At 43.6% G+C, this 144179-nt stretch overlaps 1 protein-coding gene across 1 annotated transcript; it reads right to left on the reverse strand.

Moving 5' to 3' along the window:
- Positions 1–17206: 17206 nt before the first annotated feature.
- LOC126458141 (snake venom serine protease pallase-like) lies at positions 17207–83041 on the reverse strand. The gene is made up of 5 exons (XM_050095030.1): positions 82956–83041; positions 48487–48688; positions 34768–35063; positions 28502–28694; positions 17207–17344 (listed from the first exon to the last, which is right to left on the reverse strand). The coding sequence occupies exons 1-5, from the start codon at positions 83039–83041 to the stop codon at positions 17207–17209; spliced, it is 915 nt and encodes a 304-aa protein (XP_049950987.1).
- Positions 83042–144179: the final 61138 nt, after the last annotated feature.

Consider the following 144179-nt stretch of genomic DNA (forward strand, 5'->3'; position numbering starts at 1 on the left):
CCTTCCTCCATCCGAGTGATCCTTCTGCCCAAATTCCTACATTTTCCACCTATCAGAACTCGCTTTTTAAATTCATATGCCATTCCAAATTTTATCTCGTAAAACATTATACGCAGTTGTTCCTTGTGGGTGTTGAGTAGATCGCCGTTCCAAGCATCTTGAAGCTTCCGAAAGTTGTCGCAATGAATGACTGATACAAGAAAGGCAATGCAGTACTATTTATGCTTCAGAAATATTTAAGAATGAGTATTTACATCGCAGACACATGATGATGCGTATAATTAACTGTGGCTTGCAAATTAAAATGTAACGTCTCTCTTTAGCCCTGTGAGCATCGAACCTAGCTTAACATTTCTAGACTAGTTGGAGAAATATGGGCCTCCTCCTCAGCTTACATCCCTCCTTCCTCCATCCGAGTGATCCTTCTGCCCAAATTCCTACATTTTTACCTATCAGGACGCGCTTTTTAAATTCATATGCCATTCCAAATTTTATCACGTAAAGCAATATACGCAGTTGTTCCTTGTGGGTGTTGAGTAAATCGTCCGTTCCAAGCATCTTGAAGCTTCCGACAGTTGTCGCAATGAATAAGTGATACAAGAAAGACAGTATAGTACTATTTATGCTTCAGAAATATTTAAGAATGAGTATTTACATCGCAGACACTTGATGATGCGTATAAATAACTGTGGCTTGCAAATTAAAATGGAACATCTCTCTTTAGCCCTGTGAGCATCGAACCTAGCTTAACATTTCTCCACTAGTTGGAGAAATATGGGCCTCCTCCTCCGCTTACAGCCCTCCTTCCTCCATCCGAGTGATCCTTCTGCCCAATTTCCTACATTTTCCACCTATCAGAACTCGCTTTTTAAATTCATATGCCATTCGAAATTTTATCTCGTAAAACATTATACGCAGTTGTTCCTTGTGGGCGTTGAGTAGATCGTCGTTCCAAGCATCTTGAAGCTTCCGAAAGTTGTCGCAATGAATGACTGATACAAGAAAGGCAATGCAGTACTATTTATGCTTCAGAAATATTTAAGAATGAGTATTTACATCGCAGACACATGATGATGCGTATAATTAACTGTGGCTTGCAAATTAAAATGTAACGTCTCTCTTTAGCCCTGTGAGCATCGAACCTAGCTTAACATTTCTAGACTAGTTGGAGAAATATGGGCCTCCTCCTCAGCTTACATCCCTCCTTCCTCCATCCGAGTGATCCTTCTGCCCAAATTCCTACATTTTTACCTATCAGGACGCGCTTTTTAAATTCATATGCCATTCCAAATTTTATCACGTAAAGCAATATACGCAGTTGTTCCTTGTGGGTGTTGAGTAAATCGTCCGTTCCAAGCATCTTGAAGCTTCCGACAGTTGTCGCAATGAATAAGTGATACAAGAAAGACAGTATAGTACTATTTATGCTTCAGAAATATTTAATAATGAGTATTTACATCGCAGACACTTGATGATGCGTATAATTAACTGTGGCTTGCAAATTAAAATAGAACATCTCTCTTTAGCCCTGTGAGCATCGAACCTAGCTTAACATTTCTAGACTAGTTGGTGAAATATGGGCCTCCTCCTCCGCTTACAGCCCTCCTTCCTCCATCCGAGTGATCCTTCTGCCCAAATTCCTACATTTTCCACCTATCAGAACTCGCTTTTTAAATTCATATGCCATTCCAAATTTTATCTCGTAAAACATTATACGTAGTTGTTCGTTGTGGGTGTTGAGTAGATCGTCCGTTCCAAGCATCTTGAAGCTTCCGAAAGTTGTCGCAATGAATGACTGATACAAGAAAGACAATGTAGTACTATTTATGCTTCAGAAATATTTAGGGAATGAGTATTTACATCGCAGACACTTGATGATGCGTATAATTAACTGTGGCTTGCAAATTAAAATAGAACATCTCTCTTTAGCCCTGTGAGCATCGAACCTAGCTTAACATTTCTAGACTAGTTGGTGAAATATGGGCCTCCTCCTCAGCTTACAGCCCTCCTTCCTCCATCCGAGTGATCATTCTGCCCAAATTCCTACATTTTTACCTATCAGAACGCGCTTTTTAAATTCATATGCCATTCCACATTTTATCACGTAAAACAATATACGCAGTTGTTCCTTGTGTGTGTTGAGTAGATCGTCCGTTCCAAGCATCTTGAAGCTTCCGAAAGTTGTCGCAATGAATGACTGATACAAGAAAGACAATGTAGTACTATTTATGCTTCAGAAATATTTAAGAATGAGTATTTTCATCGCAGACACATGATGATGCGTATAATTAACTGTGGCTTGCAAATTAAAATGGAACATCTCTCTTTAGCCCTGTGAGCATCGAACCTAGCTTAACATTTCTCCACTAGTTGGAGAAATATGGGCCTCCTCCTCCGCTTACAGCCCTCCTTCCTCCATCCGAGTGATCCTTCTGCCCAAAATTCCTACATTTTCCACCTATCACAACTCGCTTTTTAAATTCATATGCCATTCCAAATCTTATCTCGTAAAACATTATACGCAGTTGTTCCTTGTGGGCGTTGAGTAGATCGTCGTTCCAAGCATCTTGAAGCTTCCGAGAGTTGTCGCAATGAATGACTGATACAAGAGAGACAATGTAGTACTATTTATGCTTCAGAAATATTTAAGAATGAGTATTTACATCGCAGACACTTGATGATGCGTATAATTAACTGTGGCTTGCAAATTGAAATGGAACATCTCTCTTGAGCCCTGTGAGCATCGAACCTAGCTTAACATTTCTCCACTAGTTGGAGAAATATGGGCCTCCTCCTCCGCTTACAGCCCTCCTTCCTCCATCCGAGTGATCCTTCTGCCCAAATTCCTACATTTTCCACCTATCAGAACTCGCTTTTTAAATTCATATGCCATTCCAAATTTTATCTCGTAAAACATTATACGCAGTTGTTCCTTGTGGGTGTTGAGTAGATCGCCGTTCCAAGCATCTTGAAGCTTCCGAAAGTTGTCGCAATGAATGACTGATACAAGAAAGGCAATGCAGTACTATTTATGCTTCAGAAATATTTAAGAATGAGTATTTACATCGCAGACACATGATGATGCGTATAATTAACTGTGGCTTGCAAATTAAAATGTAACGTCTCTCTTTAGCCCTGTGAGCATCGAACCTAGCTTAACATTTCTAGACTAGTTGGAGAAATATGGGCCTCCTCCTCAGCTTACATCCCTCCTTCCTCCATCCGAGTGATCCTTCTGCCCAAATTCCTACATTTTTACCTATCAGGACGCGCTTTTTAAATTCATATGCCATTCCAAATTTTATCACGTAAAGCAATATACGCAGTTGTTCCTTGTGGGTGTTGAGTAAATCGTCCGTTCCAAGCATCTTGAAGCTTCCGACAGTTGTCGCAATGAATAAGTGATACAAGAAAGACAGTATAGTACTATTTATGCTTCAGAAATATTTAAGAATGAGTATTTACATCGCAGACACTTGATGATGCGTATAAATAACTGTGGCTTGCAAATTAAAATGGAACATCTCTCTTTAGCCCTGTGAGCATCGAACCTAGCTTAACATTTCTCCACTAGTTGGAGAAATATGGGCCTCCTCCTCCGCTTACAGCCCTCCTTCCTCCATCCGAGTGATCCTTCTGCCCAATTTCCTACATTTTCCACCTATCAGAACTCGCTTTTTAAATTCATATGCCATTCGAAATTTTATCTCGTAAAACATTATACGCAGTTGTTCCTTGTGGGTGTTGAGTAGATCGCCGTTCCAAGCATCTTGAAGCTTCCGAAAGTTGTCGCAATGAATGACTGATACAAGAAAGGCAATGCAGTACTATTTATGCTTCAGAAATATTTAAGAATGAGTATTTACATCGCAGACACATGATGATGCGTATAATTAACTGTGGCTTGCAAATTAAAATGTAACGTCTCTCTTTAGCCCTGTGAGCATCGAACCTAGCTTAACATTTCTAGACTAGTTGGAGAAATATGGGCCTCCTCCTCAGCTTACATCCCTCCTTCCTCCATCCGAGTGATCCTTCTGCCCAAATTCCTACATTTTTACCTATCAGGACGCGCTTTTTAAATTCATATGCCATTCCAAATTTTATCACGTAAAGCAATATACGCAGTTGTTCCTTGTGGGTGTTGAGTAAATCGTCCGTTCCAAGCATCTTGAAGCTTCCGACAGTTGTCGCAATGAATAAGTGATACAAGAAAGACAGTATAGTACTATTTATGCTTCAGAAATATTTAATAATGAGTATTTACATCGCAGACACTTGATGATGCGTATAATTAACTGTGGCTTGCAAATTAAAATAGAACATCTCTCTTTAGCCCTGTGAGCATCGAACCTAGCTTAACATTTCTAGACTAGTTGGTGAAATATGGGCCTCCTCCTCCGCTTACAGCCCTCCTTCCTCCATCCGAGTGATCCTTCTGCCCAAATTCCTACATTTTCCACCTATCAGAACTCGCTTTTTAAATTCATATGCCATTCCAAATTTTATCTCGTAAAACATTATACGTAGTTGTTCGTTGTGGGTGTTGAGTAGATCGTCCGTTCCAAGCATCTTGAAGCTTCCGAAAGTTGTCGCAATGAATGACTGATACAAGAAAGACAATGTAGTACTATTTATGCTTCAGAAATATTTAGGGAATGAGTATTTACATCGCAGACACTTGATGATGCGTATAATTAACTGTGGCTTGCAAATTAAAATAGAACATCTCTCTTTAGCCCTGTGAGCATCGAACCTAGCTTAACATTTCTAGACTAGTTGGTGAAATATGGGCCTCCTCCTCAGCTTACAGCCCTCCTTCCTCCATCCGAGTGATCATTCTGCCCAAATTCCTACATTTTTACCTATCAGAACGCGCTTTTTAAATTCATATGCCATTCCACATTTTATCACGTAAAACAATATACGCAGTTGTTCCTTGTGTGTGTTGAGTAGATCGTCCGTTCCAAGCATCTTGAAGCTTCCGAAAGTTGTCGCAATGAATGACTGATACAAGAAAGACAATGTAGTACTATTTATGCTTCAGAAATATTTAAGAATGAGTATTTTCATCGCAGACACATGATGATGCGTATAATTAACTGTGGCTTGCAAATTAAAATGGAACATCTCTCTTTAGCCCTGTGAGCATCGAACCTAGCTTAACATTTCTCCACTAGTTGGAGAAATATGGGCCTCCTCCTCCGCTTACAGCCCTCCTTCCTCCATCCGAGTGATCCTTCTGCCCAAATTCCTACATTTTCCACCTATCAGAACTCGCTTTTTAAATTCATATGCCATTCCAAATTTTATCTCGTAAAACATTATACGCAGTTGTTCCTTGTGGGTGTTGAGTAGATCGCCGTTCCAAGCATCTTGAAGCTTCCGAAAGTTGTCGCAATGAATGACTGATACAAGAAAGACAATGTAGTACTATTTATGCTTCAGAAATATTTAAGAATGAGTATTTTCATCGCAGACACATGATGATGCGTATAATTAACTGAGGCTTGCAAATTAAAATGGAACATCTCTCTTGAGCCCTGTGAGCATCGAACCTAGCTTAACATTTCTCCACTAGTTGGAGAAATATGGGCCTCCTCCTCCGCTTACAGCCCTCCTTCCTCCATCCGAGTGATCCTTCTGCCCAAATTCCTACATTTTCCACCTATCAGAACTCGCTTTTTAAATTCATATGCCATTCCAAATTTTATCTCGTAAAACATTATACGCAGTTGTTCCTTGTGGGTGTTGAGTAGATCGCCGTTCCAAGCATCTTGAAGCTTCCGAAAGTTGTCGCAATGAATGACTGATACAAGAAAGGCAATGCAGTACTATTTATGCTTCAGAAATATTTAAGAATGAGTATTTACATCGCAGACACATGATGATGCGTATAATTAACTGTGGCTTGCAAATTAAAATGTAACGTCTCTTTTTAGCCCTGTGAGCATCGAACCTAGCTTAACATTTCTAGACTAGTTGGAGAAATATGGGCCTCCTCCTCAGCTTACATCCCTCCTTCCTCCATCCGAGTGATCCTTCTGCCCAAATTCCTACATTTTTACCTATCAGGACGCGCTTTTTAAATTCATATGCCATTCCAAATTTTATCACGTAAAGCAATATACGCAGTTGTTCCTTGTGGGTGTTGAGTAAATCGTCCGTTCCAAGCATCTTGAAGCTTCCGACAGTTGTCGCAATGAATAAGTGATACAAGAAAGACAGTATAGTACTATTTATGCTTCAGAAATATTTAAGAATGAGTATTTACATCGCAGACACTTGATGATGCGTATAAATAACTGTGGCTTGCAAATTAAAATGGAACATCTCTCTTTAGCCCTGTGAGCATCGAACCTAGCTTAACATTTCTCCACTAGTTGGAGAAATATGGGCCTCCTCCTCCGCTTACAGCCCTCCTTCCTCCATCCGAGTGATCCTTCTGCCCAATTTCCTACATTTTCCACCTATCAGAACTCGCTTTTTAAATTCATATGCCATTCGAAATTTTATCTCGTAAAACATTATACGCAGTTGTTCCTTGTGGGTGTTGAGTAGATCGTCGGTCCCAAGCATCTTGATGCTTCCGAAATTTTTCGCAGTGAATGACTGATACAAGGAAGACAACGTAGTACTATTTATCCTTCAGAAATATTTAAGAACGTGTATTTACATCGCAGAGACTTGATGATGCGTATAATTAAGTGTCGGCTTTCAAATTAAAATGGAACATCTCTTTTTAGCCTTGTGAGCACAGAACCTAGCTTAACGCTCTCCATTAATTGAAGAAATTGTGGGTTTCCTCGTCCGTTTACAGCCTCCTTTCTCCGTAGAAATAGACCTTAGACGGCAATAGCAGCATTCAAACACTCTGCGCTATTCTGTCATATGATCTGTAAAGTTCAGTTTCCTGTTGAGGAATTTTTTACTTCCAAGTGTAATTAAACTTTGCGTCCGCTGTAGTAATAAAATTGAATATCGTTCCTTAAGCGACTAAGCGTAGAACCTAACTCAACATTTATCCGTCGACGGGAGAACTGTATTTACTCCTGTTCGGCTTGCTGCCGTCCCTCCTCTCACCAGATGTGCCTTTTACGGTAATAGCAATATTTTTTCCGGTCTAAACACGTTGGTTAAACTCCTATGGCATAGGAAGTGAAATCTATTTAAACAACATTTACCATTATCTCAGTTCATTGATTCAACTATCGTTGGATTTTCTTCTGTATTGGAGAAATTCACTATGTTGGATTTGTTTTGATAAGATGGCGCGCCATCTTGAAGAAAATATATTTCGCCTTGGCAATATGCATCCAACAATGAGCAGTAGTAGTAGGAATTGCGCAACCGGTTTCGTATGTTGCGCTGTGCGGGTGAGGGAAGTGGGTGACGCAGCCAGATCAGTCCATGTTTAATTTTACTGAAAACTCACAACAGTGTTGACCATAAAGCTGCGGCCCTTCAGATGTACTCATGGTGCTCATTATACAGCGATAGATCTATCATTGCTTCAGGTAAGTAAAGCCAGCGTTTATCTTTTTTAGAATTAATCTGTGATGCTTGTCATTAATTTTAGTATGCTTATATTTATTTTAAGTTTTCATTTATGCTGAGCTGGTACACCAATCGACATTTGCAATGTGTTCTCCTCAGACCCTTCTTTTCATCTTATTAGTACAAATTAAATAATACTTAATTGTAATAATGTGCTTTTACTGATGACGTTAAGGATTCCGCATTAGAAAGGCAGGAAGGGCATTTCTCGTGAAACTTCAGTCACCTTTCTTTCTCTCTTGTTTACAGCAATTAATGATGTTATCAGCTTGAAATGTATAATAGTTTTAAGAAACAATCATAACGATAGATGTTTACATGGGGGTCGAAATTTTAAAGTAAGGCTGCTAGGTTAAGTGAAGCATATGTAGTTTTTTTATATTTATCATACATTACGTTCTAAACTAAAATATCAGTTTCCTAAAGCGCTTTAATAGTACTCCCAAAAATTCTCGAGTGAACAGAGTATGAAGCTTTCCTAACGCCATAATACTTAAATGAAAGACCGATAACTCGATGGGCAGTTTAGCTCCGCTATGAAGCAGAGTTCTGCTTTGAAACATAGGTGCATAGTTGATACATATTTTTAAACAGAATCCCATGCTCTGCAAGCTTCCGTGAAGCGTGAAATACAAAAACATTGGACAAAATAATCAGCGCCAGATACGTAAGGGCTGGAATGCTGGTTCGAGTCTAGACCCAGTCATTACTTTATCACTTTTTTTTTCGCTCAGTTCTAATACCTACTACATACAAAAATATGCTAATCAGCACAAGTTTAATTTTCATTTTTATGAAAATTGCGCGTCTTCTTAATTCTAATTACTTACCACACACAGAAACCCAGTTTTTATTGCAGATATAAATCACTCATCACAGATCCTTTACATATAAAAGAATCAAAACATTAAAAATTAATTTTTTCCGTTTTCATGTACCCTATACTTCACGGAAATGCCTATGGATCATGAAGGTATGTTTAAAAAATTACTACAGCTGGGAATCGAGGGCCTCCCATGTGGCAGTCGGGATGGTCCATCGATCGTGACCGGGCCAAATATCTCACGAAATAAGCGTCAAACGAAAAAACTACAAAGAACGAAACTTGTCTAGCTTGAAGTGGGAAACCAGATGGCGCTATGGTTGTCTCGATTGATGGCGCTGCCATATGTCAAACGGATATCAACTGCGTTTTTTTATATAGGAACCCCCATTTTTATTTCATATTCGTGTAGTAGGTAAAGAAATATGAATGTTGTAGTTGGACCACTTTTTTCGCTTTGTGATAGATGGTGCTGTAATAGTCACAAACATATGGTTCACAATTTTAGATGAACAGTTGGTAACAGGTACGTTTTTTAAATTAAAATATAGAACGTAGGTACGTTTGAACATTTTATTTCGGTTGGTCCAATTTGATACATGTACCTTTGCGAACTTATCATTTCTGAGAACGCATGCTGTTACAGCGTGATTACCTGTAAATACCACATTAATGCAATAAATGCTCAAAATGATGTCCGTCAACCTCAGTGCATTTGGCAATACGTGTAACGACATTCCTCTCAACAGCGAGTAGTTCGCCTTACGTAATGTTCGCATATGCATTGACAATGCGCTGACGCATATTGTCAGGCGTTGTAGGTGGACCACGATAACAAAGATTCTATAAATTTCCCCACAGAAAGTCATCCGGGGACGTCAGATCCGGTGAACGTGCGGGCCATGGTATGGTGCTTTGACGACTAATCCACCTGTCATGAAATATGCTATTCAATACCGCTTCAACCGCACGCGAGCTATGTTCCGGACATCCATCAAGCTCGAAGTACATCGCCATTCTGTCATGCAGTAAAACATCTTGTAGTAAAATCGGTAGAAGATTACGTAAGAAATCAGCATACATTGTACCATTTAGATTACCATCTATAAAATGGGGGCCAGTTGTCCTTCCTCCCATAATGCCGCACCATGCATTAACCCGCCAAGGTCGCTGATGTTCCACTTGTCGCAGCCATCGTGGATTTTCCGTTGCCCAATAGTGTATATAATGCCGGTTTACGTTACCGCTGTTGGTGAATGACGCTTCGTCGCTAAATAGAACGCGTGCAAAAATCTGTCATCGTCCCGTAATTCCTCTTGTGCCCAGTGGCAGAACTGTACACGACGTTCAGAGTCGTCGCCATGCAGTTCCTGGTGCATAGAAATATGGTACGGGTGCAATCGATGTTGATGTAGCATTCTCAACATCGACCTTGAGATTCCCGATTCTCGCGCAATTTGTCTGCTACTGATGTGCGGATTAGCCGCGACGGCAGCTAAAACACCTACTTGGCCATCATCATTTGTTGCAGGTCGTGGCTGACATTTCACATGTGGCTGAACACTTCCTGTTTCCTTAAATAACGTAACTATTCGGCGAACGGTCCGGACACTGGGATGATGTCCAGGATAGCGAGCAGCATACATAGCACACGCCCATTGGGCATTTTGATCACAATAGCCACGATATTGACCTTTTCCGCAATTGGTAAACGGTCAATTTTAACACGCTTCCAGCAGCTTAGTACACTGCTCTACAGCCTACAGACTTTTATTTTAAAGAACGGAAGAAGAAAAGGAACAAGAAAAACAGGGGATAAAACGGTGACGTCAAGTGTAAAATGGCGGAAAAATGCGGAAAGTTAAAACTGAAAGCAAAAGGGGTTGGCAACGTTAAGAAAAGACACAGGAATCAGACAAGTAACATAGTACACACACAATTAAAAAACACGGCGACAGTCTGGTTTCTGTTCGCGAGAGATAAGAGGCACACCCAGCGACAGTATGATGGCCGTTCACAACACGCGGAATGTTGTGTGATACCACGTACTTATACGTTTGTGACTACACAGCGCCATCTATCACAAAGCGAAAAAAGTGGTCTAACTAAAACATTTATATATCTTTACGTACTCCACGAATATGTAATAAAAAATGGGGGTTCCTATTTTTAAAAAACGCAGTTGATATCCGTTTGACCTGTGGCAGCGCCATCTAGTGGGCCAACGATAGCGCCATCTGGTTTCCCCCTTCAAGGTAGACGAGTTTCGTTCTTTGTAGTTTTTTCGTTTGATACTTATTTCGTGAGATATTTGGCCCGTTCATTATCAATGGACCACCCTTTATATATAAAAATTACCAAACTCCAAATGCCGTGTGGCCTCTTTGCCATTTTTCCGACTTACGGTAAAAAATGTCCGTTTCAGTTCATGGCGTAAACTTGGTATGGCAGCTAGTGAGTATATAGGACCTAAGACGAGGAAAATTACAGCGGAGTTGAGAACTTTCCGCGACAAGTGGACTGTGAGCAATTTTTTTTTTTTCGTGGAACATAAAACAAAACCCAAATGTCTGTTATGCAATTAATCTCTCTCGGTTCCTAACGAATACATCAAACGGCATTACGAGACTACACATGCAGTTATGTTTGATAAGAACAAGAAACAATTTCGACAACGCCAGGCACACGACTTAAAAAGAAGACTTCCTGTTCAACGGCAGATATTTACAAGGACGAATTCAGAGTCAGCATGCTATGTGAAAGCGAGCTATGCAGTAGCTCTGATACTTGCAAAGGAAAGAATCAAAGCCACATTCAGATGACGAAATGGTTAAGGAATGCTAAGAGACTGTCGTAGAAATTGTGTGTCTACATCTATATCTACATCTACCTCTACGTGATTACTCTGCTATTCACAATAAAGTGCCTGGCATAGGGTTCAATGAACCACCTTCAAGCTGCCTCTCTACCGTTCCACTCTCGAACGTCACGCGGGAAAAACGAGCACTTAAATTTTTCTGTGCGAGCCCTGATTTCTGTTATTTTGTCGCGATGATCATTTCTCCCTATGTAGGTGGGTGGCAACAGAATGTTTCCGCAATCGGAGGAGAAAACTGGTGACTGAGATTTCATTATTAGATCCTGTCACAACGAAAAACGCCTTTGTTTTAATGATTGCCTCTCCAATTCACGTATCATGTCTGTGACACTATCTCCCCTATTTCGCGATAATACAAAACGAGCTGCCATTCTTTGTACTTTTTCGATGTCTTCGTCAGTCCCACCTGACGCAGATCCCACACCGCACAGCAATACTCCAGAATAGGGCGGACAAGCGTGGTGCAAGCAGTCTGTTTAGTAGACCTGTTGCACCTTATAAATGTTCTGCCAATGAATCGCAGTCTTTGGTTTGCTCCACCCACAATATTATCTATGTGATCGTTCCAACTTACGTTATTTGTAATTGTAATTCCTACGTATTTAGTAAGATTAGATGGGTAGATCACATAACTAATGGTTCAAATGGCTCTGAGCACTATGGGACTCAACTGCTGAGGTCATTAGTCTCCTAGAACTTAGAACTACTTAAACCTAACTAACCTAAGGACATCACAAACATCCATGCCCGAGGCAGGATTCGAACCTGCGACCGTAGCGGTCTTGCGGTTCCAGACTGCAGCGCCTTTAACCGCACGGCCACTTCGGCCGGCACATAACTAATGAGGAGGTATTGAATAGAAATGGGGAGAAGAGGAGTTTGTGGCACAACTTGACTAGAAGAAGGGATCGGTTGGTAGGACATATTCTGAGGCATCAAGGGATCACCAATTTAGTATTGGAGGACAGCGTGGAGGCTAAAAATCGTAGAGGAGGACCAAGAGATGAATACACTAAGCAGATTCAGAAGGATGTAGGCTGCAGCACGTACTGGGAGATGAAGCAGCTTGCACAGGATAGAGTAGCATGGAGAGCTGCATGAAACCAGTCTCTGGACTGAAGACCACAACAACAACAAGTATTTAGTTGAATTCACAGCCTTCAGATTTGTGTGAGTTATCGCGTAATCGAAATTTAGCTGATTTCTTTTAGTACTCATGTGAATAACTTCATACTTTTTTTTTTCAGGACAAATTGCCACTTTTCACACCATACATATTTCTTATCTAAATCTTTTTGCAAGTCGCTGTGATCATCTGATGTCTTTACAAGACGGTAAATGACAGCATCATCTGCAAACAATCTAAGTCGGCTACTCATATTGTCTCCTATGTCGTTAATATAGATCAGGAACAATAGAGGGCCTGTAACACTTTCTTGGGGAACGCCGGATATTACTTCTGTCTGTCCAGAAAAGAAAAAGGATTTCTCAAGGATCAGCCTGTCTCGTCAAACTATTACTACACGTGTGGACGACATTGGAAGACAAATTGAAGATAATTTAACAAATCGTGCATCTGAGTTTATATTTTATTCTCTAGCTTTGGATTAATGCGCAGATGTCGCGGATAACGCCCACGTGGTGGGAGAGGTGTTGATGGCCATTTTAATAAATCAGAAGAATTAGCGGCATTGTATCCACTTAAGAATACCACGAAGTAACGAGATTTGTTGGAAGCAGTTATTTTGCCATTAAGTCTTTTTTCGTTAAAACTTAACAACCTATCGTGACTAACAACAGATGGAGCTCCAGCAATGGCTGGGAAACACGATGGTTTGGTTCAGTTGATTGAAAATGAGGCTCGCTAAGTTGGCAATTCGTCGATGTTAAACTCTCATTGCATTATCAAGTCGATAGGATTGAATCGCCGTCAGTTCCAAGAATTCCTGAAGTTTTTGGATTCAGAGCATGAGAACATTTCTTATTATACAGAAGTGGGGTTGCTTACCCGAGCGAAAAGTTTGAAAAGAGTGTTTTATTTGGAACAAGAAATACAATCATTTTTTTAAAGTAAAACAAAGAATCTCCCGGAGCTCGAAGATAAAGGGTAGCTTTCCGACTTTGCGTTCTTGGTCGACATAACTGGCCTCCTAAGTTATGTTAATACTCGCCCCCAAGGAAAAGATCGGATGATTAATGTCATGCATGATCTTATTTCCGCATTCCAAATTAAACTTGGGCTTTGGGAACAACAGTTACGAACAAAAGCTCTACACTTTTCCTACACATCAAAGAAATCGGACGTCAGTCAGGCGGCAGTGATTAAAAACGCTTCTTTGATATCTGTCTCGAAATACTAATTGGAAAAACCATTTCAAGATATTAAAAACACATCGTCTGCTTGTTTATGTATTTTCTATGCCATTCTGCGTAGAAATGAGTTTACTACCGTCACATTTGCAAATGGAAGGCTGAGAAAAGCATTGTGATGCACAGATGAAAGAGAAATCTAATCAGGTTGGTTTGGAAGAGTTCTATAAAACATATTTGGACAAGAAGAAATATCCAGCGTTTTACAAATATGCTATAAAAATGATTTTATTAGTTGAAAACATTCACGTGTGTGAAGAGATTTTTAGCTTGATGAGTTACATCAGATCACAAATGAGAACACGAATTACTGATGTTCATCTGGAAAACTGTTTGCATATAGCAACAACTTCAGCTGACATCAACACTGACTCAATTAGATAAGTCACATAAAGCCAAACACCCCACTAATATTATATTTAATTAATTAAATTGTATAATAAATCTTTTTTCATAAGATTTGTTTGAAAAATAGATTTTTTTGCTTGTTTTCGTTCAGAAAACAAAAATTTATAATGCGGCCATCGGAGAAATCTCCTCTCAAAAATTTGGCTCGCCTGCCGAAAAGGTTGGCCACCCCTGCTTTAGAGCGTTGTGACACTCCACTACTGATACAAAGACGTAACATAAGTACTGTTTAAGATTCATAAATATTTTTTCCAAGACGAATATCTATCGCAGTGGACATGGTGACAAATGGAAGTTCGTGTCCACTGTGATATTACCTTTCCTCAGCCAGCTAAGCGTAGAACCCTGCTTAACATTTCTCCATTAATTGGAGAAATGTAGGCATCCTCCTCCCCTTACACTACTACTTCCTCTCACCAAATGTGCTTTTTTCGGCATTAACAATATTGATCCTATCTAAAGTGAAAAGCCTACATGGATGTCTTCTCCTCAACTACTATTCGCTTTTCTATAATGCTGGGTATAATGAGCAATTTTGGGTGAGAGGACGCATGATGGTTTGGAGCAGTGGGATACGTTGCGACTGATAGCTTGACGGAAGAGGAGTTGTGTTTATGGTTCATAAGTATTTTACAACAGGTGTATGAATCGTAGAAGACGTGGTGACAAACGAAATTTCCTGTTCAGTGAGCATCCTACCAATCATCAAATGTTCCTTCGTGGGCCACGACAGTAGCTTTTCCAATGGAAATTTATAGATTAAAGTCAAATGACAATGCGAGTCATACACCTCAATTACCATACGCTTTGGTGTCATGTCCGGTGCAATGAGCAGTTTTCGGTGAGAAGGGGTGTGATGATTTACAGAATTATGACATTCCACGACAGTAAGAAGGAGGCTACAGGAGTCGTGTTTATGATGAATGTAAATGTTTTACAAGATGAATATGTACCATTGTGTGCATGGAGACCAAGAAATATATTTGTATGTATATTACAGCAAATAATAAATTACAATTTCTTTTTTAGCATTGTATGCTTTAAAACTATCTAAACATTTCCTCGTTAAATGCGGAAATATTATCTTCCTCTTCCCTTTACAACCCTTCTTCCTTTCACCCAATGTGCCTTATTAGGGAATAACATTAAATTGTCCGATCTGATCTCATTGGTTCAAGGCTAACGCCAATGTGAGAGACACCTCCTGTAGCACCGTACGCCGTTGTACGGTGGGACGGGCAGTTTGGTGTGTGAAGTGAGGTGATAGTTTTCAGAATTACGGCATTCCTCAAACAGTAATGGGGCGTACCAGGACTCATATTTAGGGATCAGAAGTATTTTACAAGAGGAATCTTAATCGTGAAGCCCACAGCGTGAAATGGAAATTAATGGCATCTGTGATAGTGTAGTGCCTCAAGAATTTCGGTGTAAAATTCTAGAAATACTCGGCCTTCTACCGTCGCGAATACCCGATATTTTAGGTACGAGTGCGGGAGAGTGAGAACGTTTCTACCGATCCACCTGTTTCTACGTACAGGTCGGAAGTTTGTTATTAAAAGGGGCGAGTCACTGACGATGACGAGTTTTTGCCGCCAGCGCCACAGAAGACGTGATGACAACTCAAGGAATAATTATGTAGTATTCTTTGATGTGTTATTTAAAGTGATTATTGTAGAAAAAGAAAAGAAAAAAATTGACTGTATACTTCTAACTTACTTCATGCCTTAGCTCTGCATGAGGCAGGACTCATGTGATGTCCATAATTTAATGGATTATTACAATCTATGATATTGTACTGGTGTTTTATCGAGTCTGACGTTTAAAGACCTCAGTTGGCTTACCAGAGTTTACATACTTATGTGAAAAAGAGTAAATGTTGCTTTGTGATGAGAGTTCAAAATATACCATGAATGAACTGAAAGTGTTCCACGAATACACAAATTATTTCAAGAATAGAGACGTAGCTTAATAAATCCTGTAATCTGCTATAGTCTTCGGAGAAGAAGCTTTTGGGAGACCGATGTAACTGATTACCCAGAGAATAGGATCGGCTGCACACAATACGTAAGACAACTGCGAGAGACGTGCGAGTTTTGCACCCCAGTTGGGTGATATCTACGGCTATTGTTTTGTGAATTATTGCACTCGTGGGCTCATAGTGGAACGTGTTAGGGTTGGCATTGGTGATTCAGATCTATTTTACAAGAGGAGTATCGTCATGGAGCAAGTGGTTACTACTGAAAATTTGTGTCCGCTGTTTTTGTTAAATAGGAATACAGTAAATAACGCCCTCAACGATAACCCAAGCTCGATGTTTCTCCTTTATTGGGGAAATTTCGGCCTCCTCCTCCCGTTGCAGCCCTCCTTCCTCTCAAGAGTGAATATTCATCAGCAATAACAATAGCTTCTCCGATCCCAAATCATTGGTTGAAATGCCAGTGAGAATGACGTCTCCTCTAGTACCATTCGTTTTAGTGTGACGTATGTCGTGATGGGCATTTTGGGAATTCGGATGGGGTGAAAGTTTGCAGAATTGTGAAGTTCCAGGGCTGATAACGGAACGTCTCAAGACACGTGTTTATGTCTCAGAAATAATTTTCAAGTGTAACATGAATTGCGCAGCACATGGTGACAAATGAAAATTCGTATCCACTGTAATGTGAAGCTCTAATACCTTTAGTAACATCATAAACTTTAAACGCAGCTTAAAACAGCTGTATAATAGGTGAAATGTTGGCGTCCTTCTCCCCTTACAGCCCTCCTTCATCTAACCAAATAGATTTCTTCGGCAATAGCAATAGCTTCTTCGAACTGAATTAGGAGGATAAGTCAAATGCGAATGTGTCTTACACCTTCTCAGGTACCTTGCAACGTGTTGTGAATTGCGGTGTGAAGAACGGTTGAGGCTGTCAGGTGGGTTTAAGTTATTGAAAGTTCTGACATTCCTGAGCTGAAAGTGGGACGCCTCAGGATTCCTTTTTATCACTCAGAACTTTTGTACAAGAGGAATATGGATCGTGCAGCACATTGTGACAAACGAAAGTTTATGTCCACTGTGATAATAAATTGGGACAGCTCCACCATCTCTCCTTCGCAGGAAAGAGAAGTGTGCTGGCGCCTTTGGAACGAGCCACCAACAACACAGCTCTGTACCGCAGTTTCCGCCGTCTCTAGGCGCAGTCCGTTAGGCCTGCAGCAGCCTTTGCTGTATCTGGTGGCACCAAATCTGCCAGAAATAATGATGTTATCTCTGGCACTAGCTCGCCACCTCGAGCCTGTTCACACTGGCACGATTTCCGCTCATCTGCCTGTTGGTCGGCCTCACAGGATGCAGTCCAGCCGCTCACCAGTCATTCGATACTGGATGTTCACAGTAATTGTTCTCTGGGCTAAGAGCCGACAGAGTAAGTTGAACCCAAAAACCAATTCGTCGCAGCACGCCCCAAGTTGTCAGACCTTACGTCTACACATACCACATCCAACCCTCCGAGGTGCTTCGTCCATGGAGTATACGGACTCTGACATCCGTCGGTGTTACTCTACTAGGACAGACAGTAACATCTGCTTCGAGATGTAGGAACAGTTATTACGTTTGTGTTATACTCTTATCTTCATGTCAAGACCATCTTTACTTGTATTAATTCAGAAGGTGTCTCAGCAGTATTTGCTTGAGATACTGTGTAATAAGGTTCTACTCTTATTTCGGCTTCCTGGGAACATCTCTTCATTGTAGCGTGCATTACTTTTAACGGGATTTGACAGTATTGAATCCGAGTCCCCGCTTTAACGTTCTCCGCTTCAACTTAGATTAACATTTCTCCTAAACTGGAGAAATAATCGCCTCCTCCTCCTTTTACAGGCTGAATGCCTTCCTCTCACCATTTTCGGCAAAAGCACTACCTTTTTTTTATTTGGACTAATGTCACCGTGAGTGACATATCCTCAAGTATGATTCGGGTTTATATGCTGTGCAGTGTGATGGACAGTGTGGGCGTTTGGTGGAGAGTTAAAGATTCTGGTGGCATATCTGGGCTGATATTGTGTTGTATTAGGTATAACTCACAACCGTTTTACAAGAGGAATATCAGTGGTGAAGGACATAGTGGCACATGAATGTCTGTGTCAAGTGTGATATTGAATTGGAATATCTTTTTAATGTCCTCATCCTCAAACCTCGCTTAACATTTGACCTCAATTGGAGAAATAATGGCCTCCTCCTCCTGTCACGGCCCGCCTGTGTCTTGCCAAACGTATCTTCTTTAGTAAAAGGAACAGCTTTTCCTACGTGGACTCAAGGGGTTGAAGTCAAATGTGAACGTGAGCGTTTTTTCCTCAAGATGCCATACGCAATGTTGAGATGTACAGTTAGATGGGCAGCGTGGATGCGGAGGGAAAGGGGTAAGTGGTGCTACTGCATATATATCGACCATGCATTCGATTTCTGTGTGCTTACGCAATACATCACTGTTAGCAGTATCCACCGGAATATATCTATAAGTAGCAGTTTGAGTCGACCTAAAGGGAGATGACCCTAAAAAACTAATTGTAGGGCAAACTTATGTTAAGCTGATATTCATTGAAAGATCCACACAGGAGTTCAGATTTGTTGACTGCACGTCACTTGTACGCTTCTTCGCCTTTATTCATTAATAGGGGTCACTTAACATGTATGATTAATAAGAGATGGAGTAGATGTAACAAGCAACAGCAGGAAGAGATCGATTTGTAAGTGCACAAAAAATGGCTCTGAGCACTATGGGACTCAACTGCTGAGGTCATTAGTCCCCTAGAACTGAGAACTAGTTGAACCTAACTAACCGAAGAACATCACAAACATCCATGCCCGAGGCAGGATTCGAACCTGCGACCGTAGCGGTCTTGCGGTTCCGGACTGCAGGGCCTTTAACCGCACGGCCACTTCGGCCGGCCAAGTGCACAATAACCAAAATTGCACGCTCTGTGAAGTGGTGGGAAACACATTATTTCCTGCCACATGCTGCTCCACGAGTACAAAACCAGATATATAGCACAGGAAATATAACCAGAAAAAGGTCGCGTTGACCAATAAATATGAACAAGATGGAAATATTTTTAATTTCTGTTAGGCATCCCATATAGGAGTTAAAAGAGTCTGCGACGACTTCTGGGTTGCGCTACACTTTTTAGGCCCGAAAAACCACATTTTTTCAGTTTCTCGCTTACAACTCGAAGCCGATACATCCAAAAAACACTAAATGGAAGAGAATACAATTTAGCCTGTAATGAGCTACTGAAAATCTCAAATCGGTTTATCCTTAGCCATAAGCGATCGTCGTAATTCGGCAATTTTTACCACATTGGTGGAAAAGTGATTTATGCTCATGCCTTGACTCAAGAAACGGCTACATCAAATCAGAAGTTTCATAGGTGAAACTTGTAGAGCATCAAATTCGCCGTAAAAAGGGCTCCTAAATTTTGAAATTCATTCACTCATTTGCAGAGATACGGATAATAACGTGAGAGTGCCGGCCGCGGTGGTCTCGCGGTTCTAGGCGCGCAGTCCGGAACTGTGCTGCTATCATGGTCGCAGGTTCGAATCCTGCCTCGGGCATGGATGTGCGTGATGTCCTTAGGTTAGTTAGGTTTAAGTAGTTCTAAGTTATAGGGGACTGATGACCTCAGAAGTTGAGTCCCATAGTGCTCAGAGCCATTTGAACCATTTGAATAACGTGAGAGTATACCTAGCGCTGGTTCCTCATCATACTTCGTTGTAAAATCGGATTACTTTTGACACCCAAATCACACTCATTCGTCCAAATATTGAAATTTAAGAGCAATTTAGTTAGAGGCATGTCTACCTAGGTAGTTAGCTTATTTACTACTATAATTATTGAAGTATGTAATTTACAGTGTTTTGTGTTCATTGACTGTGTTTATGGTAACCATGCAAGGATTATGCAACAAAAGCGATAAGAAGCATAGAAAATATTCAATAGGAAACCTTTAAGGAAGTCCGAACCGAGTGGTACCCCTACGAAGCGTGAAGTGTACAGTCAAAATAAATGTTGGACTCCTCCCTGTCAGTCCTGGTACATTCCTCCGGTCAGTCCTGTTCCACATGGAGTCACCACAATAGCTCGCGTCATACCTCGTCTCAAAACTAACCCCATCTACATTAACTCTTTTTGATGAGGACGAAATAATGTACAAGAGAATAGGATCTCTCTAAATTGTCCAATCCAGTCAGTGTTAAAATCACGAGCAACACGGACTTCGTCCTTGACGTTGGGTTCGCCTTACACCGACTTGTTTGGAATACTTATGAAGTGTTTTCCTCCATCCTTGAAAAGTACAAATACTACCTCAAAGAACACTTTGGAATCGATTATACTATAGTGTTTGATGGATATGCTGAGCAGAGAGCTGGAGAAAAGGACAAAATCTGTTGAACGTGCCCGAAGAACCCCTGCTATGTCATCCGCTTTTGCTTTATTTCGTGAGAGAATGTCACCAACTATGCCAAAATAATGTTTCTTAATAAACCAATTTAACAATACACGTCTTATCTCGGTGTTGACGGCAAAAGCATGTGGAGAAGAGTCAAACAGCCTAATGAGGACGCAAGCCCCCTGATTGTTGATACAGTCATAGAAAAATCGAGACAGGGAGATAACGTCCATTGCTGTGAAGATATTAATTTGTTGGTGCTGTTAACTGACAACATAGCTAGTAGTAGTCAGCGTAGAGAGCTGGGCACCAATAGCTTCCTTATGAAACCTGGAAAGGGAGTCAAGAAACATTCATGTACACTGGCAACAGTTGTAAGCTTTCTCAAGAAGTCAAAAACATGTGTTATTTCTTTATGTTTTCAGTGGCTGTGACACCACATCTACATTTCCTAGATATAGTAAAATCGAATTTTACGCCACTCCTGATAAGACACGGGTGGCAGCTTACAACATTTCAATGAAATTCGTCTGCTACTGAGCCAGAGAGGTTTGTTGAGATACAATAACTTCAGTTTGGTATGTTTGCCACCGCTCGTCAGAACTCCCTAACGGTCTGCTTACAAATTCAGATCTGGCAGCGCAACCACCCAACCACCCATACCCCACGAAATATCCCACGCGCGCAAGATTTCATGCCCAACAGATAGTTTCTGCAAGAACGCGTCAGTAAAGTGCTCGGCTATATGCAACAACTGCAAGGGGATTTTATATTTTAACTCTCTAAGAGAAGAGGACATCTTCCATGATTCGACGCATATCGACAATGAGACTGACATCGTGGAAGAGGACGTCGAGCTAGATCCCATGCCACAAGAAGACAAAGGACTGGATTTTTCTTCTCCCGGAAGCATCGTCCTAGAAACCCAGAGAAACGTCAAAAAGTGAACTGTACCATGCCGCGCGGGATTAACCGAGCGGTCTTGCGCGCTGTAGTCATGGACTGTGCGGCTTGTCCCGGTGGAGGGTCGAATCCTCCCTCGGGCATGGGTGTGTGTGTGTTTGTCCTTAGGATAATTTAGGTTAAGTAATGTGTAAGCTTAGGGACTGATGATCTTAGAAGTTAAGTCCCATAAGAACATATTTTTTTGAACTGTACCCTAATGTAATCGCCTCAAAAATGTTTGTAAAAATGTGTCGCTCATCAATTTTATATTGTAATTTGAAGTATTTTTCCATTAATAAAACATTTCATATCTTTTGTGTATTTGTAAATTCGCTTATTATCATCTTCGACTGCCGTGACAGTTAATTTTAACACATAGAGCTAACTTCTTACGTACGTAGGTACCTAATCAAATTGCCCTTAAATATAAATACTTGGACGAATGTGGATGAGTTGAGGACAGAATATAATTTCATTTCACAAAAGAGTCTTAGCAGAGATTTAGCACTACGAATACTTCCACGCTTTTATTTGTATCTTTGCAAAGGAGTGAGTGAATTTTACATTTAGGAAGCTCTTTTTGGGCAGAATTTGATGCTCTACAACCTTACTTTACCGCTAAGTTGATAAAAATTGCCGATCTCTGACGATCGATTGTGGCTAACCTGCTGAACCGGTTTTAACATTTACGTAGGTAATTATCAGCGAAATTTTATGTTTTTTTATTTCGTTATTTCAGTAATTCTTGGTAGGCTGTATCGTTTTCGATTTATAAGCGTAGAACTGAAAAAAGTCGAAAAATTTCGTGGTTTTTCGGTCCTTAGAAGCTTATCACAATCCAGACATCGTTGCATATTCATTTAACATTTATCTGCGGTACCTAACGTTAGTTAAAAATGGTTCAAATGGCTCTGAGCACTATGGGACTTAACATCTTAGGTCATCAGTCCCCTAGAACTTAGAACTACTTAAACCTAACTAACTTAAGGACATCACACACATCCATGCCCAAGGCAGGATTTGAACCTGCGACCGTAGCAGTCCCGCGGTTCCGGACTGCAGCGCCTAGAACCGCACGACCACCGCGGCCGGCGCAACGTTAGTTAAAATTGTTTCCAGCTTGTGCATTTTTATTGGCCAGTAAAGGTCTAATTTTCCTACACTGTTAAGAGCTCATACAGATAGTTTCTGACAGTGGTTAGAGCTGCATGGTTACAGCTGCATACCCATCGCAAACGGAACAGGAAAGTGAGTGGAAAATGACGGTGGTACAAAATGTTTCCTCCGCAACACATCGTAGGGGATCGCAGAGTGTAGGTGGTGATGAATAATTTGATAAAGATAAAAATGAACACGAAGATCTACTTCAAAGCAACTACTAAAGCACTGATGCAGATGTAGATGTAAAGGTAGATTAAAGGGTATAGGTGTAGACACAAATGTCCGTGCAGGTACAGGTGTAGTTATAGAGTTGGGTGCAGATGTAGATGCAATGTAAGGCAGCTTGTAGAAGGTAGACACAGACGTAGACGCGAATGTAGATGTAGACATAGACATGTACACTGATCAGTCAGAACGTTGTGACCACCGACCTACTATCGATATAAATCCGTCCAGGCGATGGCAGAGCCACCTGGTGACGCACGACTGCTACTCAGACACACGCACGGTGCATGTACTGCGTTTAGTATCAGAGAGCATGCTGTCCGTGTGTAGAATGAGGAAGACGCGGGATTTACCTGAGTTTGACTGAGGCCAGAATGTGATGACCCGGAAGTTCGGCACAAGCATTTCAGAAACTGCACGACTTGTCGGGTGTTCGAGGGATGTTGTGGCGAGTGTCTTAAACACGTGGCGAAACCAAGGTTTTTAAGGCTAGGCAGAGTACAAATGTTTCTGTGCTCACAATGCACCGAACATTACAAACGACAGGCCTCCAGAGACGACGACCCATGTATGTGCCAAAGATAACACCACGACATCGGCCATTACGATTGAAATGGGCACGTGACCATCGGCACTGGACGTTGGTGCAGTGGCGGAGCGTTGCTTGGTCTGATGAATCACGATACCTTCTTCATCATGCCGAAGTGGGACCACGAACCTGTCGTCTTCCAGGGGACAGCTTATTGACACCTGTACTGCGGGACAGAAACAAGCTGGCAGTGGCTCCATCATGCTCTGGGGAACGTTCAGGTAGGCAGCCATTGGGCCAATGGAGCTCATGCAAGGCAGTATGACGGCCAAAGAGCATCGTACATTGGTTGAAGACCACGTACACCCCTTCATGACGATCAGGTTTCCTGACGCCAGTGGCATTTTTCGCCGAGATAGTGCGCCATGTCACAAGACCAAGAGTGTGATGGAGTGGTTCGAGGAACACAGCGGTGAGTTCCAACTGATGTGCTGGCACCCCAAATTGCCAGATCTGAACCCAATAGAATATATCTGGGATGTGATTCAATGTGGTCTCCCTCCGTAATTTACACAAATTAGGTGATTTGTGTGTGTAGATATGGAGTCAATTTCCATCAGCGACCTACTGAGATGTAGAGGAACTGTAATGTAGCTTGCAGTGGATATATAAAGATGTAGATGTGGACGTAAATGTGAGATGAAGATGTAGATAATATGAATACGAAGATTAAGATGAAGATGTAGATGTAGATGCAATATCAGATAGCGTGAAAAGTATAAATGTACATATAAATGTAGATGTCCAATAATATAAAATAGCTTTCAGTGTACAGGTAAAGATGTAGATGTACATGAGTATACATCTAGGTCTACGTCTACGTGATTACTCTGCTCTTCACAATAAAGTGCCTGGCAGAGGGTTCAATGAACCACCTTAACCACCTTCAAGCTGTCTCTCTACCGTTCCACCCTCGAACGGCACGCGGGAAAAACGAGCACTTAAATTTTTCTCGTGATGATCATTTCTTCCTATGATGGTGGGTGCCAACAGAATATTTTCGCTATCGGAGGAGAAAACTGGTGACTGAAATCTCATGAGAAGATCCCGTCGCAACGAAAAACGCCTTTGTTTTAATGATTGCCACTCCAATTCACGTATCATATCTGTGACACTATCTCACCTATTTCACGATAATACAAAACGAGCTGCCCTTCTTTGTACTTTTTCTACGTCCTCCATCAGTCCCATCTGATGCGGATCCCACACCGCACAGCAATAGTCCAGACAAGCGTGGTGTAAGCGGTCTCTGTAGTACACCTGTTGCACTTTCTAAGTGTTTGCCAATGAATCGCGGTCTTTATTATCTATATCATCGTTCCAATGTAGGTTATTTGTAATTGTAATCCCTAAGTATTTAGTTGAATTTACAGCCTTCAGATTTGTGTGACTTATCGCGTAATCGAAATTTAGCTGATTTCTTTTGGTACTCATGTGAATAACTTCACACTTTTCCTTATTCAGGGTCAATTGCCACTTTTCGCACCATACAGATATCTTATCTAAATCATTTTGCAAGTCGTTTTGATCATCTGATGACTTTACAAGGCGGTAAATGACAGCATCATCTGCTAACAATCTAAGACGGCTACTCAGATTGTCTCCTATGTCGTTAATATAGATCAGGCACAATAGAGGGCCTATAACACTTCCTTGGGGAACGCCGGATGCTACTTCTGTTTTACTCGATGACTTTCCGTCTATTACACGAACTGTGACCTTCCTGACCGGAAATCACGAACCCAGTCACACAACTGAGGCGATACTCCGTAGGCACGCAGATTGGTTAGAAAACGCTCGTGAGGAACGGTGTCGAAAGCCTTCTGGAAATCTAAAAATATGGAATCAATATGACATCCGTGTCGAGAGCACTTATTACGTCATGAGTATAAAGAGCTGGTTGTGTTTCACAAGAACGATATTTCTGAAACCGTGCTGACTATTTGTCAATAAATCGTTTTCTTCGAGGTACTTCAAAATGTTCGAATACAGTATACGTTCCAAAATCCTACTGCAAATCGACGTTAGTGATATAGGTCTGTAATTCAGCGGACTACCTCTATGTCCCCTTTTGGGTATTGGTGTGACTTGAGCAATTGTGCAGTCTTTCTGTGAGCGATTGGTTGTATATAATTGCTAAATATGGAGCTATTTTATCAGCATACTCTGAGAGGAACCTGACTGGTATACAATCTGGACCTGAGGCCTTGCCGTTATTAAGTGATTTAAGCTGCTTCGTTACACCGAGGATCTATGTTTCTCATCTTGGCAGTTGTTCTTGATTGGAATTCAGGAATATTTACTTATCCTTCTTTGGTGAAGGAGTTTCGGAAAATCGTGTTTAATAACTCTGCTTTAGTGGCACTGTCACCTTTGTCATCTCTCAGTGAAGGTATTGATTGCGTCTTGCCACTGGTGTGCTTCATGTATGAACAGAATCTCTTCGGGTTTTCTGCCAGATTTAGAGACAGAATTTCGTTGTGGAAATTATTAAAAGCATCTCGCATGGAAGTACGCACCATATTTCGAACTTCTGTAAAACTTTGCCCATCTTGGGGATTTTGTGTTCTTTTAAATTTGGCATGCTTTTCTCGTTGCTTCTGCAGCAACGATCTATCCCGTTTTGTGTTCCATGAGGGATCAGTAACATCAGTTATTAGTTAAGTCGGATATATATCTCTCAATTGCTATCGATACTATCTCTTTGAAAACATACCACCACTTTTCTACACTTACATGATCAGATCGAAAGGAGTGAAGACTGTCTCCTATAAAGGCGTTAAGAGCATTTTTATCAGCTTTTTTAAACACATATACTTTGCGTTTCTGTTTAATGGTTGTAGGTGTTACGGTATTCAGCCTAGCAGCAACTGCCTTGTGGTCACTAATCCCTGTATTCGTCACAATACTCACTATTTGTCTAGGATTATTTGTTGCTAAAAGGTCAAGTACGGTTTCGCAACCTTTCACGCTTCGAGTCGCCTCGTGAACTAATTATTCAAAATGATTTTCTGAGAAAGCATTCAGTAAAATTTCGGATGACGCTTTATGCCTGCCGACGGCTTGAAACCTATAGTTTTTCGAGAATATATAGGGTAAATTGTAGTCACTATCGACCATAATTGTATGAGCGGGGTACTTATTTGAAATGAGACTCGAGTCTTCTTTGAACTGTTCAGCAACTGTATCTTCTGAGTCGGGAGGGGGGGGGGGGGGGCGGTAAAACGCTCCAGTTAATAGTCAAGTCCGATTGTCAGGTATAACTACTGCCCTTACTATTTAACACCAACTATCTACTCCAATTTTGCTACAAGGTAAGCTATCTCTGACAGCAATAAATATTCCACCACCAACTGAATTTCATTTACCCTTTCTGGACACTGTTAGATCGTTTGTTGAAAAAATTTCGGCTGAACTTATTTCCGTCCGGCTTTAGCCAGCTCTCTATACCTACAACTATTCGAGTTTCAGTGCTTTCTATTAGGTCTAGGAGCTCTGGTTCTATCCCAACACAGCTACGACAATTTACAACTACAATACCAATCGTTTCTACAACTACCTTACTGTGTATTACCTGCCCAGTTTTAGACAGACGTCCCTTCTGTGGTTCCCTGAGACCCTCTAACCTAAAAAACCGCCAAGCCCTTTCCACACAGCCCCCGCTGCCCGTGTAGCCGCCTCCTGTGTGTAGTGGACTCTTGACCTATTAAGCGGAACCCGGAAACCCACCAAACGATGGCGCAAGTCAAGGAATCTGCAGCCTACATAGTCACAGAAGCGCCTGAGCCTCTGATTCACACCCTCCACTCCTCTCAGCATCAAAGGACCACAGTCGGTTCTATCGACGATACTGCAAATGGTGAGCTCCGCCTTAATCTCAGAAGCAATACTGGCAGTCTTTACCATTTCCGCTAACCGCCCGAAACCAGACAGAATCTGCTCTGATCCAAAGCGACACACATCATTGGTACCGACATGAGCCACTACATGCAGTTGGCTGCCCTCTGTACTCTTCATGGCGTCCGGAAGCACCTTTTCCACATCCCAAATGACTGCCCCCGGAATGCACACGGAGTGCACACTGGCTTCCTTCCCCTCCTTGGCAGCCATGTGCATAAGGGGTCCCATTACGAGCCTAGCTTTGGAGCTCCCAACTACCAGCAAATCCACCCTCTGTGAGTGCCCAGACCTTGCATGCCGAAAAGCTTCCTCTGGAACAGTGTTGGACGACTGCATCCGGCTCAGAGGCATCGTCAGCCACAGATAACGCCCGAAATCTGTTCGTCAAACGAACTGGGGAGGCCCTACGATTGGCCCCTTGGAATGTTTTTTCGCTGCCTGCCAGACTTTGGAATGATCTCCCACTCGACCACAGGTGAGGGGTCAACCTCAGTGCAGGCAGTACCCGGTGCGGCCACAGCAGTGGACCGATCGGAGGACACGTTGGACATGCTCGACGTCCCTCGCATCCCTGCGTTCGATCCCTCACAGTGATGCCTCTTGGCAGCAGCCTCAAGCTGTGTTATGGAAGCCAAAGCAGCCTGGAGCTGTGAGCGAAGGGTCGCCAACTCATCTCGCGTCTGTACAATCACAGTTCCTATCCATTACTGCAGTCGCTCCTGTTTGAAGCTTGTAGAAATATGCAACAAACGAACGGTGTACTCGCCTTATTAGCAGCAGGAAATCGCTCTCTCGCTGACGGTCTAACTGACATTGAGCTGTTCTAGCAAAACAAACAATAGCCTGTACGATACGAGGCTCCACAGCAACGACGGCACTGTACACTGCACTGTTATTGAAATAAAAGGTTGTGCCTATGTAACCACGCAAGAATTTACAAAAATAATCTGTGATCTTCCCAGATAACTGAAAAAAGTCGCTCCTGTTTGAAGCTCGTAAAAATGTGTAACAAGCGAACGCTGTACTCTCCTTATTAGTAGCAGGAACTAGCGGTGCGCTCTCGCTGACTGTCTAACTGACACTGATGCAGATTCAGTCAATCATTTACGCTAACTACATTTGACGAAGAAGACTGTGACTGACTAGCATTGGTAGCAAGTGAGCTCTGCCATGTGGTATGCATTAGCTTACAGAGTGAGTGAGACGGGTGGGGACTCACCATGAAGGTGCGGTTTCCGCCGCAGGCGACCTGCTGCAGCTGCTCCGGGCTCTTGAGCAGCTCGTCCCTCGCTGGGTCGGCGTCGACCAGCGCCTTGGAGACGCCGAGCAGCAGACCCCGACACACCAGCGGCGCGCCGCCGTCGCCGAAGCACAGCGACTTGCCCTCCTCTGCCTTGGCGCACAGCATGCCCCTGCAGACACACGGGAGGTGCCAGAAAAGCGTTCGGCACACGCTCTATATCCAGCTTGACACGGCAAGGATGTAGTCGAACGTGTGGATCGAGTACATTGGCCGAGTCGCGCTAGCGCGCTAGACATAGCAGCCCTCCTGTATCACAATATGTGGAAGATATCGCAACGAGGCTTTCAGCAATGATCAAGAACAGAAGGAGCTTGTTCTTCGGACACATATTTGGAATGGACTAGGCGAGGCTGGCACGTTAGACGATACACTCTCATGCATCAAACGACGCATCACGTAAGAATTAATCGAATGGGATGGAATTCAGTAGATGTGTTCTTTATATGAATGGACAAACAAATGATTAAAATTTCAGAAAAACCTGTTGATTTATTCAAGAGAAAGACCTCCACAAACTGAACAATTCAATAACGCACTGGTCCGCTTCTGGCCCTTATGCAGCAGCTATTCAACATAGCTTGATTGATACAGTTGTTGGATGTCTTCCTGAGGGACATCATGCCCAGTTCTGTCCAGCTGGTGCGTTAGGTGGTCAGAACCCCAAGCTCTAAACGTTCCCAATTGGGGAAAGATCCGGCGATCTTGCTGGCCAAGGTAGGGTTTGGCAAGCACGAAGTGAAGCAGTAGCAACTCTCGCCCTGTGTGTACGGGAATTATCTTGCTGAAATGTAAGCCCAGCATGGCTTAACATGAAAGGCAACAAACTGGAACATAGAATATGGTCGACGTACTGCTGTGCTGTAAAGGTTTCGCAAATGAAAACCAAAGGTCTCCTACTGTTATGGCACCCAAGACCATCAGCCCTAGTTGTCAGGCAGAATGGCGGGCGACAGGCAAGTTGGCATCCGACCACTGCCTGGGGCATCTCCAGACAACTCTTCGCTGGTCATCGGAGCTCGTTTCGAAGTGTAACTCATCAATGAAGAAAGTTCTACTCCAGTCAATGAGATTCCAGGCCGAACACGTGTCTGGAGACGCCCCAGAAAGCGGTGGCATTCCAACCTGTTGCCCACTATATAGCCGTAGAACCCGGAGTGATGGTCTAGGGTGCCATTTCTCTTCATAGTAAGACCTCTTTAGATGTCATCTGCGGCACACTTACAGCATATCGCTACATCGATGGTATTCTGCGCCCCCTTTTGGTGCCCTTTATGGCAAGCCATCCAGGGCTTACATTCCAGCAAGATAATACCTGCCCGCACAATGGGAGAGTTTCTACTGCTTGTGTTCAGCTCCGCGTCGCCGGATGTCTCCCAATGGGATATGTTTGGAGCATGGTGGGCACAGCCTCCAACCACATCGGGAATTAACGTCCGTTGGACGTCGAGGAACAAAGTGATCTGGAATAAATGGGAATAAAGGAAACAGAGTTTTGCGACACTTACATTATAATTATCCGGGCTGTCATGCCTTGGTCGGTTGATGAATTCTGTGTCAATTCCCAACGTTTCGTCCCCATCTGCGGAGGACATCTTCAAGGGGGTCTGTAGCTCGATGGAAGGTCCAACACACCCACTGGCTCGCTACTGACAGCCTGCATAATTATAATGGACATGACATTTCCGCCCGTGAAAGTCTATATTTTAGTATTTGCGAAGAAGTAAGAAGTGAATCAAGAAAGACTGTGGAACCTTGAACGGAGCCCTGTTGGTCAATATTTACACCACCGCAGTGAATTCCTGCCGTCTCGTTGCTCAGTTATCGAACACTTTTCTGCTTTTTTTCTGAAATATTTTGATACCAAGAAACGCTGTATCACAGCAGTCTTCTTTCCAATGCTGTTTAAGGGAGTACTGCATGTTTTTTGTTTCAATGTCTTGGTTGATACAAAACTTAACAGCGTTAACTGTACAACGAAATATATTTCTTTCTGCCTAATGCAATTGGCAGAAAGCCTCGTTTTCATATTATGAACCACTCAAGATAGAAAACGTGTGTTAAGTCTTACACATGGAGAAATATATGTTCAAAAGTAGGATATAAGTTTCTGCAGAAAGGAACAGGGCAGATATAACATTTTTATGTAGCTTCAATGTAAACAAGGAAATTAAGCATTGTGTTACAGCTATAGAAAGCCTCCCAGGTAGAGTAGCAAGACTTATTTAAAAATAACCATGGTAGTTGTCGAGAGAAATTTTTTACATTTACTGTCTAAATTAATTTACATGGTAATGGATTCATTACATACATTTATTAGCGATAAGTAATGCATTTGGTTGCGGCTTTTGCAGTTAATATCACAGAAAACGATTAGCTACGCTAGACGCACGAAAGTAGTCAGAGTGCGATAAATTATCTACTTTGAACATGGCTTGCAGTTAATCCTTGCAATGTTTGAATGTTACTCAGTATGTTTCTCTCAAGCCATTCACGTGTTTCCATGACACATACAGATAAAAACAACAATATAGCATTGAGTTATTAATTGTCTGAGGGTGACTTACCTGGCTGTTAGTTATGACTTTCAGACGCACAAAGTACTGGCAGATGGAGTGTTTCAGCAGAGTTTTGGTGCCTGTCATCACCACACGGCGGTCGGTTAGTAGTCATGGGTGGCTGTGGTACCACGTGTCTGCGACTGACGTCAGCAGGCGGCGCGTGCAGGCGGTGGCTGCGGCTGTGCTCAGCTGGGCTACTACTGGCATCTACTGGCAATGACTTTGGCTGTCTCTGCCTAACCTTAGACCAATGTCTTCAGTGAACTACCAACAGACGCTGGTATGCATCACCTAAGGCCTTGAAGGCCTAGTGTCTCACAAAGGAGTATCTGGCCTCAAAGTTTTGCACATGTTTCTGTAAGTGTCTTCGTTTCACCATTATAAATATTTGTTAGTAACTTTCGGTGGTGTTGTGTGACACCCTGTTTACCCAAACCAAACGAATACCCGTTAGCGAAAAATTTTCTTTTCTAGAACATACTTACTTTTTCCAAATGTGTAATCTCCATGTCCTGTTGAGTCATGAATCTAGTCACGCCCCTGTGATAGGTTCCTCTAGGGTACTGCTTGTCACTGATTTTGCAGATCGTGTCGGTGAGTACCGGTCCTTGCTATCTATACTCAGAAACACAGACAATAACGCTTATAGTTGCCTATCTGGTCACTGTCTGCAGAAATGCCTTCTCTCGCTTCCACGTCCTTTGTGCCCCCCTCACACAGGTGTATTACAAAACCCGTGCACAAACATTGTCACATTGTGGTCGAAAGGCTTTACAAAGAGTTCATTTGTTTGTTTGTTTGTTTTGTTTTTTTGTTTTAGGGAGCCAAAACAACTAGGGTCATAACCGCTCACGTCGAAACTGTAGAACACGAAGACAAAGAGGAATTAAAGACGACTACATTTGAGTCCAAATCGACGGAACAGAAGACAGCTAAAAACAGGTCTATAAAATATCCCATACAGAAACCGAGGTCCAGAACTAAAAATTAAATGACTTTCGCCATATTGGTACGACGGATAAAAAGTAAAAATCGGTCTACAGCCACCGCGTCGTTCGCTAAAACGGCTAATAACGCAGACAGCAAACACAAACGAGAAGGTAAGCGATTAAAAAAAGGGAATTCCGTCAGGAAATTGCGGACCGTCAGTAGCCGATCGCAGTGTGCACAAATGGTGATGGCCAAAAAGACAGTGCCCAATACGCAACCTAGTTAAAAAGATCTCTTCGCGACTAGAGAGCCGAGAGGAGGACATGCAAGCCGCTGGGAGAGGCTTAATAACCAGGAGGTTGTTCCCTTGAAGGGAGGAGCAGTGGTGATGCCAAAGTGACACCACCTGCTGACAGACGGCAACGCAGAGATCATCGGAGGGAATGTAAGAACTAGAGGGCTGAGGTACGAGAACTGCAGTCTTGGCGGCAGTGTCAGCTGCTTCGTTTCCTGTCAGACTGACGTGATCAGGGATCGACATAAACACCACAGTGGCTCCATCAAGAGTGACCAAGTGACAGCTTTCCTGGACACGTTGCACCAAGGAATGAGTAGTGTACAGCACACAGAGGCTTTAATTGGTACTGGGAGAATCAGAGCAGATGACCCAATTGAAATGCCTGTGTCACCGGATTTACTGCGTGGTCTGATACAAGGCGAAGGGCTCTGCTGTAAATACTGAGCAGTGTTCCGGAAGCCGATACCGAAAAACATCGGCGCCAGTACGATGAGTTATAGTGACTACCGACTGACAGTAAGTCACGTTGTAAAATAAAGACGATCATTCAGAAGGAAACTTGTGATAAAATACAAAAAATGACAGAGGTCAAGTATTTGTGAAAATTTTCTGAGATCAGCAACGTGTTGTCGTTAATACACTCTGTCAGAAAAACAAACAAAAAATCGTCTTGGCAGTGTCCAAGTTGGATTAAAATTGAAACTGAGTTCATTTTATCGGACTTAATTAACCCTCGAGCAGGCGCGCCACATTTTCATTAGTCGAGGAGGCGCACGGGGCACTTTATACTCCAGTAAATAATTTACATAACACAGTCTCAAACTTTGAGAAAATGATGCTTGTTTTGTGAATACTGTTACTGGGCGTTTTAATTCTTTTTTTTTGTGAACCTGACTGATTATTTGAATTTTTATAGGCTAAAATTTAAACATTTCATGAAAAGTTAATACAAAGTAATTCAAAATTGGCGTTTCCAGGCCATGGTCCCTTACCTCAAATTTACACATTTAGCGTTATACGTCATCCCTGAAAAAGAGACGCACCAACAAGAAATTATACGATTGAAACGGAAATGAGACGTGATGTACATGTCCACACACAGAAATGATTGCAACGTCAGAAAAATTGGATGATTTATTCAAGAGAAATAGCTTCACATATTCAGCAATTCGGCAACCAATTCGTCCAGATGTGGCCCTTATACAGGCAGTTATTCGGCTTGGTATTGATTGACAGAGTTGTTGGATGTCCTCCTGAGGAATATCGCGCCCAATTCTGTCAAACTGGCGCGTCAGATCGTCAGAATCACGAGCTGGTTGGAGGGCTCTGCCCATAATGCTCCAAACATTCTCAACTGGGGAGAGATCAGGCGACCTTGCTGACAAAGGCTGTGTTTGGCAAGCACAAACAGAAGCAGTAGAAACTGGCAGAGTGTGCGGTCGGGCGTTATCTTGCTGAATTGTAAGTCCAGGATGGTTTGCCATGAAGGCCAACAAATCGGAGCGTAGAATACGGTCGACGAACCGCTGTACTGTAAGAGTGACGCAGATGACAACCCAAACGGGTCCTACTGGCCATCGGAGTTCGATTCGAAGCGGGACTCGTCACTGAAGACGATTCTACTCTAGTCAATGAGATTCTAGGCCGAAGACGTGTCTGCAGACGCCCAGGCGGGATACCAACCAGACTGTCGCCTGCCATACCGACCGGTAACGAGGAGTAATGGTGTGGAGTGCCACTTTTTCTCATAGCAGGACCCCTTCTGTTGTCATCCGCAGTACTCACACAGCACGGCGGCACGTCGACGATATTCTACGTCCCGTTCTGCCGCCCTTCATGGCAATCCATCGTGGGCTTACATTTAAGCAAGATAATGCCTGCCCGCATACTACGAGCGTCTTTACTGATTGCCAAACGCTACCTTGGCCACCAACGTCGGTGGATCTCTGCCGAGTTGAGAAAGTTTGGAGCATCATGGGCATGATTCTCCAGCCGTCTTGGGATTTAGACGATCTAACGACCCAATTGGACAGAATTTGACACGTTATCCTTCAGGAGCCATCGAACAACTCTCCCAATAAATGCCAAGCCGAGTAACTACTTGCATAATGGCCAGATGTGGACCAGTGCGTTACTGGCAAATTTTTGAAGCTCTTATCTTGAATAAAACATCCATTTCCAATCATCTGTTTGTCTGTGCGTGTACATCACATCTACCGATTTACGTTCCGTTCAAATAATCCCTTCGTGGTGCGTCTTTTTATTTTATTCATTTATTATTTATTTATTATAGAGTATTTTCACAGAAAAGTTCCTCAGACTAAGACTGAACGCTATACATAAACTACGAGAAACTGATATTTGTGAGTAATCTGAGTGTGACGCTTTGTCAGTACCTGTGGAGACGCACACCGTAGTGGCGCTGGCAGAGGCGGCTGTTGAGGACGTGCACCAGGACGTATCGCAGGAGATAGAGCGTGCTGCCCGCGGTGCCGTTGGCCCGCTGCCAGCCGGCGGCCATGCAGAGTTCCCCCCGGCGCGGGAAGCGCCAGTTTCGGCCCAGCGGCAGAGAATTCACCAGGAGAGACTCGCGGAAAGGGTGGAGCGACCTGACCAGTCCCATGTCGAACAGCAGCCGCGCGTGTGACGGGAAGACCACGAGCTCGCTGCATCCGCGCTCCTGCTCCCACTGCTGGAAGTTGCAAAAGCTCGCGGTCTTGATCTACCTTAACCTTCCAAAACTAAAAATGGGCAGCTCACCTCTTCAAGAACTAATCTGTAAATGATTGTGAGCAAAGTTGAAAGAATAATGCGAAAATTACGGCCATAGGCACAGCTCTTCAAGTGAGGAAACCTCAAAACAAATAGCTCACTCTGACTAACGATATCTAACTGGAGTAACATGTTGGTTAAGATTTTGTTCCGACGACTAATATCTCGCTGGACAGAGACCACGCGCCTACAACTTAAAATAGGTGAAGAGGTCGAAGAGAAACAACAAAAATTGAATAATCCATAACTTATGACAGTCATATCATTCATTTTTGCATTGAGATTAAATGGAAAGCAGTGTCGCTCTCCTGCCAATGAAACTACTTCTTTCCCTCTTAAGAATTTACTCTCTCTCGGTGTTCAAGATAACTGGCAACTATTTAATCTCGTAATTCTCCATCGGAACAATGACTGAAAGTTGGCGACTAAGCCAAGAAACGTTTCAAATGGATCTAATCTCCATGGGACTTAACATCTGAGGTCATCAGTCCCCTATAACTTAGAACTACTTAAACCTAACTAACCTAAGGACATAACACACATCCATGCCCGAGGCAGGATTCGAATCTGCGACTGTAGCGGTCGCGCGGTTCCAGACTGAAGCGCCTAGAACCACTCGGCCACATCGGCCGGCGGTAGATTGACTACCGCGAGTAATGAGTATAGGGGGCAGGGGCACTACAAATGTTATGTGTGGACAGTAAGTTGGAAATGCCGGTCTCACAGGGAGCGTGCACAGATAAGTCCCTGCAGGCACACTATCATCTGTGTCCTCGATGGCTCATTTGGATAGAGCGTCTGCCATTTAAGCAGGAAATCCCGGGTTCGAGTCCCCGTCAGGGCACAATTTTTCAACTGTTCCTGTTGATATTTATCAACGCCTGTAAGCAGCTAAGGCTCTGGATTTCATTGTAATTTCAAAAGCGTCTCCCATCAAGTATGACATTCTGTTGAGAGATTTCGCCTGATGTTATGCAGCCAGCATAACATAACAGTCACGCGTTTCGTTCTTCATGACAATTCTCGGTCGCGCACTGCAGGGGGAATGTAGATGCTCCTATAGCGCTTTCGATGGGAAGTGTTTTATTGCCCACAACACAGACCCTAACTGGCTCCTTCCGAGTTTCATGACCGCTCACATGAACAGCTGGCTATTAAGATAACATTTTGGCATAGACAAAGAGCTGTGCACCAGTGTAGAGAAGTGTCGGAAAGTGCAGGCGGCTGGCCTGTATGACGAGGGTAATGGAGTATGGTTCAACGTTACGACAAATGTCGAAGTCAGAGAGGCGACTATGTAGAGAAGTAGCTGGAAGGTGTAGCTAACTGTTTCAAATAAAATGTTTTTAATTTTCATAGTAGTTTCCATATCGCCATCGATCGGACCTTACTTTCCGAACAGCCCTCGTAGCTATGCGCCTTGCGGCTAGTCGCCGTGTGGCTGTACCTTGCCCCGAACGGAAGTAGAGGAGCCCAGTGTGAACACTGCTGGAAATGGAATCACTCGCACTCTCATTTTGAGGAAGAGGCATGCAATCTACACGCGTGCCTCTACTTGCGTGAGGTGGAAGCACAGTCGCATGGCGACTAGGTGCAAGGCGCACGGGTGTAAACACACCATTGTATGACATAGTAGGAGATGTGTACTGCGGAAGTGCTGCCAGCCTTCGTGAAGATGGAGTTCTCAGCGTCTTCGCAGGACTCCAAGGCGTTTCACTGCTACGCCAAGTCGATCAGGGCACCCTCGCGTCCTACCGGGATGTCGAACCAGTGATCCTCGCGTCCTAAGATCAAGTGTGTGTCTTGCGGTTCTCACTTGCACCATCTGTGATCCTAGTCACCAGAAGGTGCCAGTCGCCTATCGCATAATTAGAAACAACTGCATTCCAATCCCGAAGATCGTCTCTGACAGAGCATTTCGTCAAAAATTGCGCGTCTTTTCCAGCCTCCATTGACAACACTCCTACCACCAAAAAGCATTCATCTCAACGTTGCGATCTTAGTTCACACATCTATACGCCAACCGCACGTTCTACCGCGAATGTTCATAGCCTCGTTATTGGATTCCAGAAATTCATAGAGGCCAGCTACGAGGCCAGAGTGTGTTTCCTGTGGCCTGTGCTTATCACAAGCAAGTTACCATGTTCTGAGGTGAAAGCACGGACATTGCTGTTATGAAACAATAGAAAATCTGAACAAAGCAGCCGTCTATGAAAGAGCAAGGGGACACATGGAATTAACAGCTACAGACATTTTAATCGTTATAAGATTAATAGTGAGAGGGATATGGAACGACAAGAGAGCTCTAAATACAAAGACAAAGGTTGTGTCATTGTGGTTATAGACTCCTGGCACGAGAAACATCCATATCCCAGGAGACTCACGAACATTACATGGCACCTAGCATTCATACATTGCTTCTACACGAAGCATCTACACCGTAATGGTCTGGTCCCATCTCTAATTGTGCGCCTGCAGTGAGAAACAGGATATCAATCACATTTTTTTTTTTTTTTTTTTTTACCGACTGCCCAAGCAAACGCTACATGTTACCTGCTACAGAGTCTGGTAGTCACGGATTGCTGTTGGTCGACATGCGTCACCGTATCGCTTTGCTTGAATGACTTCAGAGTATATCAACTTTTATATGCATTTTTGTTAGAACAACGGGTCCATTTTTAATCTCATTGTACAAAATTTTTACGTTTATGTTAGTGTACAATGTAGAGAGTTTGAGGGAGAGCATAAGGCAACAATTGACAGGAATGGGAGAAAGAAATACAGTAGAAGAAGAATGGGTAGCTCTGAGGGATGAAGTAGTGAAGGCAGCTGACGACCAAGTAGGTAAAAAGACGAAAGCTAATAGAAATCCTTGGGTAACAGAAGAAATATTGAATTTAATTGATGAAAGGAGAAAATATAAAAATGCAGTAAATGAAGCAGACAAAAAGGAATACAAACGTCTCAAAAATGAGATCGACAGGAAGTGCAAAATGGCTAAGCAGAGCTGGCTAGAGGACAAATCTAAGGATGTAGAGGCTTGTCTCACTAGGGGTAAGATAGATACTGCCTACAGGAAAATTAAAGAGACCTTTGGAGAGAAGAGAACCACTTGTACGAATATAGAGATCAGATGGCAACCCAGTTCTAAGCAAAGAAGGGAAGGCAGAAAGGTGGAAGGAGTATATAGAGGGTTTACACAAGGGCGATGTACTTGAGGACAATATTATGGAAATGGAAGAGGATGTAGATGAAGACGAAATGGGAGATAAGATACTGCGTGAAGAGTTTGACAGAGCACTGAAAGACCAGAGTCGAAACAAGGCCCCGGGAGTAGACAACATTCCATTAGAACTACTGATGGCCTTGGGAGAGCCAGTCATGACAAAACTCTACCATCTGGTGAGTAAGATGTATGAGACAGGCGAAATACCCTCAGACTTCAAGAAGAATATAATAATTCCAATCCCAAAGAAAGCAGGTGTAGACAGAAGTGAAAATTACCGAACTATCAGTTTAATAAGTCACAGCTGCAAAATACTAACGCGAATTCTTTACAGACGAATGGAAAAACTGGTAGAAGCGGACCTCGGGGAAGATCAGTTTGGATTCCGTAGAAATGTTGGGACACGTGAGGCAATACTAACCTTACGACTTATCTTAGAAGAAAGATTAAGAAAAGGCAAACCTACGTTTCTGGCATTTGTAGACTTAGAGAAAGCTTTTGACAATGTTGATTGGAATACTCTCTTTCAAATTCTGAAGGTGGCAGGGGTAAAATACAGGGAGCGAAAGGCTATTTACAATTTGTACAGAAACCAGAGGGCATTGTTATTCAATCTGTATATTGAGCAAGCAGTAAAGGAAACAAAAGAAAAATTCGGAGTAGGTATTAAAATTCATGGAGAAGAAGTAAAAACTTTGAGGTTCGCCGATGACATTGTAATTCTGTCAGAGACAGCAAAGGACTTGGAAGAGCAGTTGAACGGAATGAACAGTGTCTTGAAAGGAGGATATAAGATGAACATCAACAAAAGCAAAACAAGGATAATGGAATGTAGTCAAATTAAATCGGGTGATGCTGAGGGAATTAGATTAGGAAATGAGACACTTAAAGTAATAAAGGAGTTTTGCTATATAGGGAGTAAAATAACTGATGATGGTCGAAGTAGAGAGGATATAAATGTAGACTGGCAATGGCAAGGAAATCGTTTCTCAAGAAGAGAAATTTGTTAACATCGAGTATAGATTTAAGTGTCAGGAAGTCGTTTCTGAAAGTATTTGTATGGAGTGTAGCCATGTATGGAAGTGAAACATGGACGATAACTAGTATGGACAAGAAGAGAATAGAAGCTTTCGAAATGTGGTGCTACAGAAGAATGCTGAAGATAAGGTGGGTAGATCACGTAACTAATGAGGAGGTATTGAATAGGATTGGGGAGAAGAGAAGTTTGTGGCACAACTTGACTAGAAGAAGGGATCGGTTGGTAGGACATGTTTTGAGACGTCAAGGGATCACAAATTTAGCATTGGAGGGCAGCGTGGAGGGTAAAAATCGTAGAGGGAGACCAAGAGACGAATACACTAAGCAGATTCAGAAGGATGTAGGTTGCAGTAGGTACTGGGAGATGAAGAAGCTTGCACAGGATAGAGTAGCATGGAGAGCTGCATCAAACCAGTCTCAGGACTGAAGACCACAACAACAACAACAACAATGTATTGAACTAGATGTGTACGTTTCTCCGTATCTACAACTATACTCAACAAACCACTATGAACTGCATGGCAGATGGTATGTCCCATTGTACCAGTTATTCGAGTTTTTCCCTGGTCCATTAACGTTTGGAGCGCAGGAGGAATGGTTGTTTCAGTGCCACTGTGAATGCGGTAATTTTTCTAATCTTGTCCTCATCGCTGCAAGAGCGATATTGTCATCATTTAACGCCGATTCTTGAAACTTTGTAAGCAAGAATTCACGGGACTCTTTACGTCTATCTTCGAGAGCCCGCCAGTTCAGTTTTTTCAGCGTTTCTGTGATACTCTCTCACGGATCAAACAAACCTGCGACCATTCGTGGTGCGCTTTGCTGTGTACGGTCAACATCTCCCTTCAGATTAACTTCGAACGGACCCCACAAACTTGAGCAGTATTCTATGGTGGGTCAAACGAGTGATTTGCAAGCAATCTCCTTTGTAGACTGACTGCATTTCCCCAGTATTCTGCCTATGAACCGAAGTCCAGTAAGCTTTATCCACAACTAAGCCTATGCGCTCATTCTATTTCACATCCCTACAAACTGTTTCACTTACGTATACGCATGAATTAACCGATTGGAACTGTGGCTTACTGATGTTATAGTCATACGATACTACGTTGTTTTTTATGAAGTGCACAATGTTACGTTTCTGAACATTTGAAGCAAGTGCCAATCATTCCACCACTTTGAAATCTTTTCAAGGTCTGACATTATTTTTGCAGCGTCTTTCATCGTAGATAACTGCGTCATCTGCAAAAATCTATTAATATCATCCTCAAGGTAATTAACATAGAACGTGAACAGCAATGGTCCCAACACATTTCCCTGGACCACACGCGAAGTTACATCTATGTATTCGGCTAACAGCTGTCCACCAAACATAACTTGCTGCGTTCTACCTAGCAAAAAATCCGCTATCCAATCACTAATTTCGCTTGATACCACATACGATCGCACTTTTCATAATAAGCGATGAAATGCCACAGAGTTAAACCCTTTTCAGAATTCAAGAAATACTGCATCTAATTGACACCCTTGGCCCAAAGCTTTCGGTATATCATGCGACAAAAGTGTGAGTTGGGTTTGAGACGATCAGCGTTTCCGGAATCCATGATGGTGCGTAAAGGAGGTCATTCTGCTCTAGATACCTAGTTATATCTGAGTTCAGAATATTTTGTAACATTCTGTAACAAATCGAGCCACAGATACTGGACGATAGTTTGATTAACTCGAATCAACCTACTTGTAAAAGATGGGCTTACTCAGCTGCAAATTCAGTACAGAATCTGACAGGTATTTCATCAGGTTCTCGAGTTTTGTTCAATTTTAATGATTTCAGCTGTAGTTGAACACCGCCAACATATTTTTCACTAATCTTTTCAGTGGTACGAGGATTAAAATGGAGCAACACTCCTCGGTTTTCCGTTGTAAAGGAAATTACAGAATAGAGTTAAGTATTTCTGTTTTTTTGTTTTCCGCCCTCACTTTCAGTTTCTGTATCATCCACGAGTGACTAGACCTTATCTTTGATCCAGTTACATCCTTTACATACGATCTGAATTTTTTTTTTGGTTTTGTGAAAGATCATTTGACAAGTAGTCAAGACGGTAGTCGAAGATTTCATCCACAATTTCTCTAAATGCTCCTGTCCTGTTTTAAAAGTTTCAAATTCTTCATTGAGATATGACACTACTGCTTTTTTTTATCTTGGTTGTTGGACGTATATATCTTTCTACTTGTTTTGGGTGTCCTTTATACTTTTGTAGTCATTGTTGCACAGCCACCTCATGGTCGCTGTTACCAGTTTCGATGTGGACATGTTCAAAGAAATCTGCTCTATCCGTTGCTAACAGATGTAATACACTCGTATTTCCGTCGTGAGTGGTGTTGCGAAATATGTGTTCTATGTAGTTTTCAAAGAAGGCATGTAGTAATGTTCCGCAGGATGTCTTGTCACGCCCACCACTACCAAATCTGTTCCCAGTTGATTGTTGGATGATTAAAGTCTCCACTAATGATCACAGCATGTTTTCCCTTAAGTTTTTGGTTACATCTAGAGGTGAGACTGGTGGTCTGTTCATGCCCACAGATGGTACTGTGTTGACAAACAATCTCGCACGCAGCTTCAATCTCTCCCTCGATGGATTAGAGTTTCTTGTTTACTACGACAAAAACGTCGCCTCTATTTCCCATTAGCTTGCCCTTGGCAATATACACACAAAATTTTCCACAAAAATCTCACTGCTGTCTGTTATGTCTTTCTTTACATGCTGTGAGGTTATTTAGTGGATACTTGTGCGAGGAACAGATGCTGATCATGAATAGAGAATCCAAATAGTAATCTATTCTGCATCTAACATCAAACACTAAAAGTAGTACACAACTTCGTTGCTAAAGTTGTAGCGTCAGTTGCTAACACTAGATTTGAACGCAGAAATCTAAACAGATACAAAAGTTTTATAAATCTGTCACTCTTCGCCGGCCGGTGTGGCCGAGCGGTTCTAGGCGCTTCAGTCTGGAACCGCGCGACCGCTACGGTCGCAGGTTCGAATCCTGCCTCGGGCATGGATGTGTGTGATGTCCTTAGGTTAGTTAGGTTCAAGTAGTTCGAAGTTCTAGGGGACTGATGACCACAGCAGTTAAGTCCCATAGTGCTCAGAGCCATTTGAACCTTTTTTTTTTTTTTTTTTGTCGCTCTTCGATATAATTTATATTCAGAAGATGTCGAACCCTGGCCACTATGAAAGTCTGTGAATGTTGCTCGACTGCCAAACACAGAAAATGTGCTCAGTGCATAAATCTTCGAACTTGAGTAATCCGCCGCTGAAGTACGGGAGAGGGGGTGCATGCATTTCTATGGCAGCGGCGTAATCATTCGTAGTAGCGCCCTCGTGTCACGGGTGTCCCAGTGACGGCTGAGGGAGACGCGGTGGCGTAACTGGTGGCGCGCGCATTTGAAAGTGCTGCCGATGCCGCACTACCTAATTCATGTTTCCACCAGTTTTCTGTAGCTAGTATTACGTGATATTCACTGCTCTTAAAGAGCACTTCAATTTAGGGGACTGTTTCGAATGCTTCAGCAGCTAACTACAAGGATTTTAATTCTCTCGCTTCTCTCGCCTGTCGGGGGGGGGGGGGGGGGGGGAGGAGGGAGGTCGTTCCTTTGGATCGTACAGTTATACAATTATCGTTATCTTGACTGGATGGAGACTCGCCTCTCCACACACAGTGCCTCTTGGGTAGCAGCCTCTGATGTGTAGTGCTCACTTGATCTGTGTAGGGGGATCCTACAGTTCTCAAGCTTGTGACAGAGCTTCCGAGGTCTCTTGTTCAATCCTTTTACTCGACTCCGAACCAGGGAGTCGCGATCAGTTCTGGGGAGAGTGCTACAAATTGAGAGCTTAGGTGAAACTCTGTGCTCCAGGCTTGTCTTCTCAACCTCTTCTGCGAGTCGCAGGAACAATCAAAGTATTCCCACGGAGCCCAGACGACCGGTACAGTTTTATCAACGCCCGCCATAATCTGTTGTTGATTGCACCCTGTTCCCCCAATGGCTGTCAGGATAGTCTCTTCAACATGCTCAATGAGGCCCCTGGGCGTACTCACTGGTGCGCCTGGTGCTCCTTCATGTGTCCTGCTGCCATTTCCCTACGGGATACCGTTATTCGTCAGACGTTTGAACTGCCGACGAGTAGACCTCAGTCCTCCGGTGTTTGCCTCCTCTTCACACAGAACAAAGCAGATTTCCCAACATCCAAAGCGAGTTCCGGTGGCTCAGCTTCAGTTTCAGTCGAAGACACCACCTCGAACCAGTTGATTAGGGGGACCCAGAGTCCTCCCTGCTCCCTACCTACCGTGTACAGGACTCGTATACAAATCACTGACAAGCCACTAGCAGTCGGGTGGACGGGTTGTGACACATCCCATGCTTCCTGGGACAGGAATCGCGGGAGAAGATAGAACCTGAAATGTCCAAACGTCCAAAGGAACAGGCACTGCGGCGAGTACAGCCGTTATTAAATACATTAAATGAATTCGCAATTGTGAATGAGGACGACCATCAGCTGTAGAATGGATTGACGACAATCAAAATTTGTGACAGACCGGGACTGGAACCTCGCTATCAATGCACGACACCCGGCCAACCCCAAACCTCCATATGTCGTCAACCATGCGTCTACGACCTGTTCTCGTAGATCCATTATGTGTACTTCCGTACAGGTGAGACGCTGTAATTGAAAGTTGCTTGACCGGATTCGGCAGATCAATAAGATATTACAGTGCCTATCTTATTCTGAATACGAATCAAAGTTCATGCATGCATGACGATTCCGGGCAAGCGACTTTCAGATACAACTGATTTTATTATTAACGCCGATTTCAACATCTGTTCACTTTGAGCACCAGAGATGTCGACGGGATTCTGCATTCGCAAAAGAACGTGATCAACAGTTGCTCGCAGCAAGTCCGGTGGAATCTGAGCAACGAGTTCATTTATATTGGCCTTCAGATCAGGAAGAGACCGAACGTGTCCCTCGTAAATGGGTTGCTTTAGATATCCTCAGAGTCAACAGTCATGCGGATTTAGACCAGGTGATCTTGCAGGGTACCCACCTGGAAAATCTCTGGAGATAACACGGAGATCTTTCACTCGGCGAGCGACATGAGGTATTGTCCAATCGTGCATGAAAACATTGGTCTCCGCACAGCTGCGCTCTTCCAAGGCGGGAATCACATGTTGTACAACAAGGTGCCGATAAACTGCTGACGTCATGGTACACCACACATTCCCTCTGGGTATATTCTCTCCAAAGGAGAAAGGACCGAGAATAAAGGTCCATGTGAATTCACACCACACAGTCACATACGGCGAGTGCAACTGCTCTTCGTGCACAACACGCGGTTTAACAGTACGAAAAAATTCTGCAGTTCTGTGTATTCACTGCAGTCCTAAAATGTGTCTCTCCTCATCATGGAATGATCCCCTGCCACATAAACTTCGATCAGTGTCAGAAAGGAAAGAGCAATTTCAGAACGTTGCTGCGTATCGTGAATTTTCATTGCTGCACTGTCTGGATCTTGTACGGGTGCCAGTGTAAAATAGACCGCTTAACTTTCTATTGGGATGGACAATTGTCGTGACATTGCATGAGCACTAACGCCACCCGAAGTACGTTTGCATGGACAGTTACAGCAACAGCAACCTCGCTGATTACTTCCACTGGGATGGGACGACATCCTCTTTCAGGTGCTGCACCAAGTTCACCTATGTGTTTGAATTTCAGTATCATCTTCTTGAACCCATTTAACGATATCAGGCCTCTCCTCAGACCTTTCAATCAGCGATATTCTCTCAATGCAGCACTGTAACTGCTGATGTTCACATAAGATAGTTTCACTAACAAGACACCATCTCTCTTCTCGATAGCCACACTGATCCCTCACTCTATGAATTGTCAAATGGCAGCGTGGATATCATACCGTCATACAGTGTATAGCACCAGATTCGCACCCGGTGGCCAAAACTGAAACTAATTTTTTTCTAGCATAAATCAGTTCCGCCTTATCGCATCGGCGTATCTACCAAGTTTCGCTGCCATACGATAATTACAGCCCATACTGGACCTGCGTGGGTACCTTCACTTTAATTATAACCTCTCGGTATCTATGGTGAAGTACTCGTTTGTTCCTCGCCATCATCGTTTATAAAGATAAATTCCTTAGCGAAGAAAGTAACTCCTTCCAACTTGGCATCAGAGGACGATTACTGTTACGCAGGCGCTACAAGGTGAAGCGGGAAGAGGGTATGTTCGGGGTGCAGATGCATGATGCGTTACCAACTGCTTTCAGTTTCCACAGTGCATGGAGACTAATAAGTACAAAGTACTCGAAGCGCAGTGCCTCGTCGACAGATTCCTGGACATGATCTGTTGGAAAAATTTCAGGTGTCAGAAATCGTTTTGTAATCATAAACTTCATTCTTTTTACATATCAGTCTTGTTTCCTCCGAAAATGTTCCCTTCATCAATTAAAGACTGACAGAGATGTTGTTTCTAGTCTTCGTAGCAACTCTCGAAGACTTCCAGGGGGATATCTTTCAACTCATAGTTACGGTTTTCTGGGTCTTATCCAAAGTACCGAAGTCACGCACATTCAATCGATTTTTCAACGCGGGTGGATAAAAGGAAGTCACAGGGGGTGAACATAGGGGGGGGGGGGAGGGAAGGAGGGGAAAATTAGTTGACAGAGTGTGCCGAGCAACAGACACTGTTGTAGCAGAGCAGCTACGAAGTGTTGGCAATGGTTGTGGCACACGGATAGCTAGAATTACAGTTTTCCCTGGAGGCATAAATTCTTTATAGACGATCTACCGACTGCCAAGAAAACAAATGACCACAGAAATGATATTGGATTTACTCATGTCTCGGGATGGCACAGTTCGAAGTTTGCACACATGACTTTGGCATTTTGTATCGGCGTCGTATTAAAAAACCCGTTATTCATCACTTGTGGCAACACGGATAACGAATTCTGGTTTCTTCTGCGGGCGCTCCAGAATACGAGGAGGCACATCGTCCCGATTGTACTTCTACTCAGTCGTGAGATGCTTTGAAACCATCTTTAAATACACTTTTCTGATGCCCATATCCTATGTTATAATTGGGTGAGTCTTAAATTCGTTCATTTTTTACCAACTTCTCCTCGTTCTCACAATCAATCGACGATCTGGACCCTCAAGGCACTTCACTTGTTTCTAACTCTTACCACTTGGGGAGACCGAAGACGTGTATCGCGAATGTCTCAACCAGGGCAAAGTCCCATACAACTGGAAAATATCGCAAATGACTCCTGTATATCACAAAGGCAAAAGAACTGACCCGAAAATTTACAGTCGAATATCTGCAGAGTTCTTGAACATATTCTCAGTTCAAGAACAATAAATTTCCTTGAGATGTACAAGCTTCTGTCCATAAATCAAAACGGACTAAAAAATCGTCTCTCATGCGAAACTCAGCTTTACCTTTTCTCGCATGATACACTACCGACCATGGATTACGGAGAACAGGCAGATTCCATATTTCTAGAATTCCGTAAACCGCTTCACGGCCTACCCCACTGCAGACTGTAAACGAAGGTGCGTGCATACAGAATAGGTTCCCAGACATGTGAATGACTCGAAGATTTCCTAAGTAGTAGAACCCAGTACGTTGTCGTCGATGACGAGTGTTCATAAGGAACGAAGGTATCGATGAAAGTTTTCCAGGGAAATACGCCAGGACTCCTCTTATTCTCTATATACATAAATGACCCAACGGGCAGGGTGTGCAGCGATCTACTGTTGTATGTCTGATAGACCGGAAGGTGTCGTCGTGGAGTGACTGAAGGATGATACAAGACGAGCTACGCAAAATTTCTAGTTTTCGTAATGAATGGCAACTTGTGGATCAGTAGGAGAAGCAAACATGTGATGTTCGAATACAGCGTTAGTAGTGGGCTGCTTGAGGCAGTCACGTAAATTAAATGTCTAGGCGTAACGTTGCAAAGTAATATCAAACGGAGCGAGCACGTAAGGACGGTAATAGAGAAGGCGATGCTCGACTTCGGTTTATTGAGAGAATTTTGGGGATGTTTGGTTCATTTGTAAAATAGACCGCATATAGAAATAGTCGGTCTGTTCTTGAGTACTGCTACAATGTTTGGGAACGCTACCAGGTCGGATTAAAGGAAAACGTAGAAACAATTCAGAAGCGCGCTGATAGAATTGCTACCATTAGGTTCGATCAACACACAAGTATTAAGGAAATGCTTCGTAAACTCAAATGGGAATCCCTGGAAGGAAGATGACGTTGTTTTCGAGATACGCTATTGACGTAATTTAGGGAAAGGGCACTTGAAGTTGACTGCAAAACGATTCCGCTGTCGCCAACGTACATTTCGCGCAAGAACCACGAACATAAGATAAAAGAAATTACGGCTGTTAGGGGAGGCATATGGACAGTCGTTTTGGCTTCATTCTATCATTCAGGTAAAGGAAAGATTAGTAGTGGTACAAGGTACCCTTCGCCATGCACCATATGCTAGCTTGCAGAGTATGTATGTGGACGTCTTCAGCAACAAGCTTAGTCTCCTATCTATTCTCGATATGCTAAACAGGAATAGTGCCGCTTGATCACTTCTACCATGGGTAGGTAACGTTCTCCATAAGCCCTGGAACTTCTCATAAGTCACAGTAGTGGTTTCGCCAAGGTCCATCCAAAATCTTAAGGCCTTAGCGTTCTCCGTATTCTCGTCAGCACATGTTCGCAACGTACTTGACAGATCACTTCAAATACCCTGAACACTCGCGAAGCAACTGCAGCAAGCTGTAACTACCACCGAGTCAAGAGCAGGATTCAACGTAACTCTTGCACGGAGAGGAGATTCCACAGCTTCTTTGGTTCGTTCACAGTAAACGCATTATTTTTATGACACACTGCTGTGAACGTGTTCTACCATTACCTGGTAGTACATTTGTCTCGCTGAACTCATGCGTCCCATATTTTGCTGAATATACAAGCAGTAGTACGGTAGCATAGCGACCACGCACCTGTTGTTCGTCGTCCGTGGGCTCGCGGTAACCGGCCTTCAGCTGGATGTCGAAGCGCCGCGAGTGCTCGATGCAGTGTGCCGCCGTGACCACCCACTGCATGGAGACCAGCGAGCCGCTGCAGACGCCGACCCGCCGCACCACCAGCAGCACCATGAAGGGCAGGTTCTCCAGCTGGCCACCCACTAGCCGACTGCCCCCACTGTCGGCACACCAGAACGCCTCAGCACTCACTGCGTCATTCGGTATGGCTTTCACGTCATCAGTTTAGAAACCAGATTCTAGCACACCGTAACATCACTTCCACAGAGAAAGATTCATTCTACGAATTTCATTTGGAATTTTGGGTGAAAGGACGGAGATGGAGGGGCCGAGAGGGGTAGCACTGGGTGGCTGGAGGGGCACTCAGACTATAAACAAATTCGAGGGGATGTTGTTGTGGTCTTCAGTCCAGAGACTGGTTTGATGCAACTCTCCATGCTACTCTATCCTGTGCAAGCTTCTTCATCTCCCAGTACCTACCGCAACCTACATCCTTCCGAATCTGCTTAGTGTATTCATCTCTTGGTCTCCCTCTACGATTTTTACCCTCCACACTGCCCTCCAATACTAAATTGGTGATGCCTTGATGCCTCAACACATGTCCTACCAACCGATCCCTTCTTCTAGTCAAGTTACGCCACAAACTTCTCCCCAATCCTATTCAATACTTCCTCATTAGTTATGTGATCTACCCACCTAATCTTCGTCATTCTTCTGTAGCACCACATTTCGAAAGCTTCTATTCTCTTCTTGTCTAAACTATTTATCGTCGACGTTTCACTTCCATACATGGCTACACTCCATACAAATACACTCCTGGAAATGGAAAAAAGAACACATTGACACCGGTGTGTCAGACCCACCATACTTGCTCCGGACACTGCGAGAGGGCTGTACAAGCAATGATCACACGCACGGCACAGCGGACACACCAGGAACCGCGGTGTTGGCCGTCGAATGGCGCTAGCTGCGCAGCATTTGTGCACCGCCGCCGTCAGTGTCAGCCAGTTTGCCGTGGCATACGGAGCTCCATCGCAGTCTTTAACACTGGTAGCATGCCGCGACAGCGTGGACGTAAACCGTATGTGCAGTTGACGGACTTTGAGCGAGGGCGTATAGTGGGCATGCGGGAGACCGGGTGAACGTACCGCCGAATTGCTCAACACGTGGGGCGTGAGGTCTCCACAGTACATCGATGTTGTCGCCAGTGGTCGGCGGAAGGTGCACGTGCCCGTCGACCTGGGACCGGACCGCAGCGACGCACGGATGCACGCCAAGACCGTAGGATCCTACGCAGTGCCGTAGGGGACCGCACCGCCACTTCCCAGCAAATTAGGGACACTGTTGCTCCTGGGGTATCGGCGAGGACCATTCGCAACCGTCTCCATGAAGCTGGGCTTCGGTCCCGCACACCGTTAGGCCGTCTTCCGCTCACGCCCCAACATCGTGCAGCCCGCCTCCAGTGGTGTCGCGACAGGCGTGAATGGAGGGACTATTGGAGACGTGTCGTCTTCAGCGATGAGAGTCGCTTCTGCCTTGGTGCCAATGATGGTCGTATGCGTGTTTGGCGCCGTGCAGGTGAGCGCCACAATCAGGACTGCATACGACCGAGGCACACAGGGCCAACACCCGGCTTCATGGTGTGGGGAGCGATCTCCTACACTGGCCGTACACCACTGGTGATCGTCGAGGGGACACTGAATAGTGCACGGTACATCCAAACCGTCATCGAACCCATCGTTCTACCATTCCTAGACCGGCAAGGGAACTTGCTGTTCCAACAGGACAATGCACGTCCGCATGTATCCCGTGCCACCCAACGTGCTCTAGAAGGTGTAAGTCAACTACCCAGGCCAGCAAGATCTCCGGATCTGTCCCCCATTGAGCATGTTTGGGACTGGATGAAGCGTCGTCTCACGCGGTCTGCACGTCCAGCACGAACGCTGGTCCTACTGAGGCGCCAGGTGGAAATGGCATGGCAAGCCGTTCCACAGGACTACATCCAGCATCTCTACGATCGTCTCCATGGGAGAATAGCAGCCTGCATTGCTGCGAAAGGTGGATATACACTGTACTAGTGCCGACATTGTGCATGCTCTGTTGCCTGTGTCTATGTGCCTGTGGTTCTGTCAGTGTGATCATGTGATGTATCTGACCCCAGGAATGTGTCAATAAAGTTTCCCCTTCCTGGGACAATGAATTCACGGTGTTCTTATTTCAATTTCCAGGAGTGTACTTTCAGAAACGACTTCCTGACACTTAAATCTATACTCGATGTTAACAAATTTCTCTTCTTCAGAAACGCTATCCTTGCCATTGCCAGCCTACATTTTATATCTTCTCTACTTCGACCATCATCAGTTATTTTGCTCCTCAAATAGCAAAACTCCTTTACTACTTTAAGTGTCTCATTTTCTAATTTAATTCCCCCAGCATCACCCGACTTAATTCGACTACATTCCATTAACCTCGTTTTGCTTTTGTTGATGTTCATCTTATATCCTCCTTTCAAGACACTATCCATTCCGTTCAACAGCTCTTCCAAGTCCTTTGCTGTCTCTGACAGAATTACAATGTCATCGGCGAACCCCAAAAGTTTTTATTTCTTATCCATGAATTTTAATACCTACTCCGAATTTTTCTTTCGTTTTCGGAGGGATACAGAGGAAAAATTACAGAAATACCTCACTGAAGCAGCAGCCTCCAGGCGTTGGGTCATTTCAAGTTTAGGCTCATTGCTACTCTAGCAGAAGAAGTTGCACGTAAAATTGATATACTCGCCAGCTACGACATGTGAATATTCAACTGCTTTTGTGAGGCACAACAGATTGAACATCTGCCTCGTAGTGATCGAGCGAGGTCAACAACCCTAGGTTACGTTCGGCATCTACAAACTAGCTAAAGAAAACGTCACATAATTGCGCACTGCCTTTCTGGAGGCCACTGGGACGTTTATGTTCATCCAGACACCGCATAATTTCTCCACACTATCAGTTCGGGCGCTAGGAGTCAATTACGAACAACAGTGGAACCCTCAGCAGCGTGGCAGTCGAAGAAGGTGACCAAGAGAACACCTGGAATGGAGCTTGACTCAGTAGTGTCGGGTTCTCTTCACAGACTAGGGGAGGTTTTGCCAGGCGTCTGGTGATCGTCGTAGAAAGGGGTGGAGTCGGAGAAGTAGGCTACCAGCGCAAGTATTCAGCCCCACGAATTTCGCAGGCAGCAAGGCCGCTTTTGTTTAGAGTTGCTATCATATGCAGATGGTTCAGCGATCGGGGGTAATTAGCGAGTTTGCAGTATCGAGACAGGAGACTCCTACTATAGTTCAACCTCACAGTCAACATTTCAGCGATACGTCCAACTTTTAAGACGGTATGAGCAAGCGCTCCTTGCCTCTGTATGAACACTTACTCCAAGAAGGCTCATTCAACCGAATAGCATGTTCTGCACTATCAGCTGACAAGAACACCAATAAGCAGTTTAAATTTGCGGTACTTCGTCACAGGGAGCCTCCTTATACCATGGGCCACCAATGAAGAGTGAAACGAGCCAACTTTGAGCAAACACATAGAAAATGTTGTGGGGAAGACTAACCAAAAACTGTGTTTTCTTGGCAGGACACTTAGAAAATGTAACAGATCTACTAAGGAGACTGCCTACACTACGCTTGTCCGTCCTCTTTTAGAAAACTGCTGCGCGGGGTGGGATCCTTACCAGATAGGACTGACGGAGTACATCGAAAAAGTTCAAAGAAGGGTAGTACGTTTTGTATCATTGCGAAATATGGGAGAGAGTGTCACTGAAATGATAAAGGATTTGGGCTGGACATCATTAAAAGAAAGGCGTTTTTAGTTGTGACGGAATCTTCTCACGAAATTCCAATCACCAAATTTCTCCTCCGAATACGAAAATATTTTGTTGACGCCGACCTACATAGGGAGGAACGATCACCACGATAAAATAAGAGAAATGAGAGCTCATACGGATAGATATAGGTGTTCTTTTCTTCCGCGCGCTGTTCGAGAGTGGAATAATAGAGCGTTATTGTAAAGATGAATCGATGAACCCTCTGCCAGGCACTTAAATGTGGTTTGTAGAGTAGCAATATAGATTCAGATGTAGATGTAGAAACTTGTGGACAAGTGACAACGCTCAGGACGGAGCATCACGGTTTGGATTGGTATATTGATATTGTTTTGAGCATCGTTTTGGTTTCATGTCCAAATAATGTTATTTTTTAAATTCCTAATGCCCCTCCTCCACTCGAATCTTTGCCCACGCATCTTTCCAGATGTGCAGGTTGCGCAAAGCAACAGTATGTATATTTCTGGGGGTTATTTCCTCCAGATATAATTATTACCAACCGAAATAGCCTGTCTCTCAGAAGTAGTAGCACAAAATAGCAGTTGTCCAGGTGATTCACTTACCTTACAGGAAAAGCTGCATCCGCTCATCAAAAGTTGCCAATATAATAACATGCCACAAACACGCGCGGTCGTCGGCGTTCCCGCCGAAAACATTCCGAGCAGATAATCAGAGTAACTGCCTTTAACCGTCACTTGCGTAAGCGCTACTTCCAGCTAACCAAAATGAACCAAACTCACCATAGAAGCATAGTCGAGCAAACTTGACTGACGGAGCTGCCACTACATGAGCTTGCTATACAATCGTCCCTTCCCGTCTGTTGCCGGGGAACCGTCTACGACGTGCAACAATAAACGTTTTCCTTCTAACGTCTCTTGTTTTCGAAACGATAGCGAAGGGAAGGGGGAGTAGGTTACTGTTCCACCTCTGGAAATGTATGCTAAGAGACATACGAGTACGGTGGATGCCGCGTCTGGTGAAGCAAACCCTATACTAACAGACTGATACTTTCTAGCTACGTATAACTCTCCCTGTAAGGTCTAAGTTGTGCCATGAGTACATCATAAGCCTCATCAGCCGACGTATTCAGTGTACAATCACATCTCTTAACCAAGGATTTTAATGATTCGTAGGTACGTTGTAGAGAGACTGGTCCTCAATGCCTAGCTAGCGAATTTTCATGCCAGTTCTAGTTTCGACGAAAACCGATGTGGATATTTTATCCGTATCTCCTGTCTCTTAACGTTAGTTTCTTTTCAACCCAGTGATCGCAGCACCACGGTTAAGGTTAACAACCGCCATGCTGTTAGTACGGTTTCAAATTTTTCCCGTATACCTTCTGTTTTTCAGTATCAGCGTACAGGTTATAGTAATTAAATAATATATGTCAAGCAAAAGTTTTCAGCAATAGTAGTTTTTGCCGCAGTAATTCCATTAATAAATCAGCCATTACAGTAGACTGTCTTAAAATGTCTATTCCATTTGTTACAGAATAGATTACAGAATCGACTTATTCGCTATTGCTTGCATCGCTTGCTGTGATAGAACGGATCTTTTGCCGTAGAAGCAACCGAAACGCAAATTAGTAGAGCATGAAAGCTACTGCCTCGCAGGCACACGGATTTTTCAGAACCTACACCGGACAATGCAATTCGTTTGAATTCCGAAAGATAGTTCTCTCTTCGACCAACTTTGATGCGAACCACGCGTATATGGTCATTCCCGTGAATGCAGGTTTACAAAATAGCTGCTGAATTAAAGAATGTACTATTATGGACTCTTCCCTCGAAACGATTTCTCTATGTGTCTTTAGCAAGTAGAAAACCTGTGTTATGAAAATTTTAACCCGCCTGTAAAAATAAACATCAAGAGTTCGTAAAGCGGAGTACATTTGTGTGGGGTGATTTTTTACGGCGTAAGTGCATGCTTCCCTTTCTTCTAAAAAGATGTGATCACAAAACATCTCATCAGTACGCTGTCCCCACGAATCAGTAACGTAAAGAAATTTTCCTTGTCCCACGTACGGAAGAATGAGAGATTTTAAAAACCCTTCGCACAGTACTTCCGTGAATTTTCCTAATTTCATGCAGGTCACAATTACATTTATTAATTTGTGAGACAACTCGTCCACTCCACCCAAAATTTCCGGCTGGTTCTCGCATATTTAAGAAAACATATGGGAATACCTTTCCTGACGCAGTTATAGTGCATTGTTTTGTGAAGGAATGACAAATGTAGGTAAATTCTTTTTTGTGGACATAAACGGGTTTCGCTCCTTGTCCTGCAAAGGATCTATTGTACGTCGATTGGAACTGGAATTGGAATTGTTCGATATTAATTACGTATTGGAGGTTAAAATTAGGGTGAGTACTTTCGTCTCTATGTGGGATCTTTTCACAGCCGCAAATACTTCGTCCATCGTTGTGAATTTCTTGGAGCTATCCAGATACTTAGAATTTTAGTCACGAGGCACAAACGGAATACACATTTGCAGGACGTGTGCTGTAGTGATTGATTAATTAATGTAGGTACGACGGCGAAATGACTGTTTCTGAACAAGTCTTGCTTGGCATATATTATTTAATGATACGCGTACTACTTGAACTCGTACCGCCAACTCGACAGCGGCGAACTTTAGCTGCTGCACTACGCTCGCTTGGTCGAAACATGACTAACGTTACGGGTGCAGGAAGTAGCCACAAAAATTCAACATCGATTATCTCGGGAATGAGGATCGTCACATGAGAAGCCGCTTGCCAAGTACTCAGGGCAGGTTCCTCTACAACATACCGAAGACTCATCAAAATCTGTGATCAACAGCTCTGCTGGTTCCCTTGTCAATGTTGTGCGGTACAACAACCTACTGTGCAGTCGCGTGCGTCCGCCTCTTTGTCGACAGCACCCAGCTGGCAGCACGTAGCGCCCACGAACACATCAGTCGCTAACTAGGTCAGAAGAGTCTTACGAACAGTGTACGAGGATTATAGTGCTTGTATTGCTCTGCCGACCCAGTACCACGCAGTCACGTGACTTGAGCTCCACTGAATGCATTTAAAACACCAACGGGCAAAACGTGGGAACCCAGCTCCATGCAGTCTCCTTGTTCTGCGTAATGAGCGAGTTGGCGCAGTGGTTACCTTTTGGACTCGTATTCTGGAAGACGATGGTTCCAATCCGCCTACGGCTATCTAGATTCAAGTATTCCGCAATTTCTCTAAATCGCAGGGTTGATTCCTTTGAAAGAATGCGGCTGATTTCCTTCCCTATCCCTGAAACATTCCGAGCTTGTGCTCCGTCTCTAATCATTTCGATGTTGACGGGACGTTAAACCCTGAACTCTCTTTTCCTTCTTTGCGTTGCGTTCAGTAGTTGAACGGCGATCTGTCAGGATAGCAAGCCGAACCACTCTGAGCATCTGTTACGTACACATCTGCATTTATATTCCACAAGCCAGCTTATGGTGTATCGTGGAGGTAACTTCTGTACCGCAGACACTTACCACCCCCTTTTGCCGTTGTAATTTCGAATGGCACCTGTGAAGAGCAACTGTTTGCAAATATCTGTATGACCTCCAACTTAGGCTTTTTTACCTTCCTTCATGAAGGCTTTTCCAAAATAGATGGCAGAATTTCAGGTGTTTATTCTCCACATGTAGACAGTAAACACTCATTACAAAATGCGTTCGGAAATGCTTGGTTTCGCAGTTGTGGTCTGAAGTGAGGATAAAGTTCCGGTGAATGTCGCTGTTTTGAAGAACGTAATTTTGAATCAAGGATTTCCGGACGCATGTCCTAATAATGAACAACATTGCTGTCTACATATGGGGAGTACATATCGGTGGTTATAATTAAAGTGCAGCTACCCACAGAGTCCTGTGTGGACTGTTAGCTGTGGTGCGGCAGAAGAACTTGGCAGATATGCTTATGCGTTAATGTGCAACCGATCTGCAACGGAAAAAAATTTAGTTCCAATTCTAGGTACCAGATGCAAATCTTGTGCTGTGAATGAAAGACAGACGTATACAAATGTTCCTATATATCATGGGTTTGAAACGGGACATAGGCAGAAAAGGTCAAAGAAGTGAGAAAGGCATAATGATGATTTTATTATTAACTTCCGGTTACATAATTTGTTCCATAAGAGCACTGAAGACGTCAACGAGATGCAGCTTCAATAAAACGAATTGATCAACAGTTGCTCACAGCAGTTCTGGTGCGGACTGAGCAACGTTTTCCTGTATACTGGCCTTCAGATCAGGAAGAGACCGAACGTGTCCCTGGTAAACACGTCCTTCTTAGATATCGCCAGAGGCGAAAGTTGCTTGGATTCAGCTCAGGTGATGTTGCATGCCATGCATCTAGGAAATGTGTGGAGATAAGACGTTCGTGGAAGGAGGGATTTAGCAGATCTTTCACTGAGCAAGCGACATCAGGTGTTGCCCGTCTTTCATGAAATCGGTGATTCCACACAGTTGCTCTCCTCCAGAGCAGGAATCACATGCTGTACAAGAACTTCTCGATATCACGCAGCCCTCACGGTTGACATGATGTGCCCTCTGCGTGTATTCTCTTGAAATAATAATGGACCGACAATAAAGGTGCTCTGGGATCCACACCGCGCAGTCACATATGGCGAGTGCAGTTGGCTTTTCGTGCACAACAAGCTGCTTAACAGAGCCTCATATTCGGCAGTTCTGTGTATCCCCTGTTCCCTTAATGTAAAATGTCCCTCGTCACTCCATAGAATATTACCCGGCCACTTGTCATCAACTTCGATCCGTGCCAGACACCGAAGAGCAATTACAGAGCGGATCACAACTTTTCTCGATCTTTTACGGGTACCAGTATAAATTAGATCGCTAAACTTTCCATACAGCCGACCATGGGATGGACAATTCTCGTTCACGAACACTAGCATTGTTCTAGACACTTGCTGAATGCTCACGTACAGCAATAGCAATTTCGTCAATTACTTCCACCGGGATGGAATGCCTTCCTCTCCAAAGTGATTAACCAAGCTCAATCGTGGTTTAGAATTTCATTACCTTCTTCTTTAACCATTTAGTGATATCGGACCTTCCTCAGACTTTTCAGTCGGAAATTCTGAATGCAGCACTATAACAGCTGCCGTTCACAGAAACGGTTCACTAACAGCGTGTGGTCTCTCTTCGAGATAGCCACACTGTTCACTCACGTTAAGGGTTGTCAAATGACAGCGTGGATGTAATACCGTCATAGAAATAGTCTACAGCGCCAGATTTGTACCTGGTGGCCAAAACTGGAACTTTTTTCATCGTCAATCGACTTCACATTAACAAATGAGTATGAACACAAAATTTTGCTGCCATACGATAATTACAGCTCATCCTGCACGTCCGTGAGTAGCTGCACTTTAAATGTAACCACTCGGTACTCAAAGTTAAGACCTCTATGTTTTTGAACGGCCGGCCGCTGTGGCCAAGTGGTTCTAGGCGCTTCAGTCTGGAACTGCCCGCCTGTTACGGTCGCCGGTTCGAATCCTGCCTCGGGCACGAATGTATGTGATGTCCTTAGGTTAGTTAGGTTTAAGTAGTTCTAAGTGTAGGCAACTGATGACCTCAGATGTTAAGTCCCATAATGCTTAGAACCATTTTTTTAACGCCTGTAGAGAGGGACAGATACACAGATACATCCAGAACGAGTAAATACACTTCTAGATAAAGTAACTCAGCATATTAATTACTCCCAATCGTGCGCAAAAGGTTTTAAGTGTCATGGCGATAGGTCAGCGCGACTACAGCGCTAAATGGAGCTGCCATCCAGACACGAGGCAGCTGAAAGAACGGAAAAACATACTCTTCGTTAATCAGCAAACAGTTAGAGCGCACTGCGGTGATGATCTTCATCACAGCATGGCCCAGAGGCAACATGTGCACAACTTCGCATGGGGCAGAATTATCGGTAAACTGGAAGAAGGACGAAGTGTGTCGGGTATAGCCTAGGAGTTTGGTACTGCTCGCACCATTGTTCGAAGCGCATCAGGAGAGTTCCGCAGCAGAGGCACTGGTGCCCGATGGAGACGAGCTGATCGACCACGCTCAACTACACCAGCAGATGACTGCTGCGTTGCGCAATAGACTAGGAGGGACTCACGTCAAATTGCAGGAGCAATTGCAGCCACGTTCAACAGGACTGCTACGCAGCATGCACGGCGACTGTATGGTGAAGGTCTCTTTGCCTGACGACCAGTACGTTGCGTTCCGCGTTATCAACCGCTCACCGGCGGCACCGTTTACGAGGTGTCAAAAGCGTAGGGACTGGACCAGTGAAGAGTGAGGTCACCTGCTCTCCTCAGACGTGAGAAGATTCAGTCTCAGTAGAGATTCTGGACGGACCCTCATGTGGTGGGAAGTGGGAATGAGTACTACACCCAGGAAACCTGTCGAAAATGATCGTTTTGGCGGTCCACGTCTTTCTGAGCCTAGACGGCCCAATCTGGTCAACTGTCCACGTGGCTCGACGGACTGATGTGTCACTGTGTGCCACTGGCTTCATCGGATGCGGTACGGAGGTTCATGTAGTCAACTCACCACTCTCCCGATTGTCGTCGGGTTTCTTGATTTTGAAACTGCCACTCATCGGTCGAGTAACTCCTCACTTGGCCTCAGGAGAGTGAGTGCTGCACCCCGTAACAGTCCCCGCACCAAGGCAAAATCCCTAGCAGCACCGGGAATCGAGCTAGGGACCGCGACATGGTAGTTAGTCCCACTGACCATTCACCTATAGAGGCAGCCAGTGTGATGGTGTCGTGAGGCATAATGTTGCATGAACGTACTGACCTTCAGGAACACGGCACACACACCGGTCAACGTTATTATGACACTGTACTTCTTTTCAGGGCTGCTTGAAAATAAATGCATTATTTTCTCCGTTTTGGTTTATCGGCTTGTTTTAAGACCAGCAACATTTTAATTCTGCAAGCCTTGAACTGCAAACGCTTGGGGTACACATTGCTGAGTACGTCCCATTCAGTTCTACGCTGGAAGGAATTGTGGATTTACTGAATCGTCTTACGTTGATCGTATGTATGTTTTCCACGACTTCAGTCTCGATGGATGGATATTCTGTGGTTTTCTTCTTGCACGTGCGTCCTGTCGCCCCGAACTAAAAAAATGGTTCAAATGGCTCTAAGCAAAATGGGACTTAACATCTGAGGTCATCAGTCCCCTAGACTTAGAACTACTTAAACCTAACTAACCTAAGGACATCACACACATCCATGCCCACGGCAGGATTCGAACCTGCGACCGCAGCAGCAGCGAGTTTCCTGACTGAAGCGCCTAGAACGGCTCGGCCACAGCGGCCGGCCGCCTCAAACAGCTTTGCTCATCTAGCAACGTTGAGAGGTTGTGGTGCCACTTCATTAAACTTCGGCCGAAAATGTCTTTGAACAACGATTATTGATGATGTTTTTCTGCATTTTATATGACGCAATACAGCTTTCCGATTGCGGATGCCACTATTCTGAATAGTAACACCACTGACGAAAAACAACGGCGATTTTCCACTGTTTCATTGCTATAAACGTAAACTGTGAGAGGTAAGCTTTCAGTCTACATATTTATTTCTGAAATAAAGACATTGCTGTAATCACAGGAGTACTTTCTTTTGTCCCACTCATTTTTAACCACTCTGTATTAATAATTGGCTCAGTCATTTTGCAGGTCGTACAGTTATCTATAATGAAGAATTTTCTGAAAAAAGGAAAACACACACAAGTATCCGGACAGAACTGTATAAGATTTCAGAGTAAGACGAAGAGCGCCAAATTGCTTAAAACGTCGAGAAACGTAAAACTATACATTTCACGAGTCGCAAAGCATAATATCCTACGGCTACAATATTAACGAGGCACAACTGTAGTCAGTCGACGAGCGAACGTCTGGGTGTAACAATTTTTGGAGATATGAAATGGAATGACCACATATGCTCGCTGCACGTTCATTCATAGACTGCGGTTCATTCGTAGGTGGCTAAGAAAATGCTATCAGCCTAAAAAGATATTGTTTACAAACTATCTGTGTGACCCATCCCGCAACATTGCTCAGTTGTATTCAATCTGAACCAAATAGGACTATCTAAGATTATTAAATGTTTACGAAGAAGTGCATCGCGAATAGCTAAACTTTTGTGTGATTCACGTGAGACGCCTGAGGGTAGACGACGTCCTTTAAGCATAACTCTTCTCACAAGTTTTCAATAACGATCATTAAGTGAAGACCTAGCAACACACTTCAGCCAGTTAAATATCGCTCCTGTGTGGACCGAAAAGACAACATTGAACTAATTACAGAGCGCACAGAGGCAGTTAAGCATTACTCCCACGCTACACACCCGAACAGAAAGGGAACGAACCCTAGGACGCTTTTCTGTGCTACATTGAGAGTACCATCTGTCTTCACTGTGGTTTTCAGGCTACGAAAGTTCGTGTACATGTAGATGTAAGAATAATTCTGAAAATCAGACAGTTCACTAGTTCTGTCTAGATTCTAGGAGTATGTAAAGGAACAGAAAAATATTGAAATTTTTTATTTTGTTCTGGTACTTGCTTATCGTCCCACACATATCCATTAAAGATATTTGGTGCGTTATTGACACCTTAATAAGAGCTAATGGTGAATGACCTGTTATGTTTTTGCATAAGCGTTTCGTGTTCAGTAAACAAGAAAGATGTGTACTGTACAATATCTACAAGAACGAAGAGGAAATATTAAGAGTGGAAGACCAAGAAAAAAGTGCTCAGATGAAAAAGGTTGTAACATAGGGACGTACTCTTTCGTCCCTACGGTGAAATCTAGACACAGAAGACGCACTGTCGGTAGCCAAGGAGTCTAAAAATCGGGATGAAAGCGTATCAATGATAAGAGTTACTTATGACGTTACTCTCCACACTGAAAGTGAAAAAGAATAATACAAGACGTGTTGAATGGAATACACAGTCTAATGAGTACGGAGTACTGCGTAAACTATAGCAAAAGGGGGAGTAATGAGTTGTAGCAGAAACGAAATTAGCCACAAACAGCAAAATTGGGGATCACGAAGTTGACGATTTTAAGGAACTCTGTTACATTGGGAGCAAAATAACACATGATAGATCAATAACAGAGGAATAAAAAGGATATCAGTGCAGCCAAGAAGTGCAATCCTGACCAACTGAAGTCTCTTAGTATAAAAATCGGTCTTAACTTGTGGATTATGCTTTTGGAACACAGCATTCTATGGTAGGTAATCGTGGACTGTGGCGAAATCGTGAGAGAAGAGTGTCAAAGCGTATGATTTGTGGTGTTAAGGAAGAACGTTAAAAATAACGTGGACTGGTAAGGTAAGAAATGAGGAGGTTGTCAGCAGAAACGTCGAGAAATGGAATATATGGAAAACACTGACAGGAGGGGGCAAGGAAGGTAGTTGTTGTGCTAAGACATCAGAGAATAACTTCCACAGTACAAAAGGAAATTGTAGAGGGTAGAAACTGTATAGGAAGACAGATATTGGAAAGTATCCAACAAATAATTGAGGACGTTGGGTGCAAGAGATGAAGAGGTTGGCAGAAGAGAGGAATTCGTGGTGGGCAGCATCGAACCAGTCAGAAGACTAATGACTCTCCGATACGTGAAGTATGACGCTGTATGGGCTCCTCGTGACTACGTTCTGGTTATTCAGTTTTGAGGCTCACTTTGCCACTCAGTTTCCGTGTAGCGCATGATCAGAATTAACACAAATCGCTCGCTTAACTGGCCTCACTCTTAAATGGTTCACGCAACAATCAGCTCTAAGTCACATGCTAAGATGTCTGAGCTGTGTGTGATATATTTTAACTTGCTCTTAATTCTGAGATCAGCAGAGGTGACATGCAGTGAGAGTTGGACAACGACTGGGAGTGGCTATGCCATCCTGTGCAACAGTTGTAACGGCATTCGCATTAAGTGATTTATGGACATCAACGTTAGACAAATTTAGTAACAAAAATTTTTTTGCGCCATTCGAATACGTATCCAGTGTGGCACACAGTAGTTCACCTCGTATAACGTGTATTCTGAGCGCAGGTCGCGACAGACAAGCGGTGCCCTCAATAACACATCTAGGAGCGTATTGTTGGTGCAAACAGCACATGAAACGTTTGATGCCCCTCGCTGAGACAGCCTCTATGTCCATTAGGACCGAGCGTTGCAGAACCAGACTGACGAAAGAGATATCCACCGTCCCAACAGGCCTTGAAGGACCAACAGCACCGACCGTCCGCAACGTCATCCTCAGGCCTCAGGCGTCGTCGGATGCGGACACGGAGGGGCACGTGGTCAGCACACCGCTCTCCGAACGTTATCAGTTTTCGTGACTAGTGCTGCTACTTCTCAGTTAAGTAACTCCTCAGTTGGCCTCACGAGGTCTGAGTTCACCCCACTTGCCAGCAACACTCGATAGACTCGGACGGTGACCCAACCAGGTGCTAGCCAAGCCCGATAGCATTTAACTTCGGTGATCTGACGGGAACCGGTGTTACCACTGCAGTAAGGGCTGCAGTAAGGTCGAAAAACGTCAAGGCGGCAGGGACTGATGGTATTCCAGCAGAACTGTTCAAGCAAGGAGGCAGAGAGCTGGAACAAAGCCTTCTGAAAATGGTCACCAGAATATGGGAAGAGGAGAAAATGCCCCAACAATGGAAAGAGGGTATCATATGTACCATATATAAGAAAGGAGATAAGATGGAGTGTGGTAATTACAGAGGTATCACACTACTTAATTTGGGATATAAAATACTCTCTAATATACTATTCGACAGATTACTCCCGATCATACACAGGGAGACGGGGCCGTACCAATGCGGATTCCTTGCTGGGAAGTCAACTATAGATCAAATATTCACCTTAAGACAAATCCTGGAAAAAACAAACGAATACAGAGTTGGCACGCATCACCCCTTTATAGATTTCAAAGCAGCTTATGATAGCATAAATAGACAGCAGTTATATCAAGCCCTAGATGAACTGGAAATCTTGAGAAAGTTGGTAAGACTGGTGAGAATGACAATGAGCGAAACACAAGGTAGTGTAAGAATAGGAGGAATGATGACCAATACATTGATAGTTAAAAATGGAGTGCGACAAGGGATGCATTGGCATGCCTTCTCTTTAATGCCGCCCTGGAGAAGGTGATGAGAAACGCAAACCTTCTGAATATGGGAACGATCTTCTATAAATCAGTGCAGACCCTGGTCTACGCAGATGACATAGATATAATAACAAGAACCCAAAAAGCAATGGAAGAGACATTTACAGCTCTTGAAAAGGCTAGTAGGAACATGGGGTTAATTATTAATGAACAAAAAACAAAATAAATGGCAGCTGGAAAAGCACATAGAGAAAATATGCCAAACGCAATAACAATGGGCAATTATACATTTGAGTGAGTTGAAGATTTCAAGTACCTGGGATCGACAGTTACACATCTAAATGATACCTCCTATGTAATTAAGCAGAGATTAATACTGGCCAACAGAGCCTATTGTGACCTAACAAGACTTCTACCCTCAAGACTCCTGACCCGTACCAGGAAATTAGCTATGTATAAATCACTTATACGATCAGTGCTTACATATTCCTCTGAAGCCTGGAAATTAATAACTAAAGATATTGAAACACTGGATGCATTTGAAAGAAAGGTACTTAGACGAATTATCGGCCCAATCTGTGAAAGAGGAAGATCGAGGAGGAGGTACAGCCATGAGTTGTATATCATATACAAACACCAACCCATCAGAAGGATAGTGAAATCATCCAGACTGAGGTGGGCGGGACATGTGGCTCGCATGAATGATACAGAAGTACCAAAAAGAGTACTACAAGGAAAGTCAGAAGGGCAGAGAGGACGTGGTCGACTAAGAGCCAGATGGGAAGATGGAGTAATCGAAGATCTTAGGAAGATGGGCTGTATAAACTAGAGAGTATTGGCAAAGGACCCAGAGAAATGAAAGGAAATTGTAGAAGAGGCCAAGGCTCATCATGAGCTGTAGAGCCAAGAAAGAAGAAGAAGAAGAAGGTCTTTGGCTTTTCTTATTACAAAATATATAACTTCAGCAGTGATACAAGTTTCCTGCTATTATACGTTAAGATATCGTTTCCTGTTATACGTTAGCATAGCGAGACTGAATGCCGCTCAGCATGTGATGTGACAAGGAATGCACGTAAGCGGAGCAGAGATAAATGGGGAATCAGTCCGGCGATTACACGTGCGACAAGCAACAAAATACCCTTACGCAAGCGTCATTAACAAAGAGCAGGCTGGTATGACCTACGGCTTGCGAATCAGCGTCTCGGAAACGTCAAGGATGGTCTGCTGTTCGCGGGGTTACATCAGCCGAAAGTGGTTGCAGGACGATGGAACTACGAGTGGCAGACAAGATGTTGGAGGGTCACGCCTCATGACAGAACGTCTATGTCGGAGACTTGCCCACCCTCAACAGCTGCCAACATGAGTAACGTACAGCGGTGAAGCAACTTAAATCACATAATAAAAGCGAGTCTTCCGGCTCAGACTGTATACCAATTATGCTCCCTTCAGAATATGCTGATGCAATAGCCCCATTCCTAACAACCATATACAACCACTCGCTCGACGACGGGTCCATACCCAAAGACTGTAAAGTTGCATAAGTCACGCCAATATTCAAGAATGGCAGTAGGAGTAATCCACCAAAATGCAGATCCATATCATTAACGTCCATATGCAGCAGGAGGCTGGAACATATATTATGGCAGAACGTTATGAATTACCGTGAAAATAACGGTCTATAGACACACAGTCAACACGGATTTAGAAAACATCGTTCTTGTGAAACACCATTAGCTCCTTACACGAAATGTAGAGTGCTACCGACAAGGGATTTCAAATTGATTCCGTATTCGTAGATTTCCAGAGGGCTTTTAACACTGAACCTAACAGTCGGCTTTTAACCAGATTGCGTGCTTACAGAATATCGTCTGAGTTATGTGACTCGATTCGTGATTTCCTTTCAGAGGACACATTCGTAGTAATTGGCGGAAAGTTGTCGAATGAAACAGAAATGATTTTTGGCATTCCCCAAGGTGGTGTTATAGGCCCACTGCTGTACCTTATCTATATAAACGATTTAGGAGACAACCTGAGCAGCTGTCTTAGGCTGTGTGCCGATGATGCTGTCGTCTAGTAAAGTCATCAGAAGATCAAAACAAATGACAATGGTTCGAAAATTGACGATTGACCCCAAATAACGGAAAGTGAGCGGTCATCGACATGGGTGTATAAGCTCCCTTCGTCTTAGGAGATTATATGGGTTAATTAATGATTATAATGCTACAATCCTCTTGTTGTAGTTGACCGTGTATATCGAGACTTGGTTCATTGTTAAATGCAGTAGGTGGAGACGCATTAAGAAGTGGTAAGATTTGATTTATTTCCTTTATCACACTGCACAAACATAAACACACTATTATTCAAACTGTGCGCCACTAATATTAAACATAGAGATAAATCCTTCGCCACGCAACCGCCTTTGGCTCACGCAGCCTACACCTTCCACAGCCTCTCAACAACTGCCTCTGCTTGTAGCTCTCTGCGCCACTGGGCATTGTCGCCCTCCAAAGAACAACCACTTACACATACTACACACCAGTACCCTCACAAGTGCTAAAAGGAATCCGTTAAACTTCGGTTATACGATCAATTAGTCAAAACTAAAGGCCGTAGATTCGACTAAATAGTGGAGAGGGCGAACCAAAGACTGCGTTTTATTGGGAGAACACTTAGAGAATGTAACAGGTCTACTAAAGAAACTACCTACACTACATTTGTCCGTTCTCTTTTGGAGCACTCCTGCGCAGTGTGAGATACTTACTACATAGGAAGAGTAACAGTTTTTGTATTATCGAAAGATAGGGGAGAGAGTGTTACTGACATGATTCAGGATTTGGAGTGAAAATCATTGAAACTAAGGTGTTTTTCGTTGCAGCGGAATCTTCTCACGAAATTTGAATCACCAACTTTCTCCTCCGAATAAAAAATAGTTTGGTGATACTGACCTACAAAGGGAGAAACGGCCATCGTAGTACAATGAGGGAAATGAGACCTCGTACTGAAAGATATAGATGTTCGTTTTTCTCCGCGCGCTGTTCGAGTTTGGAATAATAGATAATTATTGTGAAGGTGGTTCGATGAAACCTCTGGCGGGCACGTAAGTGTGATTCGCAGAGTATCCATGTAGGTGTTGGTGTAGAAGATAGATGGCGATAACGCTGGTGCAGTTTGCAAGTGTTTTGGAGCACGCCGTTCAGAGCACACTGCTGAACATGAGGCTTCTCAGCAAACGACTTCTACGATTTATCATGTTGACTCCGCGACGTCGTTACTTACGACTGCAGAGAGTACCGAATCATCGAGATTGGACACCGGATCGATGGGAACGCATAAACTGGTCGAGTGATTCACGTTTCTTGTTCAACCCCACAGCTGTGTCTGGCGAACGACTACTCGACACATGTACCGCGTCACGGATGCAGGTCGGGGGAGGGATATTTACCCGGATATTTATGTTCAAAAATGTTTAAAATGACTCTAAGCACTATGAGACTTAACATCAGAGGTCATCAGTCCCCTAGACTTACAACTATTTAACCCTAACTAACCTAAGGACATCACACACATCCACGCCCGAGGTAGGATTCGAACCTGTGACTGTAGCAGCAGCGCGGTTCCGGACTGAAGCGCCGAAAACCGCTCTGCCACAGCGGCCGGCCATGGGACATGTGAAAGTAATCTAAGGCACAGTGACAGCTGTGGGCTGTGTCAACCATATTGAGGGTCACCTGTGTCTTTCCGTGTTTGATGTTTTCTCGAACAGTGAACGGCATCTTACAACATATTCCACAGGTCCATAATCGTTCCATAGTATTTTGAGGAGGATAATAATATACTCACGTTCATGTCTTGGCCACCAAATACGCCACTCTGAACCCGATGGAACACCTCTGAAATTCTATCGACCGGCAGCCTACAAATAAGCGGCTCATAATTCAAGGGAATTACGTGACCTGTACACAAATAAAGATCTGATGCCACGTACCTTCAGAAATCTACCAAGGAGTTTTCATATCTATACCACGCATAATAGCAGATCGTTGCGTTTCAAAGGTGAACCAACATGCTATTAAAGAAGCGGTCGTAATTTTGTTGCTCACCAGGGTACGGTGGATACTGCGGAATTGTAACACAGTCTTTCTCTGATACAGGATCTTTTAAATTTGCACAGCGGAATTCCCTCATGAACAATATCGCCTATTTCTGTCAAGGATTCGATTTAAGTTCCCTGATCCTCTGTGTTACTCTTTCGTATGGGCAATACCGACATGTAATGATCCTTACACCTGTGGTAACAGTAAATCACATATATAAGGGTAGGTCATCAAGTAAGCATTTATTTTTTTACATGATCTTATTTGCAATAAATTTTTGTAGTTTATTACAACAGTACAGAATTTTTATTAAATTTTCATTGAAATAATTTTTCAACGGAGCCAAAATGATTTCCAATGCACTTGGCTCACCGCTGCACAAGTTTTCCAGATATCTCTGAAGAAAAAGTCTTTTGCTTGTGCAGCAAGCTACGTAAGCACCACTTCCTTCACATATTGATCGGAGCTCAATCGACGGCCTCTTAAATCATCTCCACAGTGGGCCATCTCCACTGATGATTCGTTTCGGAACAGATTCACCTTCGTCAGCATGACGGTCCGGTAGGTGCTGACAGATTTTCACACGGTGCTCATCCTCGAATTATTTTGGGACCCATCTTGCGCAGACTTTGTGAGAGTTGACTCTGATTCGCACGATTTCACATGCTGAACCGTGACAAATCTGCACATGGTTTGACACAACATCAACAGACACTCGTCTGTTATTCAGAATCAAGGCACAGACTTGTTCAGTATTGAAATCAGTTGTCGCTATAATTGTACGTCCTGCTCTGTCGTCATCCATCGCGTGCGTTCGACCACTTTGGAACTATTCAATTGACGATAAAAACTTAGCTGTGACAAAACACTGTCCCCATACTGCGCTCAAACTCTTACGTCAATTGCTGCTCCCAGTACAGTTTCAGATCGCAGAAAACGGATTACGGAACATTGTTTCCCTATGGCGCAAACGGCGAGTTGCGCAGTCTTCACGCCGCAACAGGGCAAAGCAGGCTCATTTGATAAAGCTGCAACCTGCTGCAGGCTAAGATAATGGTGCCATCTAGCGGACGGTCAGTACACAAAGCCGCAGTTACTCTTAGGTGCAGATACTTATTGGCTTATCGGTTTGGGAGATATGGTGACCTGCTATGATCTCGCTAGTAGACTCCTACGACATTTCCTGTATCACAAGGGGGAAAAAACACCCTTCTACTACCGGAAAATCTGGACAAACTCTAACAGAACAAGAATGAAACCACCGTAGATGCGCAGATTTGCTACACTGATCGGGAAACGCAGTTTCCGTTGAATGTCACTGTAGTGTCAACTCACAAGCATCTACCATACTACAGCAGAAGGGTCGTTATGGGGTTACTCTCATCACCGACCTTACTTCCACACTGTGACCCAAGGGACAATGAAATATGTAAAAGCCTGACGGTCACTTTGTGACCCCGATGCATTTATTTCCTACGTGATCTCTCACGCCTGTATTATTTTGAAGCTATTATTGGTATGTGTAGATGTCAACGATCATATGCGATTATCTGTGCCACATGCTAAACAAGTAGAGTCATCTGTTAAACCCGCTTTATTGCAAAGTGAACACAAGCGTTTGCACTAGAGGAAACTGAAGAGAATACGATGAGGTAACAAGAGCAGCCTATGAACACTGTTTTTTTTAATTTTGTTTTCTTTTTGTAATTTTTGGCGCTGACAATTGGCCCACAGAAAGATATACACTTACAGTCACGATGCTAATCTTTGATATTCATAAATAAGTATTATGCATGACGAGCGCACTGTTTATGACGGAGTAAGCAAAATGCCATAGGAAAAGAAGAACTTACGTGTCTGAATTTATACGCATACGTGAAATGCGTTGAAGTCGTGCACTAAATCCAGCATCGATTTCTCTTAACGTGATTCCGAAACTTTACACATATGGCGGTTGAGCCGGCTGGTGTGGCCGAGCGGTTGTAGGCGCTTCAGTCTGAAACCGCGCGACCGCTACGATCGCAGGTTCGAATCTAGCCTCGGGTATGGATGTGTGTGATGTCCTTAGGCTATTTCTAGGGGACTGATGACCTCAAATGTTAAGTCCCATTGTGCTCAGAGCCATTTGAACCATTCGGCGGTTGATGCTATGCGCTAGCTTTTCACTGCAACTGAGGAGAAAATTTAAAAGCGGAACATTGATTAAGAGACAACCTACAAAACCTAAAGGAGGAATGCCATTTACACTCCGGTTATGACGAACTAGAGACATTTGCGTTAGTGGCTGTTTTGCATTTTCAGTAGCTGCTATATCGCCGATAGTTTCTGACATCTGCAGTAATATAGGGCAAGCACTTCAAGAATTTTATTGAAATACGTATAAGGAATAAATACCAATAAAATATGATTTATTAAGTGTGAAATATCCATCTGGCCTGTTATATAGGATACTTAACAAAATCCGCTACATACTTTGTTAGAGGGCCGATAGTGTAATCTTGGGCAAACTATTTTTTACTAACGAAAACTACTAAAATAACAGTGAAAAATCAGCCTTGTAATTACTGCTACCATAAAAGTAAGCAACGGGGACCACCAGGTCTTTCGCGTAATGCTAGCTTTTATCAGCCTAATAGATATATATTCGCACCTGTTATCTTTCAGAGTTACTTACTGCGTTTCCCTTTTTTAATGAAAGGAAATGCAAATCTTGGGCCTATTCACATCGTTCCTGCCTGGTGCAAGCATCTAATGAATTTGTCGCCTCTCTTGCGACCTCATTTTGGCCTTAGCGTGTTTCGGCAATCTGCTCCCGATCATACTTCTCTTCATAACCCTTCCATAGCTTGGGGCTACAGTCATAAAACACTGTTTACATCTAAGTTGCGCGATTTGCCCGTATAGATCGTTTATTCTATTTTACAATCAAGATTGTGGCCTTTGGTCATTTTCAAGTCCCAAAATATTAAGCACAATCTATATGACTTTAGATAATGGTGCCTGCACATGTAATGATTCTTTTTGATGACAATTTTACGGTACAGTTACTAAATTTGTGTGAGACATGTTAATTCTGTTTCTCACAGACACTTTGTGAATATATTCTCATTTATGAACTGTGTCACCTACATTATATAGCGTGGTCCATTGATCGTCACCGGGCCAAATATCTCATGAAATAAGCGTCAAACGAAAAAACTACAAAGAATCAAACTTGTGTAGCTTGAAGGGGAAAACCAGATAGCGCTATGGTTCGCCTGCTAGATCGTGCTGCCATAGGTCAAACGGATATCAACTGCGTTTTTTAAAATAGGAACCACCGTTTTATATTATATATTCGTCTAGTACGTAAAGAAATATGAATGTTTTAGTTGGACCACTTTTTTCGCTTTGTGATTGATGGCGCTGTAATAGTCACGAACATATGGCTCACAATTTTAGACGAACAGTTGGGAACACGTACGTTTTTTAAATTAAAATACAGAACGTAGATACGTTTGAATATTTTATTTCGGTTGTTCCAATGCGATACATCCGGGGACGTCATATCCGGTGAAAGTGCGGGCCATGATGTGGTGCTCGACGACCAATCCACCGCTTCAACCACTCGCGAGCTGTGTGCCGGACATCCATCATGTTGGAAGTACATCTCCATTCTGTCATGCAGTGAAACATCTTGTAGTAACATCGGTAGAACATTACGTAGGAAATCAGCATACATTGCACCATTTAGACTGCCATTGATAAAATGGGGTCCAATTATGCTTCCTCTCATAATGCCGCACCATACATTAACCCGCCATGGTCGCTGATGTTCCACTTGTCGCAGCCATCGTGGATTTTCCGTTGCCCAATAGTGCATATTATACCGGTTTACGTTACCGCTGTTGGTGAATGACGCTTCGTCGCTAAACAGAAAGCGTGCAAAAAATCTGTCATCGTCCCGTAATTTCTCTTGTGCCCAGTGGCAGAACTGTACACGACGTCCAAAGTCGTCGCCATGCAATTCCTGGTGCACAGAAATATGGTACGGGTGCAATCGATGTTGATGTAGCATTCTCAACACCGATGTTCTTGAGATTGCCGATTCTCGCGCAATTTCTCTGCTACTGATGTGCTGATTAGCCGCGACAGCAGCTAAAACACCTACTTGGGTATCATGATTTGTTGCAGGTAGTGGTTGTCGTTTCACATGTGGCCGAACACTTCCTGTTTCCTTAAATAACGTAACTATCCGACGAACGGTCCGGACACTTGGATGATGTCGTCCAGGATACCGAGCAGCATACATAGCACACGCCCGTTGGGCATTTTGATCACAATAGCCATACATCAACACGATATCGACCTTTTCCGCAATTGGTAAACGGTCCATTTCAACACGGGTAATGTATCACGAAGCAAACACCGTCCGCACTGGCGGAATGTTGCGTGATACCACGTACTTATACGTTTGTGACTATACAGCGCCTTCTATCACAAAGCGAGAAATGTGGTCCAACTAAAACATTCATATTTCTTTACGTACTACACGAATATTTAATAAAAATGGGGGTTCCTATTTTTAAAAAAAAGCTGTCGATATCCGTTTGACATATGGCAGCGCCATCCAGCGAGCCAACCATAGTGCCATCTGGTTTCCCCCTTCAAGCTAGACGAGTTTCGTTCTTTGTAGTTTTTTCGTTTGATGCTTATTTCGTGAGATATTTGGCCCGGTCACTGTCAATGGACCACGCTGTATAACAAAGCTTAATGTATTTCGACGAGGACTTGGTTTACAGACTCCTGCTCGTGCTCCAAATTGTAGTACAGAATAATGGCCAGAGGTCGAAATCATGAGTGTACAGTAAAATTAAGAATCTGGACGCTCAAGTGAAGGAACTTTGATTCAAAAATATTTCTTTACTTTCAGCATTTGTGCTATGGATCTTTTGGCTCTCAGAAGCACTTATCATATCCATGTTATTCCATCCATTAGAAACCTTACATTCCCTTCTTACCACTCCATCGCTCACGCAACTGATGGCAAGAACAACATAAGTAGACACCGAATCAGACAAAAACTTTTTGTTCTGCTAGCGCCACTAATGCGAACCGAATACGATCTACTGCAGTTCGCTCACCCACCGTTTACACCAAGGAGAATTGCTCGCTCGCTGATGTTCGTTCGCTTGTTAAATCAGGATGTACAATTTTGCTGGCGTGAAAGGTTTTTTGTAGTCCAATATTAAGCCCACTGACCGAGAAGTATGTTGTGTCATTGGCTCGTTCTTTCATATCTTATGATTGATAAAGGAAACCCATGTTCAGTGATAACGAATCTAACAAACGGCCCACTGGATATAATGGGAGATGGTGTGCCGAGACTGAAACTACGGTACGAACGAATGGCGTAGCCTCGACGCGATATGAGCACTGTTTCGAAGGACATGGAAGCCGAAGACGTGAAAACACAAAAAGCAGAGAAAAACTAGGCACTCCGCGGGCCTCGCCTGTTTGGTAGTGGATGCGGAGGTAGGTCCATGTGGACGGTTGGGCACGTTTACTGCTGGGAGCCAGACAGTGACGTCATCAGCAATCGCTCTCAAGACAGCTACAATTGATACAATTAAAAGGTTGTCACATATATAAAGAATGTGTGTGTGTGTGGGGGGGGGGGGTAGTGAGTTACGGGCGATCAATTACGAATTTATCAGGGCCGTTACTAAAATTAGTAGAAACAAATGCGTTTCAAACGTCTAAAGCATTATAATGGAAATAAAAGTCATATAGAACTGCACCAATCTGTCCCATCTTACTCATGTTCACACGCACACGATCACAGTGTTTCATACACTTTAAGACATCGTACATTTAGTCAAACATTCTAAAACTCTAAATTAAAGCACGAGTAGGGGAGAACCGGGAAAAGTATCCATGGCGTGAAAAGTGGCAGTTGGGATCCCGGGATCTGAGAGATTCCGGCGTCGCTCAGGAAATGCCTCAACATGTTCTCCCTGGAGGGCTCAGCCACCCCATGAAGCCTAACCTGCCTCCTGCGTCGCACCTCAGGGTTATAATAATTTTTGTGGATTTTAGCTGTCCTCGTGTAACATACGTGGCCACTTTGTCTGATTACTACTGTGACAAAATGTAACTTCAGTCTTGTTAATGAAAGTCAAAAGTTTCATACCTTGACTCCATAATCTTGATTTAGTTATTGAAAGGTCGGTCATGCTATTAGAGCGTACAGCGTTTAAGTAATGATGTCAAAGCGAGCAAGGTGCCCACCTCGGTGCTGGCTCTGGCCATTTTGTGCGGAGGAAAACGTAACAGCAGCGACCGGAAGAAGGGCTCCGAGGGGATAATTACAGCAAGTCATAATAACAGTGACCTAGAAACGGTTAATAAGGAAGGAAACGAAAAAGAAAGCAAAAAGAAAGAAAAACGGGGAACATGGGAAGAGAATAAAGGTAGTAAAAAGAAAATTGCGAAAAGCAGAGAACGAAACCCTAGAAGAACCCTTTCTGACGCCAACGATGAAGATACAGAGCGCATGTACTGCGAAGCAAAACGTTCAGATTGAAGCCCAGAAGATCTGTATATTAACTAACAGTTCTGCTGCCAAAGAAATCTGTATATGAGCTGAGGAATACAGTTCGACGTCTGTTTGTGAAAAGCGTAATTCGAATCATGTTTCACAATAAAATATACCTAGTTCTTTTCAAAAAAGTTTATATCCCTTATTTTTTAATCTAAAGGTAAGTGGCCACTTTGCCCGATCCTGTCGGCCAGAATGGCAAAACTGTGGTGCCTGATTTACACCGTTTTGCAACTTTGTGAAAATTGAATTCCCTGCAGTACTTAGTTTGATTCAAAGGTGATTCATCTATTCCGTATTATACGTCAATAGCTGTAAACTGTATACACATATCTATACATTGCCGTCTATTGCTACTCTGCTTCAAAATTAGGAATACCTTAGCATTGCCACTTTGTCAGGCACATCACTAACACAAGAAGAAAGCTAAAAAGTTGTATATTGTTGGCAGGACACTAAAAAAATCATGGATGTGCCAGCCACCCTAATAACACATTAAAAACTACTCCCAACAATTCTATGCAACAACTCAAACTTTTCACAGAATCTTAAAAGACGTAGCACATCGTTCTCACTGTGTTAAAATAGATGGGAAACCTATACGTAAATTAGCTGTTAACCTCTTGTCTGAATATAAAGCACAATCAACTAAAATTTTGCGCACTGTTATCTCTACAGCACCAGCATCCCGCATTGTACGCTCCTCCAGCTGGTACAAGAAGCCATGCACAATAGGGCCATGTCGCAAGCGAAATGAGTGAGAAGGACTCCATCTCGCATGTGCGGCAGGAAGCCGGTACGCCATGGCCGGACTGGTGACTTTAGTAGGGGCAGTTTAATGTCCGTCACTTCCATCCGCTCTTTTTCCCACCTACTCATGACTCTGTATCTGAACAGCGAGATAATAGCATATTAGGGGAAGGCACACACTAACCTCGGCTACTGCAACTGCTTATCCGTTTCCCTGAATAACCATTCTTCCTGGTGTCCAGCAGAATCACACTTCCTTTTGAGGCCTCTGTAGCCAAAGAAGGGACTACTGTACCTGCTGGGTACGAGTTGCACAGTATGAAGTACACTCAAGGAGTAAGAACAGGTAAGGAATTTAGCAGCCGCAAGGCATCTCATCGCAACATCGGCACAGAAGTCTGCCTCGAACTCAATGAATTCTGTAGGCAACCAGGTGGCGTCACAACTGCACGGCCAGGAAAAACGACCGAGCAGCAGGGGGTGTCCCCCTGTTTAGACCCATGTGTGAAGAGAGCTATAAAGGCTGTACCATAATTAGTGGCGTGAACGCATACACATGAAAGTACACGACACTAGAAGCAAAAAGGTCTCGGCAAACTAGGGCTCTAAAAGGCATACCTTAAGACCTACGACCACCTATTCATCTTCTATACTATGAAACAAATCTCTTTTACTGAATACGTCTTCATAGCTCTCAAGGTATGCACTTTGGAGCCTCGTTACTGGACACCTCTCAAAATATGAAAAGCAGTGAGCTTGCAGTAGAAGAGATTTGTTTCACGGTATCGAAGATAAAGAAGTGGCCATAGATAATGCCTTTTTACAGCTCATGTTTATTGAACCTTTTTGGTTCCACTGTCGTGTACTTTCAACTGTACACATTTACCCTTTTTGTTATGGGACATCCTTTATACCTGTGCTCCTCATTTAAAATGTAGAAAAAAATATTGACCTGATAAAATATGTTAGGATGTAAATACGGCTAACTGTTCGTGCAGCTACTAGAATGAACCGGCCACTATGAAATAAATTAAAACTCTCCGTCCAATGAATTTGGAGAGAAGCTTTGACAGCGCTCAAAATTTCAAAAGTTTTCTAACTGTCGTCTCTTCATCGCCAAACCCCGAAGGCATCGCTCTTCAGCGTATGAAACACAAGGCGTTACAACACGATCCATTACGACTGTTACTCGACAACCACTGCATTGCGTTGGGTCTTAACGTCAATGTTGGGCGCGACGGGCACGTAATGCGCTGAATAGAACTACGCAAGAAGACGAATACTAGTTCCTCAACAGTGAGAAAGCACTTCGCGATCCATGATTCTGCTATCTTCAATGATACCAGCAGAATCGAACATAATACTCTAACTTGCAAACAGTTTAGTATTTCGCAGAGAAAGGATTGATAACTAAGTCTGATAATTACCGCCGAAACACAAAAATCAAGTACTTTTTCCGATACACAGCACAGATTAAATAGTAATTTGTTTCGAAATCTGCGAAAATATTGACAAAAATGACGCACAACAGAAGCACAGTTAGAAATACCCAGCAAGAAATTACCTCACAACAGCCATTACCATTGCGTCAGGGGTCAAGTCGACGGGTAGTATAGCAAATTTCTCTTGATGCCGAAAATCTATCTTCATGTCGTAAGTGTCGAAGAAAAAAACCGAAAAAATATCTCACGACGTTCCGAATCGTGAACTTCGAATGTCTGACGTAACAACATGTGAAAGGTGTGAAATTTATGTAAGTCCAATACAAGATGACTAAAATTTTACTAGCGGTACAGCGCGAGCCACCGTTAGAAGCGATGAGGGCGGTTTCTTCGTGCACTCTGTCAGTCGCAGTCTTCTTCTCAGGCCTGGAGGACCATTTTAACCATTCACTGGTAAGAGCGTGGCACGTCGGACATGGGAGCACGGAATACATCACTCATATCGTTGATACGTTTTTCTAAAATTCGCCCATAAAAGAAGCATATCTAACATATCCTCTCTAGTACACATGTCTGCGCCGGCCGGGGTGGCAGAGCGGTTCTAGGCGCTCAAGTCTAACACCGCGCGACCGCTACGGTCGCAGGTTCGAATCTTGCCTCGGGCATGAATGTGTGTGATGTCCTTAGGTTCGTTAGGTTTAAGTAGTTCTAAGTTCTAGGGGACTGATGACCTTAGAAGTTAAGTCCCATAGTGCTCAGAGCCATTTGAACCAACACATGTCTGCGGACAAGAAACATGCAGAAGTGAGTTTTCACATGACAGAAGTCAAACTACGCACAACACATTTCCTGTTAGACGGCAATGTATACAAGTAAACAGCCGAAAGGTTTGAAATGCCATGATAACCCCGCTACTGCTGATTCCTGTCAATTTCAGCACAATTGTAGGATTATTTTTCGAACAGTAATGTTCTGAAATCCATTGGTCAACGTGATCATGTAGATGATGTATGTCATACTATGTGAGTGCACTTATATAACTGATTCGCTTCGATGGGCCATGAATCTACGACCTCCAGTGTGGAAGCATAATATCGTCCGATGCCCGGCGGGAATCTAAAATTAGCGATCATGGACGACATGAATGGATACTGCGGACAGGTGGCACTGGATGGTAATGTGAGTTGACGGGGGAGTCTGCCGAAATGGTCCGTGCAAGTGCGAAATCCCGGTTTCGAGTCCCGGCGCAGCACACATTTTCACTCGTTACCGTCGATTTCGTATAAAGTCCCGATGCAGCTGATATCTTCAGTTCCTTCCCTTCACCTTCCCTTCTCACTCCTCCACTTTCAGTTTACATAGTATATATGCCTTGACTCTCGAAAGCATTTGACTAAGTATCACATTAACGCTTATTCAGGAAACTGTGACCGTACTGGATATCAAACGAAATTCTAACTGGTCTGAAGACGTAGCGTTTTATCTTGGAGTGAAAGACGTCCACAGATGTAGGAGCAGCGTACCACAGGGAAGTGCATTTGGGCCCTCACTGTTTGTATTTTATATTAATAACCTACTGGAGAATATTTATAGTAACATCAGACTTTTTGTAGATGATGCAGTTATCCAAGATTAAATACCATATCAAAATTGGCAGAAATATCCAGTCGGGTGTTGGTAGTAAGTTCTTCTAAAAGTTCAGAAATGTAACACTGTATCTTGCACAAAACGTATAAAATTAATTTCCTATGACTACAATTGGAATCAGTCAACTCATACACACACCTGAATGTAACAGTTGTGTGGGTATTGTGTGCAATGATTATACAGGGTGTTTCAAAAATGACCGGTTTATTTGAAACGGCAATAAAAACTAAACGAGCAGCGATAGAAATACACCGTTTGTTGCAATATGCTTGCGACAACAGTACATTTTCAGGCGGACAAACTTTCGAAATTACAGTAGTCACAATTTTCAACAACAGATGGCGCTGCAAGTGATGTGAAAGATATAGAAGACAACGCAGTCTGTGGGTGCGCCATTCTGTACGTCGTCTTTCTGCTGTAAGCGTGTGCTGTTCACAACGTGCAAGTGTGCTGTAGACAACATGGTTTATTCCTTAGAACAGAGGATTTTTCTGGTGTTGGAATTCCACCGCCTAGAACACAGTGTTGTTGCAACAAGACGAAGTTTTCAACGGAGGTTTAATGTAACCAAAGGACCGAAAAGCGATACAATAAAGGATCTGTTTGAAAAATTTCAACGGACTGGGAACGTGATGGATGAACGTGCTCGAAAGGTAGGGCGACCGCGTACGGCAACCACAGAGGGCAACGCGCAGCTAGTGCAGCAGGTGATCCAACAGCGGCCTCGGGTTTCCGTTCGCCGTGTTGCAGCTGCGGTCCAAATGACGCCAACGTCCACGTATCGTCTCATGCGCCAGAGTTTACACCTCTATCCATACAAAATTCAAACGCGGCAACCCGTCAGCGCCGCTACCATTGCTGCACGAGAGACATTCGCTACCGATATAATGCACAGGATTGATGACGGCGATATGCATGTGGGCAGCATCTAGTTTACTGACGAAGCTTATTTTTACCTGGACGGCTTCGTCAATAAACAGATCTGGCGCATATGGGGAACCGAAAAGCCCCATGTTGCAGTTCCATCGTCCCTGCATCCTCAAAAAGTACTGGTATGGGCCGCCATTTCTTCCAAAGGAATCATTGGCCCATTTTTCAGATCCAAAACGATTACTGCATCACGCTATCTGGACATTCTTCGTGAATTTGTGGCGGTACAAACTGCCTTAGACGACACTGCGAACACCTCGTGGTTTATGCAAGATGGTGCCCGGCCACATCGCACGGCCGACGTCTTTAATTTCCTGAATGAATATTTCGATGATCGTGTGATTGCTTTGGGCTATCCGAAACATACAGGAGGCGGCGTGGATTGGCCTCCCTATTCGCCAGACATGAACCCCTGTGACTTCTTTCTGTGGGGACACTTGAAAGACCAGGTGTACCGCCAGAATCCAGAAACAATTGAACAGCTGAAGCAGTACATCTCATCTGCATGTGAAGCCATTCCGACAGACACGTTGTCAAAGGTTTCGGGTAATTTCATTCAGAGACTACGCCATGTTATTGCTACGCACGGTGGATATGTGGAAAATATCGTACTATAGAGTATCCCAGACCGCAGCGCCATCTGTTGTTGACAGTTGTAACTACTGTAATTTCGAAAGTTTGTCTGCCTGAAAATGTACTGTTGTCCCAAGCCGATTGCAACAAACGGTGTATTTCTATCGCTGCTCGTTTAGTTTGTATTGCCGTTTCAAATATACCGATCATTTTTGAAACACCCTGTACAAGACTATTCGTTGGTAAAGTTGGTGGCAGACTTAGGTTCCTGGTACAGTATTGGGGAAATGCATTCAGTCTCGAATGGAGATTGCTTAAAAAAGACCCATACGATCTATCTTGGACGAAGTGGAGGCCACGACATTGGGATCATTAAGGCGTATCAAGCGACGGTTTGACTCCCGGCGAAACGTAGCACTTTTTTTTCATCACTGGTCGTATTATTTGAATTATATGACATTTGAAAGGTAATATAATGAAAAAAGGACCATGTGCATTTGCGTGAAGTTTCAATTTATGTCCCCGTGTCTGTGTGACAAATACCATCCTTCAACGTTTCATGTCGAGAACACATTCAACGAGTAACTATCTCCCTTGTGGTCTGACACTTTGTGACTTACTATATTACTTATTGTGAATAACGTCGTTCGCGTTATTATTTATCGATGTTTGACTTGGGCTTTCCAAGCCTGTCCCTAGTCCTTGAAAATTTAATTACAAATAGTAAAGAGTCATATAAAACTTCATGGAAATGCACATGGTTTTTTTCCATTATATTGCCCCCTCAGATGACATATAAATTAAATAATATGACCACTGATGAAAAAAGTATAGATTGAAAAATAAGCATTGGAGGAATGCGAACCATCGCCTCGTCCACGACCTTCTAGCAAAACGTTAACCGTAGCCGCTTGACCACAATGGCTTCTTACGGCAAGCCTCTACGCACAGATATATCAGTAACATAACAGACACGTAAAACTTCTCTTTCGATTTTCTCGGAATTGCCAGATAGTGCAGCTTACTACTTGCACGTTAAGTTGTTTTAATGGCCTACTAAAGGTGTACGAAGGTTGATGCAAATCTGTGATCCCAACGTCGTGGCCTCCCCTTGTTATAATATTGCAGAAGTGTGAGTGACCAATATCAGATACCACTAACAGGATATACTGAACTTAGACAGCGGGGAGCAGCACGAATGGTCACAGGTTTAATACTCCCTAGAGATTGTCTCCGATATGCTGTAAAACCAGAACTGGCAGAATGGCTTGAAGGGATATCCCACGAAAGCCGGCACTTATCGAGTTTAGGGTGACACCCATGAAATATTTGATTTTTTACCGTTTATCGTCAATTTGACTATGCTGATCACGAATATGACATATTTTTCATCAGTTTTGAAACACTAAAACAATATATTGTCATTTAATCAAAATGTAACAATACAACAACATAACAACCTGATTGAAACAATAAAACAACATATTCTCATGTAATCGAAGTATAAGAATGAGTAAAGATCATTCAAGTTAAATTGCAGCAAGCTAAATCGCAGCATTCGGATAAACGCGCCTGATGTGATCAATCAAATTGTGAAATGGGCTTGATCCAAAGCGTTGCCGCCATAGAAACTCGGCCAAATAGTTGGACAGCATATTGCGATGAATACCAAACATGCGCTTGTTTTTCTGTTTTGTTTTCTGCCATACGCTTTCAACATGATTAGTAGTTGCGTGAGTAACTGGATCAACGAAATACATGGAATGATTAACAGTCAAATGCTGATAACCTAGATTCTGGACTGTGTTATGCGCTCCCCACAAATCGGAAACATTAGTGGTCCCAGGCCGCACATATTGTTGTAGAATGGGCAGCAAAGTTGCAGCATCTCTTCGAACTACAGGAACGAGGAAGCTTTCTCTGGTCTTAGTGTCGTATCCGCCTAATACCCACTGTTCCTTAACCTTGTGACCTCGATTGTATTTTCGACGGACAAAACAGCTTTCGTCAATCTCAACTGTACGCCCCTGACCGCCTAAAACAATCAGCTCTTGCACGAAATACTCGTGGCAAATGTCTCTGCAGAACTGTTTCCAATTCACAGCCGTATTAGCCGAGATTTTAAGTTCACGCATCAAAAATTCCTGTTCATCGAGTTCGAAGCTCCAGAAGTAAGCCATTTTGATAATGCATTCGATAAGACAGATGACTACCCGTAAAAAAAGCATCTCTGCGAATGGAAATCTTCTTCCTGCAAATGCGTCTTACAGAGCAGCCCCAAATACGACCGTCGGCAGATTGCTTGCGCTCTAAGAACATTTTATTCGCACCGCCAAGGCACTGTTCATCTTCATAGAATCTCTCACGTTTCAGCAAACCATGACCGAAAGCCCATTCAATAGTTGAATCACTATCACGGCAAACGTCGAACAAATTTACTATACGAAATTCGGTCAAATTAGGGAAAATTCTAGTCATTATTAGTTAGTAGAACAAACGCACAGAACAAACACCGAACTAACACTTAACTACACTGTTATTTGACTTTAGTGTAAACTGAATGAGGCGGTTTTATCCGAGCGCTTTGATGTGCTACGATTCAGCTTTAATCATGTTTGCAAATAACATATTCGTGGTCCGGTCAAAAAATGAGAAAAACACTTTTACATTTAAAAAAATTTTCTCTCGATATATTAAAGTTTTTATCGGGGATGGAAATAAATAACATCTTCGAGATCATCACAGTCTAACTGATCAAATAGTGAGAAAAAATATTTTCGAAAATTTTGTCCCCCTAAACTCGATAAGTGCCCGAAAGCCTACGTACTAAGCTCGAAAACCAGTATGAAGTGAAAATCCCCGAATGTACTGCCGTCTCCAAAGTATCGGAACCGTAGGAACCGAGTAGACAAGACGGACTAATTACAGCGGCCACAGAAGCATTTAAGTAATCTTTCTTCCCGAGATCCATAAGTGAATGGAGCTGCATGGAACTCTGTTGTACTTTTGAATTGGCTGTACTCTCTGCCATGCGCTTCACAGTAATTTGCAAAGTAGGGGTTTAAATATAGAACACTGTTTTTGAATTACTAGACGCGTCACTTAATAAAATTTAAAATAACGTTAAAAAACGTATACAACCCCATTAAAAATGCTTGCTGGTCTGTTCATACAACAGGTGATATTATTAATTATGTAGCAAAATTACGTGACCGTTAGCGCACTATTATTAGCAAGAAACTGTCTTTCGATATCTTTAAATTGGGGATATGTTTGAATTATTCGCTGCTTTGACACTTAGACACTATACGTACATACAGACACGTGTGTTATGTCAGCGCCGTGAAATCAGTAAACAGAGAATCGTCATTTATCTCTGGAGCTGACCAGAGGAAGCACTTACCTTATAGCATAAGGTGGCTCCAAGCCGTACACATTCAGTCTCTCCGTGAAAGCCATCAAGATAAGCAGCACACACAACGACGACATCTCGCCTTCGCAGCAGCTGCGAAATGAATTCCGAACAGATAATCAGCATCCTTCCTTTTAAGTGTGACTTTCCATTTCAGCAGAAGAGATGAACTCACCGTAATATAAAACTCAAGCAGACAGATTGGAGAGGCGAGTACGTCAGGAAGCTACGGCTGCATTTGTTTCTTCCCCTCGGTTACCACGGAAACAGCCACGACTTATATAAACAAACTGCTTCTCTCGAACTTCGTTTGTTTCCCAAAGGCCCGTAATTTCTTTCGAGTATACAGCCTTATTTACATTCATTTTTAGTTGAAGTACGGATCATCTTTCAATGCAAAACACTTGAATTTTACTTTTTAAGTTGACGTTTACAAATATATGTGTATGTGTGTGTGTGTGTGTGTGTGTGTGTGTGTGTGTGTGTGTTTGTGTGTGTGTGTGCATGCATGCATCCGCGCGTGCGTGTACGTGTGTGTGTATATGTGAATGTGCCCGCAAGCGTGCATGTATGAAAGAAGTAACACAAGTGGGTTTACAGCCCTACATTTAAATCAGAATATCCACCGGTATTCTGAAAACCACTGTAATGTGCATGGCAGAGAATACTTACTAATATTGTCTACATTTTAGCGTAGCTGCGTTCGATAAATTTTATTGTCCGATTACACTTGAAGCTGACAGGTGAATACGACACCAGCGTTCCTGCTCATTCCGTTCAAGTATTGCAGTCAGTCAGAGAAAAGTAATTGCTTAAATGCCTTTTGTGAGTGGTTGATTAGTCTCTGTGTGGTAACCGTGGGAGTCATTCGTTCGGGGCTGTAGTACATTACTACACACTGAGGTAACAACGCTCATGGGATAGCGATATGCGCGTATACACATGGCGTAGTATCGCGTACGTAAGGTACAAAGAGGCAGTGCATTGGCGGAGCTGTCATTTGTACTCATGTGATTCATGTGAAAAGCTTTCCACATTATTATGGTCGCACGACGGAAATTAACATACTTTGAACGCGGACTACTAGATGAATTAGACACATCGGACATTCAGTTACGGATATCGTTAGGGAATCGAGTATCCCGAGAACCACGGTATCAAGAGTGTCCGAATAATACCAAATTTCAGGCATTATTTCTCACTACGAACAACGCAGTGGCCGATGGCTTAGACTTAACGATCGAGATCGGCGGCGTTTGCGTATAATTGTCAGTGCTAACAGACAAGCAACACAGCGTGAAATAACCGCAAAAATAAATTTCGGTCGTACGACGAAAGTATCCGTTAGAACAGTGCTGAGGAGTTTACCGTTAACGGGGGTATGGCAGCAGACGACCGAAGCTAGTGCCCTTGCTAACAGCACATCGCCTCTCCTGGGCTCGTAACCACATCGGTTGGACCCTACACGACCGGAAAATCGTGGTCTACTCAGATGAGTCCTTTTTCAGTTTGTAAGACCTGATGATAGGATTCGAGTGTCGCGCAGACCCCCTAAGCCATGGACCCAAGTTACCAACAAGACACTGTGCAAGCTGGTGACGGCTACGTAACGTTGTGGGCTGTGTTTACGTGGAAACGACTGAGTCCTCTGGTCCAACTTAACCGATAATTTACTGGAAAAGCTTACGTTCGGCATCTTGGAGACCATTTGTAGCCATTCATGGAGCACATGTTGCAAGACAACGATGTAATTTTTATGGATGGCAATGCCCCATATCAGAACGTCCTGGACAATTCTACCCTAATGATTTGGACAGTCACATCGCCCGACACGAATCCCATCGAATATTTATGAGACATAATGGAGAGGTCAGTCCGCACACTGGATCGTACACCGGCAACACTTTCGTTAATTATGTACGGCTGTAGAGCCAGCGTGTTTCAATATAACTGCAGGGGACTTCCATCGACTTGTTGCACTTTGCCGAGCCAAAGGAGGTCTGACACGGTATAAGGAGGTATGCCATGACTTTTCTCACCTCGTTGTATTCCTATTTAGTACTGGTTCTCGAAATTTTGAAGTAAACTTTCGATAGGTTATTGAAATCTGTCTTCGAACGGCTGCCATTTCACGTATTTCAGCACATTCGCCATGCCCTCCAGTGATGTAAACAAACCTGTGACTATTCGTGCCATCATTCTTTGTATTTGTCTAATATTCCCTGTTATTCGTATTTCGTATGGATTCCAATATTCTGGAATGCATAGCACGAGTATTCCGTAAGTACCTCAGTTTGCTAACAGATTGCGTCTTCCCAGTATGCTACCAATGAACCGAAGTCTACCACCTGCTTTATCAATGACTAAGTCTGTGTGATCTTTCCGTTACGTATTCCCACAAACTGATACACTCAGATATTTGCATGATTTAAATGATCCAAAATGTGATCCACTGGTATTTGCGGCGTACCTGTATTTCCGACACTTAAGTTCAATGGCTCTGAGCACTATGGGACTTAACTTCTGAGGTCATCAGTCCCCTGGAACTTAGAACTACTTAAACCTAACTAACCTAAGGACATCACACACATCCATGCCCGAGGCAGGATTCGAACCTGCGAGTCTGGAACCGAGCGACCGCTACGGTCGCAGGTTCGAATCCTGCCTCGGGTATGGATGAGTGTGATGTCCTTAGGTTAGTTAGGTTTAAGTAGTTCTAAGTTCCAGGGGACTGATGACCTCAGAAGTTAAGTCCCATAGTGCTCAGAGCCATTTTTTTTTCGAATCTGTGACCGTAGCAGCAGCCCGCTTCAGGACTGAAGCGCCTAGAACCCCTCGGCGACAACGGCCGGCAGTCGAATTATGGAAATGAATATATTGAGACACGCGAATTCACGACATGATTCCCTTACTCCATCTAGTATATGTCCTAAACATGTAACCGAAATAAATTTAAGTTGACTCTTGTACACCATCCAATGCTCACGAAAATGTTAAACTTCTAGTCAGCCCTCAGAGACTAACTTCTACATGACATCGATGTTTTTATTAAGTACAAACAGATGTTAAAAGTATTCGTGGAGATGCTGCCTGCCCAAAAGCCAACATTTTACCGCACTATCAGGTCCACTATGCGTTACCGGAGGAGTGCTCTGCATCGAGCATGACTGCCGAACCCTTTACCGACACGACACAAAGTGTCTTCAAACTCAACTTCACCCTGAATTCCTTCTTGTTCCCAAGAGCCAAGAGCCACTCTGCGACCCACAATGCAAGAACATCTCACCCCCTTGCGCCAACCAGAACTAACGTTCCCCCACCAAAAACAAGCACAATTTACTTAAATGTAAAAAATGGACCACCATTTCAATAATAACAAAGAAACTGATCAGACATATAACAGATCATTTTCTTCCAGTTCTGTAGAGGCCAAACACAATATTCTACCAGCGAAAAATTGCTCCTGTCTGAGCACAAAAAAGGCGAATACGTTCCTCTTTAAAAAACTCTGACATTCCATCTTCCTCATAAAGGATTTTTGAATACGAACATATTCCCGCTCCCTTAAAAAAGAACATTGTAAACCCTTTTACCCAGTCTCTCTTCGTCCGCAGCTGGTGGTCGTGCGGTAGCGTTCTCGCTTCCCGCGCCCGGGTTCCCGGGTTCGATTCCCGGCGGGGTCAGGGATTTTCTCTGCCTCGTGATGACTGGGTGTTGTGTGCTGTCCTTAGGTTAGTTAGGTTTAAGTAGTTCCAAGTTCTAGGGGACTGATGACCATAGCTGTTAAGTCCCATAGTGCTCAGAGCCATTTGAACCATTTTGAACCAGTCTCTCTTCGTAGTTAACCCTTCATACTCAGTATCTCCCTCTCATTGCCACTGTCGATACAGGGTGTTTCCATAGGAGCGTGCAAAAATTTAACAGGGCACAGATGGTGCTCCACTAAACAATTTGAGATAAGGAACCAGGGATCGGATAAGTCAGCTTGAGGAGATGATAGGAATAAATTCACATACATTTATTTACGTTAGTTACAGTTAATTGAAAATACCCTCACTGTCAAAATGAACGCACCATTTGTACTGTATCTCACAAAATGTGCTGCAGCTGACGACAGTCGGCCTCAATGCAAAGCATGACATCAGCGAACAAGATTCTGACCAGCATGACAAATATCTCTGGCGTGTCTCGAATCACATCACAAACAGTTACAATTCTGACAACTAATTCCATCTCCGTATCTACTGGGGTCTCATACACATGTGATTTTAGATATCCCCATAGGAAATAATCAAGGGGATTCAGGTCAGATGACCACGCAAACCATGGAATAGGACCCAGGAAATACTGTACCGGCGCTGCTCCATCGTATTGTATACAGGGTGATTATAATTTAACTATCAAAACGCTGTAGAAATAACACCACTGGTCCGACTTACGTCAAATTGCATCGGAACATTATCGGAGAAGGGGGAAAACGTATGGCAGAAAAATATAGTGTGAAAATTGCTCAATAGATGGCGCTGTATGTGTCAGAATACGTAAACGAAAACACGTGTCATGCGCACGGCCCACTGAAGATGGTATAAACACGCCGGGTACACGGCTTTTCCTCCCTTCACGTCTGCGACGTTCACCATGACTATCTCAATGCAGGATCTAGCTCAGCTTATAATGCAGTAACACAAGAGTGATGACTGTGCACATGTCGCTCTACAGAAGTTCCGGACACTGAGGGGTTTGAAAAAGAGCGTTGGTCCGATGACTGCCGTAGGTCTGGAGAAAATAATTCGGAAATTTGAAAAGACGGGTTCTTTTGGTGTGTAACCAGGTAGAGGGAGGAAACGAATTGATTCGACATCGGTGGAAGCAGTGACCATAGCAGTGCAGGAGGAGACGAGTGGTGGTGTGCAAACGTGTAGTGGTCTCTTTGTTGCAGGATCTTTTTACGACCGTAGCGATGAAGAAGTTTTGATATTCATGGTACACTCGTGAAATGGTCGTACGGGAAAATCCCCAATTCATCGCTAACTCGGAGTTTCTGTGTCGCATCTCTCGTGCTCCAACTATAACATCAAACTCATTTATATCTTGATAATCTCCCATTGTAACAGCAGTAACTGATTGAACAACTGCGCCAGACAGTTGTTTTATACAGGTGTTACCGACCTTAGCGCCGTATTCTGCCTGTCTATATATCTCTGTATTTAAATACGCATGCCTATACCAGTTTCTTTGGCGGTTTGGAGTGAAATAAGATGTCTTTCCATGTAAGAGAAAGTAAGCAAAATTGAAGATGTGCAAAGAAGTGCTAGTGAACCAAAAGTGAGCATCGCAAAGCATCTCAAAACCCCATATTTTGCCTTAACTAACGCAATGGCCAATGAAACGCAGATCTAGAGCTTCGAAAGCTTGGCCAAGCGATGAGAACTGCAAGCGTATCCATGGTGGAAATTTTTCAAACGAGGAAAAATGTCTCCAGGCATGTTTTCAGCAACAGCGTGCAGCTAATGTAACTATTTCAGACTCAATACTGAAAGAAATGCTTTAGAATTCGCAAAAAATTAAATATTGCAAACTTTTCAAGATTGTTCTGGTTGGTTACGCCGCTTCAAAGTAAGATGTGGCATTACTGGCTGCAGAGTTTGTGACAAGGCTAACAGTGTGGATAATGTCACCGTTGAATGCTGGAAAGAGTGTGATCTCCCATGTATAATTGCAAAATACAGTCTCATAGATATTTACAGCACAAACGAAACAGGACCCTTTTTTAACTTGGTGCCGGGCAAAACACTGTCATTTAATGGCGATCCCTGCTTTGAGGGAAAGAGATGCAAACAAAGAGTGACAGTACTCCCCGCTGTAAACGCTGATGGCTCTGACAAACTCCGCCCACTAACGATTGGGAAGTCAGCGAAGCCTATGTTTCAAGGGCTTCAATTTGTATCCCACCAAGCATGAGTCAAAGAAGAAGGCATAGATGAAAAAGCAAAGTACAGGAAAATGCTGGTTGATATCGACAGTGGGAGGGAAGATCCTAAGCTGGACGTGTTGCAGGTAAACCAGAGAATTGCATTGTAGGTTAGGACACTCTTTACACATACTACTACGTATTTATAGCATTCCGTGTCAGTTGCCTCTGAACTTCACTAAAGTTTTTGGATTAAATCTATAAATTAAATTAAATTCAGCAAAGATAGCTTTTTCATTTATTTTTCTTACCTAGGCAATGCAGTACATAATGAATTTTTGGCATCAATTGAAGCAATCACAATACGCAAGTGTTTTCGAAAAGCTGGCATCACAAAAAATGAAACTCAAGCTGATCCGGAAAATGTTGAACATTTCGATGACGATTTCGATGTACCAGAAGACAATGACTGGGCTTGTATTTCAAATGGAATTGATTTTTATGATTTTGCTGATTGTGATGCTGATACTGCCGTGTGTTATGTACGAAATGACGAAGAAATAATTAAAGAAATTGTGCCAGTATCAGATGAAATAAATAGTTCTGAGGAATCTGAAGAATCAAATTGTGAATCTGTGGATCCTCCCAGTCTGCAAGTAACTCGACGTTACAGAGGATCAGGAAACATTAGTGATGACAAGATGTGCACAGTGATTGCATATGGAAACTTGATTTATGAATGCAATATTGCTTCCAAACAGACCTAAATAATTTTAATTCTCCTTAACTTAGGCATAAGCCTATTTGAACTACTGTACAATATGTGTAACTTCCGTTTGCGCGAACTTGAGTTTAATAGAAACATATTAAAAAATGCCATTTTAACTTTGGTCTCACTTGTAGATTTAGTTTATTAACCCCATTTAAAAACGTAGAAACGAGGTTGTTAGTACATCATTGAATGGCATACACTTTAAGGAATATAAAGTCATAAGCATTGAGATGCACGAAAAATTGCCAGATTATGCATGTAGTTTTAAAACATTTATTCTTTACTGCTAAGAAACTAGTACTGTCGAGTCGAATTAAGGAAACCCCTGACAGTGGCAGCGATTCTGGCAGTTTTCAACTGCGAAGCGCAAACAGCTATAGGCGTAAAGAGTAGCCGCCTCTAGATGTATGAAGAGGCGTTGTCATAGAAACGTTAACAAAATCGCGTTGTAGACACGCGAAGTAACTGCTCCCATACTACAGAAACTGTCCAGAAGCATGTTTCTTAATTTGGATACTATACACTATGCATATTTCTTTGCACGACTGTTTCATAATAGAGATTGTGTTTTTACGAATACATGGAAATGAAATCGATACCTCACTACAAACAGAGTCCATTTTTTGTTTCCGTTCAAATGGGAAACCGACAAAATGTTTACCTGGACAATGCTCGGTTTGTAAGCTAGATATGAGATACGAGAACTGCCATACTGCGTTCATTTGCTGAGTAACTATGGAAATATGATGGTATGACATGTTTTCGTAATAAAAATATATAAAAAACCTAATAACTCGATAAATAAGACATGATAGCTAAAGCCCTAAGTTATCATTTAATATCCTGTTTATTAAGGTCAAACGAAGTGTTCAGCAGTTATTAATTTTCAACGATCATTGTAAGAATATTTATTTACAGTGAAAACCTGACTTTTATATTTTTTGGTATTTATAGTAGCATATCAGAGGCGTGCTAGGGTAGTCCGTGTGGTTTGTGGTGACTATCGTGTCCGAATGGCGTAGTGGTCAGAGCATCTGTGTACCAAACGGGACACCAGGGTTCGAATACTGGTCCGGCACAAATTGTCAGTTTGCTCCATTGGTATAAATCAATGACCACTGGCGGGTAATATCTTAAATTCCTTTGTAGCTTCATTCATAGTGGCTACAGGAGCAAAACAGTGTCTGTCCGAAAGAACAGACAACACATATAATGTTTCAATACACGCATCTCAGTGGCGTGATACTCCGATATGATAGATCGAATTATTACAGAATTAAGAAATATTTCAATACCGTCATCTTCCAACAGGTACCAAACGCCGCCACTGCACACGCCTCTTGAATCAGGCCATACCTGCGGCCGGCCGGAAGCTCACCCTGGCCGTAACTTCCTTGGGAGAAACTGTCGTTTAGTTGCCTCTGATGACCCCTTTGTCGACAAAAGCTTGGATTGCTCTGAAAGTCCCTTCTGTCACCTCCCACATCGATATGCCTCCGCCAGGCCAACTCTTACATCCCACATCCCAAAATTTTACCAGGCCAGCATATGGGTCATCTTAAATATTGTTATCAAGGGACGTTATGTTTTTTGGAGTGGAAAACTTTGTATTTTTGAACGTTTAAGACAAATTTCTGATATCTGTAGCACTTTGAAATATTATCAACATATGATGGGATATTTACGAAAAATTTTCTGGTTGTTTGCTTGCATAACCATCCTCATCAGCAGGTTTTGTAATGCATTTTGTTGATGCTTTTAACTTAAGCTTAATTGCCATTAAATAGTATTTTTCACCAGACGAGTTTTGCTCAAAATGTTCAAACGTGTGTGAGGGAGGACTCGAACCTCCGGCGGGAGGGGCCGCGCAGTGAGTGACGGGACGCCCCAAACCGCGTTTTTTTTTTTTTTCCTTCCCCAAGTCGCGACTTCTTATCTAGGGCGAGCGACGCTCACAATTTATTTTTTGCTCTACCAACTTTTTTTTTCTATTTTTTTTCCTTAGACCTCTTCCACTTTAGGCGTTGGCACCTATCATCCATATCCCCCCAAAATCCTATCTAACCTAAAAAAAAAAAATAGTGCCACGCCACTCTCACCCTTACCTACCTTTTTTTTAATAATATATGAAGAAACTGAATAAATCTTTCCGTGGCAAACTGTCCGATACCCATAAAACAGAAGAACACGAAATCAATCAAGCACCTCTGATTTGTTTTAAGTTACGGCTTCTAGCAAAATTAGTTTTCCTGAGGCACTTTGACTTGCCGTACTATAAAAATAAATAAATAAATGCCAACTTAATTGTAATGAAGCAAAATTAGTATCGACTCGCTGTAGTGTTGTGCACCAACCAAAAATTACCCCTTCATTATGGCAAAGTGTGAAGCAAGAAATTTTGAAACAAAGCTTTGTATTTCCGACTCGTTTTAAGATTCAAAAAAATGGTTCAAATGGCTCGGAGCATTATGGGACTTAACTTCTGAGGTCATCTGTTCCATAGAACTTAGAACTACTTAAACCTAACTAACCTAAGGACATCACACATATCCATTCCCGAGGCAGGATTCGAACCTGCGACCGTAGCGGTCGCACGTTTCCAGACTGTAGTACCTAGAACCGCTCGGCCACTCCGGCCGGCCGTTTTAAGGTTGTGGTGGTCTTCCATTATATACTGTATGTACTCGTCTATACTCGCATGTGTATTCGTAACTGCAAAATATGCAAACTGGCCATAATCTAAGTGTAGCTATTGTGCTTTGTTGCAGGAAAGAGATGCCAGTCTGGTTGAAGTACCTCTTTAAGTGTTATAGCAGAGTCTGTAGTTCTAGTAATTAGTGCGAGTTTTGTTCTAGTCCAGTTCCATATGTGGTATTGGTCTCGGCAGATGAGAATGTGTGCCAAGGTATGATCGCAGGTGGAATGATCGCAGGTGGAATGATCGCAGTACGGACTCTGCTTCATTTTGATATTGTGCAGCTTTTCACCTGTGGGTACCTTCTCGTTTACAATGTCATACCATGTGGACACTACTTTGGAGTGGAGAATGGTATTGTTAATGTTTTTTCAGACGTTACCCCAGTTGACCACTGGATATTTCGCGTCCATTGGGTTTTGCCTATGGTGTCTCTTGAGGTGGTAATAGGTCCTTCAGGTATTAAGCAGCTGTGAAGTATCTTGAATATAGCTCATTTCCAGGTGGTAAGTCCGGACGTGATCGAGTTGAGCGCTGATGGGACCAACATCGACTGGGGCCTTTTTGCTCGTTGTGCTAACCTGTTGAATAACGTTTTCGTAATTATCAGATGGGGTGTCTACATTATTTTGCGGATTCGATCCATACATATGGCAGTGCATTGGTTATTGACGTCTTTGACGCCCAAACCACCAGCGGCGCGGGTTAACACTATGGTTGGCAAGGTGACTTTAAAGATGTTTCCGCTCCAGGTGAACCAATACGCTGCAGCTAAAAGCTTTTGCGCTGTATCCTTGGGTACTGGTGACACTGCTGCGATGTTTATATATTTTGCTTAGCACATATCTGTTAATCAAGAGAGCTCTCTGTATCCGACTGAGCGTTCTAGTTTTGTGTTCACGGAGAGTAGCCCTGAATATATTTAGTTAATGTTCCCAGTTGGCTACTGTCACCTCTCTTGGGTTGGACATCAGAATCATACCTAAATGGTTCATCTTCTTTGTCCTTTGTAGCCATGTTCTTTGAATAGTCTCCATATGGGGTCCGACAGGTAAAATTTTCGATTTGTGTTCATTGAGTTTGGCTCCGGAAGAAGTGGCTTTAGCGTGGATTATATGTTGAACGACTTCAATTTCTGTGTCCGTGTTAACTACTACATTGATGTCATCAGCATAAGCGTGACACACTGTTTTTGTACCAAACACCTGTAGACTTTGTAACCTGTGATGTAGGTTTAACAGTAATGGCTCTACGGCGATTGCGTATAGTGCCATAGAAAGGGGGCAGCCTTGTCTCACTAATTGCTTGATCGGGACTGGTGAACTTAGCTGACCATTAATTTTGATTCGAGAGGAAGTTCCGACTGTACATTTGCGTATTATCTGAATAAAATGAGCACTAGATTAGCTTAGATTAGATTAATACTTGTTCCAAAGATCATGAATACGACACTTCGTAATGATGTGGAACGTGTCAGGTTAATAAAAGATGTCTGTACAAGATATTACATTACACAAAATATTACATTACACAAAATATTGCATGACACTAATGTTTAAGTTGTTGTTGTTGTTTTTTTTCCTTAATTTATATCTAAAAATTCAGCCAATGAGTAGAAGGAGTTGTCATCTAGAAATTCTTTTAATTTATTTTTAAATGTCAGTTGGCTATCTGTCAGGCTTTTGATGCTTTTTGGTAGGTGACCAAAGACTTTTGTGGCAGCATAATTTACCCCTTTCTGTGCCAAAGTCAGATTTAACCCTGCATAGTGAAGATCATCCTTTCTCCTGGAGTAACAGCTATGCGCACTGCTATTACTTTTGAACTGGGTTGGATTATTAACAACAAATTTCATAAGTGAATATATATTCTGTGAGGTTACAGTGAGGATGCCTAGATCCTTAAATAGATGTCTGCAGGATGACCGTGGGTGGGCTCCAGCAATTATTCTGATTACACGTTTTTGAGCAATGAATACTTTTCTACTCAACGATGAATTAGAAAAGTATTCATCGCTCAAAAACGTGAATCCCATCCGTTGCATTACAGTTAGTAGAAAGTGGTGGTTGATGCGGTCAAAAGCCTTATCGAAGTCTAAAAACATGAGACCAACATTGCATTTACATAGCCACGACAAATATATTATGTCCCTATACTCACATAATGCATTTGACATAGATCTCCCTGGGACAGCACTCATTTGATAAGGGCCAAGTACTTTCGGCAGCACCGTCTTCAGTCTACAGTTCATGAGTCAGGTGAAGATTTTATAGTCGGAATTGAGCAGAGTTAGTGGTCGAAAATCCTTCAGCATAGTGCTTCGTGGTTTTTGGGGATCAGGACAATCAGTCCTTCAGTAAACTGAGATGGCATCTGCACATCTCCCAATAATTCATTGCATATTTTTTTGAATTCCGGTCCTATGATGTGCCAAAAACAAGCATAAAATTCTATGGGTAGGCCATCTAAACCAGCAGATTTCTTTGTAGGCGAATCTTTGATTATGGCACATACTTCTTCCTCAGTTATGTTGGCTACAAGGTCGGCGTTGGCAGTCGGGTGGACCGTGGATTGACTGTTGGATAAAAGCGGCTCACTTGCCGTCGAATCAGTCGCCGACGCGGAGTAAAAATCTGTATAATATTGCACCACGTAGTGTTTTACTGTAACTTGTTGATCGTATTCGTTCCCCTGTTCATCACTGAGAGTGTGGAGTAACTTTTGTTTACCTCTCTTGGCTTCCCGTATCACGTGATATACGGACGTATTCTCCTGCGTCAGTTCAATCGGAGGACGCGATCAAACTTTTTTCCCCTCTAGTGATTGTCGTACCAACGCCGTTGTTCTTGCTTTAGTGTTCTAGAGCTGTTTGCTACTAATCCCACGGGGTCATCATATAGTTCGCGGAGGCAAAGAAAGTGGTACTCCAAGGTGCGTTTTCGCCAGTACGCTTTCATACAACCATATCGTGCGATGCAATTTTTTATCTGCGTTTTCGCAGACTATAGCCACCACATGATGCGCGTTGGATATCTGGATTGCGTCCGAAGACAACGCTGCCATGTATCATGGATCTCCTGTTTCACTACTGCGTCCTCCAAAAGTGACACGTTTAGCTGCCATACGCTCCTTCCCAGGAATGTTTTTTGTTTAGTGTGCTGCGCGGTTATATGAAATGCGCAGTGGTCCGAGAAGTTAAGAGGCCGAATTTCGCAGTCAGTTATATTATGGATAAAACCTTTCGTTACATACAGCCTGTCTAGTTTGCTTGCCCAAGTACTGGATACGTACGTGTATCCTCGGGTGTGCGGGCGAAGATGGCACCAAGCATCTATCATATCTAGTCCGTTAATTAACATCAACAGCTCCTCACAAAAGTTAAAGTTCGGGACTTGATCTTCTGGACTCAATACGCAGTTAAAATCTCCTCTCAAAATTATGTGCAATCGAGGATCCGTTATTAATGGGACAATTTCGTCCCGGAACAGGTTGCCCCTTGCTCGTTTTCCGCTGGATCCAGAGGGTACATATATATTAACAAGAAGTAGATCATATATTTGTGCAGTTATGCCTCGTCCAGATTCAAGTATTGCTTTTGCTGTACCTGGTATGCCGTGTTTGAACAATATTCCCGTTCCACATTCATTGCCTTTGTTTAAGATCGCCTCATATCCGTACACATCCGCTATTTTGGTCATAACTACCTCTTGTAACATCGCTATGTCAATGTCGGCGGCATATAAGTAGTCCTTCACAGATTGTAACTTTACGTCCGAAACTATTCTGTTTACATTGAGCGTGGCGATTTTATACGCCTGCGTCATTCGGTAGTCCAACTAAGCGCATTCAGTGTCGTCAGACCATGCTGTCCCCGTATCAGGCCCACAGCGGTCAACAGTTTCCTTTGGTTCTTCAATTGGAGAGGTGAGGTTCATCTGTACGTCCTCATTCTGGTTGGGGATGTCTGGTTTTCCGATGTCTACCACGCCTTGTTTTCCGCTTCCATCTCTTTTAAGAATTTTTTTGGTACATGAGAGTTTTTTCTCCAGTTCTTGAATCTCTTCAGGGCTCTGTTTTCGTGTTTGCCGTTTAGGTTTCACCGGCTGCTGTCTGATGTTGTCTTCCTCAGCATTCTTGAAATCTTCTAAGCGGGTGGTGTTTCGAGCCAAATTGTCGACCGTGCTCTTGGTGGATGATGGTGTCAATAGAGAAATGGGTTCACTATGAGGTTGCTCATTCCGGGATGGTTCTTGCATGTCATTGTCAACAGCGGAGGAATCAGAGAATTTGCTGTGGCCCCCAATACCTTTCGGTGTCTGTGGTGTTGAAACAGTCACGATTTGCTTAGGTTCGGGTGGTCTCGCTTCTGTTGTGTCAGTGGCGGCAATCTGGGCTTCTTTTCGAATTGAATGGTTCTCCGTGTTCACATCAGGGCTTGGGGTCAGGACTAGGCCGCGGGCAGCCGTAGCGTAAGTCGGCTCCTCTCCAGCCGGCAGCTGCGCCAATCGCTGCTGTAAACACTCTGCGCGGACGTGGCCGGGAGAGTTGTACGCCGCGCACGTCCTCGGCTGACCGTCGTATATAACGATACCTCGGTATCCACAGACGCTGATGTATGACGGTACATGCTTGTGCTAATCGACCTTTAATTGTCTTCGATTTCGTGTAGTTTATGTCGGGCATAATTACGATCAAATGAGAATTTCAAAGTATCTTGTCTGTTCAAGTGGGCCATCACGGATTCATATTTCTAGTTTCAATATGCGTAGTAGTTCTGCAACGCTGCAAGAAGCACTGCGACTTACCACGCCGAAGCACAGCAGACCGCGGCCCACGAAACTCAGGACACGTCCGCACAGCACGGCTGACACGGCGAGACTGCGTGGCCACACCGCGCGGCACACGTTTTGCTTTTAATACATAGCATTCTCCTTAGTTACTCTGGAAATATGCTACTGTATGTCTCTATATTTTGGTACATATGGCTCAAAAATAGATTTCTTCTCTTTCTTGTATATAAGAAGCGGCACTGTAAGTAAATTGTGAGACAATTTTGTAAAGAAATGCTTTTTCTAATTTATAAATACCAAAATATAGGGACATACTATATGTTCTGGCGTAAGCTGGCGCCAGCACAGCATCCAGCAAAGAGGTTGCGAGAAGATCCATAGAGGCCAAAGAACGCAAGAAACGAATTGCCAACGCCCTCTCGGCCGCCAGTGTCTAGATCGCCGCCGCGGACTGGAGGGCGTGTCTGCAGCAACCAGTGAGTTCCAGTCTGTCATCCAGAGTGTCACCGAGACATCAGTGGCACCCCAGTCACTTGCAGTCAGACGCAGTCAGAGGCAGCACAAAGCGACCAGAGTAGCGTTCATAGCGGACTTGTACTTCACCAGCAGTGAGGCCAACGTATTACAGAGAGCTTGTACCACAACACCTGGACTACCTTGAGTTCAGTAATTTTCTATTCTCGATCGAGGATCCGTGGCGTGAAGAGCCCCATCAAGCTGGTCCCACAGATTCTCGACTGGGTTTAAATGCAGGGGGTTTTGTTGGCCAGAGGAGTGCGGGAAAGTCGTCCTAGTGCTTTCCGAAAGACTCACGTACACTGTGAGTATGTGTCTCACTGTCCTGCTGGTAGATGTCATCGTGGTGACGAAAATGAAACTGCATGTAGGGGTGGACATGATTCCCAAGGATAGATGCGTCCTTGTGTTGATCAACTGTGGTTTCCCGAAAGACGACATCACGCAGGGGAAGTCATGGAAACATTCCCCAGACCATAACGCTCCTCACCCGGCCTGGACCATTGTGGCGATTCTTGCGGGGTCATTGCTTTCGGCCGTTTCACGTCGATGGAGCATAAAAAGTTATACATCTTAAAAGGCCACCTGTCGCCACTCAGATGATGTCCAGCCTTCTTCGCCTGTGAACAGCAGGCAGCGTGGGTGCATGAACCAGGCACCTGCTGCGGAGGCCCACGTGCTGTAACGTACGCTGAACGGTCGTTGCTTAGGCACTGCTGGTCTAGGATTCATCTGGGCGGTCAGTTGCTCAACAGTTGCACGCACACATCTCCGCAGCCGTTGTTCACTCCGCAGGCCGCGGTGGTCTAGCGGTTCTAGGCGCTCAGTCCGGAACCGTGCGACTGCTATGGTCGCAGGTTCGAATCCTGGCTCGGGCATGGATGTGTGTAATGTCCTTAGGTTAGTTAGGTTTAAGTAGTTCTAAGTTCTAGGGGACTGATGACCACAGATGTTAAGTCCCATAGTGCTCAAAGCCATTTGAACCATTTTGTTGTTCATACCAGTCATGTTTTGTCCGTGTTGCACCACAGTTGCCTCGGCGCCTCTTTTCGATAGCGCTATTCTGTCATGTACAGTATACTTTAACCACGGAGCCTCACGAACAGCTAACAGACTTAGCCGTTTCGGGATTGCTTCCACACTTGGCCCGATAGCCAATTTGGACGTCAGAAAAATGTTCCATTTCCGGATAACGACACCGGTTGCATCGTTTCCCGCTTTATATACCCTCCACTGCTGATGCTGCCACCTGCCATCTGTGAGTGGCCATCGCAAGTTTACGTCGAACGTAGGCGGCGGTCACATTTATCTTACTAGACCGTATAAATATGCTTAACGCTTCACCTCAAGGTTATCAGGAAACTGTAATCTCTTGGAGTGCGGAAGTAGAGGTTCTTCATAAAGAAATTATAACTGAGGTAAAACCGATGTAAAGCGTTATGCTAGATATGGTCCCTGTGGTGTCACCGCCAGACACCACACTTGCTAGGTGGTAGACTTTAAATCGGCCACGGTCCGGTAGTATACGTCGGACCCGCGTGTCGACACTATCAGTGATTGCAGACCGAGCGCCGCCACACGGCAGGTCTAGAGAGATTTCCTAGCACTCGCCCCAGTTGTACAGCCGACTTTGCTAGCGATGGTTCACTGACAAATTACGCTCTCATTTGCCGAGACGATAGTTAGTATAGCCTTCAGCTATGTCATTTGCTACGACCTTGCAAGGCGCCATTATCAATTGCTATTTATCTTGTGATGCATGTACCGTCAGACCGATGTTCACCAATTATGGATTAAAGTTAAGTATTCCAGAAGCTACGTACTTTTTTTACTAGACTCAACTCCATTAACTGTTCCAGACCTCACGCCAGTCTGCGTGAGCTTAAACGCGTGCCTTTCGGCTGTCTCATAGTGGATTGGCTGTCTTGCCAAGTCACAACAGTCCCTGCTACACTATCACTGTTAGAGGGCACAGGTAATCCGATGGAGGTAATTGACTCCCTTCTTCACCATCCTGCAACGATGAAAGTTCACTTCGGAAAGAATTTCAGCGACGACTTTCAGCAATTTAATTGGATTAAAAATCCATTCACAAACGCTCGTTTGCCATCATGTCTAAATATAAATGGTTCAAATGGCTCTAAGCACTATGGGACTTAACATCTGAGGTCATCAGTCCCCTAGACTTAGAACAAAACTTAAACCTAACTAGCCTAAGGACACCACACACATCCATGCCCAAAGCAGGATTCGAACCTGCGACTGTAGCAGCAGCGCGGTTCCGGACTGAAGCGCCTTGAACCGCTCTGCCACAGCGGCCGGCTCTAAATATAAAAGAGCAAAAAAATCTTATTGATCTCAATTATGATACTTCACCGAAGAGTAGTTTAATGAAGGGTCTTGGTTGGGGTTTTGGGTACATATTAGTGAGGAGTTCTCAACGCTGACTGAAAATGCTTTGAAGATCCTGAATTCTTTTGCAACAGCGTACTTATGCGAGACTGGCTTCTCAGTTTTGGCGTCTATGAAGTCGCTCTACTGTCTAAAGCCAAATGTAAGCAAAGCACTTCGAGTGGCTGTTTTTGCTATTACACCACATTCTGAGAAGTTTCATTCTCTAAAGCAAACTCATTCATCACAATGAACTCTGTAACGTTTTGGAATCCCTATTTGCTGAATTGTTAATATTGTTCACTTCACAGTTTCTCCGTAAATGTAACTGTGATAAAAGTAAACAATTCGTTTCGCATTTTCAGGTGCTGTCACTGAGTACACAATCAGGCTTGAACTGAATGAACATCAGAAACGATGACTCCTTTATATCCCTTGGTATAGTACCTTCTGTTTGCAAATCTGCAAAAGTACAAAATAGATTCCATCGTTCACGTGCTGTCTGTCAATAGTAATATACTACGATAAAGTAGTATTCCTGGTTCCCTTCTTTCGTATCTACGCTATGTGATCAAAAATATCCGAACACACCTAATTAGCTGCCACCTACTGCCAGGTACTGAATATCAGAAACCTCAGCAGTCATTAGACATCGTGAGAGAGCAGAATGGGGGGCGCTCCGCGGAACTCACGGACTTCGAACGTGGTCAGGTGATTGGGTGTCATTTGCGTCATAGGCCTATGTCAGCACGCGAGATTTCCACACTTCTAAACATCCCTAGGACTACTGTTTCCGAAGTGATAGTGAAGTGGAAACGTGAAGGGACACGTACAGCACAAAAGCGTACAGGCCGACCTCGTCTGCTGACTGACAGAGACCGCCAACAGTTGAAGAGGGTCGTAATGTGTAATAGGCAGACATCTATCCAGACCTCACACAGGAATTCCAAACTTGCATCAGGATACATTGCGAGTACTACGACAATTAGGAGGGACGTGAGAATACCTGGATTTCATGGTCGAGCTGCTGCTCATAAGCCACACATCACGCCGATAAATGCCAAACGTCGCCTCGATTGGTGTAAGGAGCGTAAAGATTGGACGATCGAAAAGTGAAAAAACGTTGTGTGGAGTGACGAATCACGGTACACAATGTGGCGAGCCGATGGAAGGGTGTGGGCAGGGCGAATGCCCGGCCAACGTTACCTGCCAGAGTGTGTAGTGCCAACAGTAAAATTCTGGGGCGGTGGTGTTATGCTGTGGTCGTGTTTTTTATGGTGGGGGCTTACACCCCTTGTTGTTTTGCGTGGAACTATCACAGCACAGGCCTACATTGATGTTTCAAGCACCTTCTTACTCCCCACTGTTGAAGAGCAATTTGGGGATGGCGATTGCATCTTTCAGCACGATAGAGCACCTGTTCATAATGCACGGCCTGTGGCGGAGTGCTTCCTGTAATAGACTGGCCTGCGCAGAGTCCTGACCTGAATCCTGTATAACACCTGTGGGATGTTTTGGAACGCTGACTTCGTGCCAGTCTTCGACGACCGACATCGATACCTCACCTCAGTGTAGCAATCCGTGAAGAATGGGCTGCCATTCCCCAAGAAACCTTCCAGCACCTGATTGAGCGTATGCCTGCGAGAGTGGAAGCTGTCATAAAGGCTAAGGGTGGGCCAGCACCATATTGAATTCCAGCATTACCGCTGGAGGATGCCACGAACTTGTAAGTCATTTTCAGCCATGTGTCCGGATCCTTTTGATCACATAGTGTATTTCATGTAGGATTGAGACAGCAATGTTCATCAACTACGATAAACGTTCACTGTACTATTTTATTATGAGGGCTGACGTCTTTATTTCAGCTGTCACGTTCTGATAGGTGAAATTACATTTACTATAGTCCGATTCACGAACACTGTCGGTTCGAGATGGTCCAGGCACGGACGGGGATTGCAGCACGGCGGGCTCCAAGCGACTGTTGCTGTGAGCGCATACATGTGCACTGCTTTCGAAGAAAGCGTGTACCCTGAACATCATGTCTCTACCTTGCTTATGTAGAAGTTGACGCTTAGCATCACCAATAGCGACGACAGCTCGCAACAAATGAGATCAAATTTCACTAAATATCTTGCCACGGTCACATTTAATGTTCGCGTTGGCTACAGTATTGAAAGCAGAACGCGAAGAACAATATTGAACGCTCGTTGGCTGTCGGAGAATGCGTGAAGTTGGTGCGCAGAACAAGCAAACTCGCCAGCCATCATTCATGACTCCAAGTAGAGCAGAGGTTCCCACGCCGTGGGCAATTACCCTTGAGGGGTAAAATGAAATTTTCTGAGGGGTAAAATCTAAACGATTCCATTTTGTTTCGCTCACGAAACTAAATTAGTTTCAAAAGGCAATTACTATTATCACCATTTTGTAAGACTCCAATGATTATATAGCTTATGAATAATTATTTATTCTTAATTAGCAGCAGTAATGTGGTGTAGGTTACAGGTTCCTCACATAGCCCACCTACTACATACAAGTTGTGCTTTGTCCTGTACATCGCTGATGATAAAAGTGAGACATATACGTAACACATGCTAAATATCTCAAGAAAATGTCTTCTCCAAGTTGTAAATAGCATCTACATAAGTCCAGAAATTGCTTCATTACTCGCTTCCAAAGAGGTAAATGAATTACTTGACAGCATGACGTAGTAGTAACTACATAAGGGTTACTAAAGTGCTATACACAGTTGTTATTATTATTATTATTAGAGTGGTTAGACACAAAGCATTAACAGCTTGAAGTCGTCCAATTTCTGCCAGTTCAAAAGTAAGAAGTGCAGCAATGAAGTTATTTACGAACGGTCATTATTGTGCGCACATCTCAACTTGTTTGTTTTTAAATGGTGTTGCAGTGTGCAGGTCAAGCAAGTACCGGCAATGGAGAGGAGTAATTCAGGGGAAGCATGTTTTGTAACAAGTTTCCACCCTCACTGTGAATAGTTAGCTTTCTTTTCTGAAAAGAAGCTATGGGTAGCGCTTACTTCTTCCGTCACTGTGTCTAACACACACACACAGAACATAAGCATCTCTCATAATTAAAAAAAAAGGAAAAAAAAGTGTTCCAAGAAAAGACTTTCATTCTACAGTTAGGTGCTAAAGTTGGTGACGCATAATGTGAGCGGGAGGGTGGGGGGAAGGGGGAGGTGGAAGGGACCAACAGCTAATGTCTGATTGCACTCAGTGGTAGTGGTCTAAGTAAGATTGGGAACCACTGAACCAGAGTGTAAGGCGTTCACAGAACTATTTAGATTAGAGCAACGCAGAATAATCGAACAGTCCATCAAATGTGTGAAAAGACTGACCACTCCAGAGAAAAAGACAAACAGCGCGTGCCGGCCGCTGTGGTCGAGCAGTTCTAGGCGCTTCAGTCCGGAACCGCGTTGCTGCTACGGTCGCAGGTTCGAGTCCTGCCTCGGGCATGGATGTGTGTGATATCCTTAGGTTAGATATGTTTAAGTAGTTCTAAGTTCTAGGGGACTTATGACCTCAGCTGTTGTTCCCATAGTGCTGAGAACCATTTGAACAAACAGAGCGTACGTTTATCTTACCTCCTTTTGTAGTCACTCACACCATTCGATTATAAATAAACTGAATCTCGGTGTGTTCCTACCTCTCCATTAGACTGCCACCATTTTACAACACTAAGGTTTTTCATATGAGACTGGTTCTTCATTGCAAAGCGTTCTTCCAAAGTTGCGTCCAACAAGAAGCAAAAACCCATCTCGGAGTATCCCTTTCTGCGCGTGCGCGGACCATTGCGTTCTAGCTGTCAGGAGCGGATTCTCTTACTTCCATCCCTTTTACCGGTGGGTGACAGCTGCGCTGGACCTGTGTCGTTCGTGGCGATTGGTCGCGTAATAACCCGACTTTATCCTTTTTACAGCCACTGACATCTACGTGCTGGGAATTCTATGGCAACTACGTATATTAACATTTTGGGTCCAGTATTGCAGTTTTGTGGATCCAATTGCTGAACTAATATACAGTGTGATTCACGAAGATATGCAAATATTTTAATATGTTATTCTACAAGTAAAACTAAAGAAAAAAGTTAGTATAAACATAGGTCCACAAATGTTTAGTTACGGAGTTACGGCTAGTAAAAGATTTTGCCTGAAATTTAGCAACTTCGCTAATACGAAGCCATCGCAAGACTGCACGAGGTTAATTCCATTTATTTTGTGGTTATTGGTCTGGTGAATCTAACAAAACACGTCCCAGACGTGTATCTGCAGCAGTTTTCCAGAACATCCAAAAAAGGAAAGAAGTAATCTCGTAAAATTTTTAATTTATTAACTACTTGCTCCAATTTCATTTTTAAATTCCAGACAACTGCTTAAAGTTTTCAACAGAAGTTGTAGAGAATTTAGTTTTGGAAAAATGATGGTAATAACGTTAACTGAAACTGTATGAAATTGTCAGATAACCTGCTGTTATTAATACCACAGCACACGTGAATTCATGTTAAACCGGAACAAACAAAGCTCAGAGGTAAGGAAGTTGTACATTGTACTTACAGATTCACAATAAATGTTCAAAAATGTCTCCACCGAGTTCAATGCATTTAGTTCCATGTGTATGAACAGATTTCGTTTCTCGTTTAAGTTTCCAAGTGTTGTTCTTAATTTTGTCATTGCATTCATAATGCGAGCAAGTAGTCCCTCACGTGTATTGACTTTGTCCTCATAAACGATGTCTTTCATCCATCCCGCTACACAAAAATCCATTCCTGTTAACTCGGGTGATCTGGGTGGCCACAGACGTGTAGCACCATGACCAATCCATTTCCGGGGAAAATGTTCATTTAAATGCGTAGTACTTGCGTTGGTGAAATGTGGAGGCGCACCGGTATGTTGAAAATACATCTGCAATCGCGTAGCAAGTGGAAGATCTTCGAGCGAGCTGGGCATTTCTTCTTGGAGGAAGTGTCAGTACGTCTTGCCAGTTAGACGACCTGGGAAAATGAATGGTCCAGTAAAGTGAGTGTTGATTATACCACACCACACATTTATGCTAAATCGCTGCTGGAAATTGCGTTGCACTGTTGCATGTGGGTTTGCTTCAGACCATACGTACTCTTTATGTAAACTGTTTATACCATCTCGTGTAAACTGTGCCTCATCAGCAAATAAAATGTATTTGTGTAACTGCCCATTAGTATTTAACCAGTTGCACAACTCCGAGCGAGGAGCAGGATCTCACAGATGTAAACGACGCATTTTTTTTTTTTTTATCGTAAGGATACAGATTATTGTACTTCAGTGTACGGCATACCTTAAATTGTGAAATGCCTAACCGTTGAGAGATACGTTGTGTACTGGTACCCGCGCTACGTTGAACAGCATCCATAATCCTCATCATCGTCTTCGTGTATCGAGCGCTAGGACTGATTATCAACTCCACTAATGGTTCGTGCATTCGGGATCCTCCGAGTTGGATAACGTACGCGATCTTTGTTGACTGCAACGGTAGCATTACCATCACATTTGCGTAAATGAACACCATATCGGCGTATTCCTCTCTCGTAAATTTGAAAGGTATCCCTATTTCATTATGTACGAACTACAACAGTTACTATGTGGTTTCACTTACCTACACTGTTGTTATTACGTTCTTTCACTGAACAATGCAGAAGACAAACTCGTTTCGAGGTTAGAAAACTACTGAAACAACTCACTAACGGTTGCCAACAATGACATAAACGTTTCTACATTCTTAATGGAAAGTAAAAAAAATTTACTTGTATAATTATCTTTGCTTCTCTGGATGTTCTGGAAAACTACTGTAGATATACGAGGGCAGTTCAATAAGTAATGCAACACTTTTTTTTCTCGGCCAATTTTGGTTGAAAAAACCGGAAATTTCTTGTGGAATATTTTCAAACATTCCCGCTTCGACTCGTATAGTTTCATTGACTTCTGACAGGTGGCAGCGCTGTACGGAGCTGTTAAAATGGCGTCTGTAACGGATGTGCGTTGCAAACAACGGGCAGTGATCGAGTTTCTTTTGGCGGAAAACCAGGGCATATTAGATATTCATAGGCGCTTGCAGAATGTCTACGGTGATCTGGCAGTGGACAAAAGCACGGTGAGTCGTTGGGCAAAGCGTGTGTCATCATCGCCGCAAGGTCAAGCAAGACTGTCTGATCTCCCGCGTGCGGGCCGGCCGTGCACAGCTGTGACTCCTGCAATGGCGGAGCGTGCGAACATACTCGTTCGAGATGATCGACGGATCACCATCAAACAACTCAGTGCTCAACTTGACATCTCTGTTGGTAGTGCTGTCACAATTGTTCACCAGTTGGGATATTCAAAGGTTTGTTCCCGCTGGGTTCCTCGTTGTCTAACCAAACACCATAAAGAGCAAAGGAGAACCATCTGTGCGGAATTGCTTGCTCGTCATGTGGCTGAGGGTGACAATTTCTTGTCAAAGATTGTTACAGGCGATGAAACATGGGTTCATCACTTCGAACCTGAAACAAAACGGCAATCAATGGAGTGGCGCCACACCCATTCCCCTACCAAGAAAAAGTTTAAAGCCATACCCTCAGCCGGTAAAGTCATGGTTACAGTCTTCTGGGACGCTGAAGGGGTTATTTTGTTCGATGTCCTTCCCCATGGTCAAACGATCAACTCTGAAGTGTATTGTGCTACTCTTCAGAAATTGAAGAAACAACTTCAGCTTGTTCGTAGGCACAAAAATCTGAACGAACTTCTCCTTCTTCATGACAACGCAAGACCTCACGCAAGTCTTTGCACCCGAGAGGAGCTCACAAAACTTCAGTGGACTGTTCTTCCTCATGCACCCTACAGCCCCGATCTCGCACCGTCGGATTTCCATATGTTTGGGCCAATGAAGGACACAATCCGTGGGAAGCACTACGCGGATGATGAGGAAGTTATTGATGCAGTACGACGTTGGCTCCGACATCGACCAGTGGAATGGTACCGTGCAGGCATACAGGCCCTCATTTCAAGGTGGCGTAAGGCCGTAGCATTGAATGGAGATTACGTTGAAAAATAGCGTTGTGTAGCTAAAAGATTGGGGAATAACCTGGTGTATTTCAATGCTGAATAAAACAACCCCTGTCTCAGAAAAAAATGTGTTGCATTACTTATTGAACTGCCCTCGTACGTCTGGGACATGTTTTATTAGTTTCACCAGACCAGTAACAATAAAATAAATGGAAATCGTGCATCACTTTTACATCGTACAGTTTTCCAATGGCTTCATACTAGCGAAGTTGCTAGGGCAAAATCTTTTATGAGCCGTAACTCCGTAACTTAACTTTTGCGGACCTATGTTTATATGAACTTTTTTCTTTAGTTTTACTTGTAGAATAACAAATTTCAATATGTGCATATCTTTGAGTCACTCTGTATATAGTCAGGTGTGAATGATGAGGTTTGTGGCTCCTGAGGATCAAATGAAGCGTCAAGTGAGCTCCGACACGGCGGCGAGATGAAAGAGGCTTCTGAAGACGCGCGTTACGTCAAGAAGAAGCGGCCCGTGTGGAAGGATCCGAAGCTTCATGCCGGCAGCTGTTGGTCTGCTCGCTGACAGGGCTCGTTAGCGGCGCGTGCGCTTTACTGCGCGTGCGTCAGCCACACCCGATACGTCCGGCCAGTAATTGAAGTCCGCACAAGACGCGCCTTTGATTGGCTCGCAGTACCAAAATAAAGCGGGCCGCAAAAAACTGCGAGGACTACCGACCGGCGTTTGACCTCTGCTCCGCTGATGCAACTGACAACTTTGGTCTGGAGTTCTCACTAACCGCTCGCTAACTAAGCGGATTTCAGGTCTCCAGAAGTTGTCAGCGACATTCCTGCTATGTTGTCGCACTTATACGACGCTACCCACCTACCCTAACCCTACAGACTCTTCCTTCCCTGCCACTTCCCACATAAGTCTCACACCTTTGTTCCCTTCATCTTTCCGTATACCTTTACTCTTCATACAGTGCCCCCACCCCCCACTCTACATTCCAGTGCGCTACACAATTCATTGTTTCCTGTGGAGTGTTCGTTGCTGTCAGGAGTAGTTTAACTTGTCGCGAATTGAAGTAGATACTTATTGTGAGTTAGTATGGGCAGAGGTCATTTTTGGCAACCAGAATAAAATAATAATTGGAACCTTTCAAATGGTTCAAATGGCTCTGAGCACTATGGGACTCAACTGCTGAGGTCATTAGTCCCCTAGAACTTAGAACTAGTTAAACCTAACTAACCTAAGGACATCACCAACATCCATGCCCGAGGCAGGATTCGAACCTGCGACCGTAGCGGTCTTGCGGTTCCAGACTGCAGCACCTTTAACCGCACGGCCACTTTGGCCGACTTGGAACCTTTTACCAACCTCCCAATTCAGATAATACATTTGCTGGAACGTTCAAAGAAAAGTTGAGTTTGATTTCAAACACGTACCCGACACATACTGTAATAGTTGGTGGTGACTTTAATTTCCCCTCGATATGTTGGCGAAAATACATGTTTAATTCCGGAGGTACGCATAAAACATCATCCGAAATTGTGCTAAACGCATTCTCTGAAAATTATTTCGGGCAGTTAATCCATGATCCCTCGCGAATAGTAAACGGTTGAGAAAACACACTTGCCCTCTTAGCAGCAAATAATCCTGAGTTAATAACGAGCATCAAAATCGATTCAGGAATTAGTGAACACAGGGTTGTCGTAGCGATATTGAATACTGAAATCCGCAAATCCTCCAAAAATAAGCGAAAAATATATCTATTCAAAAAAGCAGATAAAATTCACTTGACGCCTTCCTGAGAGACAATCTCCACTCATTCCAAATTAATAATAAAAGTGTAGACCAGAGGTGGCTTAAATTCAAAGAAATAGCATCCGCAGCAATTGAGAGTTTTATACCAAATAAAGTAACAAACGACGGAGCTGATCCTCCTTGGTACAAAAAATGGGGTTAGAACACTGTTGCAGAAACAACGAAACAAACATGCCAAATTTAAATAGAGGCAAAATCCTCTAGATCGACGACCTTTTACAGAAGCCTGAAATTTAGCGCGGACTTCAATGCGAGATGCTTATAACATTTTCCACAACGAAACTTTGTCTCGAAACCTGGCAGAAAATCCAAAGAGATTCTGCTCATATGTAAAGTATGTTAGCGGCAAGGAACAATCAATGCCTTCCCTGCGCAATAGCAATGGAGATACTATAGAACACAGTGTTGAAAAAGCAGAGTTACTAAACACAGCCTTCGGAAATGCCTTCACAAAAGAAGACGAAGTAAATATTCCAGTATTCGAATCGAAAACAGCTGTCAACACGAGTAACGTAGAAGTAAATATCCTGGTACTAGTGAAGCAACTTAAATCACATAATAAAAGTAAGTCTTCCGGTCCAGGCTGTATACCAATTAGGTTCCTTTCGGATTATGCAGATGCATAAGCTCCATACTTAACAATTATATACAACCGTTCGCTCGACGAAAGATCCGTACCCAAAGACTGGAAAATTTCACAGGTCACACCAATATTCAAGAAAGGTGGTAGGAGTAATCCACTAAATTACAGGCCCATATCGTTAACGTCGATATGCAGCAGGATTTTGGAACATATATTGAGCTCGAACATTATGAATTACCTCGAAGAAAACGGTCTATTGATACACAGTCAACATGGGTTTAGAAAACATTGTTTTTTTTTTTTTAATTATAGCTTTTAGATTATGATTTCAATTCTTAAAACACAACTACACATTGATCTTGCCAAAAGCCGAGAAGCGATTCTTCTTAGTGTTGTAGTTCCCTGGGTGACTCTGGGATGCTCTCTGCAGCAAGAGCAACAAGCTCTTTTTCACACGAAGTGTTGAGTGCTATTGACAAGGGATTTCAGATCGATTCCGTATTTCTGAATTTCCAGAAGGCCTTTGACACTGTACCGCACAAGCGGTTCGTAGTGAAATTGCGTGCTTATGGAATATCGTCTCAGTTATGTGCCTGATTTGTTATTTCCTGTCACAGAGGTCACAGTTCGTAGTAATTGACGGAAAGTCATCGAGTAAAACAAAAGTGATTTCAGGCGTTCCCCAAGGTAGTGTTATAGGCCCTTTGCTGTTCCTTATCCATTTAAGCGATTTGGTAGACAATCTGAGCAGCCGTCTTCGGTTGTTTGCAGGTGACGCTTTCGTTTATCGACTAATAAAGTCATCACAAGATCAAAACAAACTGCAAAACGATTTAGAAAAGATATCTGAATGGTGCGAAAAGTGGCAGTTGACCCTAAATAACGAAAAGTGTGAGGTCATCCACATGAGTGCTAAAAGGAACTCGTTAAAGTTCGGTTACACGATCAATCAGTCTAATCTAAAAGCCGTAAATTCAACTAACTACCTAGGTATTACAATTACTAACAAGTTAAATTGGAAGGAACACATAGAAAATGTTGTGGGGAAGGCTAACCAAAGACTGCGTTTTATTGGCAGGATACTTAGAAAATGTAACAGTCCTACTATGGAGACTGCTTACACTACGCTTGTTCGTCCTCTTTTAGAATACTGCTGCGCGGTGTGGGATCCTTACCAGATAGGAGGGACGGACCACATCGAAAAAGTTCAATGAAAGGTAGTACGTTTTGTATTATCGAGAAAAATGGGAGAGAGTGTCACAGAAATGATACGGGATTTGGGCTGCAAATCATTAAAAGAAAAGCGTTTTTCGTTGCGACGGGATCTTCTAACTTAATTCCAATTACCAACTTTCTCCTCCGAGTGCAAAAATATTTTGTTGACACCTACCTACATAGGGAGGAACGACCACCACGATAAAATGAGGAAAATTAGAGCTCGTACGGAGAGATATAGGTGTTCATTCTTTCCGCGCGCTATACGAGATTGAAATAAAAGAGAATTGTGAAGGTGGTTCGATGAACCCTCTGCCAGGCACTTAATTGTGACTTTCAGAGTATCCATGTTGATGTAGATGTAGAAAAGGATATTCTGGGTACGTCCCTTCATTGCTGATCGTGACATAAGCGAATTACTTCACACACTCTACAATGATGTAAGAAATTACAGTGTTAAATTTTCAGTTTAGTGAGGGTGTCAGTATGTTCGTTTCACGAGTTAGTGGAGTTCTACCTAAGTGAACTGAAGAAAAAGGACACTGCTTTAAGAAAAGTATTCTCGTCACAAGAAAAGATTTTTGGGATGTGTCTAATCAGTAGCTAATTATTTATTGCCGACAGTGATATTTACAGTTTCAGTTGTAACTATAAAGCATACATAGAAGTGAGTTTCCATTTTTTACTTGAAAAGTACATTATTATTAATTTAAATTTATTTTGGAAATATTTTAGACACAAGGGAAAAAATCTGCTTCGTTTGTCTACAAACCTTTATAAACTCAAATCCAATTTACAAATATTTTTGGCAAAAAGCGGGAAACCAATTTCATTTGTCTATATATCTTATTTTTTAAAAGAATTGTACCACATCTGATGTATCGGACCTACTAGCAACAGTTGCTGCAGAGCGGAAGATGTAGCTCTGCTATTTCAATCTGGAAGTAGGTTTCGAGGCTAACTTCTGCATCCCAGGCAGTAATTTGTTTTGCCTGTCGTGTAGTGTTCTTGTTATTTAATTTGCTCTGTCTGTCGCGTAAAGTTCTTGTGGCTGGAGTGGAGCATCAGGAATAGGCTGCGACGAAACTCAGGGTCGATAATTGTTCACGTTCTCCAGCCGGCGAATGTGCTGAAAGTGTGCGTTATTACATGTAGTCTGAATGTGCTTCTTCAGCCTGGGCTTCATTTATGACTCATGATTACCAACACCCTTTTTCTTCAGTTCACAATTTGAATAGTCCTGAGATGGGGTATCGCAAATTACTCGCCTCATTTGAATTTCACAGATAAAAGATTTGGTGTCAAGACTGCGCATAGCACTCAGTCCCATGCTTGTTTCTGGCGTGTCTACCAACAGAGCTGCCACTGTGGCATCCCAGTGTGGTAGGGCTCTAATCATGCCAAATCCGTTACTAACCATGCTCATAGTGCATAGTTGCGGGGCAAAGGCACAAGAAAAATAGAAATCATTCAGCAGTATGTTGATATTGATACGTCCTGAATCATGAAGATATCTATTGTATAGGTCTACAACTTTACTTCCGCCGATTTTTCTCGGAGTTCGGGGCTTTATTGCGAAAAACTTACAAAAAAATTATCATTCTGGCCACTACATTCTCCCATCTTTCGGGTAGCATACGAATCCCATGGTGGAGGAACTGGTCGTCTTTTGTGGAGATCCATGAATCGATTCATTTTTTCACTTGTTCACATGATCGGAAGTGCTGGTCAACCAGACTGTACGCCACTGATCGAAAATCGTGGGAGCAACGTATGGAGAATACGGCGGGAGGGATAGGACTTCTCATTTCAACGTTTCTATGTATATTTTGACGCGTTTTGCAACATGGGGTCGAGCACTGACCTGCTGCAAAATTATCTTTACGTGTCTATCACTGTATTGTGGCCGTTTGTGTTTCAGTGCTGGGCTCGAACGCATCAATTGCTTTCGACAGTGATGTCCTGTGACTGTCTTCGTCTGTTTCAGTAGCTACGAAAACGTTCTGTCTTCCCCCGCCATGCCGGTCTTCGACATCAAAATCACCGTTCTGAAGGCGTTGAAAACATTCTCTGCACGTTCTTCCACAAATAGTTCCCTCACCTTTGGTCTTGCCCAGCATTTTAAGAGCCACAGCCGCAGATTTCTTCATGTTACAGCAGGAAATTAAAACTTCCCGCAATTGGCGAGAAATGGGTACGTAAGTTGACGTACTTAATCGAGAATAACCTCATGATGCAACCACAAATTGACTAATATCTTTATGACATTATGTTTACAGATGCCTAAGCTTATTGTTTTACACCTATGACCAACCACCTGAACCCCACTTGCCGCTACTGCCGTCTATTTCGAAAAGGCGGGAGCAAAGTTGTAAACCTAATAAATATTCTTAAAATTTTCTTTTTGAAGTAAGAAAAAATAATTTATACAGGTAAAAATAAAGTAACAATTATGAAATATAAGTATTTTGCATTAGAAAATTGTGGTATCGATAGCTACGATGTCACGACGTAGGTACAAGTTCTTAGGTTGGCACTACGAGAGCGGACGATCCACACCGACGACAGCGCCCTCTAGCCAGCGCTGTGCAGCTCTACGAGCGCCGCTCCAGATTCAACACATTTGTTCACGAGCAGACGACCAACCAAAATTGTTTCTTTTCCATAGTGGGCGAGCCACTACAGATTTTGCCTTTGTAACTTCTGCTAACTTTGATACATCCGGTTTCGCACCTACGTGCTCATCATTGCCAAAGTTATGTAACCATATTTTATTATTCGTCTTCCCTAGAGTAAACATCTTTTACTTTAGAATGAAATTTTCACTCTACAGCGGAGTGTGCGCTGATGTGAAACTTCCTGGCAGATTAAAACTGTGTGCCGGACCGAGACTCGAACTCGGGACCTTTGCCTTTCGCGGGCAAGTGCTCTACCAACTGAGCTACCTAGGTTCGCAGGAGAGCTTCTGTGAAGTTTGGAAGGTAGGAGACGAGGCACTGGCGGAATTATAGCTGTGGGGACGGGGCGTGATTCGTGCTTGGGTAGCTCAGTTGGTAGAGCACTTGCCCGCGAAAGTCAAAGGTCCCAAGTTCGAGTCTCGGTCTGGCACACAGTTTGAATCTTTTACTTTACTTGCAGTACCGACGTATTTCTACCTCACCTGCTCGTCTTAGCTTCCTACATTCGGCCTACCCTCCAAATTACAGGAGCAGACCCACGCGCCGCCTTCCAGGCGGGATAGAAAGAAAAGTCGTATTTACATAAATTTAGTGTTTCATAAGTGTCGCATCTGGGCACTCCCCACATGCAGTCTTTTGTTTAACAGCAGCTTGGGGTAGCTGGTGGTTGCTCACAGTTGGACTTGTGGTAACACACATCGAATCAACCCCACGGTGTGTCAAGGGTGGCAATGGAATGGCAAACTTCCGTCTGACACAGCATTCGGGTAGAATCTGGAGAATACAGTGGTGTGCACCTGCTGGCCACACCTCCAGTGGCTCCAAGTTACGAGCGTCCGTTGCTGCCGCGATACAGGATGGCCGGCAGCAACCAGTAAACCCACTTGCACTTGGACCTTCTTCGCTACGACGCTATCGTTCGTGATTAATACAGCGAGGTTCATCCTAATTGCTGTTGTATAAGCTGGAGTCTGTTTCCTGCTGCAGTATTTATAATGAGTCTTCGTTCCCATGGAGAAATACATATAGACTACATTCTGAGCATTGAGTTAAATTGTTCCCTAATCATTTCCGTTCCTGTCCAGCTTTCCTAAGACAAAAATTTCCACAGCAGTCTGTAGCACACGTTTCCTTACTGTTCTGTACGAAATCATACACAAATGGACTCCGTCATGTTTGGCAGTTTTCGTTAGTGTGTGTGATGCAGTGTCCCTCTACTAATGAAGACGAAAACGAAAATAAATATTGACAGACGTTTCCAGAATGAGATTTTCACTCTGCAGCGGAGTGTGCGCTGATATGAAACTTCCCGGCAGATTAAAACTTTGTGCCCGACCGAGACTCGAACTCGGGACCTTTGCCTTTCGCGGGCAAATGCTCTACCATCTGAGCTACCGAAGCACGACTCACGCCCGGTACTCACAGCTTTACTTCTGCCAGTACCTCGTCTCCTACTTTCCAAACTTTACAGAAGCTCTCCTGCGAACCTAGCAGAACTAGCACTACTGAAAGAAAGGATATTGCGGATACATGGCTAAGCCACAGCCTGGGGGATGTTTCCAGAATGAGATTTTCACTCTGCAGCGGAGTGTGCGCTGATAAGAAACTTCCTGGCAGATTAAAACTGTGTGCCCGACTGTGTGCTAGTTCTGCTAGTTTCGCAGGAGAGCTTCTGTAAAGTTTGGAAAGTAGGAGACGAGGTACTGGCAGAAGTAAAGCTGTGAGTACCGGGCGTGACTCGTGCTTCGGTAGCTCAGATGGTAGAGCACTTGCCCGCGAAAGGCAAAGGTCCCGAGTTCGAGTCTCGGTCGGGCACACAGTTTTAATCTGCCAGGAAGTTTCATTGACAGACGTTTTCAATCAAGCAGACTTAGACTATTCATTCAACTGTACTCATGAATGTCAAGAGTCTCAAAATCCTTTCTGAGCAGGAATCATGAAACTAGTGGACTGAGTAGTCATTTGAAACAAAGGCTAATGATTAAAATGGTATGACAAAAGATAAATAAAAATAATAATATTTGCCCCAGCGATTATTTCTTTCGTAAGCTCTTTCTGCTATTGTTGAAATGATGTTATTTTGCCTCAAAATGTTTCCCATGAGTTTGTCTTCTTGTTTGGATGTGCCTACAGAGATATTTAGTTTCCTGTATTCTTCTCAGCATTGTTTCATTGGTATCTCTGTCTGTCCATCTGGTCTTTAATATCTTTCTGTTGTGTCAACTCTCCAGTGTTTCTAGCCGTCTTGTTCCTTGCTTCCCTCCTGTTGTCCAAGTTTCACACTTGTAGAGGGCCATGCTGAACAGTAATGCTTTCATGAGCCATTTCCTTGTTTCCAGACTAACGTTCTTGTTGGCGAGTAAATTCTTTCTCAAGAGAAATGCGATCTTGGTCTACCCTACTCTGCTCACAGATTCTTTCCGGTTTGTGGTCACTGCCTATGTCTACAGATGGATAGTTGCCACAGCCTTTAAGTTGGTTTCTAAGACGTGGTTTCACTGAAATATAGTAGGCATCTTGTCGCCTTAAGTCTCCTGGGGCCTTACTGATGCATCTTATCCTAAAGACCACAAAACATACAATGTCTATCTAATCTTCTCATTTTATGTTAAGGTACGAGAAAATATTCAGGAAACAGTCTCAGAACGTGTGGATATGATGTCTGCAAAATAAGGGATTGTTTACTGATCTCTTTGTTGCAGTTAGAGGTACTTAGAAAGTCCATCAACGTTCAGTGAATGTGTAGTGCTTCATTTTAAGATTTCACCATAGTGCAAAATATTTTTATTTTTATTTCTTTTTTAATAAAAACTGGTAAAGTCTATGTTACTTTTTTTCCTTCTATGAATATCATGTTTTTAATCATTTAAAAAACGTCTGGAATGATGTTTCTATCGCTGACAGCTTGCCACTGGGGTGAAAGATCGCTACCACAATAAAGAAAAAACATTAGGGAATCTTCAGACACCGCTGTCTATTACAAATGGATATTCGCTTCACGAGAAGCAGAAGGGCAAGGCTGTTCTTCTTTAGCAGTTTTTTTCTAAAATATACTTTTCGATTCCTATAATCTAGATTTACTTTAAAACACCTTCCACCCATGTTACTGATTTTCAACGGCTTCTAAAGCGACTTTTGAGTATTCCTGTTGTGCAACAAGTCATGAAACAGCCTCCGAAAACGTCATTACATTCTCTCTCTCTCGGTTTCATTCTACATACTGGCCCTCAACTGCAGGCGCTCACATTCCACATCGACGATTAACTCCTAAAGACCTTTACTGTAAGACTTTATGCCTCTCGCGCAGTTTGCCACCAACCATTCCGACAAATCCCATTTCTCTTCTCTCCGAGCCCTGCGTTCCTTGAACTGTATCCATAATTTTTCAGGACATACTATACACTCATGTACCTTCAAACACCTACAAAATTTACATTTTTCCGATAAAAGATTTTAACGAAAGCAACAGTTAAATACACAAAGCAAAATTCCGTCTGAATAACTTAGTTATTGGATCCATCCATCAAATCCACGTCAGTCTTCTGTAACACCACATTTCACTTAAACGCAAAGGTACACCGCCGTTTCATAGTTTCAGAAATAGATTTCTATCACTTAAATTTATTAATTTTATTAGAATTCCAGCAATGGAACATAAATGTTTATCAATCAAGTTGTTAATTTCAGTCAGTGATGACCATCTTTTGACATGAGAATATGCTGTTCCTGAACATGTAGAAGGTAAATCAGAGCGATTAGCAATATAAGCTTCTTCACAGAGGAACAGCTTTAAGTACCATAAGTATCACAGCAACATACATGTTGACGCTTTGAGGAAAGAAGTTCGACTTCAGTGTATATTCGATGTTAACACATCTTTCTTTTATAGAAACTGTTGTTTTATTATTGCCAGCCCACTTTACGTGCACTTATCTCGGCCACCTTTCGTTAGATTGTTGCCGAAATAACGAAATACGTAAACTTTTTTAAGTATCCAATTCATTAATCGAAGTTCCTCGATTTAATTCAACTACACTCCACTCGCTTCATTTGGCTTTTGTTGAAGTTCATCTTATATTTTCTTTTCGAGTTACTACCCTTTCCGGTCAAATGATCTTTCAAATACTTTGCCGTCACTGACAGAATTAAAGTGTCATTGATGAACCTTAAAATTTTTATATCTTCTCACTAGCAACTTCGATAAACTACTTATTGGTTTCCTTTACGGCCTAGATGGGAGACAGTCTGCAACCCTATCTCAGTCGCAGCCTCCCATTCATTTCCTTTGACTCTTAGGATCTGTGAGTTGGCGAAACTAACGAATGTGAATGCAAAAAGTCAGTACATCCTTCATTTGTGTGGCCATATTTTCCGTAGTCGCTTTACAATTCGTGACGGTATTTTCGTTTTGTCGTTGGAAATACAATGGAATGCGTGTCTTTTTCTCTTTTCCATCAAGGTGTTAAGCAATACTGAAAGATATGAACATCATAAGAATCAGTAAAGACAGACGCCTCCTTCCTTTCCAAGAAAATGTCAAAATATATAAGGTATTACCACAAACAGTTGCTCAATGACCAAATAAATATCGTAAACTAGACACTATACAAAATACAGTACGCTTGTTCGCCCACTGCTTGAATACTGATCAGCAGTATGGGATCCGTACCAGATAGGGTTGATAGAAGAGATAGAGAAGATCCAACGAAGAGCAGCGCGCTTCGTTACAGGATCATTTAGTAATCGCGAAAGCGTTACGGAAATGATGGATAAACTCCAGTGGAAGACTCTGTAGGAGAGACGCTCAGTAGCTCGGTACGGACTTTTGTTGAAGAGAACATACCTTCACCGAGGAGTCAAGCAGAATATTGCTCCCTCCTACGTATATCTTGCGAAGAGGCCATGAGGATAAAATCAGAGAGATTAGAGCCCACACAGAGGCATACCGACAATCCTTCTTTCCACGAACAATACGAGACTGGAATAGAAGGGATAACCGATAGAGGTACTCGAGGTACCCTCCACCACACACCGTCGGGTGGCTTGGGGAGTATGGATGTAGATGTAGATGTAGATGTAGAACTGGAGAAATTACATGAAAAAGAAAGGAGCCTATGACATCCTTCACCCTCTACCACCCAACCCCCGCCCCCTTCCCACCCAATTTCATTTCACTTCTTACTCCTCACCATCCCCTGCAACTCATGATCCATCATCACACATCTCGCTACCATACACTTATGACCACTCATCATGGGTTTCCCCCCCCCCTCCTCCCCCAAAAAAAACCACGTCCATCACTATTCCTTCACTACTCTTGCGCAGTGTATAAGTATACAAATACACAGCAACATAATTAAATAGAATTATGCATGTATAATTAACTAAAATTTTAAAAAATTGAAAAGTATAGGGAAAAGACAACTAGTGGTAATGTTATCTTGGCAACACTACAAAACACAAACCACAATACACACTTCGAAGTAAAAAAATTTTTTTTGTATCCCACCTGGATGGCGGCGCGTGGGTTAGATCAGGAAAAGGTAAAACACGTCGGTACCGTTGTATGAATCTAAATCCCCTTTACTCAAGCAATAAGAATACATAACTTGCAAGGTGGTGCGAAGTCGAAGCGGAGTGTTCTGGCTGTGTGCACCTGATGAAATGGGGCGAAGCAGTCGCGGAGTTCGTAGAACTCGACAGCACCGGCTAGAGGGCGCTGTCGTCTGTGTCTCGTGGTAGTGCCAACCTTTGAAACTATGTGTTGCTATCGATACCACAAAAATAACCGGAAAACAGTGGTGTGCAAAAGAAGTGTGAAGTGGAAAACATAAGATATGCATAGTTTTGCAGAAAAACAGAAATTAGACTACAAGTATCAGTGTCTAATGGAGCAAGACACCAAGGAATCAGACAGCATTTCCTACTGTAGCAGAGAAAGCAAACGGAAATCACTATAAGTACTAATTGAAACTAATTGTTAACGAAAGGTTTTTCGATCTTAAAAACAAATCAGATGGCAAATATCTTTAATTACAGTCCACTGATGATGCTTTATGTCCAGCGAAACGCTTCTGGCGAAAAAAAAAGAAAAACACTTATTTTCTTGTAGTTGCAACGACAGAATGAAAATACCGTCAGCAAAAAATCGTGTTTGCAGTGTCAGACTGGTCTGTAACAGCCCGACGTCTAGGTTAGGTTGGAATGTGGCAGTTTTGCTTTGAGTTGGTGAATACGACGAAAGCGAAAGGAAAACTCTGCCTGAAGTGTGTTGCACTCATCAGAAGTGTCAACACATCCCATCTCCGCAAAAACGTGACTCCGCACGACTGTCTCAAACTCCTGCGCTCTTGACGGCAATCTACCTCACCGCACCCTTGGTACCGCCCTGGTCTTAGTTTGAACGTGCCATGGAAGAGCACACCACGAATCAGTGAAGAGGCCATCTCCACGTAAACTTGCCTTCTGCTAGACCGCCTGTCCTCGCCATCGTAGCGGCGCGGCGGCCGGTCTGCGTTTGCCAGCAGTGTTTTCTCTGACAACACGGAGCACTGTGCATGGTTGTGTCTCCTCGTTAGCGGGCGTCTCCGAAGGAAGCCCACGTGCCGTTCGTGTACTCAGCGCGCAGCTGTCAACACAGAGCCGCGCCACGCCCCCTAACTCTCAAAAGCGGCAAGTGTCAGTCAATACCACGTGCTTTGTCATACTAGCAAGGCTAATGATATAAGCAGATGCCATATTTCGACGAATTTACGCACATTAGTTGGCAGCCACCTGGAACTAGATCCTGCGAAGGGGTTTGGTCGCTGTGCTACCGTTCTCAGACCAGGGGGAGTCCTTAGTCCACATAATAATATGGAAATTTTATCAACACATGTCAGCATCGCAACCAAACATTTTCCGATGAACTGCATATATAGCGCCATGTAGATACCGGTTGTATCGCGTACACAATGTATAAAAGACAGTGCATTGGCGGAGCTGTCATTTGGATTCAGATGATTCATGTGAAATGGTTTCCTACGTTATTATGGCTGCCCGAAGGGAATTAATAGAATTTGGGGCGCTCGGGACATTCCATTTCGTAAATGGTCAGAAAATTCAGTAGTCCGAGATCCACAGTGTCAACAGTGTGTCAAATTTCAGGCATTACTCCTCACCACGGCCAACGCAATGACCAATGGCCTTCTCTTAACGACAGAGAGCAGCGACGTTTGCGTGAAGTTGTCAGTGCTAACAGACAAGCAACACTACGTGAAATAACCGCAGCAGTCAACGTGGGACTTTCGACGAACTATTCGTTAGGGCCGTGCGACAAAATTTGGCGTTAATGGGCTATGGCAGCAGACGACCGACGCGAATGCATTCGCTAACAGCACGACAACGCCTGCAGCGTCTCTCCAGGGCTCGTGACCATATCGGTTGAACCCTAGACTACTGGAAAACCGTGGCCTGGCCAGAACAGTCCCGATGTCGGTTGCTAAGAGCTAATGCTAGGCTTTGAGTGAGCCACAGAGCCCAAGAAACCATGTACTCAAGTTGTCAACAAGGCACTGTGGAAGCTGGTGGTGCCGCCATAACGGCACGGGCTGCGTTTACATGGAATGGACTGGGTGCTCTGGTCCAACTAAACAGTTCATTGACGGGAATGGTTATTATCGGCTACCTGGAGACCATCTTCAGCCATTCATGAATTTCATGTTCCCACGCGGCGACGGAATTTTAATGGATGACAATACGGAACGTCACCAGGCCAAAACTTTTTACGATTGGTTTAAAGAACATTCTGGACAATGCGAGTGAATAATCAGGCCACCTAGATCCCTCGACATGAATCCCATCGAATATTTATGGGTTCATAATCGAGAGGTCAGTTCGTGCAAAACATTCTACACTGCAACACTTTACCAAATTTTCTTTGTTTCTTTGAGTCATCGGTCTACTGACTGGTTTGATACGGCCCTCTACGAATTTCTCTCCTGCGCCAACCTCTCCATCTCAGAGTAGCACTTGCAACCTAAGACCTCAGTTATCTGCTGGATGTATGCCAATGTCTGTCTTCCTTTACAGTTTTTCCTCTCTACCGCTCCCTCTAGTACCGATAAAGTCATTGCCTGTTGTCATAACAGATGCCCTAACATCTTCTTCCTTCTCCCTGTCAATGTTTTTCACATATTCGTTTCCTCTCCAACTACGCGCAGAACCGCCTCATTCCTTACCTTATCGGTCCACCTAACTTTCAACATTCGTCTGTAGTACCACGTCTCAGACGCTTCTATTCTCTTCCGTTCAGGTTTTCCCACAGACCACGTTTCACTACCATACAGTGCTGTGCTCCAAATGTACATTCTCACAAATTTAATCCTCAAGTTAAGGCCTATGTTTGATACCAACAGACTTCTCTTGGCCAGGAGTGCCCTTTTTGCCACTGCCAGCCTGATTTGGTGTCCTCCTTGCTCCGTCCATCATTGGTTGTTTTGCTGCCTGGGTAGTAGAATTCCTTAATTTCATTTACGACCTTCATTTACGACCTTCAATCGTGGTGTTAAGTTTGTGGCAGTTGTCATTTCTGCTAGTTCTCATTACTTTCGCCTCTCTTGGATTTACTCTCAGTCCGTATACTACACTCAATAGATTGTTCTTTACATTCGGCAGATACTGTAATTCTTCTTCGCTTTCACTCAGGATAGCAATATCATCAGCGAATCATACCACTCATATCCTTTCACCTATCACTGATATCCTTTCCATTCCTGAGCCTTTTTATATTTCCATCATTGCTTGAACAATAGGGGCGATAGACTACATCCCTGTTTTACACCCTCTTTAATCCGAGCACTTCGTTCTTGATCGTCCACTCATAATTTCCCAATTATGGACCGCTATAGACGCGGTACCTCTGCATGGGGTTTTCAACGACTTGTTGAGTCCACGCAATGGCGGCTCGTTGCATCAGGTCGGGCAAAATGAGGTCTGGCAAGATATGAGGCGGTATCCCGCTACTTTTTTCACCTCAGTGTACTTCACCCGTCTCTATAGTTCAGTGGCCATCGCGTCTAGCTGCTATGCGGAGTGTCCGGCTTCGACTTCCGGTGGTGTCAGGGATCTTTCCTTAGTAGAAAGACAGAAACGGACCGAATTCAGGCTCCGTGATGCCAGCTGAGCAGCTACTTGGCTGAGGTGTAGCGGCTGCAAGGGCAAGAAAAGGTGTGTCGATCTCAGGTCCTCAGTACCGTTTCTGAATAAAGCCTTTGCCAGAAGATGACATGGCAGTCGGTCAGTAGCGATTGGTCCCTCTGGACCGGAATGCGGAGCCTCACATTGCTTGCTCGCAGATATACTACAAACGGAAAGTCCTTGGTAACTGAGGCGTTGCCTAAATGGTGGACTTTAGTTTCCTCCAAGAAGACAAAGTAGGGTATTGCACTTTTTAATATTCCATCCCAATCAGTAAGCAAAAAATATGGCTCCAAATAAGTGCATTTTATGTGCAAGTATTCACCATTATTGCACTGCTTAATAGTCACTGGCAGGAAACAATTACAAACAAAATATGCTTTCCTTACTTTCTCTCTTGCTTCGTGTCGGGTTTGTCATCTGATGACTCAAACACATTTCTTCACTTTTCCGTCATTTATTAACATCAGATCATCTGTTCACAGGGTCCGCCCCCGGGAGCTGAGTGGTCAGCGCACCAGAAAGTCATTTCTAAGTGCCCGTGTTCGACTCCCGCCTGGGTCGGAGATTTTTCTCCGCTCAGGGAACCAGGTTTTAAATTGTAAGACATTTCCAGGGGCAGATGTGGATTCTGACCACAATCTATTGGTTATGAACCGCAGATTGAAACTGAAGAAACTGCAAAAAGGTGGGAATTTAAGGAGATGGGACCTGGATAAACTGAAAGAACCAGAGGTTGTAGAGAGTTTCAGGGAGAGCATAAGGGAACAATTGACAGGAATGGGGGAAATAAATACAGTAGAAGAAGAATGGGTAGCTCTGAGGGATGAAGTAGTGAAGGCAGCAGAGGATCAAGTAGGTAAAAATACGAGGGCTAATAGAAACCCTTGGGTAACAGAAAAATATTGAATTTAATTGATGAAAGGAGAAAATATAAAAATGCAGTAAATGAAGCAGGAATACACTCCTGGAAATTGAAATAAGAAAACCGTGAATTCACTGTCCCAGGAACGGGAAACTTTATTGACACATTCCTGGGGTCAGATACATCACATGATCACACTGACAGAACCACAGGTACATAGACACAGGCAACAGAGCATGCACAATGTCGGCACTAGTACAGTGTATATCCACCTTTCGCAGCAATGCAGGCTGCTATTCTCCCATGGAGACGATCGTAGAGAAGCTGGATGTAGTCCTGTGGAACGGCTTGCCATGCCATTTCCACCTGGGGCCTCAGTTGGACCAGCGTTCGTGCTGGACGTGCAGACCGCGTGAGACGACGCTTCATCCAGTCCCAAACATGCTCAATGGGGGACAGATCCGGAGATCTTGCTGGCCAGGGTAGTTGACTTACACCTTCTAGAGCACGTTGGGTGGCACAGAATACATGCGGACGTGCATTGTCCTGTTGGAACAGCAAGGTCCCTTCCCGGTCTAGGAATGGTAGAACGATGGGTTCGATGACGGTTTGGATGTACCGTGCACTATTCAGTGTCCCCTCGACGATCACCAGTGGTGTACGGCCAGTGTAGGAGATCGCTCCCCACACCATGATGCCGGGTGTTGGCCCTGTGTGCCTCGGTCATATGCAGTCCTGATTGTGGCGCTCACCTGCACGGCGCCAAACACGCATACGACCATCATTGGCACCAAGGCAGAAGCGACTCTCATCGCTGAAGACGACACGTCTCCATTCGTCCCTCCATTCACGCCTGTCGCGACACCACTGGAGGCGGGCTGCACGATGTTGGGGCGTGAGCGGAAGACGGCCTAACGGTGTGCGGGACCGTAGCCCAGCTTCATGGAGACGGTTGCGAATGGTCCTCGCCGATACCCCAGGAGCAACAGTGTCCCTAATTTGCTGGGAAGTGGCGGTGCGGTCCCCTACGGCACTGCGTAGGATCCTACGGTCTTGGCGTGCATCCGTGCGTCGCTGCGGTCCGGTCCCAGGTCGACGGGCACGTGCACCTTCCGCCGACCACTGGCAACAACATCGATGTACTGTGGAGACCTCACGCCCCACGTGTTGAGCAATTCGGCGGTGCGTCCACCCCCTCCCGCATGCCCACTATACGCCCTCGCTCAAAGTCCGTCAACTGCACATACGGTTCACGTCCACGCTGTCGCGGCATGCTACTAGTGTTAAAGACTGCGATGGAGCTCCGTATGCCACGGCAAACTGGCTGACACTGACGGCGGCGGTGCACAAATGCTGCACAGCTAGCGCCATTCGACGGCCAACACCGCGGTTCCTGGTGTGTCTGCTGTGCCGTGCGTGTGATCATTGCTTGTACAGCCCTCTCGCAGTGTCCGGAGCAAGTATGGTGGGTCTGACACACCGGTGTCAATGTGTTCTTTTTTCCATTTCCAGGAGTGTACAAACGTCTCAAAAATGAGATCGACAGGAAGTGCAAAATGGCTAAGCAGGGATGGCTAGAGGACAAATGTAAGGATGTAGAGGCTTGTCTCACTAGGGGTAAGATAGATACTGCCTACAGGAAAATGAAAGAGACCTTTGGAGAGAAGAGAACCGCTTGTATGAATATCAAGAGCTCAGATGGCAACCCAGTTCTAAGCAAAGAAGGGAAGGCAGAAAGGTGGAAGGAGTATATAGAGGGTTTATACAAGGGCGATGTACTCGAGGACAATATTATGGAAATGGAAGAGGATGTAGATGAAGATGAAATGGGAGATAAGATACTGCGTGAAGAGTTTGACAGAGCACTGAAAGACCTGCGTCGAAACAAGGCCCCGGGAGTAGACAACATTCCATTAGAACTACTGTTGGCCTTGGGAGAGCCAGTCCTGACAAAACTCTACCATCTGGTGAGCAAGATGTATGAGACAGGCGAAATACCCTCAGACTTCAAGAAGAATATAATAATTCCAATCCCAAAGAAACCAGGTGTTGACAGATGTGAAAATTACCGAACTATCAGTTTAATAAGTCACAGCTGCAAAATACTAACGCGAATTTTTTACAGGCGAATGGAAAAACTGGTAGAAGCGGACCTCGGGGAAGATCAGTTTGGATTCCGTAGAAATGTTGGAACACGTGAGGCAATATTAACCTTATGACTTATCTTAGAAGAAAGATTAAGAAAAGGCAAACCTACGTTTCTAGCATTTGTAGACTTAGAGAAAGCTTTTGACAACGTTAACTGGAATACTCTCTTTCAAATTCTGAAGGTGGCAGGGGTAAAATACAAGGAGCGAAAGGCTATTTACAATTTGTACAGAAACCAGATGGCAGTTATAAGAGTCGAGGGCCATGAAAGGGAAGCAGTGGTTTGGAAAGGAGTGATGTTATTCAATCTGTATATTGAGCAAGCAGAAAAAGGAAACAAAAGAAAAATTCGGAGTAGGTATTAAAATTCATGGAGAAGAAGTAAAAACTTTGAGGTTCACCGATGATATTGTAATTCTGTCAGAGACAGCAAATGACTTTGAAGAGCAGTTGAACGGAATGGACAGTGTCTTGAAAGGAGGATATAAGATGAACATCAACAAAAGCAAAACGAGGATAATGGAATGTAGTCAAATTAAATCGGGTGATGCTGAGGGGATTAGATCAGGAAATGAGACACTTAAAGTAGTAAACGAGTTTTGCTATTTAGGGAGTAAAATAACTGATGATGGTCGAAGTAGAGAGGATATAAAATGTAGACTGGCAATGGCAAGGAAATCGTTTCTGAAGAAGAGAAATTTGTTAACATCGAGTATAGATTTAAGTGTCAGGAAGTCGTTTCTGAAAGTATTTGTATGGAGTGTAGCCATGTATGGAAGTGAAACATGGACGATAACCAGTTTGGACAAGAAGAGAATAGAAGCTTTCGAAATGTGGTGCTACAGAAGAATGCTGAAGATAAGGTGGGTAGATCACGTAACTAATGAGGAGGTATTGAATAGGATTGGGGAGAAGAGAAGTTTGTGGCACAACTTGACTAGAAGAAGGGATCGGTTGATAGGACATGTTTTGAGGCATCAAGGGATCACAAATTTAGCATTGGAGGGCAGCGTGGAGGGTAAAAATCGTAGAGGGAGACCAAGAGATCAATACACTAAGCAGATTCAGAAGGATGTAGGTTGCGGTAGGTACTGGGAGATGAAGAAGCTTGCGCAGGATAGAGTAGCATGGAGAGCTGCATCAAACCAGTCTCAGGACTGAAGACCACAACAACAACAACAACAGGGACTGAATAGGTTGTCCTAATCATCATCATTTCATCCCCATTGACGTGCAAGTCGCCGAAGTGGCGTCAAATCGAAATACTTGCACCTGGTGAACGGTCTACCCGACGGGAGGCCCTAGTTATATGGCATTTACATTTAACTCTTCATAGCGCAACTTTTACAGACAGGTGAGATAAATGATAAACTTTTCAAACGAGTGGCCTAGTAAGTTAATCACGGACTTACAGGCATAGCACTTTCACAGTTCAGAAGCCAAATACAGGCTCTTAGAATTGGCACACAAGTCCATATTTATATTCATCATGATAATTTCCTCGAAACCGAACCTTTTAATTTGAAAACCTTTATAAACGGAGCAACAATTTTAATAAAGGGATACATTTTTGAAAACGTGAAAATTAGGGGTAAAAACTGGTTATTCAAATCTTATTCAATTTTACAAAAGAATATTCCAGAAAAGAGAGCGAGAGAGAACCACATAACTTACACCTGTGTAGAAATTTTGGGCAATACATAGTCTGCATGTATCGTAATATTGTTATACACTCCTGGAAATGGAAAAAAGAACACATTGACATCGGTGTGTCAGACCCACCATACTTGCTCCGGACACTGCGAGAGGGCTGTACAAGCAATGATCACACGCACGGCACAGCGGACACACCAGGAACCGCGGTGTTGGCCGTCGAATGGCGCTAGCTGCGCAGCATTTGTGCATCGCCGCCGTCAGTGTCAGCCGGTTTGCCGTGGCATACGGAGCTCCATCGCAGTCTTTAACACTGGTAGCATGCCGCGACAGCGTGGACGTGAACCGTATGTGCAGTTGACGGACTTTGAGCGAGGGCGTATAGTGGGCATGCGGGAGGCCAGGTGGACGTACCACCGAATTGCTCAACACGTGGGGCGTGAGGTCTCCACAGTACATCGATGTTGTCGCCAGTGGTCGGCGGAAGGTGCACGTGCCCGTCGACCTGGGACCGGACCGCAGCGACGCACGGATGCACGCCAAGACCGTAGGATCCTACGCAGTGCCGTAGGGAACCGCACCGCCACTTCCCAGCAAATTAGGGACACTGTTGCTCCTGGGGTATCGGCGAGGACCATTCGCAACCGTCTCCATGAAGCTGGGCTACGGTCCCGCACACCGTTAGGCCGTCTTCCGCTCACGCCCCAACATCGTGCAGCCCCCCTCCAGTGATGTCGCGACAGGCGTGAATGGAGGGACGAATGGAGACGTGTCGTCTTCAGCGATGAGAGTCGCTTCAGCCTTGGTGCCAATGATGGTCGTATGCGTGTTTGGCGCCGTGCAGGTGAGCGCCACAATCAGGACTGCATACGACCGAGGCACACAGGGCCAACACCCGGCATCATGGTGTGGGGAGCGATCTCTTACACTGGCCGTACACCACTGGTGATCGTCGAGCGGACACTGAATAGTGCACGGTACATCCAAACCGTCATCGAACCCATCGTTCTACCATTCCTACACCGGCAAGGGAACTTGCTGTTCCAACAGGACAATGCACGTCCGCATGTATCCCGTGCCACCCAACGTGCTCTAGAAGGTGTAAGTCAACTACCCTGGCCAGCAAGATCTCCGGACCTGTCCCCCATTGAGCATGTTTGGGACTGGATGAAGCGTCGTCTCACGCGGTCTGCACGTCCAGCACGAACGCCGGTCCAACTGAGGCGCCAGGAGGAAATGGCATGGCAAGCCGTTCCACAGGACTACATCCAGCATCTCTACGATCGTCTCCATGGGAGAATAGCAGCCTGCATTGCTGCGAAAGGTGGATATACAGTGTACTAGTGCCGACATTGTGCATGCTCTGTTGCCTGTGTCTATGTGCCTGTGGTTCTGTCAGTGTGATCATATGATGACTCTGACCCCAGGAATGTGTCAATAAAGTTTCCCGTTCCTGGGACAATGAATTCACGGTGTTCTTATTTCAATTTCCAGGAGTGTATTTTTCCAATAAAATATTTCTGATAAAACTAACTAAACTGTCACAACCAAGAAACTGACGGCTACAAATGCGAAACATCTTTAACGAACTTTCGACAGTACCTGACACATACTAATTACACATTACGTATTTAACAGAGTGTGTGAAAGAAATTTAAAGTGTTATTTAAATCATTTGTTTCCCCATTTACTTTCAATTACTTTCTTTACTTTAAGCTGAGTGGTGCGTTGGCGAAGCTTTTTAAGTTAAAATCGCCAGCCGAAGTGGCCGTGCGGTTAAAGGCGCTGCAGTCTGGAACCGCAAGACCGCTACGGTCGCAGGTTCGAATCCTGCCTCGGGCATGGATGTTTGTGATGTCCTTAGGTCAGTTAGGTTTAACTAGTTCTAAGTTCTAGGGGACTAATGACCTCAGCAGTTGAGTCCCATAGTGCTCAGAGCCACATCGGCACCAATGATGCAACGTCGCTTACAGCCCGTCTGTTTGCATCACCAAGTACATTGAAGAGCCAAAACATGACCCACTGCGAAAGTGAATGCCACTCGATGGCGTTGCCAGGGTGTGATGCAATCACATTAAAGTGACCATCGCCTATGTTCGACGTCAGCGTGCAACAATCACTCACACACATCACCTGGCAGCACTAGCAGTGGAGCAGTGTGAGCCGGGTATGGCTCGCGTTCACGCCAATTGTTGTTTGTCATCTACTATTACGGTACTGCCGCCTCGTTTTCTTATTTCATTTACTGGCGTCACTAACTTCCTACCTTACTTGTCCGTGAGCGGCAGCAGCAGCGTATCGATGAGTGCACTGCCGTAACATCTCTGGAGGGACCGGTAGTATTTCCGGATCGTCGTGTGTTTGGTAGTCGGATTGGAGACGGACCAGCAGTGGAGTCGGGACGCAGCAGCAGTGGAGTCGGGGCACGGAGCGCCGGTGAGGCGCCGACATCCAGTGCTCGCCGACCGCTGGCGACACAAACGGACAGTCCGACGGAGGGAGATTGGAGCGGGACGACCGTTGGTTGGTCGTTCGGTTGGTCGTCTCATAGGCCGACGTATATTTGCTCCTTTCACCGTTTCCAGAGCTGGGCAGTTGGTCGGTTGGCGTGGAGCAGCGAGGAAATCTCCGAGGAGATGGTGGAGGCCGCTCGGGGAGACCACGCGCGGTCGGAGTGTGTGGTGCTGTTCCCATTGCTACGAGGTCCGTGGCTCACCGATCCTCTACACGAAAGTTGGCAAGTCACGACTGTTCACACTGTGGCGTTTGGATTTCGTTTTCGGCTGTTGGGATATTCCCACGAGCAACAACGTGTGTTTTCAAGTTGGCAAATTTTAGCCATCCTCCCGTGGAGTTTAACTGTACTAGTTATTCCTGAAGAGGAGCAGCAGCCTTTTCAGTAGTTGCAAGGGCAACAGTCTGGATGATTGACTGATCTGGCCTTGTAACAATAACCAAAACGGCCATGCTGTGCTGGTACTGCGAACGGCTGAAAGCAAGGGGAAACTACAGCCGTAATGTTTCCCGAGGGCATGCAGCTTTACTGTATGATTACATGATGATGGCGTCCTCTTGGGTAAAATATTCCGGAGGTAAAATAGTCCCCCATTCGGATCTCCGGGCGGGGACTACTCAAGAGGATGTCGTTATCAGGAGAAAGAAAACTGGCGTTCTACGGATCGGAGCGTGGAATGTCAGATCCCTTAATCGGGCAGGTAGGTTAGAAAATTTAAAAAGGGAAATGGATAGGTTGAAGTTAGATATAGTGGGAATTAGTGAAGTTCGGTGGCAGGAGGAACAAGACTTCTGGTCAGGTGACTACAGGGTTATAAACACAAAATCAAATAGGGGTAATGCAGGAGTAGGTTTAATAATGAATAGGAAAATAGGAATGCGGATAAGCTACTACAAACAGCATAGTGAACGCATTATTGTGGCCAAGATAGATACGAAGCCCACACCTACTACAGTAGTACAAGTTTATATGCCAACTAGCTCTGCAGATGACGAAGAAATTGAAGAAATGTATGATGAAATAAAAGAAATTATTCAGATTGTGAAGGTAGACGAAAATTTAATAGTCATGGGTGACTGGAATTCGAGTGTAGGAAAAGGGAGAGAAGGAAACATAGTAGGTGAATATGGATTGGGGGACAGAAATGAAAGAGGAAGCCGCCTGGTGGAATTTTGCACAGAGCACAACATAATCATAGCTAACACTTGTTTTAAGAATCATGAAAGAAGGTTGTATACATGGAAGAACCCTGGAGATACTAAAAGGTATCAGATAGATTATGTAATGGTAAGACAGAGATTTAGGAACCAGGTTTTAAATTGTAAGACATTTCCAGGGGCAGATGTGGACTCTGACCACAATCTATTGGTTATGACCTGTAGATTAAAACTGAAGAAACTGCAAAAAGGTGGGAATTTAAGGAGATGGGACCTGGATAAACTAAAAGAACCAGAGGTTGTACAGAGATTCAGGGAGAGCATAAGGGAGCAATTGACAGGAATGGGGGAATTAAATACAGTAGAAGAAGAATGGGTAGCTTTGAGGGATGAAGTAGTGACAGCAGCAGAGGATCAAGTAGGTAAAAAGACGAGGGCTAGTAGAAATCCTTGGGTAACAGAAGAAATATTGAATTTAATTGATGAAAGGAGAAAATATAAAAATGCAGTAAGTGAAACAGGCAAAAAGGAATACAAACGTCTCAAAAATGAGATCGACAGGAAGTGCAAAATGGCTAAGCAGGGATGGCTAGAGGACAAATGTAAGGATGTAGAGGCCTATCTCACTAGGGGTAAGATAGATACCGCCTACAGGAAAATTAAAGAGACCTTTGGAGATAAGAGAACGACTTGTATGAATATCAAGAGCTCAGATGGAAACCCAGTTCTGAGCAAAGAAGGGAAAGCAGAAAGGTGGAAGGAGTATATAGAGGGTCTATACAAGGGCGATGTACTTGAGGACAATATTATGGAAATGGAAGAGGATGTAGATGAAGATGAAATGGGAGATATGATACTGCGTGAAGAGTTTGACAGAGCACTGAAAGACCTGAGTCGAAACAAGGCCCCCGGAGTAGACAATATTCCATTGGAACTACTGACGGCCGTGGGAGAGCCAGTCCTGACAAAACTCTACCATCTGGTGAGCAAGATGTATGAAACAGGCGAAATACCCTCAGACTTCAAGAAGAATATAATAATTCCAATCCCAAAGAAACCAGGTGTTGACAGATGTGAAAATTACCGAACTATCAGCTTAATAAGTCACAGCTGCAAAGTACTAACACGAATTCTTTACAGACGAATGGAAAAACTAGTAGAAGCCAACCTCGGGGAAGATCAGTTTGGATTCCGTAGAAACACTGGAACACGTGAGGCAATACTGACCTTACGACTTATCTTAGAAGAAAGATTAAGGAAAGGCAAACCTACGTTTCTAGCATTTGTAGACTTAGAGAAAGCTTTTGACAATGTTGACTGGAATACTCTCTTTCAAATTCTAAAGGTGGCAGGGGTAAAATACAGGGAGCGAAAGGCTATTTACAATTTGTACAGAAACCAGATGGCAGTTATAAGAGTCGAGGGGCATGAAAGGGAAGCAGTGGTTGGGAAGGGAGTAAGACAGGGTTGTAGCCTCTCCCCGATGTTGTTCAATCTGTATATTGAGCAAGCAGTAAAGGAAACAAAAGAAAAATTCGGAGTAGGTATTAAAATTCATGGAGAAGAAATAAAAACTTTGAGGTTCGCTGATGATATTGTAATTCTGTCAGAGACAGCAAAGGACTTGGAAGAGCAGTTGAATGGAATGGACAGTGTCTTGAAAGGAGGATATAAGATGAACATCAACAAAAGCAAAACAAGGATAATGGAATGTAGTCTAATTAAGTCGGGTGATGCTGAGGGAATTAGATTAGGAAATGAGGCACTTAAAGTAGTAAAGGAGTTCTGCTATTTGGGGAGCAAAATAACTGATGATGGTCGAAGTAGAGAGGATATAAAATGTAGGCTGGCAATGGCAAGGAAAGCGTTTCTGAAGAAGAGAAATTTGTTAACATCCAGTATTGATTTAAGTGTCAGGAAGTCATTTCTGAAAGTATTCGTATGGAGTGTAGCCATGTATGGAAGTGAAACATGGACGATAAATAGTTTGGATAAGAAGAGAATAGAAGCTTTCGAAATGTGGTGCTACAGAAGAATGCTAAAGATTAGATGGGTAGATCACATAACTAATGAGGAAGTATTGAATAGGATTGGGGAGAAGAGAAGTTTGTGGCACAACTTGACCAGAAGAAGGGATCGGTTGGTAGGACATGTTCTGAGGCATCAAGGGATCACCAATTTAGTATTGGAGGGCAGCGTGGAGGGTAAAAATCGTAGAGGGAGACCAAGAGATGAATACACTAAGCAGATTCAGAAGGATGTAGGTTGCAGTAGGTACTGGGAGATGAAAAATCTTGCACAGGATAGAGTAGCATGGAGAGCTGCATCAAACCAGTCTCAGGACTGAAGACCACAACAACAACAACAGTTATTTTGAATTGAAGTGCACCAGCGGAATCTTCTGCCTTGTGCCCTTTCACGTACTGTTTACCTGCCCTGGCCGTTGACGTAAATTCAAGTAGTTTATTTCCTCATCGTGTTGTTGCTGTCCAGCACGTTGTGTAGTTTGACAGCTCAATGTATCATTCGTTGTGGACGCCAGTACTTTCTACGTTGTTTCACTGAACTCCCTGTTGTGTGCTGGTCGGGTGGAGCGGAAGTTATCTTGTCGGTGGGTCCGTTGTCTGTGTGCCGGTTGGGTTGTCTTTGGATCGAGAATGGTTGGGCGGTCTGCCTGCCTCACCTAAGCGAACGTTGGTGTTTGAATTCCAGGCCGACCCTCGGAAACTTCTGAGCGCCGTTGCGTGTACTGCCTTTTCTTATTTGTTCTTGTTGTTTGTATTTGTATTGATTTTAGCCGATTTTAAAATTAGGGTTGTTTTGCCCTGAGAGCGTAGGATTGTTTGGGCCTTCAGCCTAATTTAAATAACTGTTTTAAGTAAGGCCTTTGGCCTTTTTAAAAATTAAATTTAGTTAAGTCTTAAGTGATGGGTTTCAGTCGATTTTGAATTAAAGTTGTTTTGCTCAGATTGTTTGGGCCTTCAGCCTAATTTAAGAACTGTTTTAAGATAAGGCCTTTGGCCTTTTTAAAAATTTAATTTTGTTGAGTCTTGATAAGTCTTCAGCCGATTTTTAATTAAAGAGGTCTTGCCCTTCGGACATGAGATTGTGGGGCGTATTCAGCCGGTAATTAAGTTCTAAATTTAACGCTGTGTGTGTGTTTTTTTTTTAATTTTCTTAGCTATCGTAATGTTTGGTCAAATAAATAAATTTTTATGTTCAAGTGTAACTGACACCCGCTTCTTTTGGCCCCTTTCCACAATTTAAACAACCTGTCCTGTCCTGCGGGTTTAGCAGGGCGTCTCACCTGTGATTATGTAAGGATAGGGAAGGAAGTCAGCCATTCCCTCTCAAAGCACCATCCCGGTGTTTGCGTGGAGCGACTTTGGCGAAATCTTGGAAACCTAATCTGGTTGGCCGGACAGGGATTTGAACTATCATTCTTCCAAAAGTGAGTCCTGTATGCTAACTATCGCGCTCTTCACTTGGTACTAAAATATGCACAGAGCCATGAATGCAGGCCGGCGGCAGCATTATGCTATGAGGTACATTTACCTGGGCTTCCGTGAGATATTTGCTAGTAACCAAAGACAGTGTCAGAGCTGTGAGCAGCAGATAAGCATTAAGGTAAGAAATCTTTAGCATCAGGTTACACTTCCAGTGTCATGTTACTCCCTTGTACAACATATAGTTAAGATCACCCCACACCCAAGGTGATGCCCCTGAGGTCACCTGGGGGAAACACTGACCCCCCCACGCTACCCACGCAGCTCCTTAGGTAGGTGGACTAGGTCATGGTGTAACTTGATACCAGTTACATAACACAAAATTAACAGGAAATCCCTGGACCAATGGAAGGATTGGTAGCACGGGAGGGAGGGGGAGGGGGAGGTGTTTCCTCCAGATAACCGAAAGTGGGTCACGTTGGGTATGGGGTGACCTTCAACGTCTCCTCTTCGACCAATAAGATTCGAGCTCCCCTCAGTTGCATAGGTCTTATTTTGAGGACTGCATACCAGAGGGAGAGGTTCGGATTTGTTGTAAACAAATTAGCTTACGTTTAATTGTTAACAGCTCCTCTTTCTATAGTAATTTTTCTGTAATTTATTAACAATTATGTTTGTTTTATCTACAAATCTATTTGTTTTTGATGGCGTACACACAGTGGTCTTTTTCTTATATATAGTAATCTGTAAAATTATTTTTTAGAGTTTTCCTGTTGGTGTATTTACACAGTAACTTATCCTTACTTATGAATACAATTCTTTTATTTTCAAAGTTACTTTTGTGGTGACTTACGACTATCACGTAGGTACATTTAAGCTACTATGGAGAAGAGGAACTTAAATGCTATGTTTCGCACTTTGTTTCTATGTCACCTCTTTCTCTTTATTTAACATTTACATATACAGTATCTACATTTAAAATATTTCTTTTTGGTCTTTTTTCTGTATGCAATATATCGTATAATAATGTAAACGAGGGCTAATATTGATTGGTTGGTTGTTTTTGGGAAGGAGACCAGTCAGCGAGGTCATCGGTCTCATCGGATTAGGGAAGGACGGGGAAGGAAGCCGGCCGTGACCTTTGAAAGGAATCATCCCGGAATTTGCCTGGAGCGAGTTAAGGAAATCAAGGAAAACCTAAATCAGGATGGCCGGCGAGGGCTAAGAGCAGGAAGCATTTAAAAACCACAGATAGACACAAATATATACCATACCCGAACATGCATAGGGTGCACGTAAGATATACACACACATAGTGTGCAGTTGGCATCCATAATCTCTCTCTCTCTCTCTCTCTCTCTCTCTCTCTCTCTCATTCTCTCTGACACACACACACACACACACACACACACACACACACAAACACACAGCTATGACTTGCAGTTACTCCAGTTGTTCTGCGTACAGCCGGCCGGTGTGACCGAGCGGTTCTAGGCGCTTCAGTCTGGAACCGTGCGACCGCTACGGTCGCAGGTTCGAATCCTGCCTCGGGCATGGATGTATGTGATGTCCTTAGGTTAGTTAGCTTTAAGTAGTTCTAGGTTCTAGGGGACTGATGACTTCAGATGTTAACTCCTATAGTGCTCAGAGCCATTTGAACCATTTTTTTCTGCTTACAAATCGACTATGTACAAATAAATTAACCAGCCACACATTGCATCATGCAATGAAAAGTGTCAGTACGGGAGGCTGCCAATCCCATCCTCAAAAAGAAACCATTTGTCGTCGTGATGCGACAGCCCTACTTTTATCTGCAGAACACCATGTACCTTATGGCCTCTAGATGCCGGCCGTGTGGCTGAGCGGTTCTAGGCGCTTCAGTCTGGATCCGCGCGACCGCTATGGTCGCAGGTTCGAATCCTCCCTCGGGCATGGATGCGTGTGTTGTCCTTAGGTTAGTGAGGTTTAAGTAATTCTAAGTTCTAGGGGACTGATGAACTCAGCTATTAAGTCCCATAGTGTTCAGAGCCATTTGAAACATTTTGGAGTCTCTAGATAGAAAGATTACTTGGCTCACAATATGTGGAGAAACGCCATTGGCCTCTTGGAATCCTCAGCCATGAAAGCACTTGAGGCCGCACAATACGCACCCTTATCCCGCCTCTTGACTGGCATCTGCGTCTATGCGGTATTAATATATTTTCGACCTGAGCCCTACACGCACCACAATTTGCCAACATTTCGCCCCATCTTCCATCAGCCGATAGGCCTATAACCCTCTTGTTTTGTGGTAGTATTCTAAAAGGATTATCAGCTGCATATCCAGATGTGTCAATTTTTTCATGATTGCACCTGTTCACGCCAAACGGATCGCACGCTTTTATCCAGTACATGAAACTGTCTGTATCTATGTAAAGTAACTTGGGATCGGCGAAGTTTGTCTTAGTTGACTCATAGTGAAATTGGTACATGTGGAGTTTGGAGAGGTCCAGAACATATATACCCGATATAGATAGGCTTCGAGAACTACAGTGAAACCTTGGCTGTCTCCACAGCGGGCAGCGAGTAGTCCTTTACCGAAGAAGACGTTGATCCGCTTGAAATTGCACCTAGCGATGTAATCTCTTGTTCCATAACGGCCGCCCCTTCCCCCCCCCCCCCCCCCCCCCCGCCCCTTCCCGGTAAACGAAATGAAGGTCATGACATTCTCTAACATTTCCCGTTGTTCTTCCGAAAACTGAATTGTTTATTAATTTGTAAAAATCTTTTTCCAAATCACACGTCGCGATAATCCTCTTTTCCGTGTTTACATCGATGTATTACTTTAACGACAAGTTTTGTTTGAAGAAAATGTCGCAGATGATTCTAACTAGTTCCATCCCAACCTAAGTCATTGCTGGAGGTTTCTGTAGTGTAGAATATATCTCTCCTTGTTTATCATCGTTGTTAACAACTTCAGGATGGAATCATTTTGTGGGACTATGTAACGACATACTTATGTCAAGACATTAACGTACACTTAAACTCACTCACTTGCAAAAGATAAAAGTACAGCATATTTTTCGTTTGTGAGTTTGTTAATTTCGATTTATAATCCCATTTCGAATATTTCCAAGTATACGCCAATGTTCTGTAGCCATAACCACTAACGCTACTCGTTAGTAGCGTAAGAAATTGTTTGTATAAACATTGTCATTTCTATCTGAGCACTTAAATATTTGCAGGTAGTATTATCGTGTAACCACTTACTTCAAAAGTTAAACTATACTGATAAACAGAATGTGTGTTAACATGAAACAAAGTGAGTAAACGTTTAACAATAAACGTTTACTCACTTTGTTTCATGTTAACACACATTCGTAGGAGAGCTGCGCTAGCTAGGCAGAGTCTTTTTTTATCGTACCATCTTGGGAAATGGTGGTTTTTATGGCAGTGGCCTGTTCTCCGTGTGCAACTGTAAGCATTCTGTGGTGATCGATGTAATGCAAAGGCAGGAACATTTATAACATGGCTACATATGGAGATACTAGTACAGGATAATTAATGTAAGATGGCAGTAAAGGGAATGAAGAATCATATGGAATTTATCTGGCATTGAACACCAATGACTCAGAAAAAATCCAGTGAATTACACTTGTAAAGTGCAGTTAACATTCTGAAGTAGAAGGGGACAAATACAGTATACACAACGGATTTCTTAATTAACTATTTTCACAACTCATCACTTAAAATTATTTTGGTACACAAGTATAAAGTTTTATTACGTGTGTTCTGTTTCAGCCATTGCAGTAAATCATTCAGTTTAGTAACTGCACTGTTTTATCTGTATGAGTAGTTATTTTGCCTAGTCCGTGAATATTGATTTAATGTGTGTAATCGATGATATAAATAATTACAGAACCATTACGTTATCATATTATTATTTAATCCAGTCAACGTGTCGTAAGCAACTCCATGTCAGCCTTGAATTTTTCATAGCTGTATTGTTTCATGCTAATTACCAGTCGTCAGTTTGCGAATATAAAAGTGGAGTTGTATTCTGAGGACACTAAAATTTAGTTATAATTCGGCGTCGATTACTCGAATGTCTTTACGGTTACTCCCTGCCGTCGTTGGATAAGCAGCTGCAGCAGCAAGTCGTATACTCCTAGCTCACTCATTTGTTACATAGTTTAATTTTTAATTTCTTTGCGTGTTTTTGGTACTTGCATTGTTTAATTCATAAATTTCGGGCGTATTATAGTATTTGAGAGTTGTAGCATCGCGTTTTAGTACCTGAATAGTATAAATTCGCGTAGTCGTTTGTCTTCTGTTTTTGTTTTGAACGGCCAGTGTCGGTTGGTCACAGTCAGTGTGCTCCCTGCCGTCGTTGGATAAGCAGCTGCAGCAGCAAGTCGTATACTCCTAGCTCATTCATTTGTTACATAGTTTAATTCTTAATTTCTTTGCGTGTTTTTGGTACTTGCATTGTTTAATTCATAAATTTCTGGCGTATTATAGTACTTGAGAGTTGTAGCACCGCGTTTTAGTACCTGAATAGTGTAAAATCGCGTAGTCTCCTTCCGCCGCCGAACAGTGTGTCAGCAGTGCGCAAGTAGCAGCATTACTGCATTTACTAGGCAATCTTGTATTTTAATAACCGTTTAAATTTTGTGTCGATTTGTTTGCGCTCTCTGTAGATTAGTTCAGACGTTCTTTGCACAACAGTTTTTAGCATGGATAGGGACTGCAACTGCTGTGTTCGGATGCCGGCTGAGTTGGCATCCCTTCGCTCCCAGCTTCAGGCAGTGTTGGCTTCAGTCACACAGCTTGAGGCTGTTGCCAATGGGCATCACTGTGGGGTTCCGGATGGGGGTTTGTCGGGGACGGCCAGCTCGTCCCACGCATCCCCCGATCGGACTACGACTGTGGTTGCCCGGGATACTGCCCGCATTGAGGCTGATCCCTCACCTGTGGTAGAGTGGGAGGTCGTCTCAAGGTGTGGCAGGGGGCGAAAGACATTCCGGAGGGCTGAACGGAAGGCCTCTCCAGTTTGTCTGACGAACCGGTTTCAGGCTCTGTCTGAGGCTGATACTGATCTTCGGCCTGACATGGCTGCTTGTCCTGTTCCAGAGGTTGCCCCTCAGTCTGCAAGATCCGGCGGTCGCAGAGGGTGGGCTTACTGGTAGTTGGGAGCTCCAATGTTAGGCGCGTTATGGGGCCCCTTAGGGATATGGCAGCAAGAGAGGGGAAGAAAACCAATGTGCACTCCGTGTGTATACCGGGGGGAGTCATTCCAGATGTGGAAAGGGTCCTTCCGGATGCCATGAAGGGTACGGGGTGCACCCATCTGCAGGTGGTCGCTCATGTCGGCACCAATGATGTGTGTCGCTATGGATCGGAGGAAATCCTCTCTGGCTTCCGGCGGCTATCTGATTTGGTGAAGACTGCCAGTCTCGCTAGCGGGATGAAAGCAGAGCTCACCATCTGCAGCATCGTCGACAGGACTGACTGCGGACCTTTGGTACAGAGCCGAGTGGAGGGTCTGAATCAGAGGCTGAGACGGTTCTTCGACCGTGTGGACTGCAGATTCCTCGACTTGCGCCATAGGTTGGTGGGCTTTCGGGTTCCGCTGGATAGGTCAGGAGTCCATTACACGCAACAAGCGGCTACACGGGTAGCAGGGGTTGTGTGGCGTGGGCTGGGCGGTTTTTTTGGTTAGATGGCCTTGGGCAAGTACAGAAAGGGCAACAGCCTCAACGAGTGCAGGGCAAAGTCAGGACATGCGGGGACCAAGCAGCAATCGGTATTGTAATTGTAAACTGTCGAAGCTGCGTTGGTAAAGTACCGGAACTTCAAGCGCTGATGGAAAGCACCGAAGCTGAAATCGTTATAGGTACAGAAAGCTGGTTGAAGCCAGAGATAAATTCTGCCGAAATTTTTACAAAGGTACAGACGGTGTTTAGAAAGGATAGATTGCATGCAACCAGTGGTGGAGTGTTCGTCGCTTTTAGTAGTAGTTTATCCTGTAGTGAAATAGAAGTGGATAGTTCCTGTGAATTATTATGGGTGGAGGTTACACTCAACAACCGAGCTAGGTTAATAATTGGCTCCTTTTACCGACCTCCCGACTCAGCAGCATTAGTGGCAGAGCAACTGAGAGAAAATTTGGAATACATTTCACATAAATTTTCTCAGCATGTTATAGTCTTAGGTGGAGATTTCAATTTACCAGATATAGACTGGGACACTCAGATGTTTAGGACGGGTGGTAGGGACAGAGAATCGAGTGACATTATACTGAGTGCTCTATCCGAAAATTACCTCGAGCAATTAAACAGAGAACCGACTCGTGGAGATAACATCTTGGACCTGCTGATAACAAACAGACCCGAACTTTTCGACTCTGTATGTACAGAACAGGGAATCAGTGATCATAAGGCCGTTGCAGCATCCCTGAATATGGAAGTTAGTAGGAATATAAAAAAAGGGAGGAAGGTTTATCTGTTTAGCAAGAGTAATGGAAGGCAGATTTCAGACTACCTAACAGATCAAAACGAAAATTTCTATTCCGACACTGACAATGTTGAGTGTTTATGGAAAAAGTTCAAGGCAATCGTAAAATACGTTTTAGACAGGTACGTGCCGAGTAAAACTGTGAGGGACGGAAAAAGCCCACCGTGGTACAACAACAAAGTTAGGAAACTATTGCGAAAGCAAAGAGAGCTTCACTCTAAGTTTAAACGCAGCCAAAACCTCTCAGACAAACAGAAGCTAAACGATGTCAAAGTTAGCGTAAGGAGGGCTATACGTGAAGCGTTCAGTGAATTCGAAAGTAAAATTCTATGTACCGACTTGACAGAAAATCCTAGGAAGTTCTGGTCTTACGTTAAATCAGTAAGTGGCTCGAAACAGCATATCCAGACACTCCGGGATGATGATGGCATTGAAACAGAGGATGACACGCGTAAAGCTGAAATACTAAACACCTTTTTCCAAAGCTGTTTCACAGAGGAAGACCGCACTGCAGTTCCTCCTCTAAATCCTCGCACAAATGAAAAAATGGCTGACATCGAAATAAGTGTCCAAGGAATAGAAAAGCAACTGGAATCACTCAAGAGAGGAAAGTCCACTGGACCTGACGGGATTCCAATTCGATTCTACACTGAGTACGCGAAAGAACTTGCCCCCCTTCTAACAGCCGTTTACCGCAAGTCTCTAGAGGAACGGAAGGTTCCAAATGATTGGAAAAGAGCACAGGTAGTCCCAGTCTTCAAGAAGAGTCGTCGAGCAGATGCGCAAAACTATAGACCTATATCTCTGACGTCGATCTGTTGTAGAATTTTAGAACATGTTTTTTGCTCGAGTATCATGTCATTTTTGGAAACCCAGAATCTACTATGTAGGAATCAACATGGATTCCGGAAACAGCGATCGTGTGAGACCCAACTCGCTTTATTTGTTCATGAGACCCAGAAAATATTAGATACAGGCTCCCAGGTAGATGCTATTTTTCTCGACTTCCGGAAGGCGTTCGATACAGTTTCGCACTGTCGCCTGATAAACAAAGTAAGAGCCTGTGTGGCTGGATTGAAGAGTTTTTAGCAAACAGAACACAGCATGTTGTTATCAATGGAGAGACGTCTACAGACGTTAAAGTAACCTCTGGCGTGCCACAGGGGAGTGTTATGGGACCATTGCTTTTCACAATATATATAAATGACCTAGTAGATAGTGTCGGAAGTCCCATGCGGCTTTTCGCGGATGATGCTGTAGTATACAGAGAAGTTGCAACATTAGAAAATTGTAGCGAAATGCAGGAAGATCTGCAGCGGATAGGCACTTGGTGCAGGGAGTGGCAACTGACCCTTAACATAGACAAATGTAATGTATTGCGAATACATAGAAAGAAGGATCCTTTATTGTATGATTATATGATAGCGGAACAAACATTGGTAGCAGTTACTTCTGTAAAATATCTGGGAGTATGCATGCAGAACGATTTGAAGTGGAACGATCATATAAAATTAATTGTTGGTAAGGCGGGTACCAGGTTGAGATTCATTGGGAGAGTCCTTAGAAAATGTAGTCCATCAACAAAGGAAGTGGGTACAAAACACTCGTTCGACCTATACTTGAGTATTGCTCGTCAGTGTGGGATCCGTACCAGATCGGGTTGACGGAGGAGATAGAGAAGATCCAAAGAAGAGCGGCGTGTTTCGTCACAGGGTTATTTGGTAACCGTGATAGCGTTACGGAGATGTTTAACAAACTCAAGTGGCAGACTCTGCAAGAGAGGCGCTCTGCATCGCGGTGTAGCTTGCTCGCCAGGTTTCGAGAGGGTGCGTTTCTGGATGAGGTATCGAATATATTGCTTCCCCCTACTTATACCTCCCGAGGAGATCACGAATGTAAAATTAGAGAGATTCGAGCGCGCACGGAGGCTTTCAGACAGTCGTTCTTCCCGCGAACCATACGCGACTGGAACAGGAAAGGGAGGTAATGACAGTGGCACGTAAAGTGCCCTCCGCCACACACCGTTGGGTGGCTTGCGGAGTATAAATGTAGATGTAGATGTACATTTTCAATAAAATAACATCTTTCACAGTAACACCCGATGTCACCTTTATAATTAGGCGCTTAAGACACAGCGCAAGTAGCCGTGCTCGTTATGAAAATGAGCCGTCTACACCAGAACATATCCCTTACCAGCATCACCATGGGCCGTTGTCTTCTTTCTGGTGATTTCCTCTTCGAAGATCCATTGGAATCTTTCAAACAGTAGACATTGTTGTGTGTAGTACCGTACCTATAAAGGTTGTTTAGATACCCCCCTCCTCTCTCCTCACGAACCGTGACCCTTGACGATGGTGGGACAGCTTACGGGCCTCACCGATGTACATAGCCGTACCCTAAGCGCTACCATAACGGAGGTATGTCTGTTGAGATGCCAGACAAACGTGTGCTTCCTGAAAAGAGGCAGCAGCCTTCTCAGTAGTTTCAGGGTCAACAGTCTGTATGATTCATTGAACTGGCTGGGCTGAAAACACGGTGAAATTACAGCCATAATTTTTCCTGACAGCGTGCAGTTTTACTTTATGGTTAAATGATGATGGCATCCTCTTGCGTGAAATATTCCGGAGGTAAAATAGTCCTCCATTCGAATCTCCTGGCGGAGGTTACTCAAGAGGGTGTTGTTATTAGGAGAAACAAAACTGCCCTTCCACGGATCGGAACGTGGAATATCAGATCCCTTAATCGGCCAGGTCGGTCAGAAAATTTAAAAAGGGGAAATAGATAGGTTAAAGTTAGCTATAGAGGGAGACAGTGAAGTTAGGTGGTAGGAGGAACAAGACTTCTGGTCAGGTGAGTTCAAAAAAATGTTCAAATGTGTGTGAAATCTTATGGGACTTAACTGCTAAGGTCATCAGTCCCTACGCTTACACACTACTTAACCTAAATTATCCTAAGGACAAACACACACACCCATGCCCGAGGGAGGACTCGAACCTCCGCCGGGACCATACGCACAGTCCCTGACTGCAGCGCTACAGACCACTCGGCTATTCCCGCGCGGCCAGGTGAGTAGAGGATTATAAGTACAAAATCATACAGGGGTAATGGAGGAGTAGGTTTAATAATGAATAAGAAACTAGGAACGCGGATAAGGTACTGCATAATGCCAAGATAGGAACGAAGCCCGTGCCTACCACAATAGCAAAAGTTTGTGACGCTAGCTAGTTCCGCAGGTGAAGAAGAGTTTGAAGAAGTGTATGACTAAATAACAGAAATTATTGAGATACTTAAGGGAGACGAAAACTTAATAGTCAAGGGGGCTGGAATTCGATAATAGGAAAAGGAAG

The sequence above is a fragment of the Schistocerca serialis genome, chromosome 1 (genome assembly GCF_023864345.2).
Source record: "Schistocerca serialis cubense isolate TAMUIC-IGC-003099 chromosome 1, iqSchSeri2.2, whole genome shotgun sequence".
Lineage (NCBI taxonomy): Eukaryota > Metazoa > Arthropoda > Insecta > Orthoptera > Acrididae > Schistocerca > Schistocerca serialis.

Coding starts and splice junctions, on each gene's coding strand:
- LOC126458141 (XM_050095030.1), bottom strand. CDS start 83,041: ATGTCGTCGTTGTGTGTGCTGCTTATCTTGATGGCTTTCACGGAGAGA. Junction 48,689..82,955: donor GAGCCACCTTATGCTATAAG/GTAAGTGCTTCC, acceptor GTGTGCCGACAG/TGGGGGCAGTCGGCTAGTGG. Junction 28,695..34,767: donor TACGGTGTGCGTCTCCACAG/GTACTGACAAAG, acceptor GTGTGTCTGCAG/GGGCATGCTGTGCGCCAAGG.